The sequence below is a fragment of the Acomys minous genome (genome assembly GCF_964271855.1).
Source record: "Acomys minous genome assembly, chromosome: 17".
Classification (NCBI taxonomy): domain Eukaryota; kingdom Metazoa; phylum Chordata; class Mammalia; order Rodentia; family Muridae; genus Acomys; species Acomys minous.
Genome location: NC_140500.1, coordinates 52,514,889 through 52,656,830, shown reverse-complemented (window position 1 = coordinate 52,656,830; position 141,942 = coordinate 52,514,889). Strand labels below are relative to the sequence as shown.

Below are 141,942 nucleotides of genomic sequence, written 5' to 3'. Positions count from 1 at the left end.
AGGGAGAGGCCTACAATTGGGATATAAAGTGAATAAATTAAAAGTAAATACATTTTAAAAATAAATAACAGAGCCAGGGATGCTGCATGTTTTCCCACGTTGATGGGCATAAAGCTACCATGCTGGCTGAAATGAGAGTCTGTGAGAATGAAATATGTGTGGATTACTTGGATCAGGAAGAACTTAGAAACTTAAAGGGGTAGAAACAAAAGCAAAATGTCTGTTTTTGTCTTAGGAGGGAAGGCCAGGGGCAGCTTGCTGGGTAGAGGCAGAATATTGTCCATGAGGAAGAAGGGGTGCAGATGGTGGGCAAAAATGTAAATGTCTCAAAGCAATACACTTAAGACGTGAAACACTTGCTTTTTGTATGTTCTTTATTATAATAAAAATGTGCTCAGTTACCTTAACCCAAAAGTGAAGTATAGTCTCAAAATAAAAATCAAATAAAAAGTGAAAGAACTCTTGAAGTATCAAAGTGCAAGTTTTCAAAATTTAAAAGATAGCAGATTTTCCCCAAACTATGAGCATTCTCTCATAGTCCTTGTCTTAGCCTCAGCTCCTTAGAGCAAACAAAGAAGTTCTTCCTTGAGATCCAGGAGGCATCACTGCCTGTGCTCAGCCTTTGCAAGATCAAAAGGCCCGCCAGCCATGGCTACAGTGAGGTGAGGCCAGCATAAGCTACACGTTAACATGTCTCAAAAGCAACAATATTTAATTTAAAAAAGATATCAATCTCCCCTTAGCTCCTCTGCTGTGGCTTTCTTGATCATGTTTCTTATGAAGTTAAACTCTGAAACTCAGTTTAAATCAGACATGAAAGTCACCCAGCTGTTACACCAGTCAATGCCATGGCAGAAACACACTTGGCACATATGTTTAGTTACAAAACCAAAGACAAGGTTCCAAGATGGCAGTGCCTACCATGCACTGTATCTGATCTACCTGCCTGTGGACTGCAGCCAGCCTCTATAGCCCAAACTTGGTGTGTGGGATGGTGGAACACTGGAGCTCCTGGCCTGGGGAAGTCTCAGGGAAACAGGTGAATCTGTCCTCAGATGCCCGCACCTGCCACTGGCCTGTATATGGAGGGCCCTGGAGCTGCGAGGAAGCCCAGGTGGCTGTGAACACATTGCCCAGCCACAGCATGCACTCTCTGAATGGAACCAGACTGGAGCCAGGCTGCTGGCCATGGCAGACCAAGCCTGTAAAGTTGGGCAGATAGAAGCTGGCCTGACCAGTCTCCACAGCCCAATAGGGTCTCCAATACTCTTGGGAGAAGCTGGACACCCCTAAGGGGTCTGGACAAGGGTCTGAACAGCATCCACAACTTAGTGGGACTGGTCTTGGCAGGAACCTGACTGTGGGACTATAGGGAAGCCCAGGTGGCTGTGAACACCTTGCCTACCACAGCGTATGCTCATTCTGAATGCAATATATAAAGAATTCAAGAAAGTAAACACCATCAAATCAAATAACCCAATTAAGAAATGGGAATCAGAACTAAACAGAGAATTCTCAACAGAGGAATATTGAATGGCTAAGAAACAAAGAAATGCTCAATGTCTTCAGTCATCAGAGAAATGCAAATCAAAACAACTCTGAGATTCCATCTTACACCCATCAGAATGGCTAAGATAAAAACCTCAAGTGATACCACATGCTGGGTGAGGATGTGGAGAAAGAGGAACACTCCTTTATTGTCAATGGGAATGCAAACTTGTACAATCACTTTGGAAATCTATCTGGTGCTTTCTCAGAAAACTGGGAATAGGGCTTCCTCAAGACCCAGCTATTCCACACCTTGAAATATACCTAGAAGATGCTCCACCACACAACAAGGACATATGCTCAACCAATGTTCATAGCAGCCTTATTCATAATAGCTAGATCATGGAAGCAGCCTAAATGTCCCTCAGTAGAAGAATGGATAAAGAAACTGTGGTACCTTTACACTATGGAATACTACTCAGCTATTAAAAATAAGGAAACCCCTAAATCTGTGAACAAATGGATGGAACTAGAAATCATCATACTGAGTGAGTTAACCCAGAAGCAGAAAGACTCACAGGGTATATATCCACTCATAATAGGCCATAGCCCAAAAGACATGTCCCATGAAAGTCTTCACTTACCAGGAGATTGGGACAGATGTGAGGACATCCCATTGGGACCCAAGGTGAGAGCAATATAGAGAATGGGGAAATAAAAGGATCCAGAGAGTCCTAGAAACCTACAAGAAGAATATCATGATGGGTGGATCTGGACCCAGGGCAGTCTGCTCAAACTACTGCACCAACCAAGGACAACATAAGTAGTAAACATCAAATCCCTACTCAGATCTAGCCAATGGACAGGACATTCACCACAGTTGTATGGTGAGTGAGGACTGACTCTGACATGAACTCTGGTGCCCCATATTTGACCACTTTCCCTCGGTGGGGAGGCCTGGTGGCACTCAGAGAAAGAATAAGCAGGCTACCAGGATGAGACTTGATAGCCTATGACCATATTGTAGGGGAAGAGGTCCCCCTCCATCATAGAGCTAGGGGAGGGGAATAGGGTGAAAGTGGGAGGGAGTGAAGAACAGGAAGATACAAGTGATGAGATAACCATTGAGTTGTAATCTGAATAAATTAGTTAAATAATAAAAAAGAAAGAAAAAACAAAACAAGAAAAACAAAAACAAAGACAAATTCAAATTCTGTCAAGGGTATATCTTATGTATGTGATAGAATTTTTTAACATTCAATATTTCAGTAGATCAACTCAAGGATATGTTACAAACTAAACACCACTTAATTTTTATGACCCAGTGACAGCTATAATTATACGTTGATTTTATATTTTTATTTTCATATTTTATAAGGAAACATTAAAACTGGGTAATGAATTGGGTATAGTGGTACATGCTTTTATGTTTATTTTTACAAAGCCAAGTTTAATCAGTATCTAGCTACAAATCCAGGCCTACAGAAGATACTAGAATGAAAATTCCAACCCATGGAGGCTAACTAAACCTAGGAAAAAACAAAAAGTAAATGAACCCACATCCACAAAACCAACAGAAAGGAACACACATTTTACCAACACCAACATCAAAAAACAGAAATTAAAAACCGCTGGTCATTAATATCTCTCAACATCAATGGCTTCAATTCCCCAATAAAAAGACACATGAGAACAGAATGTATGTGAAAATAGGACCCATCAGGCTGCTGCATACAAGAAACACACTTCAGCAATAAAGATAGACATTACCTCAGTAAAAGGTATTCCAAGAAAACAGGCCTAAGAAGCAAGCTGGAGTAGCCATTCTAGTATCTAACGAAATAGACTTGCAACCAAAACTAATCAAAAGAGATGGGGAGGGGCACTTCATACATATCAAAGGAAAGCTACACCAAGAGGACATCTCAATCCTGAAAATATCTATGCCCCAAATGCAGGAACACCCACATTCATCAAAGAAATATTACTAAAGCTTAAATCACAATCAAGCCCCACACATTAACAGTGGGAGACTTCAACATCCCACTCTTACCAATAAATAGATCATCAATATAGAAACTAAATGGAGAAATAATGAAACTAATGGGCATCATGAATCAAATGGACATAACAGATATTTACAGAACATTTCACCCAAACACAAAGGAATATACCTTTTTCTCACCATGTCACAGAACCTTCTCAAAAATTGACCATGTACTTGGACACAAAGCAAACCTCAACAGATACAAGATTGAAATATCCCTTTGCATCTTATCAGACCACCATGGATTAAAACTGGAACTCAATGACAACAGAAATGACAGAAAGCCTACAAACTCATGGAAACTGAACAACCTTCTACCCAATGACCTAAGGGTAAGAGATGAAATTAAAAACAAAGTAATTAAAGACTTCATAGAATTCAGAAAAAATGAAGGCACAATTACCAAAACTTAGGATACATAATGAAAGCAATGAAAAAAGAAAGTTTATATCACTAAGTGCCTTCATAAGGCACAGCACACCTGAAAGCTCAAGAAGAAAAAGGGACAGACACACCCAAGCAGAGTAGATGGCTGGAAATCATCAAACTCATGGTTTAAATGAATAAATTAGAAACAAATAGAACAACTCAAAGAAACAATGAAACCAAGAGCTGGTTCTTTGAGAAAATCAACAAGATAGACAAATCCTTAGCCAAACAAACTAAAAGGCAGAGGGCAAGTACTCTAGTCAACAAAATCAGAAATGGAAAGGGAGACATAACTTCAGACACTGAAGAAATCCAAAGAATCATTAGGTCTTACTTCAAAAGCCCTTATGCCACAAAATTTGAACATCCAAATGAAGTGGACAATTTTCTTGAAAGCTACCAATTACAAAATTGAGTCAAGAACAGGTAAACAAATTAAATAGTCCTATTACTCCTAAGAAAATAGAAGCAGTCATCAAAAGTCTCCCAATAAAAAAATCCCAGGGCCTGATATATTCAGTACAGAATTCTACCAGACTTTCAAAGAGGAGCTGGTATCGATTCTCTCAAAAGTATTCTATGAACAAGAAACAGAAGGATTATTACTAACCTCATTCTATGAGGCCACATTCACCTTGATACCTAAACCTCACTAAGACCCAACAAAGAAAGAGAATTTCAGACAAATTTCCATTCTAAACATTGATGCAAAAAACACTCAATAAAATACTTGCCAACCAAATCTAAGAACACATCAAAAATATCATTCACCATGAACAAGTATAATTCATCTCAGGCAAGCAAAGGTGGTTTAATATACAGAAATCCATCCATATAATCCATCATATAAGCAAACTGAAAGAAAAAACCAACATGACCATCTCCTTAGATGCTGAAAAATCATTTGACAAAATCCAACCCCCATTCATGATAAAATTCTTGGAGAGATTAAGGAATACAAGTCACATAACTATACATAGTAAAGGTGATATATAGCCTATAGCTAATATCAAACTAAGGTGAGAAAAACTTAAATCAATTCCACTGAAATTAGGGACACAACAAGGCTGTTCCCTCTGACTATATCTCTCCAGTGTAATACTTGAAGTCATAGCTAGGGCAATAAGACAACTAAAGGAGATCAAAGGGATATATTTGGAAAGGAAGAAGTCAAAGTATCACTATCCACAGATGATATGATAGTATACATAAGTGAACCCAAAAATTCTGCCAAGGTAGTTCTATAGCTGATAAACACCTTCAGCAAAGTAGCAGGGCATAAAATTAACTCAAAAAATCAGTAGTCCTTGTTTATACCTGAAAGATGCTTCATCATACAACAAGGACATTTGCTCAACTATATTCATAGAAGCTTTATTCATAATAGCTAGGATCTGGAAACAACCTACATGTTCCTTAACCAAAGAGTGGCTAAAGAACTTGTGGTACATATACACAATGGAATAGTACTCAGCTATTAAAAATAAGGAAATCTTGAAATTTGCAGGCAAATGGATGGAACTAGAATGGTAGTCCTCATTGAGGTAACCCAGACCCAGAAAGACATGCATAGTATATATTGTATGTATTCACTTAATACAGGATAACCAAACCACAATACACAGAACTAAAGAACTAAATAACAACAAGGACCCTAGGAAAAATACCTAATTCTCATTCAGAAGGGCAAATTGAATAAACACTGGAAGAGGTTGAAGAGAAAGAAGAAGGTGGGAGCCTACTACAGAGGTCCTCTGAAAGAATTCCCCAGCAGGGGATTGAAGCAGATACTGAGATCCACTTCCAAACTTCGGGATGGAGTGCAGGAAGTCATAAGGAATAGTTGAGAGATAGAAGGATCTGTAGGGGACAGGAGCTCCACAAAGAGAGCAATAGAGCCAACGTATCTGGGGGAGGGCTGCTACACAGATTGATGCACCAACCAAGTGCCATGCATGGTGAGAACCTAGACCCTGTGTTCATATGTAGAGATAGGCAGCAGTGTTCTTGTGGGTCCCATAGTATGGGCTACTTCTGACATTGACTCTGGTGCCCACTCTGATCACTTCCTCCTGGCTGGATGAAATTGTCAGGCCACAGAGGAAAAGGACAGAGTCAGTTCAGATGGGACTTTATAAGCTGAGGTCAGATGATAGGAGAGGAAGGCTCCCCCTTTTAGAGGACTATGGGAGAAGGGAGGGGAATAAGGGAGGGAGGCTAGGACCTGGAGGAGACAAGGGACAGGATTACAATTGGGATGTAAATTGAACAAATTAAAAGAAACACAAAAAAGAAAAATGTTGATTCTTTATATTTTGACCTTAATAAAAGAAATGCAATGTACAGATTCAATGCAACTCTCATCAAAATACCCACACAATTCTTTACTGACCTTGAAAGATCAATTCTCAACTTTATATGGAAAAACAAAAAAACCAGAATAGAGAAAACGATCCTGTACCATAAAAGATCTTCTGGAGGAATCTCCATCCCAGATCTCAAGCTGTACTATAGAGCAACAGTCATAAAAACAGCATGGCACTGGCATAGAAATAGGCTGGTTGATCAATGGAATTAAATTAAAAACCCAGAAATAAACCCATACACCTATGGACGCTTGATTTTTTACAAAGAAGCCAGATCCATACTATGGAAAAAAAGATAGCATCTTCAACAAATGGTACTGGTCTAACTGGATGGCTACATGTAGAAAAAGTGAAAATAGATCCATATCTATCAAGCTGCACAAAACTGAAGTTCAAATGGGTTAAAGACCTCAATATAAAGACAGACACACTAAATCCGTTAGAAGAAAAAGTGGGGAAGAGCCTTGAGCTCATTGGCACAGGAGACAACTTCCTGAACAGAACATCTACAGCTCAGGCCATAAGATCAACCACTAATAAATGGGACCTTATGAAACTGCAAAGTTTCTTTAAGGTGAAGGACTCTGTTGACAGAACAAAACAACAGCCTACAGACTGGGGAAAGATCTTTACCAATCCACATCTGACAAAGGGCTAATATCTCAAATATATAAAGAACCCAAGAAATTAAACACCACCAAACTAAATAATCCAACTTTAAAAATGGAGAACAGATCTAAACAGAGAATTCTCAACAGAGGAATATTGAATGGCTGAAAAATACTTTTAAAATGCTCAACACGCCTAGCTATCAGGGAAATGCAACTCAAAATGGCTCTGAAATTCCATCTTACACTTATCTGAATAGCTAAGATAAAAAACTCAGGTGACAGCACATGCTGGCAAGGATATGGAGAAAAGGGAACACTCCTTCATTGCTGGTGGGAGTGCAAATTTGTATAATTGCCTTGGAAATCAATCTGGTACTTTCTCAGGAAATTGGGAATAATTCTACCTCAGGACCCAGCCATACCACTCCTGGAAATATACACAAAAGATGCTCCACCATACAACAAGGACATTTGTTCAACTATGTTCATAGCAGCTTTATTTATAAGAACCAGAATCTGGAAACAACCTTGATGTCCCTCATCTGAAGAATGGATAAAGAAACTTTGGTACATTTACACCATGGGATACTATTTAGCTATTAGAAACAAGGAAATCTTGACATTTTCAGGCAAATGGATGGAACTGGAAAAGATCATCTTGAGTGAGGTACCCAGACCCAGAAAGACACACATGGTATATATTCACTCATAAGTGGATATTAGCCACATAATACAGGATAACTACAGTAGAACACAGAGATTGAAACATCAACCAAGGACCATGTATGATGTGGACATAGATCCTCTGCTCAGATGTAGAAGCACAGTCTCCTTGTGGATCCCACATATGGAGAGTAGAGACTACTTCAGATATGCACTCTGGCCACTGAACTTAGATCACTTCCCCTGGCAAGACGGCCTTGCCAAGCTATGGGGGAAGAGGTTACAGGTAGTACAGATGAGACTTGATAGGCTGAGATCAGATGTTAGGGGAAGAGGGCTCCCCTTTCTAAGGACTAAGGGAGGGAATGAGAGGGGATGGGAGATGGAGGGGATAGGGATGGAATGATAGAGGAGGATACAACCAGGATGTGAAGAATTTAAACTGCAGAACAAACAGGTAACTTATACTGATAATCCCACTGCATGGGAATAGCTCTGAGACTGATTGAGACATGAATGTCTAGGAATAGACAATACTTCTCATTGGCTACTGAACCCAGTGAGTTTCTTTTAAATGTCATTCTTCATATGACATGAATGAAGATTTACAGATTTTTTTTTTCTGCTCAAAGAGCAGAAAACCAGCCTTAATTGTTCTGTGCATCACATACACCTTATATGCTTATAATTTTAGGACTGTATTATGCTTGTGAGAAATTATATGCTTTCAGAACAAAAGAACCAGACACTGACCTTAGGTCAGACCTGACAGGATACATTCCTCTCAGCATGCTAGACACTGACATCCTGTATCCTTCATGTTCCACCACCAAGTGCTTCAATTGTTGTTCCTCACCAGAACAACACAGCTCCCAGCACACTTTCAAAGAATGCTTCCAATCCCAATTGGTCCAGCATTTTAGACTGTCCCACACAGGACTCTAATTAAGCCTGGAATTTCTCAACATTTAGAAACTGAACCACAAATGTGATTGCTAGCTTGTTTAACCATTTCCCCAATTATATTTGGGCCCCTATTAGGTAGTATTCATCCCAAATCAATTGGAAGAAACCTTTAATTCCATTTCCTTTAAAGGGGATCAGGTAGGTTTCTTGGTTGCTTTCTTGGGCTATGGAGGGTTATTATCAATGTGAGTTAGTTACAAATTATTATTGGTCTTATTTAGAAAGAAAACAAGGTTAGACTCAGAGATGTCATTCTTTTCCCTTATCTTACATTCTTAGGATTGGAGATAGGGGTTGAAAAGAAAGAAAGGGGAATATAGAAATATATAGGGAATATAGAACAAAAAGTAGATTAGTGAATCTACTCCTCAACTTAATGCCTCAATTGTCACTCACAGGGTTATTTTTAATTCAATGGTATAAAACATTGTATATAGATGAAAAATAAGTTTAATTCTAGATACAGTGGTATAGAATTCAAATACAAATTTATTATTCTTCACACATTATATATACATATACATACATACATATATTTCTATTCTAATATAAGGTATTGTGCCCATATAACTCAATTATAAGATAAGATTTATTTCCAATACTTTGAAGTGCTATTACAGGCTGTTTAGGATAAATAAGTTATACAAGTTGGTTATTAGCTGATCAGATCATGGGCATATCAATTGCTGGTCTACTTTTATCACAAGAATATGCATCTTAGGTATGGCAGATAGATATGATTCTATAGAAAGTTAAGGTAGGATAGTTAGATAACATCTTTAAAAACCTCAGAGACATGAAGAATATGGAATTTAAAAGTGTTTTTATTATTTTAAAGATTCACTGACAATGAAACAGGTTAACTTCTGGCAATACCCAGCCTACCTCAAAGAGTATGATGAGCATCAAAGAACCTCCTTATAGAGATGGCTTCAACTGTGGCAAACAAGTAACTGGGAAAATGTCTTCACTTCTACCACAGACGGAGTTCTGCCTAAAAAATGGCAAACTTGGATGCAGGCAGAGTCGATGGCCAAACTCTGCCTAGACAGGGTAAGCAAGTCCTCAATAGTTCCTGCCTCACAAATATGTCTGTCAGATATATTGGGCCAGAAGGCTGAAGAAGATGCTTCAACATAATAGAGAGTTTTGGGTGACTAGTCAGGTAGAAAATTGTCTCTGTCATCTTCTCATTTGGAAAGCTACTAACCTGCACTCACAGAATACTCAGGTAATGAAGTTTATTCCTTCTCAAGTCCCTGATGAAGTTGAACACCAGGTAGCTTAGTTTTACAATGACTCTTAGTTGTTTAGGGATTAGATGTTTTTAGGTCTGGATATATGTTTGAAGTTGATAATAACAAGATGTGATGGAGATTGATTTACATTCAGAATTTTAGATGCACCAAGATAGGAAAGATGTTTTCTTCAAGGCTATTAAATACAAATAGCCAAAACACTAAGAACGTAACATCTATATAACTCCTAATTGTGTCATGGTTCTTCTTGCTATAGGTAGTTTAATGTGTATGTGTGTAATAATATAAATATATATGTAAAAATTAAAACATGTTCAAAAAGAAGAAATGGACATAAGAATCTTTGATACTTTATTTTTTCATTAAAATTATAAAGGTATAGTTAATATAAACTGGAATAGTTGATATTAACATGGGTTCTCAGCAGTAAATGAGTTTCTTACAGAGGTAGGAGTTAATGTTCTAAAGTTGCCACTGTGGGTTAATAATAGATGACGGTGCATGGCAAGAACATGAGAACTCATTGTTGGAGGGTGGGAAAAAAGTTTAAATCCCAATTGTATTAATAGCCAGCATTAGCTACTTCAGAGGTTCTTTTTTTTTCTTCCCCTCTTCTTCACCCCTTTTCTTCTTCCCTTTCAACCACCTAGATAAGAAAGAAAAAAGGACAAAGAGGAAAGGAAAAATATCCCTGAAGAATGTCAAGGGACAAAAAGGGGACAATGTTATCACTAGGCTGCTTTGTACTGGTCAGAGGCATAGAGTTCCTTGAGGCAAGTTGGACCTTTGCTGTCAAGATATCTAATTCCTTCTTATTGTTGTTTCTTCTTTGTGTTCCACTACTTAACAAACCACAGCCAACAACAGCAAATAACCAACAACCAACAAACAATCTCAGGGTCCTAGCATTTATATACCTTCTGAAAAGTCTCCAGAACTCCGAAGGTAATAGACTCAGAAACAATCAGCAGTTGACAAAAACACACTTCTGCTAGAGCATGAGGCAAATCATAGTCAACTGCTGTGGAGCAGCACCACATCCACACACCTGAAATAACAATGAAAACATGTTCTTTTTTATTTTATTAATTTATTCAGATTACAACTCAATTGTTATCCCCTCACTTTTATCCTCCCAAACTTCCCACCCTCCTGCTCTGCTTTCACCTTATTCACTTTCCCTAGGTCTATGACTGAGGAGGACCTCCTCCCCCATTATATGGTCATAGGCTTTCAAGTCTCATCTTGGTTGCCTGCTTATTCTTTCTTTGAATTCCATCAGGCCTCACCACCAAGAAGAGGTGATCAAATATGGGGCACCAGAGTTCATGTCAGAGTCAGTCCCCACTCTCCACATAACTGTGGAGAATATACTGTCCATTGGCTAGATCAGGGTAGGGGCTTGATGTTTACTACTTGTATTGTCCTTGGTTATAGTGCAATAGTTTGAGCAGACACCCCTGGACTCAGATCCACCCATCATGATGTTCTTCTTGTAGGTTTCTAGGACCTTCTGGGTCCTTCTATTTCCCCATCTCCTGTATTTGTCTTACCTAGAGTCCCAGTGGGATGTCCTCCCATATATCCCAATCTCCTGGTAGGTGATGACTTTCATGGGACATGCCTTTTGGGCTAGTGTCTGATTATAAGTGAGTATATACCATGTGAGTCTTTCTGCTTCTGGGTTAACTCACTCAGTATGATGATTTCTAGTTCCATCCATTTGTCCACAAATTTCAGGGTTTCCTTATTTTTAATAGTTGTGTAGTATTCCATAGTGTAAAGGTACCACAGTTTCTTTATCCATTCTTTGTCTGAGGGACATTTAGGCTGCTTCCATGATCTAGCTATTATGAATAAGGCTGCTATGAACATTGGTTGAGCATATGTCCTTGTTGTGTGGTGGAGCATCTACTGGGTACATTCCAAGGAGTGGAATAGTGGGTCTTGAGGAAGCCCTGTTCCCAGTTTTCTGAGAAAGTGCCAGATAGATTTCCAAAGTGATTGTACAAGTTTGCATTCCCACCAGCAATGAAGGAATGTTTCTCTTTCTCCAGATCCTTGCCAACATGTGATGTCATTTGAAATTTTTATCTTAGCCATTCTGATGAGTGTAAGATGGAATCTCAGAGTTGTTTTGATTTGCATTTCTCTGATGACTGAAGACATTGAGCATTTCTTTAAGTGTTTCTTAGCCATTTGTATTCCTCTGTTGAGAATTCTCTGCTTAGTTCTGAGCCCCACTTCTCAATTGGGTTATTTGGTTTAGTGGTGTTTAATTTCTTGAGTTCTTTATATAATTTGGATATTAGACCTTTGTCAAATGTAGAGTTGATGAAGATCTTTTCCCAGTCTATAGGCTGTTGTTTTGTTCTATTGACAGTGTCTCCTACCTTACAGAAGCTTCTCAGCCACATGAGGTCCCATTTATTGATTGTTGATCTTAAGGCCTGGGCTGTTGGTGTTCTGTTCAGGAAGTTGTCTCCTGTGCCAATGTGTTCCAGGCTCTTCTCCGCTTTTTCTTCTAACTGATTTAGTGTCTCTGGTTTTATGTTGAGTTCTTTAATCCACTTGGACTTGAGTTTTGTGCATGGTGACAAATGTGGGTCCAGTTGCATTTTTCTACATGTAGATATTCATTTAGACCAGCACCGTTTGTTGAAGATGCTATTTTTTTCCATTGAATAGATTTGGCTTCTTTGTCAAAAATCAAGTGACTATATGTATGTGGATTCATTTCTGGGTGTTTGATTCAATTCCATTGATCAACCAGCCTGTCGGTGTCCCAGTACCATGCTGTTTTAATTACTGTTGCTCTATAGTACAGCTTGAGATAAGGTATGGAGATTCCTCCTGAGGATCTTTTATTGTATAGGACTGTTTTAGCTATTCTGGTGAAATTGTTTAGTTTCCATGTATGTGTAGGCTTTTTTATATTTCTCTTGTTGTTGAGTCCAAATTTAGGCTGTGATGATCTGATAGGATACAAAGTATTTTTCAATCCCCTTGAATCTGTTGAAGCTTGCTTTGTGACCTACTATACAATCAATTTTGGAGAAAGTTGCAAGGGGTGCTGAGAAGAAGGTATAATCCTTTCTGTTTGGGTGAAAAGTTCTGTAGATATCAGTTAGATCCATTGGATTCACGACATTGGTCAGTGTCCTTATTTCTCAGTTTAGTTTCTGTTTTGCTGACCTATCCTTTGGGGAAAGTGGGATATTGAGGTCTCCCACTATTAATGTGTGGGGATCGATGTGTGGTTTAAGCTTTGTTAATAGTTCTTTTACAAATGTGGGGAGAATTGAGACCATTGATGTTGAGAGGTATTAATGACAAGTGACTGTTAAGTCTCTTAATTTTTGATGTTGGTTACAGTAGCAGTTTTTGTGGTTGTGTTTTTGTGATGGTGTAGTTATCTATTTCCTGTGTAGTTTTGCTTGTAGCTTGTCCCTTTGGGTGAAGTTTTCCTTCTAGTAACTTCTGTAAAGCCAGATTTGTGGAAAGGAACTGTTTGAATTTGTTTTTGTCATGGAATATTTTGTTTTCTCCATCAATAGTTATTGATAGTTTCGCTGGGTATAGTAGTCTATCCTGACATCTGTGGTCTCTTCGGGTTTTCAGGACTTCTGTCCTGGCCCTTCTGGCTTTTATAGTCTCTGCTGAGAAGTCAAGTGCAATTCTGATAGGTTTGCCATTGTACATTACTTTGCCTTTTTCTCTTGCTGCTTTTAATGTTTTTCTTTGTTCTGTATATTTTGTGTTTTTATTATTATGTGACAAGACGATTTTCTTTTCTGGTCTAATCTAATTGGTGTTCTCTAGACCTTATGTATGTTTATATGCATCTCCTTCATCAAATTGGGGAAATTTTCTTCTATGATTTTGTTGAAGATATTTTCTGGGCCTTGGAGTTGGGAATCTTCTCTTTCTTTGATGCCTATTCTTCTCAGGTTTCATCTTTTTAATGGTGTACTTGGTTTCTTGGACATTTTGTGTAAGGAAAATTTCAGATTCAGCATTTTCTTTGATGGTTGCTTTGAGTTGTATTTTCTAGTCCCAAGATTCGTACTTCCATTTCTTGAATTCTGCTAGAGAAGCTTACCTCTGTGTTGCTTACTTTCTTCTCTAAGGTCTCTCGTTCCCGTTTTTCTTCTGTCAGTGCTTTTATCACTGTTCCCACTTTCATCCTCAGATCTTGAACTGTTTTATTTATTTCCTTCATCTGTTTGTTTGTATTTTCCTGAATTTTTTCCAGCACCTCTCTATAGGCCTCTTTTATGTCTTCCATCTGTTTGCCTGTGTCTTCCTACATTTGATTATGGATTTTATTTGTTTCCTCCATTATCATCTTCATTATTAAGGATTTGAGGTCATTTTCTTGTATTTTGATTGTGTTTGAGTTCTCAGAGTTGCTTTCTTTGGGATAGCTGTGATCTGGAGTTGCCAAATTGTTTTGGGTTTTGTTGTAGGCATTCTTACACTATCCTTTAGTCATCTTGCTATCTCTGATGTTTGGTAGTAGCTTCTGGTGTCTTTCACTGGTCGGTGAGAGTGGATAATTGGTGAGTGATTATAGGTCACATGCGTTTGCCTATAGGGATCAGGAAGTTCTTCCCTGGAACTGGTAGGTGGCCTGGTTGGTGTTCCACGAGACTTTCGGCTACACCTTCGGCTCATGGCTGGCTCAGAAGAGATAGGCTTCTGCCTGATCCCATTCACACCACTGAGGGGATTCAGACCAGCTGTATTGGAGGCCAGTGTTTAATTTTCTGACCTGACCCCCTCAGGGCAGTCCAGCCTCTCCCAAGCATGTGGGAGACTCTGCCTGGTCATGGGGTTTTAACTGCCCAATTGTCCAGGCCTGGACTGCTGTGGCCCACAGTCAGGTTTCTGCCTAGACCAATCTAGATAGTGGAGCAGTCTACATTTCATACCTTTGGTGGTTCAGTCCCACTGGGTTGTAGCCACAATTCAGACCTGCTTCCAGACCCCTCAGGGAAGTCCAGCTTCTCCCAACAATTATTGGAGTCCCTGCTGAGCTGTGGGGACTGTGTCTTTATATGCCCAATTATCCAAACTCAGACCACTGTGGCCCACAGTCAGGTTCCTGCCCTGAACAGTCTAGATACCAGACCAGTTTAGATTGTGTACTTTTGGTGATTTAGCCCCACTTAGTTGTGGCCATAATTCAGACCCCCTTCCAGACCTCTCAGGGTAGTCCAGCTTCTCCCATTAGTGTGGGAGTCCCTACCGGGCCATGGGGACTGTCCTGGCCAGATTCTATCAGTCCAATTTTGCAGGATCCAGCTGCCTGGCCCTGGCTGGACCTGCCCAGACTGCACACACTGTTGCTGGGCACTGTGGGCTTTACTGCAGCCTCTGGGGCTCTCTGTGGATTTGCATGGGGTTGGTGGGGGTATCCAAGGACAGATTCACTTGTTTCCTTGAGACTTCCCCAGGCCAGGAGCTCTGGTGTTCCACTGTTGCACACACTGCACCTGGACTATAGAGTCTGGCTGCAGTCCGCAGCTGGGTTCCGTTCCTAAGTCTGGGGAGTGGGTTCAGGTCCTCCGTGGGCTGTTGCTTGACACGAGGCCAAGCCTGCCTGTGGTCTGCACTGTGCAGGACCCCACTCACCCAGTGTTCTCCAGTTCTTGCAGTCTGTGCCTCCCAGTCCAGACCCTGGTCTCTGTGTTGTAGATCAGATACAGTGCATGATAGGTGCCACCATCTTGAAACCTTCAAAAACTTATTCTTACAATATTTCTGTGATTTTGTATTTCTTTACTCACATTTCATCCTAGTCATAGCCCCATCCCTCCTCTCCTAGTCCCTCCCTTCCTCCCTTTTCCCTATTTCCCCTCTCTTATTCTTCAGATCATCAGTCCCATCAGGACTGAGCTTGTCCTCTTCCCTTGTGGTCTGACAAGGCAGTCATGCCAGGGGGAAGTGATCAAAAAGCTGGCAGCACAGTCTATGTCAAAGACAGACCCTGCTCCCATTATTAGAGGAGCCACATGGAATTTGAGCTGTTCATCGGCTACATCTGTATTAGGGCCCTAGGGCCATTCTATGCATGAATGGCCCTTGGTTGATGCTTCAGTCTCAGAAAGCCCTTCTGGGCCCTGGTTAGCTGGCTCAGTTGGTCTTCTTATAGAGCTCCTGTCACCTCCAGGCCCTTTCTCCTTCCCCAAGTTTTCCACAGGACTCCTTTTGCATCTACTAATGTTTGGCATTAAGTCTCAGCATTTGTTTTGAAGCACTGCTGGGTGGATCCTATCTTTAAGCATAGCTGAGTATCTTTAATAGTGTCATGGATTGGCTCCTTCCATGGGGTGGGTCTTAGGTTGGGCCAGGCATTGGTTGGATCTTCCCTCAATCTCTCTTCTGTCTGTTCTATCTTTGTTCCTAGATATTTTGCAGGAAGGGCAAACTTTGAATAGAAGTTTTTGTGGGTTGGTTGGTGTTTCCTTCCCCCTACTAGGAGCTTGTCAAGTTAGGGAAGGCCCTCTCTAGTCTCTGTGGCCCCTGATAGTAGGATCCTCTGCTATAGTCCTCCTCATTTCCTCCCAGGAACCTACCTTGACTTAGATCTCCAGCTTGTCATAGAGATGGTCCCTCCCACAGTTTCTCTTTTCTCTACAGGCCTTCTGTCCTCCTGCCCCTGCTCTTCCAAAGTTTGGTCTCCACTCTCATATCTCTCCACATTCCCTCCCCTGTTTTGTTCCCTCTCTTCAACCACTGCTTCTGTCTAATCTATTTCCCCTTCTGAGTGAGATTTAAGCATGTACCTTGGATCCTCCTTGTGACTTATCTTCTTTGTGTCTCTGCAATGTAGTATGTTACTCCTATACTATATGACTAAAATCCACTTATAAGTGAGTACATATCATGTGTCTTTCTAGAACTGGGTTACCTCACTCAAGTTGATCTTTCCTAGATCCATCCATTTTCCTGGAAATTTCATGATTTCTTTGTTTTTGATAGGTGATTAGTATTACAATGTGTAGATGTACTAGTTTCTTTATCAAATCTTTGGTTTAGGGACATCTAGGTCGTTTCCAGATTCTGGATATTTTGAGTGAGGTTGTTATAAACATAGTTGAGCAAGTGTCCTTGTTGTATGGTGGAGCATCTTTTGGGTATATTCCCAGGAGTGGTATAGCTGGGTCTTGAGTTATCACTATTCTCAATCTCCTGAGAAAGTGAGACTGATTTCCAAAGTGGCTGTACAAATTTGCACTCCCAGCAGCAATGAAAGAGTGTTCCCCTTTCTCCACATTCTCTCTACCATGTGCAGTCACTTAAGTTTTTTATCTTAGCCATTCTGACCAGTGCAAGATGGAATCTCAGAGTCATTTTGATTTGCATTTCCCTGATGACTAAAGATGTTGAGCATTTCTTTAAATGTTTCTCCACCATTTGAGAGTCCTCTGCTGAGAAACCTCTGCTTTCTTGGTTCAGTGCCCCATTTTTAGTTGTGTTATTTTGTTTGTTAGTGTATAATGTTTTGAGTTCTTTATACATATTGGATATTAGCCCTTTGTTGGATATAGGATTGGTGAAGATCTTTTCCCAATCTATAGGCTGTAGTTTTGTTCTATTAACAGTATCCTTTGCCTTAAGAAGCTTTTCAGCTTTAAGAGCTCCCATTTGTTAATTATTGATCATGGGGCCTGAGCATTTGTTGTTCTTTTCAGGAATTTGTCTCCTATACCATGAGTTCTAGGATCTTCCCCACTTTCTCTTCTAATACATTTAGTGTATCTGATTCTATGTTGAGGTCTTTGATCCACTTGGATTTAAGTTTTGTGCAGCATGAAAACTATGAATCTATTTGCATTTTTCTACAAGTAGTCATTCAATTATACCAGCACCATTTGTTGAAGATGCTATCTTTGTTCCATTGTACAGTTTTTACTCCTTTGTCAAAAATCAAGCGTCTATAGATGTGTGGGTTAATTTTTTGGGTCTTCAGTTTAATTCCATTGATCATTCAGTCTATTTCTATGCAGATACCATGAAATTTTTATTACTATTGCTCTGTAGTATAGCTTTAAGACAGGGATGAAGCTGTCTCCAGAAGTTTTTTATGGTGTAGGATTGTTTTAGTGATTCTGGGATTTTTGCTTTTCCATATGAAGTTAGAATCATTCTTTCAAGGTCTGTAAAAAATGTGTTGGTATTCTGATTGGAATTGCATTGAATCTGCAGATTGCATTTGGTAAGATGGCCATATTACTCCTACCAATCCATGATCATGGGAGAACTTTCTGATATCTTCTTCAATTTCTTTCTTCAATTTTCTTTCTTTCTTGTCAGACTGGTCTTTGACTTGCTTGGTTAGAGTTACACCAAGATACTTTATATTCTTTTTGGCTATTGTGAAGGGTGTAGTTGCACTAATTTCCTTCTCGGCCTGTTTGTCATTTGTGTACAAGTAGGGCTACTAAAAAATGTTTAATTAATCTTCTATCCAACCACTTTGCTGGAGGTGTTTATAAGCAGTAGTAGTTCTCTGGTGGAATTTTTGGGATTACTTATGTATACTATAATATCACCTATAAATAGTGATAGTTTGACTTCTTCCTTTCCGATTTGTATCCAGTTGTTCTCCTTTAGTTGTCTTATTGCTTTAGCTAAAACTTCTATTACTATGTTGAAGAGATATGAAGACAGTGGGCAGCCTTGTCTTGCTCCTGATTTTAGTAGGATTGCTTTTAGTTTCTCTCCATTTGATTTGATGTTGGCTATTGGCTTTCTGTATATAGCCTTTACTATGTTTAGCAATTGGCCTTGTACTTCTGATTTCTCCAGGACTTTTATCATGAAAAGGTATTTGATTTTTTCAAAGGCTTTTTATGTATCTAATGAGATTATCGTGTGATATTTTCCTTTCAGTTTATTTATATGATGGCTTACATTGCCAGATTTTCATGTGTTGAACCATCCCTGCATCCCTGGGATGAAGCTTACTTGATTGTGGTGAATGTCATGAATTTGATGTGTTCTTGGATTTGATTTGTGAGTATTTTATAGAATATTTATGCATAAATGATCATGAGTGAAATTGATCTGAAATTCTATTTCTCTGTTGATTATTTGTGTTGTTTGGGTATCAGGATAACAGTAGCTTCATAGAATGAGTTTGGCAATATTCCTTCTGTTTCTATTTTCTGGAATAGTTTGAAGACTATTGTTGATGTTAGCTATTCTTTGAATGTCTGGTAGAATTCTGCTCTAAAGCCATCTGCCTTGGGCTTTTTGGGGGATGGCAGACTTTTGATGACTGCTTCCATTTCCTTAGGAGATAAGACTATTTAAATTGTTTATCTGATCTTCATTTAACTATGGTATGTGAAATCTATCAAAAAATTCTTCCATTTCCTTTAGATTTTCCAAATTTTATGGAGTGCAGTCTTTTGAAGTAAGACCTAATGAGTCTTAGGATTACCCCAGTGTCTGTTCCTAGGTCCCCATTTCATTTTTTATTTAGTTTGTGTACTATATTTCTGCCTTTTAGTTAATTTGGCTAGGGGCTTGTCAATCTTGTTCATTTTCTCAAAGAATCAGATCTTGGTTTTGTTCATTCTTTGGATTGTTCTCTTTGTTCCCAATTCATTGATTTCAGCCCTGAGTTTGATTGTTTCCTACCATCTACTCCTCTTGGATGTGTTTGATTATTTTCTTCTAAAGCTTTCATGTGAGCTGTTAAGTGCTAGTATGGGATCTCTCCACTTTCATGAAGGCATTTTGTGCTATGAATTTTCCTCTTAGCACTGCTTTCATGGTGTCCATAAGTTTGGGTATGCTGTGACTTCATTTTCTTTGAATTTGGGGAAGTCTTTAATTTATTTATTTATTTCTTCCTTGACCCATTGGTCATTGAACAAGGAGGTGTTCAATCTCCTTGTGCATGTAGGCTTTTTGTTATTTGTGTTGCTGTTGAGGTATAGCTTTAATCCATGGTAATCTAATAAATAACAATGGGTTAATTCAATTTCCTTGTATCAGTTGAGGTTTGCTTTGTTATTGACTATATGGCCAATTTTGGAGAATGTTCTGTTCAGCGCTGAGAAGAACACTCTTTTATTTCAGTGAAAAGTTCTGTAGTCATTGATTAGGTCCATTTGATTAATGACCTCTGTTAATTTCATTATTTCTCTATTTATTTCTGCTTCAATGATCTGTCTACTGATGAGGGAGAGGTGTTGAAATCTCCCACTATTAGTCTGTGGAGATTGATGTGTGGTTTAAGCTTTAATGGTGTTTCTTTTACAAATGCAGGTGCACTTCTATTTGGGCATTTATGTTCGGAATTTAGATGTCCTCTTGTTGGAATTTTTGTTTGATTAGTATAATGTGTCCTTCATCTCTTTTGACCAATTTTGGTTGAAAGACTGTTTAATTAGATACTAGAATGGCTACTTTAGAAAGTTTCTTGGGTCTGTTTGCTTGGTTAACATTTTTCCAGCCCTTTATTCTGAGGTAATGTGTATCTTTGTCTCTGAGGTGTATTTCTCATGTGCAGCAGAATGTTGGATCCTATTTACACATCCATTCTGTTAGGCTGTGTCTTTTTATTGGACAGTTGAGTCCATTGATATTGGTCAATATTACTGACCAACGATTGTTAGTTCCTTTTATTGTGGTGTAGTTAGTGATAGTGTGTTTGTGGGCTTGTCTTCTTTTGATTTTGTTGTTGTGAAGTTATCTATACCTTGTGTTTTCTTGGGTATAGTTGACCTCCTCATTGGGTTGGAGTTTTCCTTCTAGTATCCTCTGAAGAGCTGGGTTGGTATATAGATATTGTTTAAATTTGATTTTGTCTTAGAATGTCTTGTTTTCTCCCTCTTTTGTGATTGAAAGTTTTGCTAGATATAGTAGTCTGCACTGGCAACTGTGGTCTCTTAGTGTCTGCATGACATCTGGCCAGGCCCTTCTGGCTTTAATAGTTGAGAAGTCACAGTCTTATATGTCTGCCTTTATAAGTTACTTGGCCTATTTGCCTTGTTGCTTTTAATATTTTTCTTTGCTCTGTAGGTTTTGTGTTTTAATTATTACTAGTAGTACAGCTGTCACCAATCCCTTTCAGTACTAGAGAATAATCCTATTTCTAGTATCCCAGTTATTTATAATTTGTTTCACAGAAGGCAAATGCATCTAATATGAAATCATGACCTCTTTAAAACTCCTTAGATCTATCATTTCTACAAGATGCCATGCTATCTTATCATAGCCTTCTTCCCAACATTAATAGGTATATGCTATGAGACTGCTAAGTAATCACGGTTGGTTTGAGAGTAACCCTTTCTCTCAAAACTGTCTGCTTCATCAGACTACCCTCCTGCCTTTTCAGCTTTTCTCTGACTTGATTACCCTCCAGTACAGTTTCTTTTCTTAGTTAATTAATACATTTATTCAGTTTACATCCTGATCATAGCTTTCTCCTCTTTTCTTGTTCCCACTGTCCCTCATTCTTTCCCCTACCCCTTACCCTATTCCTCAGAAAAGGGGATCCAACCCCACCAACTCACCACAGCACATCAAGTAGCATCAGGACTGAGCACATTCTCTTCCCCTGTGGCATGGCAAGCAGCCCCACCTGAGGGAAGTGAGCAAAAATCAGAAAACAGAGTCCACATCAGAGACCACTCCCACTCCCCTTACTAAGGGACTCACATGAATCCCAACTTGCTCATCAGCTATAGGTCCAGCCCACGCAGGGTTCTTAGTTGATTCTTCAGTCTCCACAAAGACCACCAGTCCAGTTTCTTTCCTTCTTCCTCCTTGCAAGACAATCCTTACTAAGCTAGATAATCTAGACTAATTGGTGAGTCTCAGGCCAATAAGAGACCATGACTCAAAGGAAGTAAACAGAATTCCTGAGCATGACATACCTGAGGTTGTGTTCTAACTTCTGTAATGTGTACATGCACATGAACACACACACACACACAGAGAGAGAGAGAGAGAGAGAGAGAGAGAGAGAGAGAGAGAGAGCGCACTAGTCTCCAAGAAATATGTTTAACCACCAAAAACATGGATGGGAAAGGCAGCCTAAATGGTTAAGAGCAGTCAGATCTTGCCCTTCCACAGTTCCAAGACCCCACAGGAAGTGTCTTACAGCTGCCATTAACTCCAGCTGTAGGAATTCTGTTAGATATTCAAGCTGACTGGAGCAACAGGGAAAGCCTTCTCTGCCAGACTCCCTTTGTTATCTTTGTAAGCATTATAAACTTTGTATATAGGAAAGTGTCTAGGACCCTGCCTGGGAACTCTAGCAGTGAGTCTAGGCTGCTTCAAGTTTTGCCTCTGAGACCCTGCCACATCTTCCCCTGGGTGCCCCCTCTTCAGCTATTCAGCTCTCCTAGGTGCTACCCTCTGTGGTCCCTGAAAGAGATGTTTGGATTTTCAGGCTGTGCTGCTGGCCTCTGTACACCTTCAGATGGCAACACCTGAGGACTTCAGAGCAGCTGAGGTCAAGTCTTGACAACCTTAGGACCTGAGATCAGATTCCTAGAATAAATGAGCAGTTGAAGTCCCAGAATAAGTAACAGTACATGAGGCCTCAGTTATGGCTGTTGCAGACAGAGTACTCAGTGGTAGGGAGGCCTGTTCTACTGGAGCTAGTCTATGAGCTCCATGCCATCTCTGTGGCAACAATGTATAAACTAGCCATTCTCCTGAAGCAGAGAGGTTTATGTCATGTGGAACTGCCAGCCAGGGACCAGGACCAGGAATCTGACCCCTTAGTATAAGTTTATTGTTTAGTTAAGGAAAGTTTTTGTTATTGTTGTTGTTTAGCTTAGAATTCAAGTCTATGTAAACCCCTTGAGGCATGAGTTAATAGATCCCCTCCCGCACATATCTTTAACTGTCATAGTTACATCTCCATCCTCTAACTGTCACAACGGCCATCCCTAGCTCCTCAGTGGGACCATACCAGATTTATGCTAATTATTTGGTGAAAAGGCTGAACAAAACCCCACAAATCCTTAATCTCCCACAAGCTCAGGACTTGAAATCCCTCTGTCCTAAAAAGCTTCACTGCCTAAAAGTCCTATGTAAAGGTTGTTTGCTCAGTCTGCTGCTGTCTTCTCCTGGAAGCAGAGGCAGCCACTGTAGATCTGTCCCTCTACTGCCTGATGTGACTCTTTTATCAGAAGAAGCCAAGCAGCCCAGAAGAGAAGAAGCAAAGAAGGAGTAGGCTTGGGCTTCTGAGATCCTCAGTCTAGCTGGAGTTGGGGAAAATCTCCCTTGGCAGCTGCAATGGCTGGAAAAGGAGTGGGGCTAAGGCCCCTGAGTACCTCAGCTCAGCTGGAGATATTCTCCCTTGGGAGATGCAATGTCTCTGCTGAGGAAGGCTCCTCTCAGAGCTGTGTGGTTCCCAGGCTTCACATATTGGGTTTCTTGGGTATCTTTCCACCCAAGCAGGAAGGCAAACATTCCAACCTTCTTTCTTGGCCTCCCATATGCACCTGTACTAATGTGGTATATTTTCACACAGACATACACATCAATAATATTAAATCTTGATTAAAAAGTCATACAGGGACTGAGAGTCAAATGATAGAAGTCAATCTATAAAGAAAATAGAAGATGAAAATCAACTGGTGTCCTTATTCTGCTATCTGATAAAGCAGACTTGAAAATTAGAAGAGATAGAGGCCACTACATACTGTCATGGTGACTAGAGTTGGGGTTTGGTCTGGTGCTCTGTGTATTCATATGATAAATTCTGACCCCCAAGATTTCTGCTGTGTAAACTTTGCTCATCATTTATCTCTGGTTAGCTAAAAAAAAAAGGGGGGCTGGACAGCCTGTAACTGGGCAGAAAAAATAGATGGGACTTTGATTCCTGGGCTTGTGGTCTCAGCTAGAAAGCATGAAGCAGGAAAATGGAGGAGAAGAAAGGAAGAAGATGGGTAGAGTAGACATGCTCTATGTGTTGTTGTTTGTATTGTTTTCTTGTGGTGTGGAGACACAGGGCTGTTAGAGGGCTACCCTGTAGGGTAAAGCTCACCATCTGATCCATGATGATCCCCAAAAAGAACATACAAAGACAACCCAAGAACCAACAGAACACAGACACACAGAGACACTACTAGGTTCCCCTGGGATTGAGAGAAGGGAAATCTAAACCAGTGGCAGCTTATCCTTAATCAGGCTCTGCCTAGTGGAAGCAACCTGTTCTCAGGCACAAAAACCAGAAACAGAGTGGAGCTTTCCTGCTCTACCAGGTAGTGGTCTGGAGCATTTTCAGAACCCCCTGATTTGGAGGGATTTTGTGAGTCTGCTCTACCTCCTTCAGCCTCCAGATTGTGCTCAAGCACCAGAATTCCAACCAGCCCAACACAAAGACAAGACAGAGGCATGCCCCAACTCATTGATTGGTGGAGAACAGCACACACTCTTCCTGGAAGAGTGTCTCCAGAAATCCCAGACAAGTCCCCAACTGTAAAGTTCTGAGAATTACCAAAGGAAGATCCCAGTCTCAAATAGTATATAAAAACAAAGGGTGTTTATTCTGTAGAAACAGCATGTAATACAGGGTCAACCATCCATACAAAATGTTGATGAACCAGAGGGAAATATCTCAGGTACCTTTAAAAGTCTCTAGGGGAATACTATCTGTGACTGGTGCCTGTGGAAGCTGCTTGGGTCCAGCCACAGGCCTTTTAGCAAGTCCAATCTCCTCATTCCTCCCTTGAGTACTATTCCATCTCAAATCCTTGAATGGGATTTAAAGCCTAGTACTAGAATTTCAATATCGTAAGTTAAACAGTAGGGATCCAATTGGGCTCTCTGACCCTATACAATTGTGGAGATCAAAGAGCTGTTATCTGCACTCACCCAGTAGCTGACACAGTTTTCCATTTTAGTACAGTCCCACAGTCATCACTCAGATGTCACACAGCACCTTTAGTTTCCTGCACAGAGAGAGAAAACATAAGAGCTGATGGATCTGTGGATAGCCTCAAAATTAATAGCAAGCAGCAAGAGCTAGACCTAGTAGGGTATATGTGAATCCCACCACATGCTGCTGAAAAGGAAACTTAAGAAGACCTGGAGCCAAGCCTGGGAAAAGATCTTCACCAACCCTTCATCTGACAAAGGTCTCATATCCAAAATATATAAAGAACTCAAGAAATTAAACACCACCAAACCAAATAACCCAATAGAGAAATGGGGCACAGAACTAAACAGAGAATTCTCATCAGAGGATTATCAAATGGCTGAGAAACACTTAAAGAAATGCTCGACCTTCTTAGTCATCAGAGAAATGCAAATCAAAACGACACTGAGATTCCATCTTACACCCATCAGAATGGCTAAGATCAATAACTCAACTGACACCACATGCTAGCGAGGGTGTGGAGAAAGAGGAACACTCCTTCATTGCTGGTGGGAATACAAACTAGTACAACCACTTTGGAAAGCTATCTGGCACTTTCTCAGAAAAATGGGAATAGGACTTCCTCAAGACCCAGCTATTCCACTCCTTGGAATATACCCAGAGGATGTACTACTATACAACAGGGACATATGCTCAACCATGTTCATAGCTGCCTTATTCATAATAGCCAGAACTTGGAAACAACCTACGTGTCCCTCAGTAGAAGAATGGAAGAAACTGTGGGACATCTACACTATGGAATACTACTCAGCTATTAAAAACAAGGAATTTCCAAAATTTGTGGACAAATGGATTGAACTAGAAATGGTCATAATGAGTGAGTTCACACAGAAGCAAAAAGAGCTAAATTGTATATACTCACTTATATCGAGACACTAGTCCAAGGTGTACGTCCCCGTGAAAAACTGTACCTACCAGGAAAGTGGGTAAGAGGGGAGGACATCCTATTGAGACTTTAGGTGTGAGAAGCCTGGGAGAATGAGGAAATAGAAGGATCCAGTGGGTCCTGGAAAATTACAGGCGAGTCTGGGCCCTGGGGTCCTCTGCAAACTATGGCAACAGCCAAGGAAAATATAGGCAGTAAACCTCGAACCCCTACCCAGACTAGCCAATGGACAGGACATTCTCCACTGTTGAGTGGAGAAGAAGATCTGACTTTCACACAAACTCTGGTGCCCCATATTTGAACATGTCCCTTGGATGGAGATGCCTGGTAGCACTCAGAGGAAGGATAATAGGTCACCAAGGAAAGACTTGATACCCTATGAACATATACAGGGGGAGGAGGTCCCCCTCAGACACAGACATAGGGGAGGGGAGGGGAGTAGGGGGGAAGTGGGAGGAAGGGAGGAATGGGAGGATACAAGGGATGGGCTAACAACTGAGATGTAATATGAATAAATTAATAAAAAATACATTTAAAAAAATAAAGATGTTTCATTATTAAAAGGATCTCTTGACAGTGAGACATGTCAGCTCCTGGCAGCACGTCCAACCTATTTCAAAGATGATGATAGGAATTGAAAACCCTTCATATGGAGTTTGCTTCAAAAGTGTCAAACTAACCACTGGATTAAAAAAGTGGACTTGATTCAGCTGCAGCCAGCAATATTGTCTAAACTGTGAACAAAGTGGAGATGCATGGAAGTTGACTGCTGAGTTTTGCCAACACAAAGTAGGTAGCCAGTCCTTCATAATTCCTGGTTCTCAAAAAAGTATGTCATATACTGGCAAGAAGGCCGAAGGTGATGCCCCAATGTAACTGAGGAATCTTGAAGCCATGAATAGCTGTCAATTCTGTAATTTTGGGAGCTGCTTCTTATGCACTTTCTGCATACTCAGGTAATATCTATTCCTTTTCAAGTCTCTAATGATGTTGAATACTAGATAGTTTTAGTCTCTCTATTAAATTTAAGTTGTTTGGGGATTTAAGAAAATTGGGTGTTTTCAAGACAGGATTTCTCTGTGGAGCTTTGGCTGTCATGGACTAACTTTGTAGTCCAGGCTGGCCTCGAACTCACAGAGACCCACTTGTCTCTGCCTCCCAAGTTCTGGGATTATAGGCATATTACATTGCCCCAAGCAGGAAAATGTCTTTAAAGATATTTTTAAGTTTAAATAGGTTTTTAAGGATAATACATGAAGGAGAGATAAACATGTTTTTTGTTTAGATCACAAGTGGGGGATGAGAAAAAGACTTGTGAGAGAGCTGGTGATGTTTATCTCCTTAGAAGTTGAACCACTACGTGAGGGAGATTGATTGTTACCCAGCTGAAAAACACCCTTAAACAAATTCTAAGAGGAGATATAAATGAGAGCCAAACACAGGACGCAGGGCCTTTGGAGACTTGACATAGTTTTGCTTGTTCATCACTCCACCTTGAGATGCTCCTAGAGAGAACCACTGGAGGGAAGGCTTAGGGGTTCCAGGCTCCAGCTGGGCCTCCTTGTCCCAGTTGCTCCAGGTTCCAGCAGAATAAGTCCTGCTGATTATGCCAAGAGAATCGTTCCTCAGAACTGATATCCTTGCGCTTTCATTATTGTATTCTTTAATCTCCTTTTCTATTGTTTAGGTTAGTCAGGTTATAAGTGAGGTACTCTGTTAATAAGTTCATAATAAAATATATTTGTTTTAAAAAATTGAGCCTACAAATACATGCAAGCTTCATAGAAAATAATTTAAAACAGAACTCTGAATGAACTCACCAAGATAGAAGAAAATGTTTTTTGAATATATTTTTAGGTTTAAGTAGGTTTTTAGGTTGATACATGCAAGCTTCTTAAAAAAATAATTTAAGACATAACTCTAAACTCACCAAGATAGAATAGATAGTAGAGTACTTTCTTTTAAGTTTCCAAATACAAATGTAACAGACACTGCAAATGCAATTCTTACATGATAGTTTTGATAATTGTTTCATAACTGTTCATATTGTATATATCTTATTGTTGAGGGGGAGATGTTGGGGGATGGTCTTGTGCAGTGTTTTCAGATGCTGATTTTTGTGCCCCAAGATCTGGTTGCAGTATGGACATGGGTATTGCCCTTTCTATGATGAATCTCTTGTATCAATGTTATTTAAAGGTTGCTTCCCAAACACTCCTTCATTGCTGGTAGGAATGCAAACTAGTACACCCACTTTGGAAATCTACTGGCGCTTTCTCAGAAAAATGGGAATAGGGCTTCCTCAAGACCCAGCTATTCCACTCCTTGGAATATACCCAGAAAATGCTCTACCACACAACAGGGACCATGTTCATAGCTGCCTTATTCACAATGACCAGAACATGGAAACAGCCTAAGTGTGCCTCAGTAGAGGAATGGATAAGGAAACTGGTGCATTTACAATATGGAATACTATTCAGCTATTAAAAACAAGGAATTCCCAAAATTTGTGGACAAATGGATTGAACTAGAAATTATCATAATGAGTGAGTTCACCCAGAAGCAAAAAGAGACAAATGGTATATACTCACTTATATCGAGACACTAGCCCAAGGGGTATGTCTCATGAAAGACTTTACTTACCAGGAAAGTGGGTCAGAGGGGAGGACATCCTATTGGGACTTTAGATGAGAGAAGCATGGGAAAATGGGGAAATAGAAGGATCCAGAAGGTCCTGGAAACCTACAAGAAGAACATTATGATGGGAAGATCTGGGTCCTGGGGCCCTGCTCAAACTATGGCACCAGCCAAGGAAAATATAAGCAGTAAACTTTGAACCCCTACCCAGACCTAGCCGATGCCCAGGACATCTCCACCCTTGAATGGAGAGTGGGGTCTGACTTTCATACAAACTCTGGTGTCCCATTTCTTACCACATCCCCTTGATGGGGAGGACTGGTGGCACTCAAAGGGAGGATAACCGGTCACCAAGGAGAGACTTGATACCCTATGAGCATATACAGGGGGAGGAGGTCCCCCTCAGTCACAGACATAGGGGAGGGGAGTAGGGGGAAGCAGGAGGGAGGGAGGAATGGGAGGATACAAGGGATGGGATAACAATTGAGATGTAATATGAGTGAAATAATAAAATATTTTTTAAAAGCAGGAGAAAAAAAGAATTTTTAAAAAAGGATGCTTCTCAATTATCGGATTGGTTAACAAAAAACTGAACATCCAGTGACTGGGCAGAGGAGACAGGAGGGGTGGTCTCAGTGAGAACAAGGAGGCGCCATGAGGAGTTCATCATGGGGACAAAGTTGCAGCAGAAGGTCAAGGCAATACTGAGATGGCAACTAAAAAATTATGTGGCTGGGAGGTAGCCAGACTAGTATAATTGGGTTAGAATAGATAAATACCTTCCTAGTTATAGTGCTTTAAAGCTTATTGAATAACTCTAATAGGTCTATGTATCAATTATTTGGGAGCTAGGGAGGGATTTTAAAAAATGCTCCGACTAATACTATAATTCAACAATTTCCATTTGGAGATTTTCACTCTCAAAAAAACTTCATCTGGCAGATTCCAGCACTGGAGGTGCCTATGCTGCTGAGTGTCTGATCTGATCAGTGCATGGAGCATTGCTTCCCAGGAGAGAGTAAGAGAGAACAAGATTCAGTTCAGCAGAGAACAATCTACAAATGCACATTTGAGACATGTTTGTCACAAGGTGTTATTATTGAAAAATAGCATTCTGCTACAGATTTTTGTTACTTTTTAACCTTAGGTGGAAATTTTAAATCTGTGTGGGAGAGAGTGGGAGAGGGAGAGGGAGAGAGAGTAAGAGAGAGGGGGTGGGAGATTGGAGGTACATGTATACTGAGGAAGAACAGAATAAAATTTTAGATGTCATCCTTCTTCTTCCACTTCGTTTTGGACAGGATCACTTGTTTTTCTTCACTTTGTGTACCAGGGAAGCTTTTCAGAAGTCTAGGGTTCTCTCATCACCACCTCCCATCTCCCTGTAAGATTGTTAGGGTTATAGATGTGTGCTTATGTTTACATGGGTCTTGAGGATCTGAACTCAGGGTCTCATGTAAGCACAGCAGGTGCTTTCCCACAGAGTCACACACCAGTCATAGGGTGAATATTTTTGACACTTAAGTCAAGGTAGCAATATGTTTTTATTATGGCAAAGCACACAGAACATACACAATTGTCATTCTGAACATTCTAACTGCAGTGGAGGGGCAAGACACAGTCCTGTTATTGTGCAACCATAACAACCATCCCTCTGAAGCACTTTGTTTTATTCCTGAGTCAAACCTTTGTCCATAGAGAAAAAGAGTCTCTTTTAGTCTTTCAGTCTTACAGATGATTTTTATCTCAGGGAATCTACCAACAGTATGTTTGGCTTTTTATAAATTTATTAACACAACACTTGTTCTGTCACTGACTTGTTTTACTTAAAGTCATAGCTTCAGGGTTTGTCTAAGTTGCACCATGTGCTGGAACTACCTTATGTTCTGTTCATGTCTTCTGAAAGTTCCAGGCTGTGGGTTGTTTCCACACTTAAATGCTTGTTTGTTTGTTTGTTATTTGTTTGGTGTTTTGAGGCAGGGTTCCTCTGTGTAGTTCCAGCTGTCCTGGAACTCACTCTGTGGATCAGGCTGTCCTCAAAGTCACAGAGCTCTGTCTGCCTCTGATTACAAAGTGCTTGCATTAAGTCATGCACTACCACCCAGTGAATAGTATGTAAAGCTATAAGAAAGTTAAAAGTAGTATTATAAGCACTGTTGTTCAAAAGACTATGCTGCTATGCTGTGAGGGGTCCCTACATATAGTTTTACCCCTCCCCCCTCTCTCTGTGTTCTGCATCATGTTATTATTTATGATAAGAAGTGTTTACTTATCTACTTTGCCAAAATGAAAATAACTAAGGCAACTGAAATGTAAAATGTGTTTAAGATGGTCAAAGTGCTAAGAATAAATAACACTGGGTGCCCAACATCTGGGTCACAGGGCACATCATGGAAGAGCAGGTGGAAAGAACATAAGGTCTGGAAAATTCTGACATCTGTACATGACATGGCTAGCTAGGGTTACCTTATAAGAGCAAGCTAGCTAAAATTCTAGCATGTATTAGGGAAGAACCCATAAAGCATCGTCCCTATAAAATGAGATATTATCAGGGATGTCTGCTGCAGGAGAGAGAATTACTCTTTTTTGGGGATCTGGCCACTGGCAGGTTGTTCATGACCCAGTAGATGGACACATATATGCCCAGATGGGTAGCACTAGCTGGATTTGGCTAGCTTGCTTTTCTGTTGTAATAAAAAACACTCTGACCAATAGCAATTTGGAGAAGGAAAGGAAGTATTTCACCTTACAGGTTGCAGTCAATTGTTGAGATAGGTCAGGGTGTGAAATCAGCAAGTTTGAAGCAGACACCATGGAGAAATGCTGTTTACTGGCTTGGTCTCAGGCTCTTTCTTACCTGGATTTGCTATACAACTCAGGCCCACATGCTGCCACCCAGGGTTGGCCTGGTCAGTCCACATCAATCATTAGTCAAGAGAACCTCTCACATACTTGACCAGTCAGATCAAGACAATACTTAAGCTGAGGTCCCCACTTCCCAGATGACGCTAGGTTATGTCAGGTTGACAATGAAACTAACCAGAAAACAGTGTTTTTTTAAGGGAGACATGAATTTGGGAGGAAGATATAGAACACTAGGGGGAGCTAGAGGGAGGTAGTGGTGAGTGGATATACACAACAGATTTTATAAGTGTATAAATTTATGAACTCAAATTATATATATATAAACATATATGTATATATATATAATTTGACATATATATGTATATGTGTCAGATATATGTCTGCTAACCAATTAATTTTCAGAAATCCTTCTCAGTGCTTTTCTCTCTGAGATTTCTTTTTTTTTTTAACTTTATTAATTTATTCTTGTTACATCTCAATGATTATCCCATCCCTTGTATCCTCCCATTCTTCCCTCCCTCCCATTTTCCCCTTATTCCCCTCCCCTATGACTGTTCCTGAGGGGGATTACCTCCCCCTGTATATGTTCATAGGGTATCAAGTCTCTTCTTGGTAACCTGCTGTCCTTCTTCTGAGTGCCACCAGGTCTCCCCCTCCAGGGGACATGATCATATATAATTTGATCCAAGGGAATGGATTAATTTTAAGGTCTATATTACAACCAATTATTGGATAACAACTTTTTCAGGAGTCAAAATCTTACTTAACTTTTTTCATTCTCAAAATTCTATTTCTAAGCCCTTAAAAAATCATAACCCTTTCTTTGTAGTTAATAGTAGTTGTTAACCAATTATGTTATTTCTGTTCACTGAAGTCTGTTCTGTCCATCTGTCTACCTGTTTATGAACGACAGTCAATTCTACTCCAGTTCTCTGTTTTCTTGTGTGTGGTCTTAGAAAGTAATTGCAGGACCAAAATGGGGAAACAAGTTACCATCTAACTCAGTTTCCGTGTATTTTACTAAGACAATTGTAAAACAAAAGTTAGTAAAGCTGTCTCAAGGGGTAGGAAGAGATAACTGCCTTGTTACCCTTGTCAAACCATTTCTACTGAGCGTTTTTATACTGGTTTAAAAATCACTGGCAGTGTTGAGCTCTGTTGTTTTGCATGGTGCCACAACACAGTTTCCCACTATCCCACTTTAAAATGGTCTCAATTTGACAGCTCGCTCTCGGCTGAAACCCTTATGCTGACTAGTATTTTATAAAGGTCTGTTCTTTGGCAAAAATAAAAAAATTTTAAAAAATTAAAAAATAAATAAATTTATGAACTCTCAAAACATTAAAAATGTTATTTTAAAAGAAATAAAAGTATATAAAGCTATAAAAAATTTCAAAGTAGTATAGATTAAACTTTGATGTAACAAATGAGTGTTATGTTCCATGGTTTCCTTGAAGACATGGAGAAAGATAAAATATTTGCAACATTTCAAAAGGCACGTAGTTTAATTTTCTCTTTCATATCTGTCATTCACACATATTAAGGTAGTTTTAATAGAAAAAACACAACCCCATATTTTCATTTAGACCAAAGAGCATATGCATTACTCCATCATTAGTAGTTGTGTCAGTACATGGGCACATCATAAGCAAACTTATGAACACTAAATTAGATATTTCCTGTCCTGCCACACATGGACCCAGAAAAGTTGATTGTACGTATTTCAATGCTGATGAACACGAAAGGACTGAATGCCGCGTAGCTGTGGGCCACAAGAATCTGGATACAGTAAAATATAGGATGATCATTCAATGTGGTTCTTGAGTAGGAGATAATGCCGTCCAAGATGGACATGACCACAAAGAAACTCACAAGCATCAGGATGGTCCGGGTGGCCTTTTGCTCTGGGGATGCTTTTGGAGAAAGGCTGGTGCTGTGAAGATGGCGGGCTTGCTTCCTGTGTCTGCACAAGAGAGCCACCATGTACCCACTGGCGAGGGCCATAAGACTGATGAGAAAGGCTTCCCTGAGGGTTAACAGTGCAGAAAATATATGTCTCATCAGATAACTCATGGGTAAAAGAGAGCAAGAATTTGTAACATACATGAAGTTATCTGAGGTTAAATTGGTAGTGGCAACAATCGTTATTAAGAGATGACTGCTAATGGATATGTAGAGAATACTCAAAAGAAGAAGAAAACACAAATTATAATATAGGGGTTTCTGTTTGAACTTTGCTACGCAGGATCTCCTGGGGCTGAGGGTGATGGCCTGAAGAACACTTAGCAGGCAGGTGGTACAAAGGGAGAGGCCCCTAAAACTCCTGTGTAAGTGGATAATGGATTTGCATGTGATGTCATCCCACCCACTTGAAGACTCAAAAATGTCCATATCTATGAATCCCTTGATCACTAGCATCAGCAGGTGGATTAGGGCCAAGAGACCAATGGACAAGTCAGTGGGTTTGGGCCTGTGCCCACGAATGAACTTCAGGATGTGGATGAGAAGAAGGAAGCTATTGGCTGAGATCCCAATGCCAATTTCAAAGAAAACAATGTTCTTTATGTTAGAATTAGTGTGGAGTCTGCTGTTCTTATTCATCTTATGTGGCAACAAACAGTGGCTGAGGAGAGAGCACAACCTTGGTCATCACTCCCTGACAGACCTGCTGCCCTTACCTTATTCCACTGAAGATCTCTGCTCCACCTCCCACGGACCATGTTCCCACTGTCACTTTTACTAAGCTGAGCCACAGCTGGATCCTGTGCCCCATGGCAGTTGCATCAGTGTGTGTGCTCATTCAGCATTAAAAACTGCACAGCAGAAATTGTCTTTTCTTATTTCACAAGTTTGGGTCTTTCTGGATCAGGTGAAGCATCTTACATGGTTTTCATCCACAACATCTTGATTGCCAGGTACAAAACAGACAGAATTTTCCTATTTTGTGTGAGTTTGAGTAAGGAGGGTTGTGTAAAAGAAAGAAACCAGCCCTTCCCAGTGAAAGAGGTCCATGGATTGGGTATACACTGATTCTAGTCAGGTCTGTCTTTACTCTGTTTGTTTATTATAAAACCAAACTTCTTAAAATATTTCTGTAGCAAATGTTGGGGATGATGACCTATGAACCAGCTGTTTCTCATTCCATTCACAGTCCCTGTTTCCTCCAGGTGTGACCTTGAACACTCTAAGGCTCCAGTCCTCTCCTCTTGAGCATATGGACAGAGTGTGCCTGTATCAGGGAGACACTAGGTGTGCAACAACATGATGTTTGCACACCATCATGGAGTGTTTGATCACATGATGGTCTCTGTGGATGTTTTGTCTGTGATCTTCTCACACAGTGCCCTAGGTTTGTGCTCTGGGAGAGGTAAGGCAGCTCATAGTGACTGGACAGCTCTGTCACTACCTGAAACAGAGAAGATAAAAGATAAATTACAGAACAGCAGAACACTGGAGTGGACTCCTTTCCAGAGAGCCCTAGTGGACAAGTCAATCTTTGAGCGCTGCTCTCTAACTGCACCTTCCAGGTTTCTGATCTCACTCTGGAGCCACTTCCAAGAGCAGGGCAAAGTGGGCAGATGTCAGCAGGAGCTGACACGTTCCACGACCTGCTCCTTCAGCATGAGAAGTCAGGGGGTAAATAGAACTACTGCTATAACAGACTTGGGTTATCCCATATTACAGAACTTGAGGAAAGTGGTCCAACTCGGTCTTGAAAGACAGGCTCCGCAGGAGTCTACGGTCCCTCTCCCCATAACTGAGCAGTGATATCTCTCCAGACTCTGATATACCAGCTTCAAATTTATTTTAGGAAATGTGATGGTTGAATGAGAATGGTCCCCATATATTTGAATTCTTTGTCCTCAGTTGGTAGATGTGTTTTGAAAATATTAGAATGTATGGCCTTGTTGAAGAAAGTGTCACTGGGGGTGGACTTTGAAATTTCAAGAGCCCACACCAGGAGCTTGGTCATATTCATATTCTCTCTCTTTTTCTCTCCCTCTCTCTGTCTCTGTCTGTCTGTCTGTCTGTCTGTCTGTCTGTCTCTCTCTCTCTCTCTCTCTCTCTCTCTCTCTCTCTCTCTCTCTCTCTCTCTCTCTGTCTCTGTGTGTGTGTGTGTGTGTGTGTGTGTGTGTCCCTTTCCTTCTCCCTCCCCTTCTCCCTCTCCCTCCCTCTCCCTTTCTTCCCTTCCTCTCCTCTTCTCACTCTCACTCTCCCTCTCTCTCCCTCCCTCCCTCCTTCTTTGCCTCCTCCTTGTAGATCACATATAAACACTGTTACTATTTTAGCACCATTCCTGCCTGACTCCACACTTCCTGCCATGGTGATTATGGGCTCACCTTCTGAAACTGCAAGCCTCCATTTAAGCCAATGGTTCTCAACCTATGGGTTGCAACCCCTTTGGGGAGTCAAACAACCCTTTTGCATATCAAATATTTTCATTATGATTCCTAACAGTAGCAAAATCATACTTATGAAGTAGCAATGAAATAATATTATGTTTGGGTAGGTCATCGCCACATGAAGAACTGTATTAAAGTGTTGCAGCATTAGGAAAGATACAAACCACTGAATTTAATGCTTTCTTTTGTAAGTTGCCTTGGCCATAGTGTCTCTTAGCATGAATGGAACAGTAACTAGGACAGGAAATGTAGTGTTACTGACATTTTACATTATTTTTTAGTTAGATGCCTTGTATAGAACATGTCATATTGTTTTTGAAATTTCAATTGCATAATAAAAATGTATCACTGAAAGTCAAGGGTATAGTGTGAAATTGATTTATACTTATTTAGACCATGTGACATTGAATTGGAAGATATTAAGGAGAGGCAAGGGGGATAAAATTCACAAGTACAGGGAACCACTTAAGGATTTAGGCCTGAGGCAGATGGTGAAAACACTTAACAAAGCAGATTTTCTGAAATAAAAAATTGTGTAGCATTGTTAGAAAAGGTTAACCCTTTATAAAACTATAGACCAAGTATTCCAGATAACAGTAGAGTATTGATTAAATGAGTGGTGTTTCCCCATAACATTGTGAAGTTATTTATAAAGCTTATAGGTTTGTTTTCCAAATCCAAGTCACAAGAGTCAGAACACAGTAGGTTGGGGGTAGTTCTGTTTTCCAATGATCAGGTAAAATGGCAGTTATCTCAATGTTGAAAAACTCAGACATTTGCGTTGTGCTGTGATAACCCAGGAAAACAAAGGAGAGACTGATAGGGCTCCATGGTTTCTAAGCTTTACTTACAAAGTTTTTATTACAAACTACATTTAGAAATGTCACCAGGAGCACATACTCTGAATGTCATTTTGTGATCTTTGTGCACTGAGTGGCAGGTTTATATTTATACACTTATTTCATGGAAGAAAATGCAGCTGTAGAGTCTAAACTAGTAGCTTGCACTACATATATGTCAGCACTGACTAACTAAGAAGTAAAGGAGGCACAACAAGGCCATTTGCTAAACTATGTTCATAGCAACCTTGTTCATAATAGCCAGAATCTGGAAACAACCTAAGTGTCCCTCAGTTGAAGAATGGATAAACTGTGGTACATTTGCACTATGGAATACTACTTGGCTATTAAAAACAAGGAAATTTTGAAATTTGCAGGCAAAATGAATGGAACTAGAAATGATCATCCTGAGTGAGTTAGCCCAGACCCAGAAAGACACATAAGGTTTATACTCACTTATAATTGGATACTAGCCCAACATGGATGTCCTCTGAGAGTCTTTGCTCAGTGGGGGTTGGGACAGATCCTGGGACTCACTATTGGGACTCCAGGTGAGAATGATATGGAAGAATAGGGAGATAAAAGGACCCATAGAGTCCAGGAACCCTACAAGAAGACCATCAGGGCTGGTGGATCTGAACCCAGGGGCCCTGCACAAACTGCTGTACCAACCAAGGACAATGCATACATTAGACCCCCTATCAAGATCTAGCAAATGGACAGCACATTCTCCATGGTTGTGGGGAGAGTGAGAACTACCTCTGACATGAACTCTGGTGCCCCCTATTTGACCATCTCTCCCTGGTGGGGAGGCCTTGCGGCACTCAGAGGTAGGAGAGGCAGGCTATCCAAATGAGACCTGATAGGCTGTGATCATATGGTGAGGGAGGAGGTCCCATTCTTTCACAGACCTAGGGGAGAGAAATAAGGTGAAAGAGGGAGGGAGGGGCAACAGGGAGGTACAAGTGAGGGGATAACAATTTGGATATAATCTGACAAAATTATTTTTAAAATGAAAAAAAAGAAGTAAAGGAGCTCCAAAATGCTTTCTCTCGTGTCGTTTCTGGAAATGTGTGTGTTTCTTTAATTCTGCAGAACTAACAAGAAAAGTAAAGAAAGGGAAAGAAATAAACAAAATTTTACCTTTATGAACACAACACATCAGACTGCCCAGGCAGTGAGCTCTCAGCTCTGTACAGTAGAACACAGGCTGCGCTATTTTCAGCATCACTTCAGAAACCACAGCAAACCTAAGTCTCTTAGGAAAGTCAGGAAAGTACCAAGCCGGTAATCCTCAGTGATACTCTCAACATCATGGCTTCAGAAATCCCTGCTTTGAAGCCATTGGGAATACCTTATTTTTGGAAGTGGAATTCCAAAGTACCAAAAGAGAAAATTTACAGTGACATGACTGCTTGTCAGCATGAACAGCAGCTTTCTCTAGTCATCTTGCTACCTCCAAATTATACGTACTATACAAATCTATCTAAATTTTATATAACAAAAATCAGTGCTGGGCAGTGGTGGTGCACACCTTTAATCTCAGAACTTGGAAGATAAACACAAGTGGATCTCTGAGTTCAAGACCAGTGTGGTCTACAGGGCAAGGTCCAGTATAGCCAGAGCTACACAGAGAAACCCTGTCTTGAAAAAATGAAAAACAAGACAAAACAATCAGTAAAGCATGCAGATTCTATGCAGATGTATAATTTCTACAGAAAATGTTCTGGTGAGTGTGAGCCCTCCTCAGGATCAAGCCACAAGGAATCCTCTAGCCTGCCTCCTCCCAGCTGCTCCTCATCAGCTTCCATCTGCCTAGCTGAGCATGGGTTAGGGCACCAGGAGATAGGACCCACACTACACTCTCAGATCTTCAGAATGACTTCAGGGTCACTCACCTAACAGATAGGGCAGGAGTAAGCTGTGACGGGCCTAGGGTAGCCTGTTGTGACATGCACTGTGATTGCACTTTACACAATGTAACAAAACAGGCTGCTTTCAAGAGACGTGAGATTCTGCACACAGCACCAGGGAAAACCGATTGGTGAAGTGGGTCCCTTTTTAAAAAAAAAAAAGGCTATACTAGAGACAAGGAAGGGAAGGCATTTGGGCAGATTAGGAAAAGGAAACTTGCACAGAGCAAGAAACGATAAAGAGGAACCTGCGCTTTCCTCAGTTAAAGCTGGTTGTGAAGGCTAAGGCTGCTCAGTGCAGAGGAATTAAACTCCCTGTGCTGCCTGAGTCTAAGAAGCCGAGACTTTAGCATTTGTGTCATCTCACAGTTAACCAAATCATGGACAAGCAACAATCCATAGGATCATCAAATAAAGGACGAATAGAGGTACCTCTACCAAATAGAGGTAGGTGACACTGGCCCTGCTTAATGAAAATAGCTTGAGGTCCATGTCCTTGTCCAAGATCCCTCATCTATGCAGCACTAAGGTCACGTTTCAGTCTTCGCAGCAGGCAGGCATGCTGCCATACAACATTGTCTGTGTCCCAGTTCAAGGGAGCTGTGAGGCCATGTGCATAGTGCTGACTGACAAGGGACAGAGCCCTGGAGGAAGAGGAAGTTACCAAAGATACCTGGATGTAAGGCTTGCTCAAGTCTATCTATCTGTGTGGACAGCTCCCCAAGTTTGAGGATGGAAACCTCACTTATACCAATCTAATGCCATCTTGAGGCATCTGAGTCACTCCTTTGGGCTTTATGGGAAAGATCAGAGGGAGGCCATTCTGGTGGATATAATGAATGATGGGGTGGAAGACCTTCACTGCAAATACACCACCCTCATCTACACCAAATAGGAGGATGGTAAGGATGACTATGTGAAGACCCTGCCTGGGCACTTCAAGCCTTTTGAGACTCTGCTGTTCCAGAATGAAGGAGGAAAAGCCTTCATCCTGGGTGACTAGATCTCCTTTGCCAATTACAAGGTTCCAGCCCCTGGCTGCCTGGACAACTTCCCCCAGCTCTCTGCCTATGTGGCCCGTCTCAGTGCTCATCCCAAGAACAGGACTTTCTGTCATCCCCCAACCATGTGAACCATCCCATCAATGGCAATAGCAAACGGCAGTGGATGGAAGAAAGGGGAGCAGTTTGTCCCCCTTTTTCCAAGTCTAATAAAGTTAAGACAGAAGAAGAAGAAAGGAAAATAAAATGGCTTGAGGGTGAGGTGACTCAGGCAGGATGTCTACCTTTGGCACAATCGCAACATTAAAACTACAAAGACACTGGGGAGAGATGGCTGGTACACCAGGGAAGGCAAGGCCATCGCCAAGCAGATGCCAGCACAGTTTCCAGAGATGCCAGAAATAAATGAACTGTGGGAATGCGATGCGCAGATCATGAAGAGCCTTGGGGCTAAGGAACTGCAGCTGCTTCAGAAAGACTGCATGAGAATTGCATTCTGAATCTTGCCACCTTTGTGGCTGGGTCTCTGAGATCACACTGTCGGTGAGAACGCCCCTCAGAACCAACCTCCAAAATCATCAAGAGCGGATGGCCTGGAGAAGCTGCAAGGCAGACTCCAGCCACAGCACTGGACCCCAGACCGGGCTGCAGCACACCGTGATTCCCTCATCACTCAGAGACACCTCGTGAGAGGCTTGGCTTTCCAGCTAAGTGACTGTGACCTCCCTCCCTGGGCACTCACTGCCTCAGTGACAAGAAAGGTTGGCCAGTTCCTTCTGGCCATCTCCTCACACAGGTTCATGAAGAGATGAGGTTTGGGAAAAACCAGAAAACCAGATAAAGACAGCAGGACAGATGGGGTAGTAGATATTTAATAATCCAGAAGCTGTTTCTATGTACCTGCTCTAGCTCCCAAATAAAAGATGCAGAGCCTTATTAGGTTTATTGACAAGCTTTAGGCTTAATACCTGAACAGATACTCTTTTATACTAACACTCTAAGCTAGTTTGCCTACTTTCATGCCACATGGCCCAAGTTACTTGCCATATTGGTCCTGCTTGGGATGTTTCTGGTCCATCAAGTTAATTCCTCATTGTGACATCCTCTCTCTAGCTCTTCTTCCTCTCCTCTCTCTCCCCCACCTCGTGGTCCCTACCTGAGTCCCAAAGCCCAGGAACAGAAGCTCTATCTACCTCTCTTCTGCCCAGGTACAATCTGTCTAGCTTTTTTTTTTTTATTAACCAATCAGAGATAACTGGGGAACAAATTTTATGCAACATTGCTCAGATTATTAGACAATGCACTCATCTGGACTGCAAGCGGATCTCTGGGCCCAGAATTCAGCATTTGTAGTCACAGAGCACCAGATCACCCCCCCCCCCAACAAGGTGCGGTTCAGTTCTCCAAAAGTTTCCTCAACGTGTGATTTATGTTTTTCCATTATAAAAAACTACATTAGTATATGAGGAAAACATAAAGAAAGGACAAAACACACAAGCGCTTCTTTCCAGGATGCCCTATTGCTGGTGTCAATGAGTCAGAGAATGGAGCCTGCCACTGTTCACTGTGATTTAATAGTTAGTGTCCTAGAAACCTCATTTTCATGGCTGCTCAGTGACAGTTCCCACCAGGCTGGCAGAGGCTAAAGGCTGACACCACTGATTTGTGATTTCTGATATTGAATTGAGAATAGTGACCATGAGCCAACTCTAGAAGGTACCTTGCAATCCTGTGAGGTCGCCCTCCATGGGATGAGGCTTCAAATCTGCAGCCTCCATTTCTTACAGAGACTTTTGGAGTTTTAATAGCTCACACTACAGAAGAACATATATCAGAATAGTTCTATTGCTTACCATGTGGCCCAAAGTTATTGATACACAACTGAGGGTGTTTAACGAAAACAAGATCTCCAGATCTTTCAATTCTTTGATAATTTGTCTTAGGAATAAATAAGTCAGTAAAATGTATGTAACTAGACAACTTATCCAGCTACTCTGTGTGAGTTATTTAATTCAGAGGAATGAATGTCAATTCCAAATTAATTTTGAGAGTCTTCAAAGAAATGGAGATCTTAAGAAGAAAATGTGTTTATTGGTAGTACAGAACACAGTCCCCTGTGCTGAGGGTCTGTCAGAGCTCAGCATCTCCCCTGCAGATGCTGAAAACCTCCCTGCATCCTAGTGTTCCTCCTCCCACAGCCTGCCTGGAACCCAACATCCTTCTGATGCTGCACTTGGGTGCAGGGCACTTACCCAGATGGACGTGACAGGAGGGGACTCTGCACCTGAGGAGATCCTGCACAGCTTAGTGAAGGGAGTCTAATGCATCTCTCAAGTTTGTTACTTTACTGTCAGTAGAAGGTGACAAGTTTCCGCTGGGGAGCACGGAGACCTGGCATCCCAGTGGAGCATCATCCCTGCCTGCTGATCTCACTCCCTGTGACCTGGATAACAGGCATCTGGGGAGGGCTGGGCACAAACTTTGTCTGAGCTCCCCTGACATGCCTGTAGAGGAATCGGTTGGCCCCATCATGTAAACAACCTGACTTTGTTCACTTTTGAACTCCAGATGTAATCAGTCCCATCCCACTTCATACTTTTTGATGTGTCTGCTCTGGGGTGAGAGATGACTTCCCATGGCTCTGAGGTTCTCTCCCTGGTTTTCATGCAGTGTTTGTTCTCTGTGTTTCAATTCCCATGGTCACCTTCAGGATTTGAGCTGTGAATGATGTTTACAAGTAAATTTAAGTTGAAGTGAAGTGAAAAAGTAGAGAAAAGAGGCAGAGCTGGAGGCTTGTGGCGATGCAGTCACAGGCAGATGAATGCTGCTGAGAAGCCTAGGTACCAGCCTCGTCCTCACTGATGCAGCAGAAAGTCTCACTCCTGAGATGAAGGAAACTCCCTGCAAGCGCTCTCCAACAGTCCATGTCATTTATATGAAGTTGCACTAAATATTAGGGACCTGGCAACAAAATAGAGCCCACCGGGCCACTGCTTACATTCAGGATGGCAAGAGCCTGTAATTCTAAAATTTGGGAGTAGAGACAGGAGAATTTGTGTTCAAGGCTGCATAGAAATCCCCTGTCAATAGAAACAGTCATTTTGGTGGGCTCATGAATAATTTAGGTATTAGAATTGGAAAACATGTTAAAACAGCCATTGCCAGTGTTAGAAATTAGCACAGATGTAAGGGTGAAAAGGTTAGTACTTCAGAGAGAACCAGAAATCTAGAAGGAACATAGTGCATACACAGAGACTGAAGACCAGACTTCCAGTCTCAAATGATTTTCAACAATGTGAATGAGCCAGTAAGTAAGTAGTGAAGACTGTGGAAGAGCTATAGGGACCTTCAAAACAAATTAACAGATGTCGATCATCATGCACAGTTCACTTCATCCCAAACTCCTCTGCCTTCTGCTTATGTCTGGCATGACATGGCCCATTGTTCACTGGTTTATAGCCAGGTACAGTGCCCCCTCTCCAGCAGCCCCAGAGAGGTGCTGGAGATGGTGTGGCAGAGGTGGGGCTGCTTTTTCAGGAAGCCAAGAAATGGCCCTTTGGAGAAGCCAGTGAGACCTGAACACACCCTGGTTCTGCTGTTGATGGGTGTGACTTTTGAAAAATGAGACACCTCACTGAATCTTGGTTTCATGACTTTAAATAGAAAGGAGCTGAAACCGCATTTAGTTCTGATGATTAAATAAGATAACACAAACACACTGATGGTCTGGATCACCCCTCCTCTGAGTGAAATTGGATGCTCAGATGAACAGTAACCATACCCACACAAACACCCAAAACCCACAAAAGAAAAATGAGCAAGAAACAAAGGAGCAAGAGCAGGAAGCCTGTGAGATGGTTCATCAGGCCTAAGGACTTGACTTCCATCCGTGTAACCCATGTAAAGGTGGAAGGAGAAAACTGAATCCATAGTGATGTCCTCTGATCTCTTTATGCATGGCATAGAATGTACATCCTGTTGTTGCACAACATTTTTACTAGGGAGATGTAACACATACTCACATAGGGAGCCTATACCAGACCAAAAGGCAGATATCATTGTTGGGAGTTAGTCTGGTGCTATGTGTATTCAGATGCTAAATTCTGTCCCACAAGATCTGGTTGTAGTCTAGATTAGTACATTCTCTTGTAAACCAAACAGTGTTGTGTAAACTTTGCTCCACAATTATCTCTGATTGGTTAGTAAAGAAAGCCTGGTCATCCTATAATTGGAAAGAAGTAGGCAGGGTTTCATTTCCCAGGCTTCGGGTCTCAGATAGGGCCCATGAGGCAGAAGAAAAAGGAAAAGGATGGAGAGGTGTGGCCTGATGGAGCAGAGCCAACCCACACAGGAACAACATTGGCAAATAATTTGGGGAGTACAGCTGGGACTAGCTTAGAAAAATAGTAGAAATTGTACCTGCCCAGTTATGGTGCTTAAATTGGTTAAATAAATCAATGGGTCTCTTTTTCAATTATTCAGGAGCTGGAGCTGGGTTAGAAAAGCCTTGTATAATTAATAGATTTTCTACAGTATATCACCATTGATGAGTCAATGAGTTTTATTGGGATTGCTTATGGGAAGATGGGTGAGGAGTTACTTGCAGGAACAGAAATGATTCCAAAATGCTGTATCACCAAAGCCCACCCCAGTGTGGGTGACAAGTCACAAAAGCTGGGAACCTGGAACACACAGTACAGCCTGCAGACAGCTTAACAAGTTAGACAGTGACCTCTCTAAGTGGCTCTGTTGGTCTGAACCTCTTCTAGGCAACTCAGCTTGTCTCAGTATTCTTTGAAGCTTACCACATCTGAGACTGACTCTCAGAAATCTTAACTGTTTACTCTTAGGGAAGGAGGAGCCTAGTTAAGCAGGTGTAACTGTGGGGTATTACCACCCCCAATGCTTCAGTTCCAGAAGCATTGGACTTTATTATGAACAAATGCCTAAGCCATAAGCTATGGGTCATTTCCTAACTAACTCATAACTTATTTACCCATTTATTTTGTGCTACTTGGCTGATTACCTCTCCTCAGTTTCATATGTTCATAGTCTTCAGAGTCCCACAGCTAATCCTCCCACTTCTGTTTTTCTCCCAGTATTTATATCTCTTAGCAAAAGCTCTCACCTCCTATTTCCTATCTCAGCTAATATGCCATTAGCTTTTTTATTGACATGTGATGCACAAGAGAGTCATTCTACAAATGGGTTATTTTGTTTGGTGGTGTTTATTTTCTTGAGTTCTTTATATATTTTGGATATTAGACATTTGTCAGATGTAGGGATGGTAAAGATCTTTTCTAGACTGTAGGCTGTCACTTTGTTCTGTTGAGTGTCTCCTGCCTTGCAGAAGCTTCTCAGCCACATGAGGTCCCATTTATTAACTGTTGACCTTAAGGCCTGGACTGTTGGTGTTCTGTTCAGGAAGTTGTCTCCTGTGCCAATGTGTTCTAGGCTCTTCCCCACTTTTTCTTCTAACCGATTTAATGTCTCTGGTTTTATGTTGAGGTCTTTAATCCACTTGGACTTGAGTTTTGTACATGGTAACAAATATGGGTCCAATTGCATTTTTCTACATGTAGACATCCAGTTAGACCAACACCATTTGTTGAAGATGCTATCGTTTTTCCATTGAATAGATTTGGCTTCTTTGTCAAAAATGAAGTGACCATATGTGTGTGGATTTATATGTGGGTCTTTGATTCAATTCCACTGCAGCACCACATGCTGGCGAGGATGTAGAGAGAGAGGAACACTCCTTCATTGCTGGTGGGAATGCAAACTAGTACAGCCAGTTTGGAAATCTATCTGGCGCTATCTCCAAAAACTGGGAATAAAGCTTCCTCAAGACCCAGCTATTCCACTCCTTGGAATATACCCAGAAGATGCTCCAGCACACAACAAGAACATTTGATCAACCATGTTCATAGCAGCCTTACTCATAATAGCCAGATCATGGAAACAGCCTAAGTGTGCCTCAGTAGAAAAATGGATTTTAAAAAAAACTGTGGTACATTTACACTATGGAATACTACTCAGCTATTAAAAACAAGGAATTCCCGAATTTTATGGACAAATGGGTTGAACTAGAAATTATCATAATGAGTGATTTAACTCAAAAGCAGAAAGAGTCAAATGGTATATACTCACTTATATCTGGACACTAGCCCAAGGGGCATGTCTCATGAAAATCTTCACTTACCAGGAAAATGGGACAGAGGGGAGGACATCCTATTGGGACTCTAGGTGAGAGAAGCATGGGAAAATGGAGAAATAAAAGGATCCAGAGGGTCCTAGAAACCTACAAGAAGAACATTATGATGGGTGGATCTGGGCCCTCGGGTCCTGCTCAAACTATGGCACCAGCCAAGGACAATATGTGCAGTAAACTTCAAACCCCTACCCAGATCTAGCCAATGAACAGTACATTCTCCATAGTTGAGTGGAGAGTGGGGTCTGACTTTCACATGAACTCGGGTGCCCCATATTTAACCACGTCCCCTCAATGGGGTGGCCTGGTGGCACCCAGAGGAAGGACAGCAGGCTGCCAAGAAAAGACTTGATACCCTATGAGCATATACAGTGGGAGGAGGTCCCCCTCAGTCACAGTCATAGGGGAGGGGAGTAAGGGGAAAATGGGAGGGAGGGAGGAATGGGAGGATACAAGGAATAGGATAACAATTGAGATGTAATATGAATAAATTAATAAAATATATTTTAAAAATCTAAACAACTTTAATTTAATTGTGAAACTATAACTATTTAGTCTTCAACCCCAGCAGAGACTTGAGAAGGAGTAAATATCACCTGACTATGCAGGAAATGCAGAGCAAGCAGCTTCCAGAACTGTCGCAGACAAGAGTATAAGTTACAGAAGCTTTGCTTGACAATGTTCCAGAGACTGCCTACTGCCAACTGTCCAACATGATCTCTAGACAGCTGTTGAGGCTTTTCTTGACAACATTCCAAAGATCTCTGGCTGATCACCACTGCCCCTAAATATTATGTATGGTCCAGATGTAATGTTTAGAAATCTGCTATTTCTCTTAAAACTGTTTTTTCTCTTTAATTCTCAGCCCTGAGGAAAATTATACAAAGAAAACTTTTTACCATAGAGAATGTTGAAAGAGAGCATCTGGCCAAAGGCTTGAGACAAGGATAGTTTTTTTACACTGACTGTGAGCACCCAAGCAGAAACTGCATGAAAGAAAGTTAAGACTTTGACATAACAGCACCTGGCTACACACTATTACCTGTAGAAACATTCCCTTAAAATTTGCTTTGTGAGCACTAGAAGGTGGGCTTGGAACATCTGCTTTATAGATATTTTACAATAAAAGATCCCTTGGCAGTTAGCCTAGACTTGGATAGCACACCTGTTGGTTTGGTAGTAGAAGTCAAGTTTTTTCTTTATTAGAGTACATTTAACTCAAGCTATGTTTCTATGACAATCTTGTGTGCACAGTGGTTTTAGCCTGAGGTAATTTATAATTAAACTTCTCTGAGTATTGTTTAAGAAGTAATAATCAGGTTATGCTGACCATTGTTTTGAAATTAATTGATTTTTGTTGTATGCTTTGTTGTAGGTTATAAAACTTTTTGTATTTCCTTGTTACTCTGTTGATTTTTTTATTAACTTGGTGATTGTAAAAGATGAAAAAATTCACGATATAATCTGTAATGGAAAAAGATGAACTTCATTTCAATAAAATACTGCGGCTGGCCCAAGAAGTATGGAAAAACAAGTAACAGACATGAGAGAGTAAACTAGAGTGAGATGGAGACCAGCAAGAGAGATAGATAGATGGGCAAGAGAAAGCAAGAAGAGAAATAGGAAGGTGATGGGTAACATCAAGCAAGAGAAAGATGGGAAACAACTAGCAGAAAGAGAGATACAAGATGGGTGACAAAAAGCAAGGAGATAGACAGTAAGCGAGACAGAGATAAAGACAGATAGAGAGCCTGAAGAAAAGTTCTCCTGGGCTTTAAGACCTTCAGCTTGTACCGCATATGCCTGAGTCTCTGGGTATTTCTTTTTCTTATGTTCATCTACTTCTCCTCAACAATTAGTTCCTCTAGCTAGTTGTTCAACCAAAGGTTGGTTTCCCTTAACCAGCCATTCACTGCCTGCTCAATTCTCCCTACCACAGATCCACCTCTCTTCTCTCCTCTTCACCATTCCCAGAGTTGGTCTGCGGGAGCAGCACAAAACTAATAGAAATGACAGACAGTTGGCTGCTGGGACAGTCATCCAGTATTTCTCTGCAATGCTGGAGCCTCATCTTCAGCCTTATGTCCCAGAATATCTGACAGACCTTTCATGAAGCAGGAATTATGAAGTTCTGCCTATCTTGTTTGACAAAACTCAGCAGTTGACATCCCTGCATCCAGTTTGTCCATTTTGGACAACTTACTGTAAACAGTTGAAGCAAGAGCAGTTTATTGTCCAGTGGTTAGCTTGCCGCTCCTGAAGCAAACTCCATAAGGAAAATTTTTGATGTCCATCATCTTTGAAGTAGAAAGGGGGTTTCTGCAGGAAGCAGACCTGTATTATTTTCTAAAATAAAAGCCTTAAATTAGTAAAATGTATTTAAATGTCATATTCTTTAGGTCTCTGAGGTTTTTGAAGACAATTTATCCTACTATAGTATATCTGAATAGGCAAACATTGCTTGTTTCTAACTACTATCTGTTCAACCTAGGATATTTCTGTAATAAACTAGAATCTGACATGACTATGAGTCTTACTAATGTTAACTTGTGTTTCTTAATTATCCTAAACAGTTTATAACAGTAGCTTTTAAAAGGACTAGAAACCAGTAATGGTGGTGGATGCCTATAATCCCAACACTCAGGGAGGTAAAGGCAGACAGATCTCTGTGAGTTTTAGGCCAGCCTGGTCTACAAAGTTAGTCTAAAACAGCCAAGGATACACAAAGAAACCATGTCTCGAAAAAATAAACAAATAGATAAATAAAATGACTAAAACTTAACAACGGATCCTTAAGAATCACATAGGTATAATCTTTCAATAAGAGTTAACACATAGTATGTTGTAACCAAAATATAACCTCAATTTTGTATCAGTATACATCTATACCAATATAATCAAATATAAGTTTTTGTATCAATATACAAAAATCTATACCAGAATAATATTTTTGCTTATTAATGCTCTATAGTTTAAGATCAACATTCAATAATCTACTCTTTTGTCCTATTATTCCCATATTCCTTCCCTTTTTTTCTTTCAACTCTCCTCACCCTATGTAAGAAAAGATAAAGAAAAAGAGAGAAATCCCTGAGTTTAGCCTCCTATATCTTGTTTCCTATCCAATCAAGACCAATTAAAAATTAGCAACAAATCCTCCCTAAACAACAGCAAACATCTGTAGCCCATTAAACAATGAAAAATACCCCAACTGCCTTTTGGGGCTGAGACATCACTCTAAAAATTGCTTTCTGCTGACATGGGATATAGCGCCCAGGCAGAAGCACCAACCCTTCCAGGAGGGAAGGCACATGCGCAATGGAGAAGACCACTCATCTGGCTGGGTGGAGCCTCGAGCTGTAGCAGCCACAGCGCAGATTCGTGGTGTCATCAGGAGGCGCAAGAAAGTGGCGTCATCAGGCTGCAGCCTTGACTGGCTGTGGTCCCTTAGTGCCCTCTTTGGACCTACTGCCCTTCGGTGTGGATAGTTCCCGCGGCTCTGAACACTGGGGTGCTTCATAGACTTCTACCTAAGATCTGGAGAAGAGAAACACCCTAAAAGAGAGTATGTGTAAAAAGTAACCTCCAAGCAACTCATATCATGGTAATAAGTATCAAACGGAAACAGGCTCCCGTGTTTATCTTCCTCTGGGTCTTCTTCAGTTTCCTTATCCAGGTGTAGTCCTAGCCGCTTGTTACTGATTTTGAGGCTAGCGGCAGATCCATCAGCTCTCACGTTTTCTCACTCTGCGCAGGACCGTTACTAAAGGTTTGCGATGTTTGGGAAATTACTCTGGGACTGTACTGAAATGGAAAACTGTGTCAGTCACTGGGTGCGTGCAGATAATAGCACAAATGAGCCTTGTAGCAGCTGTTTCTCCTGTCACGCCCATAGACTCCCTCTCCTCCATAGGAGGAAGCAGACCAACTTGAGTTCACCCTGGCTTGTCAGTATACACTCAGAGAGCAGCTGAGTCAGGAAGGTCCTGGAACACGAAACTTATGTTTGGATATCTGCATCTGTGTTACCTGCACGCATGGCCTGGAGAATGATGTTGTGTCCAGTTTGTCCCAAGTTGTGATCAACTATCAAGAGTCACTTGTCCCTGTGACTTGATGGGCTCCAGCTAAACCTTCATTTCCTGGCATAGAGATGTGGCTTTGGGCCCATGGCTGTTGAACAAGGACAGCTTACAATCTGTCAGATGCAGGAGCCCAGTCTCCCTCCTTGATTCCCCTCCATTGCAGAGGGGCATCTGTGTGCTAAACTGCCTCTGGATGTACATCTACAATCCCTTTTCCCAAAGTCCCCACAGCCATGCCTGGGCTCACGTTTCAGGTTTCTGTCCAAGGCCTCCAGCTCCCTAGTGGTTGAGCCTACGATGAAACAGAACATCTAGGTACAGTGAGCAGAGTGGCCAGAAAGCAGACAGCAGGAACAGGAAAGGGACCAGGATCAAACACGCCCACACAAGCCACACCCTATTGACTTACTTCCAGCAAGTTGACCTACCTTTAATAGTTCTGCCATTTGCCAATAACCATTTGAAATATGACCTGCAAGAGGTGTGCCTAGCCTGTGACTCAGGGCCTACAGGCATCCCAGGAGCTATGAATGCAAACCAATATATCTATACATGCTGTCCATCACAATGCCAAGATGTGGGTGGACACCCCTGGAAAAATACAGATTATACCAAATGTATGTGTGTGAGTTTCTAAAGTTCCTGGCATCTCCCAATCCTCACAGATTGGGGCAGCGAGGCAGACCATCAGGAGGCCATGGGACAGACAGAAAGGGCCATGCAGACAGAAAGGTCACAAATCCAAGTGCAATCCAGGCTACAGTGAGATGCTATCTAAAATAAATAAACTGACCCTCAGGAGCTGAGAATGCAGCCCAGCAGTAGATCTATGCTTCCCATATGCCAGGCCCCGGGGTAAATCCCCAGTCACACACCCACCTTACCTCTCTCACCCAACACAAGTGTAGAGAGGAGTGGGGTGTAATGATTGTAGGTACAGAGAGGAGAAGCAGAAGACAGATACACATAGCCATGAAGAGACAGTGCAGTCACCCACTAGGCCCACCCTACCATTCCCCTCAGTTTTTATTCCTCAGCCTGGGTGCACTCCCATCTGCATGTTCATTTGCCCAGTCAATATTCAGTATGTATTCAGTCCCTGCCCAGCACCAGGCCCCGGAAGGTAAAACATGGATCTTGTAGCTTCCTCTCAACCCCACTCTATCCCCCAGCTCCCTGCAGCTTCACCTGGCACTGTTATCACATCCATGGCCTCCACACTGTGTATGGGAAGACATTGGGCCAGGAGCAAGAAGAGACTCAGAAAATGTGACCCGGCGGAGGTGGGGGGAGAGACTGAAGAAAGGAATGTCACTCAGAGCAGGTCACTTGAGTGATTTAAGTCACCAAAGTCAGGTTTTATTCCCCAACCCCAACCCTCTCTCCAGAACCTACATTCCTCCAGATCGTTCCCAGGGGCCTGGGAGCAGATAACTGGGGCCATGCCCCATTTTCACTTCAACTTTACTTTTTCAGAACCTTAGTAGATGTTCTAGAACTGGAGCTGTCAGTGTGGCAATCACATCACGGACAGGAATCCACCTGTGACCTCTGAACGTTGAGAGGCAGAAGCGTAGGATGAGAAGAGAGGACACCACTTAGGTCTGGAGGAAGCAGACTGTGGGTTACACAGATGGAGGCAGAGCTGCCCAAGGAGGCTCGAAAAGAAACTGGAGGAAGCCCAGAGATTCCATGCAAGGATGGGCCCATCCATTTCTCCTGTGGTTGCCATATAGTGCTGCTCCGCCCCCAGGCACAGCTGGGCCCTCCACCAGGAACACTGTTCTCTACACTGGCTGGCCACACCCTAAACCCCTCCAGATCTTGTTCTTTCAGGGTCTTCACTCTGATCCTCATTATCCATTACCCCTGGCCCCACTCAGACACTCAGCTCTTTCTACTCCCTCAGCTGACCAGTGTCCTGAGGGCAGCCTGTCCACATGGAGGTGCCCTGAATTTGGGGAGGGTAGCTTCAGAGGCTAGGTCTAAGATTGCAGCAGGGCCTTGGAAAGGCTCTTGTCCCTCTTCTCCCTGTAAATCCATCTGACAACAGTCCCCTCACAGCCATGCTGAGCTAGAACAGCCGCCCTAAGTGAGGCATTGGCCTCAAACACCTGTCACTTGGTCACTGTGAGATGCTGCAGCTGTTGGTTCTAGCAGTGGAAGCTGGGTACCTGGTGGGACCAGGTTGGTGGAAGAACCCACATCGATCAAAAGCAGAGGTGCAGGGGGCTAGATGGTCAGGGGCAGCACTGGGAGAGGAAACACAGTACTCTCGTGTCCAGATGAGTCTTTCCCAATCTCTGTGCCACTTTGGTTCCCAGGATTTGTGCACATGCGCCTTATTTTTTCTTTGTGTACAGGATGGCAATTGGCTGCCCTACAAATGACTCAAACAGGGCTTTGCTGGGGAATTGCAATTATCATTCTCGTGAAATCAACATTGGCACACTTGGGATAGCCTGACCTGTAGTTACCGGGAGGAGACAGATAACTACATCTCACCCATTACTGAAGACCAATGCCCATCCAACCCCAGACACTTGAAGGTAAGGACAGACAAGCAGGTGGGGGCAGGGAAGGGCAATGTAACCTTTTCTCCAGGAGAGGCTCAGCCTTTTCAGCCCCAGGAAGCTCGGTGTCCCACACCGAGTGCTGTGAAATGCCATGGTCAGATCATATTGCCTCCTGACTAACTGGAACTTACCTGGGAAGGTCTGCTTCAGTGTCCACACCTTCCCAAAGACCTTAGGATTGTGTACTTGGGCACAAAACAGCCTGTAGTTCCAGCCTGGCTCACTGCTGTAGTGGCTTCAGTCCATGCCAGGCTGAACTCAACCTATGGCTCATCATCCTCAAGGCTGGAGGGCTGCCCCCTTGCCTCTTAAGAACAGAAAAATGAGAGGAATCCCTTAGTGACTGGGCCACACAGAACTTACTCCTCACCATGTGATAGATGCTCACCTGGTTCCTTGGGTCTTGGCCTTTGTCTCCCCTCCCCACCCTGCCCTGAGTCACCCTGCCCCTAGTGACTAGTCCCAGCCCTACTCACTACCCTTTGATGACCACATACACTTCAAATACCACATGAGTGAGTCCTTAGGACTCATCCTCTTGAGGAGACAGATGCATAAAGTCATACACACATACCATGCAGCTGCTCAGTATCTGATGTCGGTTGAAAAGCACAGAATAACAATGCAGATGAGGTCAAGGCACAGATACATCTCACTGCCTCACCTCCTGGCTTTGGGTGTCTTGCCACTCTCCTGCCCTTTGTCTGGAACCACTTTCTTCCTGGAGACCTGACTTTTCCTCTGGATTGGCACACAGCAGCAGCAGCAGCAGCAGCAGCAGCACAGTTTTATTGCACAGTTCACCATCCTCCTCATCACCCTCTTGCAGCCTGGGCAGTGTCTGTGGGAACAGGCTATCAGCACATCCTTGGGCTGATCACTGGGGGACACTGACACTGGTTCTGGTGACAGATCTCCAGAGGATAAGATTCTCTCCGTTGCATGAGCGCACTTTGTGCTCTGAGGCCGAAGACCCACCTCAGGATGTGAGTTATTTTCTGGCCATGTGTCCTGAAAGATGTCTAGGCCAGCTTTGCAGCTACTCTTGGAGTGGGTGCAGAGGGCAAGCTCATCACCGTGATGGCAGGCTACCCTGAAATAAGAGATGGTCCTCTTCATCAGGGAGCAGTGGGGAGCAGCAGGCGTGATGGCCTTCCTTCCCATCCTTAAATGTTTCTCATCCTCGGGAAGTTGACATTTACAGGGGAAGGCATGAAGGGCAGGCTCGCTGACTCTGTTCAGTGGCAGAGCGAAAGTAGAAAGATCAGCAGGAGTCCCAGAAGGTGTAACGCCTGGCTGCATGGGCTTCACGTGGCTCTCCTGGCTATCCTGCCAATGGTTCTTGTGTTTTAATATCAGATATGTAGCCATTGCTTCATCGAAGGTTTGCGCTTTTAAAGATTCCAGGACCTCATAGGGGTCATACCCTACGTCAGCCATGATGTTTATGATGATGGGGTCTGGGAAACTGGGGAACTCCTCCAAGGAAGACTCAAGGGAAGGCACCTCACCTTCCGTGAGCCACGGGTCGTGCATGATGTGGTCTATCGAGGGCCTCTTGCTGGGGTCCAGGGTGAGTAACTGGCTGATTACATTCAGCACGTTTGCAGAAAGGTGAGATGGGCTGGAGTATCTCACACGCAGGATCTTCTGCTTTATCCCAAGACTGGTAGGTGCTTGAAAAGGGAGGCAGCCAGTGGTCATAAAGTAGAGGAGGACTCCCAGGCTCCACACGTCAGCTGCGGGCCCGTCATACTCTTTTCCCCGCAAGAGCTCTGGGGCACAAAATGGAAGGCTGCAAAAGAAAGAAGGCAGCTTCTGCCCAGGGTTCACCTGAATGCCCAACCCAAAGTCACTGAGTTTGATGATACCCTCACCATCCATCAGGATATTTTCTGGCCTCAGATCTCTGTGCACCACACCTTTTGAATGGCAGTAGTGCACAGCACTCCCAATCTGTTGGAAAAGTCGGCGGGCTTCATCTTCCTGCAGATGGCCATCCTCCTGGATCCTGTCAAGCAGCCTTCCTCCACTCACATGCTCCATCACAAGGTAGGTGTTAACAGTGGTGTTGATTATCTGATAAAGTTGGATGATATTGGGATGGTTGAGAGATTTCATGATGTCAATTTCCGATGTGGCAATGGAGGAGTTCCTTGGCAGGATTTTCAGGGCCACCTGGGTCTCAGTGAGGAGGTGCCAGGCAAGCTTCACTTCCCCAAAGCTGCCTTGGCAGATGGTGTTCAAGATCTTGTAACTATTTCTGAGGAGTGCTTCTTCGGGAACTGCGACCTTGAGGTCCAGCACCACCATTATCACTCCAATCAACAGTGCTAGATTAAAAATTTTTTAAATAGAAGTCAGTTCTCAGAGGGGACTGTGGCTCTAATTCTCACATCAGGAAGACGGAATGGACACTGCTATTGGTGCCACCCAGCCTCCTGTTCCTGCTGTAAACACATTGTCCTAAAAGAAGCACACATCATACTCACTTATAATTGGGCACTAGCCCAAAATGCATGTCCCATGAAAGTCTTCCCTTAACAGGAGATTGGAATAGATGTGAGGACATCCCACTGGGACTCTAGGTAAGGGAAATAAAGGAGATGGGGAAATAGAAGGACCCAGAGGATCCTAGAAACCTACAAGAAGAACATTATGATGGGTGATTCAGTGCCCAGGGAGGGTCTGATCAGGCTATTGCACTATCCAAGGACAATACAAGTAGTAAACATCGAACCCCTACTCTGATCTAGCCAATGGACAAGACATTCTCCACAGTTATGTGGAGAGCACGGACTGATTTAGACATGAACTCTGGTGCCACATATTTAACCACCTTCTCTTGGTGGGGAGACCTAATGGTACTCAAAGAAAGAATAAGCAGGCTACTAAGATGAGACTTGATAACCTATGACCATATAGTGGAGGAGGAGGTCCCCTTCAGTCATAGACCTAGGGGAGGGGAATAGGGTGAAAGCAGAAAGGAGGGAGGAATAGGAGGATATAAGTGATGGGATAACAATTGAGTTGTAATCTGAATAAATTAATAAAAAAAAGAAACACATCTCAAAAAAAGAACTTACTGATGCCCCCAAGGCCACAGAAAACCAAAACAAACCAAGCACCAAAGCAATAAACTGAAAAGAGAAAAAGGAGCAGAGCAGAAATGAAACAGATATGAAAGAAATGAAGAATAGGTGAGACGGAGTTAACTGAGAGTGAAGCTGAGCTGAAAGCCTGACCCTAGCTCACAGAGAATGTGAATAAAATAAAAAACAAGAAAGGCTACAGGATTATAGCTGATACTGTTGACATTCAGAGCAAATTTTGAACTGGAAAGTCTGGAAGAAAAGACTAAGTTTCTAGACACACCTGGCCCATCAACATTAAACCAAGAGGAAAAACATCTTATCAAATACAAAGCAGAAAGTTCAGTTGTGATTAAATAATCTCCCCCCAAAGAAAAGCCTAGACTCAGGTGGATTTCCTGAGGAATCTGAAGAATTTTTCCAGAAGAACTACACCAGCACCCAACCATTTAGTAAAGCAAAAACGGAAAGAGCTCACCCTACATAGTCAGGAGGATGTTGACATCAAAGTCGGATAGAGACACAAGCAAAATTATAAGCCAATTTCCAGGACAAATATAGACATGAAATCCTTTATAAGAACACTTAACACACTAAATTCAGTAACACATTAAGAAGGCCATACTTTACAACCAAGATGAGTTCACCATGTAACCCAAAGATAACGATGCTGCAGCATACATGAGTTGATAATGGAGAGGTAGCGGAGACAGACAAGACAGACAGAGGCAGAGAAAGAAAAGAAAGGTGGAACCAAGTACAATGACGATCCACTTAGCCATAAAATGTGCAAACATACTATTGAGTTTGAAGTCTGGTGTTTCCAGATAGCCTCTGAGCTCAGGATAAAATGACAGAACTCCCTTTATCAATGGAGTTCCAGATTCCCTAAGGAGCTGCCACACAGCCCTTAGGGAAGAATACAGGCTGGACCCTTTCCTGATAAGAAACCTATTCAGAAAGTATCTGGGGATTCCTGGAGGTACCCATCCTATGTTGATAAGTTGTCTTGCTCTCTTGGCTTTCAACCAATGACTTTTAACTGTACCTGGAGATTCTGCCACCTATAGCATACTTAAGTACTGCTTTCCCGTCTTATGATAGGGCTTTTTTGTTCCATGTAGATGCAGTATCCCTGGCACCCCTAAGCCCCAGTGAATCGAACATATTCACCCTTGAAACCCCTCCCACTGCCCAAGGTTTATAATGTCACTGACTCACAAAAGTAAGAGTTTGCTCCCTCACTCCATTCCTCCACCATCATTTTTCTGGGAAAGAAGGGCTCCCCTCCTCCCTGACAACCAACTTGAGCTTCTGGGCTACCACCACACCCAGTTTGGTTGCCAATCAGGCAGACTCTTACCCTGCCCCCAGGCTGCCAGATCAGGCAGCCACTAAAGACTGCCCTGAAGCCCCACCCATCACCATGAGCTCTACACTTACTGAATCTGCATCCCACCAGAACTGCCTTCCAGTTGGTTTCCAGCTTTCACCCTCACCCCTGCCATTAATACAGCAGCTTAACTGAAGGGCTGTAAAACTTTGGTACCATCACAGGCTTTTGTTTCCACTGCTGTATGGTAGCATCAATCTCATTTTAAAAGAGCTAGTTGTAACACTTGCCTTGAATGCTCTAAGCCACTCCTGAGAAACGGAACCTTTGATCTTGAAATTTCTCTGTTCCCATCCAGAAGCAAACAGCACCTGGCTTAGTACACCAGAAGTGGAATCCAGGCTACCACCAGACACAGAACAATAATAAAGAACAACTGTCATTTTCTGGAAAATAGGTGGAACTGCAGAGCATGTGATATGTGTAATCTTGATCTAAGAACCTACATGGGGCTGGCCAGGTGTCTCAGACAGTAAAGGTTCCACCAAGTCTGACAACCTGAGTTCCATCCCTGGAATCCACAGGGATGGAAAGAAAGAACTGACTTTTAAAACTTGTCCTCCTCCCTCCACATGTATGTTGTTGTATATACACAAAGAGACACAAAAATAAACAAGCATCAAACAAACAAACAGAAAAGCTCCAATACAAAACTATATGCTGAGCCCTAAACCCCTAACACCAAACCAACAAGCCAGGAAATAAACTATGTCAAAGCCCAGCAGACCACCAGTGTCAATTGCAACAAATCACCAGTGTCCAAGTCCACAACCCACCAGCCAACAGCTGTCTGAACGCTAACACCTAGCTGCAGCTCACACTTCTTATGGATAGGGACCTTGCATTGGTCACAATGGCTCCTTGTGATGTCAGAGCAAGAAACAGACCAATCCAAATCAGGCACACCCCACTGAGGGCACACTCCACATAGGGTCCACCCACAGTGGGTTTTACACTTTTCCATCAGTAGGACTATATTAGGTTTCTCGTTATTGTGAACAAAGACCTAAAAGAAGCATCTCAGAAGAGGAAGGGATACTTTGAACTCATGCTTTGTGAGAGCAGTGGAGACATTGTTGGCAATTACTGCTAGCATAGCAAGGAAAGGCTTCCATGCCTTGGACTCCCTTTGTTAACTTTGTATACTTTGTAAACTTTGTACACTTTGCATGAAAATGTCCAAGCCTCTGCCTGATAAGTTCCAGCAGCCAGGTCAGGCTGCTTCACGTTTTGCCTCTGGGGTCCCCCTACATCTTTCCCTGGGTGCCCCCCTTCAGCACTTCAGCTCCCCTGGGTGCCACCCCTGATCCCTGAAAGGGGAACTCAGATCTTCGGGCTGTGCTACTGGCTTCTCTACACCTCCAAGCAGCAACACCTCAGGACTCCAGAGTAGCTGCAGCTAAATCTCCACAGCCCTGGGACCTGAGATGATTCAGACGCCTGGAGAAACTGAGAAGCTGAAGGCACAGAGATAGCAGCAGCATCTGAGGCCTCAGTTGTTGCTGCTGCTGACAGGGAACTCAGAGGGAGGGAGATGAGCCCAACTGGAGCTAGTCTGTGGGTTCCATAGCCATCTCTGTGGCAACAATGTATAAACTAGCCATTCCTCCAAGGCAAGGAGCTTTCCCCAGTCTAGCTATTGTTGCGTGGGTGGCCTGACATCTGATACTCTGGGTGGAAGGGTGTCCACAACTGAGAGCTGGGAAGGTATCCCATCCCTGAGGTGGGACAGTGTCCCAAGGGTACCCTGAGACACGGAGGCCCAGGAACCTCAAAACTCTGTGAGGAGGTCTCCTCCACAGAGAGGATGCAGCTCCCAGAGAAGGGTTGCCCCTATAGCCCGAGGAGCAGAAGAGCCTTGGAATCTGATCTCTGCTTCTTCATTTCTTTTCTTCCTCTTCTTCTTCCAACGAGAGAGTCAGAGCAGGCGGTAAATCTTTTAAAAGAATTTTTTGGAGGGATGAATCCAGAAGAGGAGAGATGAATCCAGGAGTGGCTACATCTGCTCCCATAGACACAGCCTTTATATAGGGTTTATTAGGGGGCGGAGCACTCTAAACCAGGGATTCCCAGGGATTTCAAGCCTGAGCTGGGGTTTTGTCCAGACTTCTCAAACCAAATTAGCATAATCTGGGTTGAGATGACATTTACAGAGGTCCAGGTCTGGGGCGGGGGTAGAAGGGACTGGGCTGAGCTGCTGGACCTTTCTCAGGCAGAGATCTAGCCACTTTTCTGCCTTGAGGGGTAATAAAGTTTATAATATATCCAAAATTTACCAAGAGTCCATTGTGAAGGCAATAGGATGAAGCGGGAAAGGTTGTCGCTACCATGGACAGTTCCCATGGAGGCAGTTCAAAAGACATAAATTGGGGTGGGAAAGTTACCATGGACAGCTCCTGCTGAGGCACCAACAGGAACAGCTGCCATTTTGTTTCTAGTCTCCACAGCCCCAGGGCGGAAAGGAGGGGTGAAATCCCTGAAATGGGAAGGAGGAGTGGGAGCTAACTACTTTAAATTTTCGTGGCCTGCTGCTCAAAGGCTAGACATAGCTCTTGGGGGTGGTGATACAGAGGGACAAAGGAAGGATATGTCACAAGGCTGGGGTTGGCAGTAGATAGCAGCAGGCCACCACAGCTTGGAAGTGTGCTGCTGTGGCTGGAGAATGAACTGCCATGGTTTTGGGGCAGACTACTATTGCTGCCCCCACCGAGACTTGAGGAGGCCACCATGGTTTTCACCTCAGCAGGAGGAGTATGGTGGTATTATGCTCAGTGCCTCTGAGTGCCAAGGCTCTGGGCTACCTCTGCTCTGGTGAGGGTGATCTTAATCAGCTGCAGCTGAGGCAGCGGAGTGCTGAGGCTCTGGTCTACCTTGATCTGGCAGCCTCGATCGGGCCATGGCCTTAGCAACTGCTTTCCCTACATTGGCACTGCCAGCCAGGGACCAGGACGCCTTAGTATAAGTTCATAGTTTAGTTGCAGAAAGTTGTTTTGTTTAGCTTAGGGTTCGAGTCTGTGAAAACCCCTTCAGGCATGAGTTATACACCCCTCCCCAACACATCTCTGTCACAAAGGCCCCTCAGTGAAAACCCTCCCCGAGTTGTGCTAATTTTAAGTGAAAAGTCTGAACAAAAACCCACCAGTCACTAAGCTCCCTAAGCTCAGAACTTGATATCCTACCAGTCCTCACTCTGGAAAGCTCTGCCCCCTAAATAAATAAATAAATAAATAAATAAATAAATAAATAATCTTATATAAATGCTATGTTTGGTCAGTTCTCTGCTCTGTGTGTGTGTGTGTGTGTGTGTGTGTGTGTGTGTGTGTGTGTGTGTTTCTGGAAGCAGAGGCAGCCATTTATGGATTCATCCCTTCTCTCCTAGATTTGTCCCTCCAATAAATCTCTTTTAAGAGACTGGCTGCCTGGTAGGACTCTTTCATCAAACGAAATCAAGAAGCCCAGGAGAGAAGAACAGAAGCAAATGAGTGGGGCCAAAGCTTCTGAGTTCCTCAGCTCAGCTGGGTTTGGGGACACCCTCCCGTGGGAGCACAATGGATGGAGAAGGAGCAGGGATTAGGCTCCCGAAAGCCTCAGCTCAGCTGGGAATAACCTCCCCCTGGGAGCTGCAGTGTGTGTGCTGAACAGGCCTCCTCTCAGAGCTGTGTGGTTCCTGGGCTCCCATGTCTCAAGATGCCCTTCCATTAGGTTACCTTTGCAGGCTTTAGAGTTGTGGGTTTCCTGGACACCTTCCTTCCTGAGCAGGGAGGCCAGCATCCATGGTGGTAGGAACCATTGTAGCTTAAGGCAGAGGCTATGGCTCCTTGGGGTGGCTATACACACTATGTTCCACACCCCACACCAGTGACCCACTTCGCTTAGCTAGGCCGCAACTCCCCGGGGTGCTATTACATCGCCAGGTACCATTTGCTGGGGATCAACTGTCCAAACAAAGAAGAATGTGGGGACATTTCAAATCCAACCCATCACAGAGACATCCCTACTTGCCTGTGTCTGCCAGAGCACCAAGTACACCCACCTCCCCTAGAGAGCAGTGTGGGTCTGACACATGCAGAGAGTGGGAGATGAGAAAACCCACAAGCACTTGTGTGGAGAGGGCTGCATTCACAGCTGGGTTGAAACATATTAACCTATTAACAAATTAACCAATTTGTTAGGAATTTGGGTCTTTATAATAGATTTAGACACCTTGTGTTAAAATGCATTCATTTTTCATCTGGTCTCACCAAATAGCAGAAAGAGATGTCTGGCACTGCTCCTGAACTTTGTGTGTCTTTCTTTTCCTTTCCTTCGACTGGCCAGCTTAGCTATACAAGTGTGCACATTCATTACTCAAGGAAAGTTGAAAGAAAGAGTAGAGTCCAAATGCTTACATGTCCTATTCCTTTTAATGTGTCCATTTCAAATTATAACTGTCTATTAATTTTTCTACCCAGTCTCCCTCTTTCTTTAGCATTTAAGCACAATTCCAAACATCTTTTACCTGATAAGAAGTTTGGCTGTGCTCAGATTTCTTCTTCCTTGTCTATGTCTTGCTTTGGTTGTTCAGCTCAGACCTTGCACTGTGGCTGGCCTGCCCCTGCTCACAGGGCAGAGGCATTTCTGCTGTCTCAACATGTCTGTAGCTGGTGTCTGCCAAGCCTCATGCTCACTGGCACCAGATGGGAGCTGTATTTCACCAGATACCCTCCTCCTCCCCCATAACAAGTGCCCCTAGGCTGCCACTGGTTGAGACTCAGGAAGTGTGCGCCCGCCAGCCTTATGCTCCTGCTGGCTCTGGATCTTCCTTCTGAGCTGCAGTTCTGGAAAGTTATGTGGGTTGGATTCAGCATTTCATTCCCAGATACAGGTGGAGGCATGGCCTCTCCCATGGCAAGGTTAGCTCTGGTGGCTCATGTATGTAGGTTCACCTTGTGAGGCCACCCCACTCCCACCCCTGCCCCCTCACCATGGAAGCACATGTGCCAAGTCTAGCATGTGCTCTGAACTTTCTCCAGAACCATGCAAAGCTTGGGAGAAACTACCACCATTAGCTGTGTGGTTCCTGGGCTCCCATGTCTCAAGATGCCCTTCCATTAGGTTACCTTTGCAGGCTTTAGAGTTGTGGGTTTGCTGTCTTGCTAATAACCCGCTCTCCCCATCCCAGCCCCACCCCCCAACATCACCACCAAAACTGTGGCTTCTGTTTTTCGGAACTTTTCCCAGCTTTTTTTTTTTTTAAGAGCCTATGCGTAGATTTCTAGTCCCACATTGGGTGCCAAATGTAAAAATAATGTTTTGGGGGTTTTTCTGTTATCCACTTTGGCTCCCACATAATGGCATACTATCTATTACATTTATTAATAAGCCTTAGAAAGTACTATAGTTGGGCAGATATTGACCTATTCTAACCATCTATACTAACCTGGCTACTTCCCAGGCACATGCCCTGTGCTACTTGCCATCTCAGTCTTGCCTTGGCATCTTCTGCTCCATCTTTGTATCCTCCTCATCACTACCTCTTCTCTCTCTCCTTTATCTTCTCTGGTCTCTGAGACCCCCTGACTGTGATCAGTAGTACACAGACCATCCCCAACAGTTAAGCATTAATTCAACTGGGACTGTAAATCATTCTGGCAGAGCCACCCCTCAGGAATTCTGATTCACTTGAGGACATGCTCAAGTGGGTGGAATAATTATACTCTTATGAGAAAATGTACTTATATATTCCCAAAGGCCCTCTCCGAGACAGTTGCTCACAGATCTTCCCTGATAGATGTAGGCATAAGGCTATTTTGTAGTTTAAATGCCTGTTTCTGCCTCAATGTTGTGTAAACATTGCTCCCTAATTGCTCCCTTGTATGCCAATAAAGCAGCTTACAGCCAATCATTGAGCAGGGGAGAAAACAGGGCTGGACTTCCTGCCAGCCAGGGGAGGAGGAGTTAGAAGAGGAAGCAGTGGATTGAGCCACTGGTAGAGGTCCAAGAAAGACCAGCAGAAGGAACTGGAACCAAGGAAAGATACAAAGTGCAAGTACTGCTGGGATGTTTGCTGGGAGTAAGACATAACAGAGAGTTAAGAGCAGACTAAAACTGCTCAAGACTGTGTTGTATAGCTTTATGAGCAAATAAAAAAGAGTCTCAATTGTGTGATAGGCAGGTTAAGAAATAAACCAAGAGACAAACACAGTTTTATAAAAAATAACTTCAACAGATAAGCCTACCCAGAAGCACATTCTTCCTTCTCATTCTATCTCTTTTTCAGAAACCAGCCATTGAGTGTCCTTGTTGCTTGCTCATCTCCACGTCTTTCTCTCTTCTCAATCTCCCTCCTGGAGTCTGTCAGAATTTTCAGCCTACCTGCCCTGTTATTTTTCTCTCAAAATCTAATAAAATGGTCCTGAAGCTTTCTTCTGAGTTCATTTTTCAAATTCTCTCATCAAAGAGACAAAGAATTCACAAAAGTAAACCTGATAAACTCATAATAGGGACATGAGGACAAATCTCTGGACTTGCTGGGTAGCCAAGCAACCCCCAGGCCAATGAGAGATCATGTTTGAAACACCAGAGTGTTGACAGAATGACATCTGAGGTTATCCTCTGGCCTCCATGTTCACATACAGAGAGGGAGGGAATGAGCCCAGAATATGGAATACTGTTGGAGGTTGGTCTGATGTATTTTGATGCTAATTAATAAAAAGCCATCCCACCTGAGTGGGGAAGATGAGATAGGTGTGGCTAAGGTTCCCAGGCTTAGGGAGACAGAGAGAGGATCCTGGAAAGGAGGAGAAGAGAAAGACCCAAGGAGAGGAAGAGAGAAGAAGGCCGCCATGGCTTAGATGGAAGAGAAGCACGTGGCTGGTGTGATTGGGGATTTGGCCCAGATGAAGAACATTAGCAAGTATTTGGGATTATGGATGGGAGGTAGCTTGATAGAAGTTATTAGAAGCAGATGGCATGGGATTGGGGCAGGCAATACCTGCCCCACTATAAGAAGTAGTTTAAAGGATTAATGTCTGCCCTGCCCCAGGTTAACTAAGGCTATTTTAAAATATAACAGGTATCTATGTCTTGATTGATTGCTAGCGGGCATACTGAAATAATAATTATAGGCCTGATAGTAAACAATTATTAGGCTGTATTGATTAAATTAAAAACAACAAGTGACACCCAACATACCTAATAATAATTTAAAAAACAACAGAATACTGGTGGGAATACTGAGCAAGCACATGGCTCAGAGTGTTGTTCCAGGTCAGGGTTGTCTTATAAAAGGGAAGGGAACTCCCTGGAGGGTACACATTTTTCTTGAGCTCTCAGATGTGGCTGGTTTCTTTGATGGGTGGAGGGTTGCACAGTCCTTGGGTTAGTCCTGGGCAGCTCTTAGGACAGGGCTGGTTTCTATTAATTTTTCCTTGCTGTGTCCCAGAGTTAACCTAGGGAGACTGGCTATTCCTTCCTGCCTCGCAATGGTTGTGTCTGTATACTGTGTGTTCCCAGTAGACTGGCAGAGTGGCAAGAAGGTACTCTCCCTGTGAATAGGGACTGGAGGCTGAAACATCAAGCTTAACCTACGGAAGAAGATGTCTGCAGAGGAGAATAGAGGCTCCTCTTTGCCTGAGCTTGATCTAATGAACAGAGAATGTTCAAGAAAAGCCCAGGAAAAACAGACAAGCAAGTAGTCTTGTAAATGTCCTACAGAGGCCCATGCCCGTGATGGCCCAACACTTTGCCCTCCTCCTTTAGTTTAGTAGCCTAATACTATTCTGAAAATTATAAACTTAGTATTTAATAAGCTGGCTCTATTTCTGTTTCTAACCCAGTGTCCCTGGTACTATCTTTCATTGTGCAGCATGACTCGTGAGCCTGGGATGGGCTGCCTCTGAACTCAGCTTGTGGGCCCACCCTGGACATGCTTTCCTCTTTCTTTTCTCTTTTTCAAATAACAGTCAAGAGCCCCTGTATAGTTCCTCTGGCATTCCAGGCCTCCTTACTGATTCTCTGACCCCATGCCTAACTTAAAAGTCATAGCTTTTTCTTTACCTCTATTCCTTCTGGTAGTTGCTGGGATTTCCACTGGTTTCTCTCAAAGTTTAATAAAGGTGTCCAGAGGATTCCTTCCAACTCCATTTTAAAATTCTTTTATTAATGAGCATTCCAAAGAGAGACCTCCACTTCCCTGGTAATACTGTCACTATATTTCCTGGGGAAAAAAATCCCTTTAAACCACACTTATTGGGGCATGCCTTCCAGGCTCCACTGTCTCCTACTTGATGACAGGTACTAGACACCAGCTATAAATAATACCACACCATGCCTTCATGTATGAGTCTCCCTGCTTTGATGGGTGGAGGGTTGCACAGTCCTTGGGTTAGTCCTGGGCAGCTCTTAGGACACTACATTCCTACAGTGTGAACCAGACCTGAGGCGTCCAGCAGCATGACCTCTGGGAGGTGGGTCTTTGCACTGGCACTATCTGGGGAATCCGATTCCAACTAACACTTATCCATGGGCCAGGGAGGTGGCTCAGCACGGAAAGCTGCCTGCTGCCAAGTCTAGTTGCAGTTCTATCCCTGGAATCAACTCCTGAAGGTTGTCGTCTGACCTCCTTGGCACACCTAACTCCCCCTGCCCCTGCTGCCTACGTTGTCTTTAGATTTATTTTAATTGTGTGTGAGTGTATGCCACCTATGTGCAGATGCCCATGAAGGCCAGAGGCATTAGGTCCCCTGGAGCTGGAGTTAGAGGCAGTTGTGAACACCTGGACTTAAACTTGGAAACCAAACTTAGGTCCTCCGCAAGAACAATACCAGCTCCTAACACCTAGGTCATCCCTCTTCCAGTCCCTATAAATAAGATTTTAGTCCACAAATTTATTATATTAAAACAACAACAAACAAAAACTCTCTGGTGAGTGGAAAGATGGCTCAGAGGTTAAGAACATTTGCTGTTCATCCAAAGGACCAGAGTTCAGTTCTCAGTCAGGCTCAAATGGAACTAACTACATCTTAAGCCTCCACCACGTCCTTCCTTGTTGGCCTGACTTTGCTGAGGGTCACATATAACCTTACCTGCCTTTTGGGGTCATGCCAACCTGCCTCCTCTAAGACTGATTGTTCTGGTCATGTCTGCTCTGTTTCACTTCCCACTTTCTATTTCCCACCCAGTTCTCTTCAATGTCATCAAGATGAAAGACCAGAGTTCTGGATCCCATCTGCAAGAACCTCAAGATCTCTGGCTCAGAAGGAAAGCATAGGCTAATGCCTAGAGTGGCCCGTAAGCTGTCCTGACAGTCCAGAGGACAGTTGGGCAGACTCCTCGATTTGGGAGTACGGTCTTTTCAGGTGAAGGCAGGCAGAAGCCATCTGGTAGATTTTCCCAGCTCCAAGCTTTCTCTGAAAATGCCATACCTAACAGTGTCAGCAGCTGAGGCTCCCAGGGAAAGGCAGCTCCCATCCAGGACTTCCAACCTAAAACTGGGAAAGATCTGGAAAGCATGGCTTATACGTTTATACTTGAATAACGTAGGACATCCTAGGAATCCAGAGTCGAGTCAAAATTGCAGGTAAATTGTAAAAATTGGAAGACAGTGAGCTAGAACATTCCTGTACTGCACTTTTCTTCTCTCTTCAGTTTCTCTTGTAAAATAAGTAAAAGCTGAGTAACGTGTAGTAAGAATGGTCACTGGCCACACAAGCTTTAAATTAATTTATTTTTTTAAAGCCTTGCTCCCACCATCAGCACCTTGGAGAGTAGGAGCACAAACATCTAATCCCAGCAATCAGGAGGCAGAGGCTTTTGAACCACTGAATATTTCTCCTGCCCCTACCTAGGCTTTAGGGGGAGAAAAATGCCTTGCTAGAAATTACAAGACACTCAAGGGAAGACTCCTATCAGAACTGACTTGGGTGAGTTTTCTGAGGCCCTCGGGACAGGAGATCCCTGAGGGCTATTGGGAAGTGGCATTCTTTACTTACGAGACCAAGAACCCTGATATAGGACCAAGGCCGGTTTTCCAGGGCCAACTACTGGCCTACTTTCCTTAAAGCTGTCTACTCACATTAGGTAAGACATTCCAGCTTGTGGTGTGAATGTGCCATGTCCTCATAGGCTTATGTGTTTGAACTTTGGTTGCCAGCCAATGGTGCTGTTTTGGAAAACTGTAGAACCCTAGGAAGTGGAGTCTTGCTGGATGAAGTGTGACCCGCTGTCTCACGTGCCTGTCATAATACCTTCCTTGCCATGATGGACTGATTCATCTCAAAATGTAAGCCAAAACAATCCCTCCGTGCCTCCAGCACTCTGCTAAGCCTTTCCAGGCACAGTGGTGCACATCTATAATCCCAGTACTTAAGGCATAGTCGCAGCAAGTTTGAGGACAACCTCTGGGCTACATAGTGAGTTCAGGCCAGCCACAGTTCCACAGAAAGATCCCATCTCAAAACAAAAAACCAAGCTGATATGGACACTGGGAGCTGGGCACATTCATTAAATAACACAACACTGCGAGCAGCTGTATCTCACACTAAGTTGCCCTTGACTCAACTCTCCTTATAGACGCTCCCCTCTCCACTTCTCTCTGTTGTTAGTTCTCATCTATTGTTTTTCCCTATGAGGACACATAGCAGTTTAAAAATGAATTATCAGGGCTGGAGAGCTGGCTCAGCAGTCAAGACCATGTACTCCATGAACTGCTTTTCCAGTGGACTAGAGTTCCATGATGCTAGCACCTATGTCTGATGGCATACAATCATCTGCTAACTCCAACTCCAGGGGATCCAACATCCTATTCTGGCCTCCACAGGCATATGCGCATACTCACACAGACACATCATTACAGATAAGAATTACTATTTGTAGAGAGTCTAGCAGCACTGTGTAATGCTCATCGTTCCTTTCTGATTTTAGGGGTGTGTGTACTACTCCTGACTAGATACCCTGGCAGATGCCATGTGCCACAATCTATACTAGTGTTCGGGCTTCTTGAGCCCATCAATGAATAATGCCAGGCAAGTCTGTACATCAGTATCTTAGGTCCAAAATTATACCTGAAATCATGTTTTGTGTTGTTCTATGTATGAGGTTGCATCCAGTGAAATCTACAACATTGTCAAAACTCTCAAATTTCACCAGCTCCATGGATTGAGCTCTTTTTAAACATTTAAATAACTAAGTTATTTTTATTTGGGAGGCTGGAGAGATACTTCAGTAGTTAAAAGCACCTCTTCCAAAGGACCCAGGTTTGATTTCTAGAACCCCCATGGCAGCTCACAACTGTCTAACTCCAGTTCCTGGGGATCTGACACCCTTTTCTGGCCTATGTGGGCACCAGGCATGCACATGTCATACAGTCATACACGTAGGCAAAACACTCATTTACATATTATGTATGGGTACCTGCATGTATGTGCACCACGTGCGTGCAGCACCTAGAGGCCAGAAGAGGGCATTAGACCTCTTAAGATTGGAGTTACAGGCATGGGTGCTAGGAAATGATCTGAGTGCTCTTAAGCACTGAGCCATCTCACCAGCCATTTTTGACTGTACTAAGTAAGATCCACAGCTTTCTATCTCTGTATCTCAGAGCTGCAACTTTGTGTACAGGTGTTGTACTGGCTAGTTTTATGTCAACTTGACACACAGTGGTCCTTGCCTCTATAATAAAGCAGCCTAAGTAAGCCATGAAGAGCAAGCTGGTAAGCAGCACTCCAACTCCTCCATCAACTCTGCATCAGCTCCTGCCTCCTGGTTCCTGCCCTGCTTGAGTTCCTGCCTTGATTTCCTTTGATGATGAACTGTAATGTGGAAGGTTAAGCTGAATGAACACTTTCCTCCCCAAGTTGCTTTAGTCATGGTGTTTCATCACAGCAATAGAAGCCCTAAGACAAGTGTTTTTCTTGCATGCATGTCTGCACACCACTGAATGCAGTGCTCGCACAGGTTGGAAGTGGGTGCTGGATCCTCTGGGCCTGGGGCTACAGAAGGTTGTGAGCTACCATGTGGGTGCTGGGAACTGAACCATGGTCCTCTGGAAAAGGAGCAAATGCTCTTAACCACTGAGCCATCTCTCTAGCCCCAACTCCACAATGTTCTGTGCTCTCAAGCTTTACAGTGGTGACATCTGCCCCAGTGTAGCACGTCAGTGTCCTGGTGCTCAGGATGGAGTATGGGCCGGGCCACTTCTCACAGAAGCTACGGTAGTAGGGAAAGCACTGACTGGCATCTCTGTGGGACAGAGCTTGGTGAGTGTCCCTTGGTTTTCAAGATTAAATTGCAAAGTGCTCTACCTTCCACCTTATTTTTTCTTGCTCTAAGATAAAGCCCACATGACAAGAAACTGACAACCAGGGAGGAACTGAAGCCTCAATCCAACAACCCATAAACTCAACTCACTTGAGTCCTGCCAAAAGTGGCTCTAGACTTTGTGAGACCATCTGAGGCTCCACCACAGTACAGCCTAAGAACTAAGCCAGTGACCCAAAGCCAAGGGATTGCCACAGACCCCGAGAGAACAACCCGCCCTGCCCATGTTCAACTGTCCTTGTCTGCAACAGTGTTCTGAAGAAAGGGGAGCCAGCTCTGCATCTAACACTGACCATTTTAAAGACTCAGCCTGGCTTGGCTTTCTATTTTGAGACATGTATCACTATATGGCCTTGGCTGTCCTGAAGCTCACCATGTAGATCAAGCTGACCTGTAGTCTCAAGGGATCCACCTACCTCTGACTCCCCTGCATTCAAGGCATATGCCACCATCCAACGGATTTCTTCAATAGAACTAATCTTTCCTAATTTATGTTTGTCATTTAAAAAAAAAAAAGCCAAATAGCTTGGCATGCTATTTGGGAAGCTAGTGCAGGAAGATCAAAGCCATCTTGACCAACTTAGTGAGACTTTGTCTCAAATACAAAGGGCTGGGATATGGCTTCATGGCAAACTTCCTGCCTGGCAGACAAGTCCTCACACATGTTCAGTCTCCACCATCACAAGAGAGCTAACAACTTCCTAACTAGTTAAAAAACAAGTTCAAAATCAGACAGAAATTATTTCTTTTTAATTGAGTACTTCATTCAGACACTCCTCTGTTGGCTTCTGCTCTGGAAACAGCTAGGACCCCACCTCACTATCAGAACTGAGTGAGCACAGGCCCCAAACCAGGGGCTTTCAGAACAGCAAAACAATAAATGGCAAACTCAGCCTCTCCTTTCTCTCAGGGGACTGAGAGTCACAGGGTCCAAGCCCACCCTGAAACTAGACAGCCTGGAGCTTGGACTGCAAACTGCAAACACATAAACTCAACTGTCGGGATGAGGCAGCAGGCCCACCCACACACTCCAGCTCAAGCACCTGACCACCAGCCTCTTCCCACAGGAATGGTCCCGCTCTTGAAGGAGTTTGGGCATCTACTTAATTTCCCAAAGATGTGTAAAATCTACCAAAAGGGATACAATGGATTAGAATAAATCAACTTTCTCACGATAAACTTTCCTGAGTAACAACTTTTGGTTGCTGAGAAGTCTCAGCACATTATTTCAAAGTGACAAAATCCAGGGCAATCACAGAGTACATCCAGCAGTGGCCTAACGTTCAAGGACAGGTTTATGCAGGACACAGGTGCACACAGCCCCTTTTCTTCAGTGTATATGGCAAGTAGCCAGGACCCCTGATCATTAAAATAAGTTATTTTGTACATTACAGTGCACAAAAGGAAAGAGCTTTGATAGAGGTGACCAAAAGGCATTGTGCAGAAAGTCCCATGGTGAGTGACAGCCAGAACCTATGGCCTTCAGGAGCTTGACCCCTGCTCTTTGGCTACAGAGGCCTTAGTATCAGCTGTTTCCTCCACCTGCTCCACTGGCTTTGCCTCCTCTTCCTCCTCCTCATCTTGGGGATAGAGGTCCGGGTATTTCTGCATGCACTCCTGCATGGCCCGGAACTGGTCTATACAGTCTGATCCCTTGATGTCCTCTGTGCTGTGGTGGAAGCAGGAAAAGGCAGACTTGAACTGCTCCCCACAGGGGCCGCTGGCCATTCCCCCAAGACACGGGCAATTCCAGTTAATATCTCCATTGGGCAGAATCAACCCTGGAACAGAAAGATAAACACAGGAAAAATGAGAGGTGTTCTCTGTGCTCTGAAACGTGCAAAGCCTGTTTGGTCTTACTGCTGGAAGGCATCCCCTGTGACCTCCCCACATGGGTTCTGGTCTATTTTCTAAACTACTACCCAGAATTAGAATCAGAACTCTGAGACTTAGAAACTCGCCGTGTGGTGGTGGCGCACGCCTTTAATCCCAGCACTCAGGAGGCAGAGGCAGGTGGATCGCTGTGAGTTCAAGGCCAGCCTGGTCTACAATGCAAGTCTGAAACCCTGTCTTGAAAAACAAAACAAAACAAAATCAAAAACCAAAAAAAAAAGAAAGAAAGAAAGAAATCGAAAACAGGAAACTCCTAAGCCAAATACTGATTTTCCAGGCCTCGTTCCCTCCCGCAGCCCCTCACCATACTTCTGCTAGGACAGCCTAGAGACTGGTGCAAACATATGAATGTGAAAAGGTCTTAAAGCCCACTGTACAAAGTACAGCAAGTGCTGTTAGACTAGTGGAGCTGTATTCTTCCTACAAAACTCAAAGATCAGGGCTTGGGGTACAGCACAGAAGTAGAGCAGAGCTTGGCGTTCATGAGACCCTGGGTTCAATCCCCAAGCTGTAAAAAATAAAGCTTTTAAGTTAAGAGATGAAAACCAGGCTATAGATGGGTCTTCAGTAAAAGCTGCACTGGCTTCTTTTTTAATTTGAATTATTTATTTATTTATTTATTTATTTATTTATTTATTTTTGTTTTTCAAGACAGGGTTTCTCTGTGTAGCCTTGGTTGTCCTGGGCTCACTTCGTAGACCAGGCTGGCCTCGAACTCACACTGATCCACCTGCCTCTGCCTCCCAAGTGCTGGGATTAAAGACATGTGCCACCACACCCAGCTTCTATGACCTTTGTTCACATCTAAATAGAATTTCCTAGTTTCCCAAAAGGGTTGACAACTTTAAGCTCTGTGACAGATACCGAAGGCAGTTACTAAAGCAGAGAATGCTTACAGTTGAGCACCTGTCTCCAGTGTCAAGGAGACTCAGTACTACTGAGGAAGGAAGGAAGGAAGGAAGGAAGGAAAGAAGGAAGGAAGGAAGGAAGGAAGGAAAGAAGGAAGGAAGGAAGGAAGGAAGGAAGGAAAGAAGGAAGGAAGGAAGGAAGGAAGGAAGGAAAGAAGGAAGGAAGGAAGGAAAGAAGGAAGTCTATACAAAGCTAAAAAGCCCACTGAAATGGCACATGATCCTTTACTCCAGTGGCATGTTGGGGTGTGGCTGCAGAGCTAGTGTCCAAAGTCCTAGGCTTAGTCCCACCTCTCAACCCCAGCTCCGAAAGCTTCACTGACAAACACTTCTGCCTCAAGTGTTCCTCATTTACAAATGGGGACAGCAGCCGGGCGTGGTGGCTCACGTCTTTAATCCCAGCACTTGGAAGGTAGAGGCAGGTGGATCGCTGTGAGTTCAAGGCCAGCCTGGTCTACAAAGAGTCTAGGACAGCCAAGGCTACAAAGAGAAACTCTGTCTTGGGGGGGGTGGGGGGACAGCAGGTAATGTGGTTGGTATCCCTGAGCAGGCTGCTCAACACCAACACCACAGCTGCAGAGTAAGTTCGCACACATGAAGCTGTGTGGCAACTGTGGTGGCGGCCCTTCTGACACTGTCTGCAGGTTTCTGGGCTTCAGAAGTCAAGTCAAGACAGTAGCAGGGCCCCTCAGATCCCCAGAGCCCTGACCCCCGACCCCACTACTTACACCCTCTCAGGGACTCTCAGTGCTGAATAAAATGCTAGCACTGTAGATTCCAACATGCTAACCCGTAGATCAGCTTTCAAAGGAAGTAAGAGCACACTAAAAAACTATAGTCCAGCCGCTGGCTGTGGTGCCACATACCTGTGACCCCAGCCTTAGCTACTATTTTGGGACAAGGTCCCGGATGTACTGGAACCTGCTCTGTAGACCAGGCTGGCTGATCTTGAACTCCTAAGTGCTCCTGCAGAGGAGCAGAGGACCCAGGTTCCATTTCCGGTACCCACATGGCAGCTCACAACCATTGGTAACTCCAGTTTCAGGGGATCTAACACTCTTCTGAACTTAGCAGGCACTTCATGCATGTGCAAGTTAAAAAAAAAAATCCATACTCATAAAATAATAAATACTTGTTTAAAAACTCAGGTCTACAGAAGCCTGCCAGAGGACAGGGTGAATTGAGACACACACGCACCCACTAGGCAGCAGCTTTAGCAGTTATAGGGCGGAAGTGCATTTAAGCACAAGCAGACATAGCCCGTCTGCTCACACCCCCATAGCTAATGTGAACTCAAGGTAGACAATGGGCCAGGCCAGACAGGAGTTCACTCTTCATTAAGAAAGGCTGACTGGAGGGTAGCTGCAGCTGTCACTCTCAGAACACTAATGCTCTGACATCTGCCTTGCCAATGTTCCCAGCACAATGCTAGGTATTCACCCTTAGCTTGGCAGTAGGCTAAGAGGTGAAGAGTGCCACCTAGGAGCAGGCACCTGCTTTAGATCAAGTCTGAAAAGTTCCACCCACAAGCCAATCCTCTAGGGCGGCCTGCTCTACACTCCTCAATGTCACTCAGCAGCAATTTTCACCTGACACACTTGTTCCAGTGCTACATTGAATCTTGTTGACCCAATGTGGACTGGGAATGCCGCATACACCTACCCCACACAGACTGGAGTAAGTCTCGGAGCCCAGCCCAAAGCCTAGAGTGGCATCCTGTGTCCAAGGGGCTACTGTTACATTCAGAGGAGAGCCTAGAAGTGTGTGACAGTTCTGAGTAGCTTTGCCTGGCAGCCGGGCATTGGTTAAGACACCTTGCCATACCATGTGCTCATAAAAGCAGGACCAGCAGCCTGGCTGCTGCTCTTTTACTGCAAACTAGCTGGTACACACAGCAGGGATCACTCCAATAGCCTGACAGAGCAGAGATCCCTGTCGGTCCTAACTTCAGGATTCCAGACAGCCTTCCAGCCACTTTTCATCACATCAGTATCAACACTTAGAAGAAAAGAGACAATGTTTTAGTGAGAAGAAACGTTTGCCTGCTGGCTCGGCACAGTCCCAAGCCTTAGGAGAGGGACACAACGACCACAGAGCTGGACAGCTGTCCACAGCCAAGGGGGACAAAATGGGAAAGCAGTGCTCAACGCCAAGCCTCCCCCAGGGTGTGTCTCTGGGCCCCTCATCGCTCACCGTGCTCTTCATAGGGATCGTTGGGGTCGTCAGCCACCAGCTCTGCACTGCTAGGAGTTTCATGGTCTTCTTTGGTCACAAATATGATCCGATCCTTCCCTAGGGTTTAGAGCAGAGGAAGACAGACTCACCAGGGTGGAGTGAAACAGGGGACGCCAAGCTGAAGGACCCACAGGAGACACAAGCCACAGCCAGCTACTTGTCTAAGTTTCTGCCACCCCCCGTCCTGCTACAGCCCTCTAGCCTGACAAGCCATTTTCTCTTCCCACAAAGAGAGGACTGGCACTCCCCTCCCCCAAAGGAGAATGAAGACACTTCTCACAAGGAAGGGTCAGGGATACTCAGGGTGCCTTAAGGCAAGCATCCACTTGAGATGTGGCAGGAGCTGTTCACAGGCTGGGAGGGAGGGAGGGAGGGAGGAGGAGAGAGAGAGAGACAGAGAGAGAGAGAGGCGCTGACCAAGAGCGAGCATGCACAATGCAGCTAGATCCTACCTCGGAAAAAAAGGCCCAGACACCAGCCTCTGAAAGACAGAGCATGCATGTCCAGGGCCAGACTTGGTGAGCCTGGGCCAGGCAAATTTGGAGCATTCCTCAGAGTGAGGTCTCCTTTCCTCTAATGTAACAGCCCCCCTGAGCGCTGAGTTCAATCTTCTTAGGACCCTCCATCCTTACTTAGGCCTGGCTAAGGTCCAGGGGAAAACACAACGAAGCAGTTGGGTTTGACATTAGAATTTCTCCCAATGGTGTGAGGACAAGAACTGCCTATTGAACAGAAATCTTTAGTGACCCTTTAAGGGATCCCGATGATGCCAGCTTCTTAGGAGGCTAAAGCAGGTCAGTGAGTCAAGACTATCCAGGGCAACATAGAGAGACTGTTTCAAAATTCAAAAACAAGTCAATTTTTAAAAGGGAAGAAAACCAAGCTCTAGAACAGCTCTCCTGGACACCCTGTGGTGTCGTCTCCCCCTCCCACTCTCAGCAGGCATGACAGTCGCTTCCACTGTGGTAGAGAGGACCATTCCTCAGCACCCACAATGCACAGGGGTCATCTGTTTCCATGGTGGTCATTTGGGGAGGACTTGGACTGTTCAATTCTGGATCCAGCCACTACTCCTGGGAGGAACAGCAGTGCCCTCTGTGCACAGTGGTGACTTACATGGGCTGTGGAACCTCCGGAGTCCCTCACACCCAAACCTTCCCAGTACCCCACACTGTTCTCCCCAGCACAGAACGTTAGTGACATCTGACCTGGGCACTGAGCATAACAGTAAGGAAAACAGAGACTCGGCAATACCAGCCCCAAGCTGAGGCAGAAGAAAGAAAAGTCAACGTCTTTCTAGCTCTCCAGGAAAAGTGCAAGGACAATCCTGAACTTTCCGACAGCTCACCCTGACTGCAGGGGACCTGGGGTCACTTGGCCCTCATGCAGAGGGCACGTTGGAAGGTGTGGGTAAACCTGACCTCATGAGTAGCCCGAGTGAGATAGCTCCTGTGAAAGCTGAGGCTGGGCTGCAGCCGGGGGTGCGGGGGCTCTCTGAAAGCTGCTGGCACTATCTACTTCTCCCCCTAAATTTTGGAAAGTTCAGGTCCAGGCATGTGAAGGAAATGTAAGGCAAAGGATTGGGCCCCATTCTTGGGCTGGAATACCCAAGGAAGAGGTCTGGAGAACGCAAGTGAGGGAGGGCAAATGTCAGAGAGGCTACCTCAGGGCAAAGGACAGTTTAGGGGACACAGGTTTCAAGCGCTGGCAGATTAATAGAAATGGGTATGTCTCAGCACACAGGGCTAGCTCTCTGCCCACCTGCTAGCTCTCTCTGCCCAGAGTCAATTTTGGCCTCAGCACCTAACATATGCTGGGTTACTCCGCCCACAGCTGGAGAAAGCATCTGGGCAAAGCCACTGGACCATGTTAGAGTCCCTAGTGACCCTAGAGACTCTGGCCAGTTTCCAGAACTCCCAAAAGCAATTTGCATGACTGCTGAGTGCTAAGCAAAAGCGGCTGACACAAAGCTCTCAGCTCAGTTCTGAGAGTTGTGACCTGCGCTGAGCATAGGCCCAAAGGGAAAAGGACAAACCTGGACAAGTCCCTGAAATATCTGGGGCAGTTATGTGATATGTGCAGATGCCAGACCTCATCCAGCAAAGCTCAAACTCTCTGGCACATCCACATGGCTCCTAAGCTCCCAATACTGACACCAGGTCAGGTTGGAATGATGCAGCTTAGGATTCCTTTAATCTGTGAGTTGTTAGCCCCCACGCCAATGCAGAGCAGGTCTCCTCTAATCTCCTTTCTCCAAAGGGGAAGCAGAAAGCTACATGTGCTAAGAATCAAACCTAAGAAACAGTAAGGCCAGAGCCAGAGTGGAGCCTGTGCTTTGATGGATTCCAAGTGTCTTCCTTTAAAATACCTGTGTGCTGCTAGCCTGGTCCCACTAGGCCTGAGCTTTCTGGAATATTTAAAAGCAGATGCCCGAGGGCTGGGGTGTAACTGGCTAGAACACCTACCTAGTATGTGCCCTAGGTTCCATCTCCAACATGGTAAAATGATAAATAAGAGAAGATGAAAAGCCGGGCGTGGTGGCGCACGCCTTTAATCCCAGCACTCGGGAGGCAGAGGTGGGCGGATCGCTGTGAGTTCGAGGCCAGCCTGGTCTACAAAGTGAGTCTAGGACAGGCAAGGCTACACAGAGAGACCCTATCTTGAAAAACCAAAAGAGAGAGAGAGAGAGAGAGAGAGAGAGAGAGAGAGAAGATGAGAGAACGGATACAAAAATCAAAACTGATTTACTTGCTTTACTCACTGCTCATGCCCAATTGCTGGCACATCACAGTACAATAAAAATGTTTCCTGAATGATCAGAGAAGAGCAGTCTATATTACTAGGAGAAAAGTAAGGCACCATCAGTGCGGCACTGACAGAAACACCAGCAGCACAAGGCCAGACTGAGGTGTCACCACACTGTGGGACTCCCTGAATGCCTACCTGAGGCCTTTAACCAAGAAAGACTGACCAGATGTATGGACTGTTGACATGCATGTGTCCAGGCAACCATTTACTTAGAACAGAGGACCAGCATGAGCCTGAGGCATTCTATTAAATCCTGACTGTGTGACTGTATAGCAGGCCTTCTGCCATCTCTCAGCTTGACTGGAGGCAATAATTTCAGTGTGTTTGTGAAGACACAAACTATCAGAGAAGACCTGGTGGCATTTGGGCGGTTCTTAAAGGATCCGTTAGCAGTGTTTAGAGTGGGAGGAAAAAAGCACCAGACCAAGGGCACAACCTGAGCCACCAAGGAGCAAGAGGGAAAACACGAGACTGGAAGAATACCGCAGTATGGTCACCTAAGTCCTTACATAGTATTTTTGGTTTGTTTTTGAGACAGGATCTCACTGTGTAGCCCTGGCTGGCCTCAAACTTGGTGTTTATACCAGACAGGCCTTGAACTCAAAGAGCTTGTAGGTAAGGCATGTGCCTTTAATCCCAGGATTTGGGAGGAAGAAGAGATCTCTGAGTTTGAAGCACATAGTAAACACACACACACACACACACACACACACACACACACACACACACGGGGGTGGGGGATGTCTATCTTTTGGGGCCAGGAAGACAGGCTCTATGCTGCATTAGCAGCAGAGGGACACAACCTCCTTCCAGGAGAAACTGAGGTCTATAAATCCATCAAGACGTAGTGATGTTTGCCTGCATACCCTCCTTACCCCACACCCTCAATTCACCATCCACCCACCAACTGACAAATCACAAGAATCTCCTGACTGACAGTGCTGGGTCAGGAGACTTTTGTATAAGGAACACCAAGTGCTAGTCATGTTGAAATAGTCCTCAGGAGAGACGTCAGTCAACTATGATGCTGCGAAGGAAGGGGTTCTAGAGCAGGGTAGGGTACGAGGTATAGAGTAATGTTAATTCAGTTCTGGCAGGAGATCACATCCAAAGATCTTCAAGGCCTGCGCGATCCAGCTGGAATACAAACACCTCTAATCCAGGAGACAGCGGCAAACAGATCTGAGTTCCAGGCCAGCCTGGTATAGAGCAAGTATCAGGTAAAGAAAAGTTTAGATCCAAGTATGGTGATTGATGCAAACCTTTAATCCCAAAGGAAAGGAAAGTTTGTAAAAGGAAGCACCCATGTTTGAAAATAATATCTAACTGAGTGGCAGAGAAGGTGACAAATCAGAGAAGGATTGGCAGAATAGGATACGCCCAACTCTCAGAGAAGAGAGAGGAAAGGGAGCTACTGAAGACGCAGCTTTCCAGAGAGGGCAGGCAGTTTTACAGGGACAGTAAGAGAGAGATGGGTTGAAGGGAGCGAGAACTCAGGTGAAAGCCAAACAAGCCAGAAAACGAGAAGAAGCCAGATGATTAAACAGCTCGAGCAGCGCACTTCTGGGCCAACAGAGAAGCCAGTTTAAATAATTCAGCTGGGAGAGGAGTTCGAGCCAGAAAGCTAAGTTGAACCAGCCAGCCCAGAGCGCAGAAGGAACAAGTAAGGGTGAGCTTATTAAGCAGTAAATCTCAGAGACTGAAAACATTCTAGGCCTAGGTTAGAGTGCACGGAGGCTAGAAGCTTCCTGGACTAGGCCTAGGATAGCAGAAGGAGGCAGGAAGCCTCCCAGACAACTGAGCCAGGAAAATAAAAGTTAACTTTTACAATGAGGGCGAGAGTATGCATCATAGGTAGACTAGGGCCTTCTAACTAGATGCATGGCCTTGGGTGGATTACTTCCTCCTTTCCCTTCAGGTTTCCTAGGCTTAGAGTGAAGGGGCTGGCCTACTCATCCTAGAATTCAGGGTGACCCAAGTCTCTCTGTAGCTTTGTAGTCTCAAGAATAATTCTCGGGGGGGGGGGGGTGGCTGGAGAGATGGCTCAGCAGTTAAGAGCACCGTCTGCTCTTCCAGAGGTCCTGAGTTCAATTCCCAGCAACCACATGGTGGCTCACAACCATCTATACCTTCTAAAACCTTCTTCCGGTGGATAGGTGTACATGCAGATAGAGCACTATTAAATAAATAAAATCTTCAAAAAAGAATAATTCTCCAACTCTTTTTCTTCCTTGCGTGAATATCACAGTAAATGATGCCCGACATCTTAGTTTATAAAACTGGAAACTAGGGCCTGGAGGGGCTGGCTGGCAGCTTAGAGATAACAGAGCCAGGAGGCCTTACCACAGACTGGCTGGGACTCTTCTGGGCTGCTGCCTACAGGTTAACAACAGGGAGAAGAAGTGAGTGGTCATCAACGTGGCTGGGGACAGAAGAAAGGAAGTCCTTTCGTAGAGGGCTCCCACCTGGCACTGCAGCTTCATTACCTGCTCGGTTCTCGGATAGAGTAACCTGTCTTCGTTTACTGTTTGGTAAAACGTGGACAGTAACAGAACCCACTTTATAAAGATCGCCACGTGAAGTTTAAAGAGTGCCTAGTATACAGGAGGAGCTCAATAAATGCTCCAGCAAGTGGCACTTTAGCTCACCAGCAGAGCCCATTCCAGCCCAGGTGGTCGGGATAGCTACAAAGCCTGGTAGAAACACGTGGGGAGGGCTAGGAGCCATAGTGACTACGTCCTAGTAACAGTCCCCGATTTCCAGCTAAATACAATGTTCTCCGCACTCGCAGGGCACACGTGTGGGCCTCCGAGGCCCGGGTGACGGCTTCACCGTGACCTTGGACCTCGATCCTCACGGAGCCTCTGCTTCCTCATTAGGAAACCGCCACGTGAGGCCCAAGGACCCTCGGCCGCCCTTAGGAAACTACCGGACCGCGTGTCTCTCCCAGGCCCGCGCCGCCCGGTCTCCATGGCAGCGCCCGACCCACCTTCCTGCCGGCAGTAGGACATGGTTGTTTCTGACGGTCGTAGCTCTCAGCAGCAGCGGGCTCTGCCGCAAAGGATACACCTTCACTCCGTGACCTCCCTCTCTTCTCCTCTAGCCTGGCGGGCCGTACTGAGGCCCGCGCGGACCCGCCCCCTCCAGGCCTACCCTGCGCGCCTGCCTCTGCGCGCCCGCTTCCTAAGCACCGAGCGCCTCTCCTTAGCCGAAAACTACATTGACCAGCAGCCCATGCGCCCTTTCAAAAGAAGGCAAATACTACATTTCCCAGAAATCTTACATTGCGCACGCGCACCAGTGATGCTGCGATTTTGTGGCTAGTGTCCAACAGATTACTACACTTCCCAGCAGGCCTTGAGATGCGCACGCGCAGACAACTTGAGGAGTCAGTGGGGCGTTAACTCTGGTTCTGAGTCCCGCCAGATCCTGGATTCTACGCGGAGTCTTCAAGGTCTGTGGCAGACAGGAGGCCACCGAATTCTGCGTTCCGGCCTTCAGCTCAATTCTTAGCTGAGCAGAGCGAGACGGCGGCGGCGTATACGGCCCACCATGGCCGCGAACGTGAGTGCTTTTTGGTCCCCGGGCCACACCATCATCCCGGCCGCTTTTTCCCCTGGGTCTGTGCTGGGTCCTTCGGTGGTGCGACTCCAGTGGGTGCAGCGGCCCTAATCTCCCTGTGCTTGTCCATCGGTTCGCCCACCCTCAGCCGCGCGTTTGTGGGATGCTCCCTTTAGTCGAGTCCGCTCGTGCACGGCTGCACCTTCCACTCCTAGTTTCTCTCTGGGCCCCTGGGGATATGAAGCTTGTGGAACGAAAGAACCACGGGGAAAGTGTCTGTCGGTGGTCAGGTTAGTGAGGCAGTCTCGCCCAGGTGCAACTGTCCAGCAAAGGTTGCTTTGGTGTCCGCACTCTAGCGGGTGTGTACACCTAGTGTGTATCCAAACTGCATGAGCCTGTCTGGATGACAAAGAGAGGTAAGCTTTTCTCTGCCGCCTGGTTCCTAGTACACTGATTGGCTGGAGATCCAGGATAGTTCCCCTCAGGCCTCTGGCTTCTTCCTCCTGTAACTAGTCCTTAAGAACTTTCCTAGTGAAACCTAACATCCATTCAACAAACGGAGGAGCTCTACCTACTGTGGGCCTGGGTGTGAGAGAAGCTAGTGACTCACCACTGCCTATGGTGAAAGTGCCTCTGAAGCCAGCTCAGGAGCAATGCCAACCCCAGGCACACCCTCTCTCCCTCCTTGGTAGAATGTCATTGCTGCACTCCTTGGGCCTGTTACACCCTTTTCCCAGGCTCCTCCTCTGTTCAGCAAATCTCTTCTTGGCCTCCCTACACCTTCTGGGAAGCCAGAGTTTGTTTCACCCACTGTCCAAGCAATGTCTGCTTGGCACATTGTCCAGCCCTGGAAGGGGAGGAGAACCAGAGGTTAGGGATGCTGCGCTGGAGCCAGAGGAGAAGGCAGCTAATGGACCAGCCTGACAAGAGCAGGTGGGCTCCTGCTGACTCTTATCACTAACATCAAGACACCTGCTTGGGGGCGGGGCGGGGGTGCTTCTGTCCAGGTTGGCATGCTCCGTCATCAGTCTGGGAAGGTGCTGATGGGGGCAGGCTTCAAGCCTAGAGGCAAATCCAGATCCTTCCATAGTAACTTCTCTGAGTTCACTCTCTCGTGGGATCAGTTCTTTGAAGTTTGAGGAAGGTTGCAGGGCACAGAGCCTTGTCCGTGGGAGGATCTTAATCCGTGAAAAAGTCACTCTTACAGGCTAGTGCGCACATAGCCCTGGTAGGCAGGGGGTCTGACTCTCACACCAACAAGTGTAGCCACACTCGGATATCTTCAGTAGCCATGCCTTTAGCCATCCATTGTTTCACTGCTTTCCTGGGAAGACGTGAACAAACATCCATTCGTGTCAGACAGGATAGCCATAGACCAAAGGAACAAGTCCACCTACTCCATTTTGGTGAGCCAAGGTTTTCCTGGGCTTACTTGCAGGAGCATGGGCATTGCCAAAGCTGCACACCAGCATGAGTGGCCACCTCTGGAAAGCTGCAGAGATGGAGCTGTGTCTCCCTCCCCCTCCAGAGAGCGTTCTGCCTCCTCTACACCCCAGCAGTACTACATGGGAGAAGGGGAGTGGCTAGAACCTCAGGAGAGGGTACGAAGACCCTCTCCCATTCTTCCCGGGAACGTGCCTGACCAAGTGAGGGCTCATTTGGGTAATCACGGCTGTTCTGATTTCAAGATGGCAATGGTTACGTCATGCCTGGGACATATCATGCCATAGCTGAGCCACTAAGCAGAATAAGGAAAAAAAAAAAAAAAAAAAAAAAAAAAAAATATATATATATATATATATATATATATATATCTTAAGGCAGTGCCTGGAGCATAGGCATCTGAATTCAGTATTACAGCTGTCCTGTCAGGTAGGTATTATCACCAGCAAGCGAGGAGCCAGGACCACAGAGGTGGAGCAGATTGCCAGGACCGCACAGCAACAGTGCTGAGATTCCAACCCTGCTATTCCAACTTCTTGGCCCTGTGTGTTCCTACCCATGGCTCAGTTGCTTGTTGGTGCTGAGCCCTGCGTGCTGGGAGTGGAATATGTTACTGAGGATACATAAGTGTGTATATACACCTGCATATACACACACCCGTATAGGTGCCATTTCCCATTTCACCCTTCCCCCAGCTGAAGGAGCATCTTCCTGGCCTTAAGTGGAACCAGTAGGAACACAGGTCTCTTTTTCCTGCCTTCAATTATTCACCTCTAGTTACAGCTGAGTGATGAAGAAGACAGTCTAGGGTAGAGGGCTCAGAGTACATTGAATACCCACTCACTACTTATAAGCTGTTGATCTAGCCGGCTATCCTGAGCAATGCACCTCCATTTCCTCATCTGTAAAATGAGGTATAGCATCTTTCCCCTTGAGCCAGCCCATGACTGGCCTGCAACAGACAAGTATGCCATTATGGGCATCCTGCTGGTTGATGGTCACCTTCTTGTCTGCAGTGATTGCCTCCACTGGGTTTTAGGTGTGTTCTGGGTGCAGTGGGTGTCCTCAGCAAGCCTGAGCCAGCAGTGGAGAGCAGCCAGAAGAAGTGGCATCAGCTATGCTCAAAGACTTTGTCACAAATCCATCCTCTGATCCTAGGCAGGAAGGGGCCTGGTTCTCTAGGGTGCCTGCCAGGTGACCACTTAGTATCTCTGTGACTTTCGTCCACACCCACAGTCTGGGTGGCAGCTCCAGTTTTAGTTATGGAGAAATCTGATAATGTTCCTATTAGTTGTAACTCCCACAGATACCTAGGAGGCCCTGGCCCTGAGCCACCACCCCAAGCATTGGATTTGCACACCCACTTTACCCATGAGGAAATGGAGGGCCCACAGCTGATGCATGGCAAAGCCAGGATTCAGGCTCAGTCTCTGCTCTTGGTGATGAGCACCAGACATACTTCAGACAGTAGCAAGCCGGGTGAAGCCTGCTCCGCTGACCTGTGCCGTGTGGCCTATGGGAAGCTGCCTGGGCATGCCCATCAGCCTTGTCTGTCTACCAGTCCTCCACAGCCAGAGCAGATAAGCTGCTGTTTGACACCATTGCTCCACAGTCCCCTGCTGAGGGCACCCTTTCCCTGAGATCTGCCTCTATGCCTCTCCTCCAAGTAGCCTGTCTTGATGTCCTAGCTGGAAGGTGCATCCAGCACGAAGCCCACCTCTCACTAGACACTCAGCACAGTCTTTGGTAGTTCTTACATCCAAAAGGCTACCTACCACTCTCATAGCACAGCACTGTCCTCAGGAAACCAAGCTGTTACTTCTCCAATTTAAATAAAATTATATTTCTAGCAGCTTTGTAAAATAGATTATTGGTATCTTTACCATATGCTTAAACATTGGCTTAATTTATGCTTAACTTATGGTCCGGAAATTCTGTGCCAAAGTCTGGTTATCCCCCAGTGTCTGTGGGGAAGAGGGGTTCTTCCAGGAATCTCCTTGAACCCCAAAACCATTTCTCAAAACTCATCAAACTCAATTTTCCCCCTCAGTATTCCAGTACCAGCAGCAGAAAAGAGCATGTCAAAGTGACATCTAAGCCCCAGCCAGGCTTCCTGGAGCGGCTGAGTGAGACTTCCGGCGGGATGTTCGTGGGGCTCATGACCTTCTTACTCTCCTTCTACTTAATTTTCACCAATGAGGTAAGATTCAGAGTGAGGATCCAGTAGCTGGACTCAGAAACAAAAGGGCCTGGGTTTTACAGGAGGGAAAGGGGATGCTGGGTCAGACAGATTTCTCTCTGCTGTGACACACTTCAGTGAAGGCCACAGGGGCAGTGTGAGTCAGTTCCCACACCTGGAAACCTGCTTCAGGCATGGCTGCATTGAGGTACGTGGCTGGATTACTGGAGATCTCTGCCTCTTTATTATGACATTTTTCTTGGGCAGCCTCTTCCCTTGGGTGGGCAGATGCGGCCCCAGCATCCCTGGTCTCACATCCAAGCAGCTTAGACATCTGAGGGAAAGGGGGAACCATGTCTGTCTTAATCAGTTTTACAGACGTTATAGCCGTCTCTCAGATTCTTGCCTTAGATCTCAGCCTTTTGAACCAGGATGGGACTCAACCCCACCTGGACTACATGGCCTGTGAGGGGATGGGAATAATCAAAGGATGCTGGAGAAGGTCCCTGTCGCCCTAGGTTCTCCCCGAGGCTGCAGCTGGGTATCTCTTTGAGCCCAAGGCTCACCTTTGGGTGAGACAGCTGAAGTGTGTGAGCTAAGCTGAGAACACATCTGGTTGGTCAGGCCTGGATCACATGATTTGGACAGTGGTTCAGATTGGCCTTTGTAAGCCACATGGATTGGGATGGAGGGGAGTGGAAAGCAGAGGCAAGTGGCGGCACAGAGCTTTTCCCAACTTCAGGCTGAGACTGTAGGGTCTGCTGGGGAAAGCAGGAACCTCGAGTTCTAGTCTTGAGTCTGTGGTTGCTAGAAATCAACATCTGTGCTCACTGAGGCCACCTGCCCACAGCCAGGTGTCAAGCAGTACCTGAGCTGTTGAAATCCCCTCTTCTACACTCTGACAGGGCCGTGCACTGAAGACAGCCACCACGCTTGCAGAGGGGCTGTCACTCGTGGTGTCCCCCGACAGCATCCACAGTGTAGCTCCGGAGAATGAAGGGAAGCTGGTGCACATCATCGGGGCTCTAAGGACTTCCAAGGTAGGCTGGGTGACTGGGTGAATAGGCTGGGTGACTGGGTGGCAGTTGCTGACTGCGATGGCTCTGGGCTGGGCCTCAGAGACAGACCCACTTGGATGCGATTGTACCCTGTGACTGGGTAGACAAGTCCCTTCGCAGTCAGTGTCCCCTGTGCTAATGACAGCAGTCTCACAGCCATGTGCTGAGAGCAGCTCAAGTTACAGTTAGCACACAGATGGTCTGATGATGAGAGCTCAGCTGTCTAAGCTCAGGGTCACGGATGTCGTGTTAAGAGCTGAGGTTGGCAGCCGCATGCTGGTCTCTCTCATCATTACTTCCAGTCCTGCCTTTGTCTCTCTTGCAGTTAGGCTGCTCTGGGCTGGGGATTCTGGAGTGCCATGAGTCTGACCTTTATACTTTTGTTTCTCTTTGAAGCTCTTGTCTGACCCAAATTATGGGGTCCATCTCCCGGCTGTGAAGCTGCGGAGGCATGTGGAGATGTACCAGTGGGTGGAGACAGAAGAATCCAGGTGAGGAGCCAGGCATCAAGGGATTGGAGGATGTGAAAAGCTCAGGCTTAGTTAAGCTAAAGGGCAGTAGCTTTCATGCAGATGCCATTTAAACAAATTCAGTGTGTAGAGTCTGCCTGTCAGAAAAGTGTCAAACTCTAGCATTAGTGCATGGTGACCTTTTATTTGGAGGTGGCAGTAATCTAGTGCAGAGTGGGCCAAAGCAGAAAGGGAGCTGCACAGCTTCCTGACCTGGACATTCCAGGGTGTACAGCCCAAGGCATGACAATCCAGGGTCAAATGGTGTCACTAGGATCAGCATGACGCTCCCATCATCAGTCCCTGCTCAACTTTTCCTGCACTGGTCCATCCTCTCACAGAGGGCACAGGCCACTTCCCAATTACCTCACAGCCGGTAAGAAGGCCCAGGTCAGTCTCAGAGGCCAGAGAGGGCCACCTGGAGCCGGGACCAGACTCAACCTCACCTGAACTACGTGGCCTGTAATGGAAAGTCAAGAGATGCTGGAAAAGGTCCCTGCCACCCTAGGTTCTCCCAGAGGCTGCAGCTGAGTATCTCTGAGCCTACAGCCAGGCGCCTTGGGTGAGCCACTTTAAGTGTGCCGAGAAAGCCTCCAGAGGCAGTGCCTGCTCCATGGAGACCAGGGACTGTCTGTTCTTGAGCCCACCAGGCTTTCACTCCCTGTGGATGTCTGGGCCTTGAGACCACTTCTGCCCTGAGACACTAAGAGAGCAGATGGCCTTGGGTACCAGAACTGACTCTTGCGCCTGTGCTTTTTCTGCAGTGAGTACACGGAAGATGGACAGGTGAAGAAGGAGACCAAGTACTCCTACAGTGAGTCTGGACCTTTTAAGCCTCTGTACATCCCCAGGACATGTGACCTCCATCCTAGCCCAGGCTGGCAGTGGTGGGCAGTACAGTGGGACTGTGGGCAGGTGTGGAAGGCCACAGCCCAGCAGAGTTTCTGGGTGCCAGTCCTCAGAGTCCTGCATGCCCACCATCCAGGGAAGTCTGAGCACCCACTTTAGTCCCCATGGGCTATGAGTGCTAGTAAGAGGATGCTGCGGCCACTCTTAACTGGTCTGAATTATTCCTTCTTTTCATGCAGACACAGAGTGGAGGTCAGAAATTGTCTCCAGCAAAAACTTTGACCGAGAGATTGGTCACAAAAACCCCAGGTGAGAAATGGCCTGTGCCTGCATCCAGCCTTGCTTACCTTTGCAGGCTCCAGCCTCAGTTTCTTATCTGGGTGTTGGGTTAAATTAACTCTGCCCCACAGGTTGGCAAACGCATGAGATATAGTTTAACACCATACCCTGTGTTGGCACCAGGAACACAGATCAAGGCCTGGTGAAGGACTGAGGGGCCCCTTTGTGCAGCCAACTGCCTTGTGACTGTTAGCCCAGTTGGGGGCTCTAGGAGTAGTGGCATTTGTTACGGGCTTTGTTAAGATTCCTCACAGGGAAATTACTCTGTGGTAAGGGGTGAGGAGGGCGATGTGACACTTGGGCTTGACTAGATCATGTAGAGCCATGGTCCAGATTGAGCCAGGAAGATGGTCAGCACTTGGGGACTGGCCAGGCTGTGCAGAGAGACTCTATTTCATGGCTAATAGGGTGGGACAGGCTAGTGGGTCTGGATAAGACAGTATAAATCATTGGGTGATAAGACAGAGTTGGGGTGCTCAGCCCAGAGAGGGAAATAGGAGCCCTGGAGGTCATACTATGCCTACACTTGCTGGATCCCCTTCCTGGGTAGAGACTGTCACCAGCACATTACAAACCGAAGGTGACCAGACAGCTCCCGTCCCATTATTGACTCATCCCTATCTCTCCTACAGTGCCATGGCAGTGGAGTCTTTCACAGCAACTGCCCCCTTTGTCCAAATTGGCAGGTTTTTCCTCTCAGCAGGTAAGTCTCAGGTCTCCTGTAAAAGCCTTTCCATCCCTTTGGCCTCTTCCAAGGCTGGGACCCCAGCACCTAGTAGGCCCACAGTCTATAGTGGTTGGTATCAGGAGCCAGCTGGCCCGCAGCTCAGAATCATACTCTGGCTGGGGCCAGAGGGAGATGAGTCCTCAAGAGGTAGAAACCCTACTCCAGCCAGTTCTCCAGAAGCCTGGACTGTTCTAGAAATTACTCCAGGTCCTACATACTTGCCACATTTTTGTGCACGTCTATTCTGAGCAGATATTACACAAGAGACCTGCCTTGGGGAGTGCTCAAACTAGTTTAGACAAGGCCCTCCCTCCCTCTGACCACTGGTTCCACCTGTGAGCCCTATCTGGCATCTAGCTATACCTCAAGAAGGTGCATCACAGCCTCTGTTGTGACTCTAAGGAGAAACTCTCAAGGCTTAAGGTGGCACCATGAGTCATAGTAATGCTGGGGTTCCATCTTTGGGCCTAACCTGGGGGTGTGACAGAAGATCATTGAGACCCAGATTGTCAAGCTTAGCCTGGCTGCCCCAACATCTCTGCCACTCAGGTGGTGCCTGTGGTAGAGGGGACTCCGGCCTAGATGTGGGTAAGTTTGCTCTGATGGCAGAAGCCAAGACCTCTCTCAGAACTGTGGCTACGCCAGCAGAGCAGGAGAGGGCATGGAAAGCCTTCCTGGAGGACTTACTGAATTGGGCTGACTCTGGCACAGGGAAGTTCTGGAAGAGACAGAGTTGGGGGAAAGGGCACTGCAGCTGGTATGGTGGCACATGCCTATCATCCTCGCACTCAGGGAGCTGAGGCAGGAGAATCACAAGTTTGAGACCAACTTGGGCTACATGGTGAAACCCGGTCACAAAACAAAAAAGAAGCCATGCACAACAGCACAGGCTTGTCATCCTTGCACTTGAGGAGTAAAGGCGATAAGATCAAGAGTTCAGAGTCACCTTCAGCCCTGTAATGAATTGGAGGCCACCACAGGCTACATGAGGCCCACTGCCTTTAAAAACAGTTCACTCCATTTGGGAGAGCCATGTAAGCAAAATCCAGAGGGTGTAGGCTGGGTGGTAGCACGTGCCCTGCTGTCTGTTGGCACCAAGGATACAGTGTCAGGCTATAGCGTTAGCAGACCAGGGCTCTTCAGTGTAGTGCATGGTTTCTGAGCATTCTGCTTCCCTCAGGCCTCATTGACAAGATTGACAACTTCAAGCCCCTGAGCCTGTCCAAGCTGGAGGACCCCCACGTGGACATCATTCGCCGAGGAGACTTTTTCTACCACAGTGAAAACCCTAAGTACCCAGAGGTACATGGTAAACAAGTGGGCTTCCCAGATAGCAGAGGCCATGGCTTTTGAGTAGCACTGAGGGTAGCATGCGGCACTTGGCCAGTGAGACTGGAGATGGGCAAGCCTTTTAGGGAACGGGACAGTCTGGGCAAAAGAGTGCAAAACAGCCAAATGCTGAAGATCTGATAGATCACCATTCACTAATTCCCTCCACACTTCTCTTCCACTCTCAGGTTGGTGATGTTCGTGTCTCCTTTTCCTATGCGGGACTGAGCAGCGACGACCCTGACCTGGGCCCGGCTCATGTGGTAATCGGCTTCCCAAGGGCTGACCCGCCATGATTCCCCGGGCCCAAATGCCTTGGGATCTGTCCTGACTGAGTTGTCCTCGCCCATTTGCACAGACATTAAGCTTGTGCAGAGGTCATTTGTTCTCCACAGCCGCTCCTGGACCCCAGGCTGGGAGCCACAGTTCTTGGTGGAATCCGCCCAATCGTGGCAGCCCCTTCACCCAGCCACAGTACTTGGTCTTGGTTCCACACAGTACATATGGTCAGAACTCTACACCATGGCCTGACTTAGGAGGCAGACAGAGAAGACTTAGGGCTCAGGCAGCCATGGTGAAAGTAGTGTAGATGAGCCAGGCCTCGTCTGGTTGCTTGATACGTATATGTGTTGTCAGTCATCTGCTGCCTGCTGTGACCACTAGTCCTATCTGTAAGTAGCTCTCAGTCCAGGAGGACAGCAGGGCCTTTCCCTGTGTGGGCCATCCCCACAGTAAGTGCCACTCTACAGAGGCAAGGAGAGACAAGCCCAGGTCCTTCCACCTCCTGGCTAGTGTGCAGTCTGAGGGGTGGGCTGTAGGTCTCACCCTGTGCCTCTGTCACTCAGGTAACCCCACTCAGCTCTAATAACTGACTTCTCTGACCAGGTTACTGTGATTGCCCGGCAGCGAGGTGACCAGCTCATCCCATACTCCACCAAGTCTGGGGACACCTTGCTGCTCCTGCACCATGGAGACTTCTCAGCTGAGGTGAGGTGCCACTGCCTGTGTGGGGTGGGCACACCCTGCCCTTCTTCCCAGTGCTATTTAAGAAGCCCCACTACTAGAGGTCATGGCCAGTGCTGTACAACAAGAAAAGGAAATGGGACAGCGACCTGTATAAGCAGGGCACTAAGGACTGACACTGTCCTCTCAGTCATCAGCCTTGCAGCAGGAGAATAGTGAGAAAGGCCGGGAAGTGCAGAGAGGAGTGTGGCAGCCATGCCCCAACACGGTGGATTTCTAATAGACAGTTTCTGTGGCCAGGGCCTCTGTGGCAAGCCATTTTTATGGAGGCCCTCAAACTGGACAGGTCCACCCTAGAATGGTCGAGCCAGGTAAGAAAGGGTTCACTTTGTCAGTGGGCAGCAGAAGAGGCCACTCTGAAGTGGCTCTTCTTCCTTCAGGGACACCAGTGGAGTGTTTGAAGCTGCAGGATCAGGGCCCTGTGAGTAAGGTGATCTCCCACACACAAGTCCCACAGTCCCCAGATGTGCCTTTTCCAGCTGTATTTGGGACGGGTCATGCCTTAAACACAGTGCTGAATGGGAGATGCTGAATAGAGAGAGTATTGATTCTAGCTCTTGCTAGTATACCCAGGGGATCACTGTTAGGGCCTCCCTGTGTATCTTAAGCAGATGTGGAGGTTTCAATCCAGAACAGCCAGAAAAAGCCAAGGGCACGTGGCTTCAGAGCATAGCTGTGGCCCTTGTGCTGCTTAATGGGTACTCAGCTGCCCTCTGTCCTTCCGTCCAGCCACAGCCGGGGGGTTATAGTGGCTGGGCCCAACCTGCTCCTTTTACCTGGCCAAGATAGGGTGTGGTTGATTTGTTGTTGGAGAGCCTGGTTACCAGGCTCAGCCTAGGCTGAGTCACCCTAGGGACAGCTCTAAAATTAGGAAGCCCTTTTCTCTTTCCCAGGGCTTTGCCCAGCCTTCTCTCAGGCAGAGGCCCAGGTCTCTCCTCCAGAGAGTGGTGGGTGGAACGTGTGGCTGAGGAGGCCTGAGAGGGAAGGTTTGGCTAATACAGACAAGCAGGCAGGCACACAGAACTGAGAAGAAAGCTGGGCCTCAAAGTCAGGGGAGCCCCAGGTCTGGAGAGTTCAGGGGCTCAGACCACAGCACTACTCACAGGCCCCTGTCAAGTGCCCCCCTAGTCCTGGTTCTGCCTGACACTAGCCACAGACCTTAAGCCAGTGTCTTACCCTTTCTGAACCCATTTTCACATGTGTGAAACAAAACATTTTTTTAAAAAAACACTACTGTCTTCATCCTCATCTCATGTGGTAGCACAGGCGTGTGAGAATAGCTTTCAAGTTAACTGCCTATGGTCACGCCATGGGGTTTTATCACAACCTCAGAGCCTCAGCTTCCTGTCTCTGTAAAATAGAGAAGATTAATAGTTGGGTTATTTTAAGAGTCAGAGCAGTGTGCTTGTAAACCACAGGGCAATGGACAGCTAAATACTGAGACAGGCAGTGTCCATCTTTGTGTTGTGTTAGAGATTGGACAGTCAAGAGTTCAGTCAGAGGCTGGAAAAGATTCTCAGAAGAAATAGCATCTAAGCCAAGACTGGAAGAAAGTGCAGAACTGCTGGGCACCTGTGGGCAGGCCATCTGCACAAGACAGTACACTTTACCTGGTCTCACTATAGGTAGCCCAGGTCCAGGTGGAGGGTCAGACGTGGAGGAGCTATGGCAGTTGCAGTGTCAGAATGAGGTGGGGTGGGGAAAAAGGGAGGCCAGCAAGGCTAACCTAAGAGCCCAGTGAGGAGCGGAACAGTGATGTGCGGATCATGGTAAACAGTGGGGAAACAGCTGACAGAGCTTGCTTGTATGCTGGGGGGGGGGGGGGTAACAGACCACAGCTGGCCCCCAGGTTTTGGCTTGTGCAGGTGGGTGGGCAGTAGGGTTGTGTGGCCATGGAGACCACAGAATCAGGTTGAGGTGGGGCTCTGAGTCAGTGCTCAGCATGCCAGGAGGGTGGGAAAATGTGTAGGAAGCAACAGGAACCTGGCATTGTGGCCCCAAAGCAGTGCTGGGTGTTGGTGTTGTTTCAGTTACAGGTGCATGGGTGCATGGGAGGTCCTGGGCGGAGTGGATGAAGCAGCCAAAGGATAGCAGCATTTACAGGCCAGGGAGAGCACCAGGGACAGACGGGCAGAAGGCACAGCCTACAGCGTAGGAGGGAGACAGTTGGGGTCAGGAGGGTCCTGAAGCCCCAAGCAGAGGGCTAGCGCTTCACCCAGGACCAGCATGCACTCTCATACTGGCCACTCAGAAGGATGGAAGGTGTCTCCATATGGAACAGCTGCCGTGGGAAGGGTGGTGGCCTTTTTCCAGATGAGACCATGAGCCATAAAGATCTCTTATTCCATGCTCTTGAGCCAGAGCAGGCCGGCAGACACAGGTGAGAGGTCCGCCCATCTCTGTGCTCAGTAAGGAAATAGCCAACAATACCCCCACACCCCAGGACCCACTTTGCTGGTTGGTGACTCCCTGGGTCTTTACGCTGTGCTGCCTTGTCCTACAGGAGGTGTTTCGTAGAGAACAGAAGAGCAATTCCATGAAGACATGGGGCCTTCGGGCGGCTGGGTGGATGGCCATGTTTATGGGCCTCAACCTCATGACGCGGATCCTGTACACCCTGGGTAGGTGTGGTGTAGCCATCTCTCTTGTAGCTGAAATCCCTCAAATCAGAGTCATGGATAGCTCTGCCTAGGCTTCCTTTTCTCAGCCCTGCTTGGGAGTTTCATGTATGAAAACTCCCCCTAAAGCCAGGCAGCAACTAGCACATCTGGAGCCTGCAGAGGGGCTGCTCACTTTCCTCAGGGCATCAGTCTAGCATCAGAGAGCCCAAGTTTAAGTGTCCCAGTTTAGTTCAGGAGCTAGTGCCCAGCCTGGAATGGGCCGGGCTGACACTGTCCATGCAGGATAAAAACCTGCTCAGGAGGACTCAGTTCCAAGGCCTCTGCCCCAGTGTGTCCCCATCCATCCTTATGGTGCAAGCAGAAACCCTTCCCCCACTGAGGTCTTTGGGCTGGGGAGAGGTATGGCTGGAGCACATCCCAGATTGACAGTAAGTGTTGGGGTTGAGGGGGACTTCCTCGTTTACAGATGGGAAACTGAGGTCATCCCTCAGACTTTCCCTGGACAGCTGAGGTGTGCTCACAAGTACCAGCCATATCATGGCCACATCAGAGAAGGATCAGAATTAAAACCAAACTATCTTGGCCATTGACTAAAGACAAGCCAGTCCCTGAGTCTCGGTCTCCACCGTGTTTGAGATGCTCTTGTCTGTGATCATTTCTTCCCCTGGAGGCATGTTGACACTAAGGGCAGATGAGTGTGGAGGGTAGGAGCCCTCCTGTCCATCAGGCAAGCCCTGTCCTCTGCAGGTTTGGCACAGTGCCTCAGAGCTCGGACCCTGAGCAGTGCAGGGAATCATATTGGCTCTGTGGAAGAGGCTGTTATGGGTGTCTTTCCAGCGGCCTCAGTATGGACTTTGCAGGTCCAAAGCACTCACACTTGGGACTGGGCTATGCAGGAATCAAGTTGTGGCCACTAGCTTGTCAAGCCTCTCCTCCCCTGGGTATCCTAGGTGGGTGTGAGGCTGTTTGGCTCTACCTTGTTGACTCTTCTCCCTTGAATGGCGGAGAGGAGCAGTCTAGAGCAGGGAGCACAGTGTGCTCAGGGACTCACGGCCTTTTCTTTCCCCACAGTGGACTGGTTTCCTGTCTTCCGAGACCTAGTCAACATTGGCCTGAAAGCCTTTGCCTTCTGTGTGGCCACCTCGCTGACTCTGTTGACTGTGGCTGCTGGCTGGTTCTTCTACCGACCGCTGTGGGCTGCTCTAATTGGCTGCCTGGCGCTGGTGCCCATTATCATTGCACGGACCCGGGTGCCAGCCAAGAAGCTGGAGTGAGGCCTGAGAGGCCAGGCTTTGTCACCTCTGCCCAGCTCCAGCTGGAACAGGCATCTGCACACCCCACTCTTCAAGGAACCAGTGTCTACACCTGCACACAGGGTTCCATGCTCGTTAGCTCACATCTCCACTCCACTTCTTGGCAAGTGCAGCTTTGGTGGCCAGAAGCAGCCTGAGGATGGCTACCCAGCGAGTCCTGTCCTGCTTCATGCCTTCCCCTCTCAGGGCCTCATTCCACCCAGCTGTCAGCTGATGTGCTGGTGACGGGCTCAGCCTTCTCACTGCCCATCCCTCATTGCTAAAACCAAGTGCCAGGACTGCTATACAGCCACCAGGTTCAAGTCATACCCCGGCAAAGAGCCATCACCCCCTATACTGCTGGCCATGTCTCATCGGTAGGATACACATGCTCAGGCCTCAGGAGATGTGCTCCAAACCGAGTCTCTGGGTACCTGTGGCCTGAAGAAACACTGAAGAGCTTTTCCCAGAGGTCACTGTCACTGTGGCTGGACAGAGAGCTTCAGTATACGCCCGCAGGCCTGATTCTCTTACTCCACTTCCTCACGCGTCCTATCCCAAGAAGGGGCTGAGACTTAAAAGTTGGTAAATGGCTCACTTGACAGTTCCTGTCCCAGAGTGTAACTCAGTAGGAGTGGTTTTAGTGGGTGTGGCTTGACCGGTTTTAGTTCCTGAGGCCATGGGGAAGCTTTAGCTTTGTGGTGCTTTTGAACCAGTGCCGGGTTGGGAAGGGAGGAAGCACCCCCTTCGCTGCCGTCACAGACCACCTCTTCTTCACTTGAAGGTGACTTTGACTTTGTAGTTAGTGTGGCAGGAAAGGCTGGAAGCTTTTCTACTAAGTGACCCCTAGTCAACGGAAGCCACGAATCAGGGCTGAGGCTTGCTGTAGGAGGCAGCCCTTTCCTGTGGGAATGCTTTTGCCTTGACACTCCAGCCTCAAGTAGTTGTTGTAGAGTGGTTCTTTTGCTTTTAATATCTATCACTTTCCTCATCCCAAGTAAAATTCGCCCATGCTAATGGACATAATTTCTACGTTTCCTCGCTACTATGGCATCCTTTGAAGAGCTGCTTAGCTTTGATCTCACCACAGAGCTTTGGTTTATCCTGTATCTCATTTCTATTTGCAAACAGCCCAAGTAGTTGCTGTAGCAACAACAGTATGCTTGGTACCTGACTAAGATGTCAGAACCCCTGACCCTAGTGACATCTAACAGTCAGTCCTTTTCATGTCCTGTCGTATCTATGCTTTCAGCTGGGGCTGTTGGTAAAAACGCAGCCAAAAATGGCTTACTGGGTTTGGGATGGAAACAGTATTTACTACTGCTCAGTGCATGCTGGTAATTCTCATCTAAACTCCAAAAGATGGTTTGGGAAAACTATATAATTAGTGATGGCTAAATACACAGTCCTTGGGATTCAGTGTATGTAACCTTTTCTTACATGGGTTTTACTTACCACTCAACAGTATTAAGAGCAAATTATAGAAGAATAACTTGTGAGAAACCATGAGGTTTGTATTCTTTGTATTAAAATTCAAAATAAATTTCTACCTGTCTTTTGGTATAGGATCTTGCAGCAGTCTGTTTGGGAGGTGGTTGGGAGGTGGTGGCGTTCCAGTCTTTTAGGGTTCAGACTCTCCATTCACTCAGCTCCTGGTTGCTGTTAAGTGACTTCAGTTCTTTCAAAAGGGCAGCTCCAGTATTCGCCTGTAAGCCTACTTTGTCTTGGCTCTACTTAAACTAAATGACTCATGCTTCACAAACCTAGAGAATGTGCTAGAAGTATGATGCAGAGCTGAAAGCACTGGCTTTGAGTGGCCCACACATCAACTCTGTCCTACTGACTGGTGGTATGGGGCCAACCTATTACATCTGTAAAGGGGACCAGAGCCTGTCACCATACATGGCTGTCATGAGTGAGCAAGCTGAAGCCCAAGTGCCTGGTGCACGGCACTCTTCATGCTTCCTTCCTGTCTGAGGCGCTGCCACACTGCTATCTAGCAAACTTTCCAAACCTAACGTGTCATTCCCATCATGCCTCACAGCTGACACTTGCCAGAATAGGTTACATATCCAGAGACATGGTCGTGCCTAACCAAAACCCCAGAAACAAACTTGTGTTTAGGAAGCTTGTCAGGTTCTGGTGCAAAAGTGCCAGAATGCGGTTCCCATGGTGACCTAGGCTGTTTCTCTACTAGTGTTCAAAATGAGTCATAGCCCAAGTGTTCTGTTTGTTTGCCTTGGTAAGAGTGACTCAACATTTTAAAGACTCAAAGATGAAACAATATTGAATATAGTCACACACAAAAACCTTCTGTGTGTGAGGAGTTCCCAGCCTCCATGAAAACAAACCTGAGCTTTCTCTTAAGTCTTACTGCACATAGAAGAAGTCTGTTGCCTGGATCCTCTTAGCTGGTTTAAGACCTGAAGGAAAACTCACTGCAAAGTGTTTGTAGGTAAATGCTTTATTTTTTGTAGAGATTTTATAAAAGGGCTTTCTCCTGAGGAGCTGGTACACAGCAGCTTAGTAAGTGTATTAGTACAGAGTAAATGTATTCAGAACTGAATAGTCTAACACTAATCTTCGACTAACATCTTCATAATTCTCCATTTCTTTTCCCTTCCTTGAGTTTAGCTCTTTGTTCTAGTCTGCCACTGTAAAGTCAACTCCAAAAGTGCCTTGACAAGAGATACCTGCGTCTCTGACAGCACAGTCTTGGGCAGCACTGGGAACCTGACTCAAGAGAAGTCAGGCCTGAAAAGTAGATGCCCTGCGTCTGCAGCAGAGGAGAGCAAGCATTCCATGTGTGAACTGCACTGAACGGTGTGTCCCAGTGCTCCAATACCCAAATTTTTCCAGTGATTTCTATTTAAAAGACAGAAGTGAAAAATAGATAAGGCATTGTGGCATCTGCCTGTAATCTCAGCCCTCAGTGTAAGACACGGATTTTGAGTGGAAGCCAGCCAGGGCAACAAATAAGACTCTCTAAAACAAACTCACATTTCCAAAGATGGGAAACCCAAGGTCCAGGGGTCAGACGGTATCTCCATGGAACGTGTTCCAAATGCCAGAGCGGGCTCTGGGCAGCTTCCAGCACCACCCCGTGGGGCTCTGGCCCAGGCTGGTGTCAGACCAATCTGCAGCACAGCTTCGGTTTGGGACCCCTCAGCGGTCTGCCTTCTCTGGCCTGGTGGACACTCACACCTCACAGCTTCTCAAATGGAAAGAGATGGGACGCCTCTGCTGCCCGCCTCCTCCGGGTCATCTTCGGGTTCTCCGGCTTCTGCTCTTGTTTAACCTCTCGGTTTTGTGGCCAGGAAGCAGCCAGAACTCTGGCTGCTTCTGCCTGTGAGCTGGTCCCTTCCTCCTCATCAGAAGAGAGTCCGCCTCCGGCATTTGCATGGGGAGCTACTGCCTCGCTCTGGGGGGGGGGGAAGACAGTGGAGGGGGCACTGTGGTTAGCTGCACATAGCTGACTTTAAAAGGTAGCAAAGGTCCCCAGAAAAACCCAGGCTTGAGACTGCCTGGGCCACTTGGAAGACAAGTGTGCTGGGAGGTGCTGGGGGAGCCCAGGCTTCCTTACTGCCCTTCCCCAGCCTAGGAACTCATCCAAACAGGTACATAAGCAAAGGCTGCTGGTGGGAAGAGGGTGTCCAGGCAGGCAGCTCAGTCAAGTCCAGGGGCAAATAGGTGCTGCTGTACACATCACCTCATTCTGACATACATGCATGGTATTTTCAACTACTCAGTGCTTATGACCAACCTTCAGCATTAAGGAATCTGAAGTGGTACCCCCGGAAGCTGGCTGGGTTAGCTGGGGGAGCTATGAGCAAGTGAGAACAAGCCAGATGAAGGGGTCCTTAACCAGATTCACGTGAACACATGACTAAAATGTCTTTAGCAGGCAACCAGGCAACCAGAAAGATCATAAAGGGAAAAGAACATTTAGAGCACAGTCTCTGGGGTCTGACTTAGTACTTATCACTCAAGTGTTGAAAGCTCTACCTGCACAGAGATGAAAACCCTCCTCCACACCCAGCAATGGGGCAGGTACTGCAGCTGTGTGGAAGTGTGCAGGCCTGAAGCTGGTCACAGTACTGGGAATCCTGGAAGCTAACAGGTGCAGACACACTTGCACTGCCTACATGGAACTCTATAGCAAATTAGACCCAGGGAGGTGTCTAGGTTAGGATGCACCTGAGGTCAACAGGCAGGCATCCTAACATAAAGCCACCTACAACAGGCTGGAGAGATGGCTCAGAGGTTAAGAGCACTAGCTGCTCTTCCAGAGGACCTGAGTTCAATTCCCAGCAACCATATGATGGCTCACAACCATCTATAATGTAATCTGGTGCCCTCTTCTGTTGGGCAGGCACACATACAGACAGAACATTGTATATGTAATAAATCAAAAAATTAAAAAAAAAAAAGCCACCTACAATGTGACGTCACAGAATCGGGCCAGGGACTGAGTGGTAATGTTAAAGCAACTTCTGTTTGCCTGCTTCACTTGTCTCAGAGGCTCACTTCCTTCTGCTGCCCTAGGCCTAGTCCTGGAAGCTTCTAGCCTCTGTTCAATCTAACCTAGGCCTAGGATGTTTTCAGCCTCTGAGACTTACTATTAATAAGCTTACCCTTTCTTATTCTTACTGAGCTCTGGGCTGCTGGCTGGTTCAACTCAGCTGTTCTGGCTCAAACTCCTCTCCCAGCTAACTTAAAACAATCTGGTTTTTCTCTAAGCCTCTGAATTGTTCTGCTTGGCCCCAAACTAACTCCAACAATCTTTTCTAGTCTTCTGGCTCCTTCTCACTCTCCAGTTTGTTCTGCCTTCACCTGTGTCTAGCTTGTTCTCTCATTCAACGTCTCTCTGAAAACTCTCCTGGGAAAACTGCACCCTTGCCCCCACACTGCCCTTACATAGCTTCCCTTTCCTCTCTCTTCTCATGAGAGTTGGGCATATCCTATTCTGTGACATCTTTCTCTGATTCATCACTTTTTCTGATACTTTCAAACTTGAGTGCAACCCACGGTAGCACATACCTTTAATCCTAGCACTCGAGAGGCAGAGGCAGGTGGATCTCTTTTGAGTTCCAGGCCAGTCTGGTCTACAAAGTAAGTCTAGGACAGCCAAAGCTACACAGAGAAGCACTGTCTCAAAAACCAAAAACAAACCCAACAACAACAACAAAAACAAACAAATAAAAACAAACAAATAAACATGGGTGCTGCTTTCTACAAACTAACTTTCCTTCATTGTTTGGGACTTAAGGCACGTACCACCACACCTGTGCCTAAGCTTTTCTTTACCTGAAACTTGCTCTATACTAGCCTGGCCTTGAACTCAGATCTGATTGTGTCTGTCTCCTGGATTAAAGGCATATTTGCTTTCGAGCCAGATCACACAGACCTAGTCCTAGAAGGTCTTTGGATGTGATCTCTTGCCAGAGTAGCCATGTTCTGAATTAAAATTCCCCTCCATGGTAACCTTAGGAATCTAACTCCAGGCTTGTTTTGTATACAAAGGCCCACACTGACCTTGGCCCCATATCGGAGTTTCAGCCTCTCCCTGATGAGCAGACCTCTGACCAGCAGCTTCCAGTTCCCCAGAGCCCGCTTCTCCTTTTTCTGCAGGCAGAAGTAAGGGGAGGAAAAGGTGAATCAATAGCAACATCAAAAAAATATCAAGGCGGAGCCTGGCACTCTGGCACCTGTATCAAAGCAATTTAGGTTAGAAGAGTCTCCCTGCCTGGGCAGACGGCAAGTAGTTAAAGCTCTTGCTGCACAAGTGTGAGGACCAGGGTTTGGGTCCCTAGGATTCTCATAAATACTGGGTGTCCATGGCAGCCTGCCTGAAATTCTAGTCTCAGTGGATGGAGACAGGATCCCTAGAGCAAGCTGGCTAGCTATCACTGAGCTCACTCTGCTTTGACTGAGAGACCCTGCCCCAATGAATAAGGTGGTGGATTGATTCCAGGTGGTAAGAAGGATTCCATTCCAGACATTAACCTTGGCCCTCCACATGCATGAATGCATACCCCCAGGCACACATATACACACGTGCACACACCACATAAAAATCAATACAAAAAAAAAAAAAAACAAGGGCTGGGCATGGTGGTGCACACCTTTAATCCCAGCACTCAGGAGGCAGAGGCAGGTGGATCACTGAGTTTGAGGCCAGCCTGGTCTACAAAGCAAGTCCAGGAAAGCAAAGGCTACACAGAGAAACCCTGTCTTGAAAAACCAAAAAAGAAAGAAAAAAGATAGGGTCTCCCATCACACCAAGCCTTGCTTCCAAACCACAAATCAGATTTATGTAAATAAAAGCCACTAACAATCAAGTGTTTTGTAGGCATCACTGACTAGAAGGCAGCAATCAGGTCTAGAACCTAGGCCTTCCAAGTCAGGACCACAGTCCCTGGAATTTGCAAGCAGGCAGGCAGAGGATGTGGAGTACGGGTGGGAGCTGTTTTACCCAGAATTCATCCCTAGAATGCCCTCAAGTCAGAGCACCAGGAGAGCTAACAAATGGACTTTCCCACCTTCTTTCACAATGCGGAAGTGGGCTGGGCAGGGGAGCCCAGCTGGAACTTGCAGTTTTCCTCATGAACCCCGTTCACACTACTTACTTCCTTCTCCTTCTTCTCAATGAGGTCCTGTTCATTCTCCCAAGCAGCCAGCAGCACGTCTTTGAATTCCTCACAGACTACGTAGCCTTCAGTTCTGTGGGGATATTAACACGGATGAGCTCCCAGAGTTGGCCGCCTACCCTGCCCTTCCTCCCCTGTTCAGAAGCCAGTGGCCCTTTCTGAGTATTTGGGGCCCTGATGGACATTCTGGCCAGCCGGTGGCAGATGCCATCCATGCAGGATGCAGGCCTGTGGGAACCTGTACCTCTTCCTCCACAGACCCTGCCTGAGCGTTGAAGTGATAGTCCTCAACCCTAGGACTTCACACAGGAGCGCTCAGGAACCATGCCTTGGTCCCCAGCCCATGAGCAGCTCTAGGGAGCCGTGCTTCAGTCTAGAAGTCTCAGGACACTCACTGCACTGGGTATGCTGCTTCTTGGGACTGACGGGGCTACAGCTAACTTTAAACCCAGAGTCAAATCTGGAACCTACGTGCCACTAGCCTCAGCCTCCCCAATTGCCACCGAAGGCCCCTCACGCACACTGGATGGCAGTAGCCTCCATGGAAATCGAAGCCAGTGATGGCCTGCACACAGTCGATGCCCAGCTTGCGGGCCACACGGTGCAGATTGGGCAGGTTCATCTGGACACAGCCGATAGGCATCATGCTGGGCAGGAAGAGATACACATTCCCAAACTCATTCCGAGGTACCTGCAGAGATGGGCATGCCAGGGAGGAGCTGGATGGAAAACAAGGCAGCCTACTCTGACACCCCCTGATCCCACCCCCAACTCCAGAGTTGTCCTTACCTTCCCATCTACAGCCACAGGAGGCTGATACTCTTCTGTCTGCCAGTGACCATAGAGGGCCAAGTCATTGTAGTCCTGCAGCTGGGGCTCCGAAAGCCGTGCTTTCCGGGCGCGGTTGGAGAAGCCTTTCACCATCTACTCCAGAGGAAACGGCCAGGCTGTAACAAAGGCTTCCAGCTCTAGGCACTGACTTCACCCCAGGCACTGAGTGCCTTCACTGTGACACAGGTGGACCGTCACCAGCCACCCTGTACAGGGCACTACATGGTTCTCACTTTCCACTAGGGAGGGAAAGCTGAAACTGAACTTCAATCTGTAGCCCAGGCTGGCCTCTAATGCCTGATCCTCCTGCGTCAGCCCAAGTCTGTGATCACAGGTGTGCCAGCATGCCTGACCTCTGTGCTTTAGATTACTACTAATCTCCATGAGCCCAAGAGGTTCATCTCACTCACTACTCTGTGCCTAAAGCCACAGTTCACGAAGGACGGCTTTTAAGTTCTGTTCTAAGTTCTGAGTTCCATTACAGTGAGAAAGTGGCCTTAGAGAAGAAGTGACTTACTTAAGGTACCATGGTTTACAGGTGACAGGAGCCAGAATTTAACCCAGATAACTGCTTATCTCTCGGTAGAGTGGATCAACTAGTCTCCACCTTAGTGTCACCCGTGGAGAGCAGGGTCTGTTCAGCATGCCAGTGCACAGATGCCTAGCAGCCAAGACCTAGATCTTTTTCTGGGGAGCTGAGAGCTGAAAGGAGGAGTGGCAAACAGGTTGCACAACACAGACAAGGGCAGCACTGGCAGCGAGCTAAGGATTAGCTTCTGGGTGTGGGCACACAGGCTGCTCTGGTGCAGGGGTCAGGTCAGCAGAGGTCGCTGGTAAACGGCTACATGTGACTTCTCTCATCCTTGAATTCTTTTCCTTTTCTTCAAGCCATCCTTGAAGGCTTTTAAAAAGCCTTTGGAAAACCACTCTTTAGATGAAGAGCTCACCAAAGGGACTCAGGCTTGGTACTGTCCTAGCTACATGCTGCACCCTGCTCTCAAGCCTAATTCTCCTGGCATAACCCCTCAGCTAGCCCTGTGGCTCTCAGCTGACTTTTGGCTCTGACAGTCTCCTGAAGCAGCTGTTTGCTCTGGTTAGCTTTTTATTGTAACTTGACACAACCTAGTGTCACCTGGGAAGAGAGAACCTCAACTTGAGAACTGCATTCATCAGATCTGCCTGCAGCCATCTGAAAGAGAGTATCTTGGTTGATGACTGCTGTGAGAGGGTCCAGCTGTGAGAGGGTCACTATGTGTGACACCCTATCTGGGCAGGTGGATCTGGGCTGTGTAAGAAAGCTAGCTGAGAGCACAACTAAGGACAGTTTCTCCTTGGTCCCTGCCTTGAATTCCCTCAATGATGGACTGTGACATGGAAATGTAGGCCAAATAAGCCCTTTCCTCCTTCAACTTGCTTTTGGTCATGGTGTTTACCACAGCACTAGAAAACAAACTCGGCCATAGTTCATCCAGAAGTGTTCAGTGAGGACAGCAATCATGGCACATGAGGAAAAGGCAGTCCTTGCTGACGGCTCAGGCTGTAGGGGAGGTGTAAGGAATACAGGGTAGAATGGGGGCAGGCCACAGCGAAGCTGAGACATAAACGGAACAGGGAAATGCTGATCAGAACACAGCTGGAGAGAAGGACATTTAGGACCCAAGGATAGGGAGAGCAGCTGTATCTGGGGTGCTGACGTGGTCTAAAAAGGAGGAGACAGGTGCCACATGTAGTAGAAGTTTTGATTTCTTTAAAAACCCAGTTATGCTATGTAAATAGGTTTTTGTTTTAATCCCAAGTGTGGGATATGGAGCTGCTTTTAGTTTATCCACAGCTGATAACCGCCTCATGCAGCTTGGAGAGGGGCAGCTAGTACCAGCCTCATGAGGCTTGGAGGAGGGCATGGTCTTTGCCAGCTGCAGATAGGTTAATTCTGAGGACTCTTGAGAGGATTTAAGAATCAAGAACCAAGAGAGAGCCAGGGAACTCCAAAAAGGACGCTCTGGGGGGCGAGCACACACTTCAACAAGATGGTCAGAAAACACTCCAAGAGAGAGACGAGAGGGAGAGAAGGAGGGAGAGAAGGAGGCAGGCAGGGAGGGAGAGTTCAAGGAAACAGCTGGAGGAGGAAGAAGGCGGCTGGTCAGCTGGACTGCCAGACATCCCGAGGACTGAAATTGATATTGCCCCAAAGAACCCAACAACGCTAGCCAACTGGAAGCAGCTAAAGAGAACTCCAGGCCTTCTCCCCACAAACCTTCTTTCTCTCCTACCTAGTGTTGGCGGGGGCGGGGGGTGGAAGGGAGATAGAGGTCTAAGAAACCCCACTAAAATCGATATAAGACATACATGCAATGGCCACAGCATTAATTATGATCACGTGAAGCCATAGGCTCAAGTGACGGCCAGCTAGGGCAGGTCTGCCACACAGGGCAGTTGTCCTGAAAAAGCCACAGAGCTATAATACAGGGAATGCATTTGATGTAGGAAAGAGGCTGTCTGGTACTCAAGAAAGCAGTACTAAGGGCAGAGCCAGGAAGATGGACATCAGAACAAAGGGAGAAATCTGGGGTCACACTAGATGTGTGCTGTTACCTGACCAATGGTACAACTACTATGAACTGCGATACTGAAAACCAAACACAGAATTACAAATAAGGACTAAATAAAATTTAACTGGCTCAGAGATTTGTGTGTATTTGTGTGTGTGTGTGTGTGTAAACATGTTGAAATGCTATTTTCAATATATTCAAAGACTTCTTGTGGTTTTTATATGGCTATTAAATATTATAAAGGTGTGACTCTTACTGTAATTCCACTGGACAGCATTAGTCTGGGAGTGAAAAGGTCTAGGGCAGATCCCAGCAGGCCTCTGACAGAAGAATAAGTGTGCATAAAAGGGACACTGTGCTCTGCTAGTGTGGTTGAGCCAATGTCTGTAACACCTTGCTGAGTTCATGACCCTCACAGGCAACTAACCTAAAGATGTCACAGAGTCAGAGGCAAGTGCTGAGAGCAGGGCCTGTGAGTCCTGAGCCCAGGATGTTACTAACTGCAAGGCCTACTGGCAAGTCATATATGATACTGTCTGAACTCTTAACCTTCTCATCTGTAAAACTGACATCACATCATGGTATTGATCCCGAGGGTCACTGGAATGCAACAGATCATACATGATCCCTAAGGTCACTGGAATGCAATAAATCACATATAAGCAAAATGCCTGGTGAACTTTGGCATGCAGGGCACCCAGGCTAGGTTTCTCTATGAAGCAAGGCTTGTACCTCAGAATAATCCAACAACCCTGCTTTATCTGCTGGCTCTTGAGTTTATAACATGAGTCTCCAGGCTACTTTCTGGTTTTTCTGAGACAGAGTCTCCTTGTGTAGCCTTGACTGTCCCAGACTCACTTTGTTGACCAGGCTGGCTCAAACTCACAGAGATCCACCTGCCTCTGTCTCCCTGAGTGTTGGGATCACAGGCGTGTGTGTGCCACCACACCCAGCTATGGGACTACCTTCTGGCCTACAGTTCTTATTTGAAAAACTTATTTCTATTGAGAGAATATCTTGTGAACTGTATGAATCCAACACTTGACAGTAAAAAGCTAATGGCCTATAGCTGAGGCAGGAAATAAGAGGTGGACCATCCAGTAGACAGATAGGATTCTGGGATAGAGCCAGGTGCAGGACTCAACCGGTAAGATGTGAGGAGGACAAATGTATGGCACCTGAGCACAGGTAGCCAGCCACATGGCAAAATGTAAATGAATAAAATGAGTTATTTTAAGTTATGAGCTAGTCAGAAAAAAGCCTAGCTATATGGCCTAAGTACTTTTAAATATTTTGAATCTCATGCCTTATTTAAAAATAATTTAAATGATTATCTCCTCAAACCCTACTCAAGGCAAAGAACAGGCTATTTCTGGCTGCCTATCTGAGCATGCACCAGTATCACTTCCTTAATACCTCTCCTTCCCAGCTCTTGCTGCCAGGAACATCTCTCTGCAGGCATCTCACTGTTACCTTGTAGGGCACTTCTCCAAGCCGTACCACTCTTGCTTGCTTCAACCATGTGTCCCTGGAGTGCAGAGTATGCACACAGTCCCTAAGAGAAGACAGACAAAAGACAAACTCAGCGCACACTGTAAGGATGCGAGTCCTCTGGGTCTCACCTGAGCTTGTATGTAGCAGATGTGGGCATGGCCCTGTTAATTCTCCTCCCGGGCTTTACCTCACACCTGGAGTAGGCTCCTTGCCCTTCCTGCACCGCACAGTGGAAATGGCCTCTTCTTTGGACTCCCTGTGCCCAACTGTGACCCTTACCCGGCTGGAGCTTTCTATCTGGGGTGTTGTACCTACCTCTGGCTGCCCCTTTCCCAAGACTGCCACCCAGAGCCTATGGTTGGAGCTCTCTCTGTGGCCTGTGAGGGAAGATGCAGGGCAGCACAAGCAGGCACCAGCACTCACCAGGCAGCATCTTCTGAAGGTCTGACCACTGTTCAACACCAGGACATCTGAATGTCCACAAGGTGTGGTACACTCAAAAGAAAATTCTGAGAAACCAACTAAAGGAGTGAATAGACTGTGGTGGAGGAAGGTGCATACAGAAGCAAGCAATGATTCGGGCCTACGGTTAGGGGGTTGTTCTGGCTTCACTGTCCCTGAGCTCAGAGCAGTAGCATAGGCCTACAGTTCCTTCAGCGCAGCTCAACACTCCCTTGCTGAGCCTTCATAAACAGACATGCCCAGGACCTCTTCAGCTCCAAAGACTAACCCATTTGAAGACAGGGGCTCTTACAAGCATTAGATTTGTAAACACTAGAAACCTGCTCCACAGTCTGAGCTTTATTCATTTGCTTTCTACTGCTGTTTATCAAACCTACAGCACAGTGCAGCACAGCACAGCACAGCAGGCCCACATCAGTCCCTTTACACCTTCCTGAGCCCCAGGAGCTTGCTCATCAGCCAGGGTAACCAGCTCATCCTCTCTACCTACAGGTAGTGCTTCTCTGTTAGGACAGAGGCTCCACCCTGCACTCCCATTGGAACCAGAGCATCTTTGATTGACCACAGGACTTCAGACAGGAGCAGACAACGCAGCAGGCAGAGAGGCTAACGGGCAGGCATCCCTTCAAAACTCCAAAGAAACACAGCCAGAAAGTACACATAGCACTTTCAGAAAATGCCAGCTTCCAGCCTTCTCACACTCATCAGAATGGCTATTACCAGCACTTCTGAAGGGGACAGGGAGTGACTGGTAGCATTGTGTACTGCTAGGGGAAAATGAATGGTGTGGCCTCGGAGGAAACAGGTCAGCCATTCCCCCCGAAGTTTCTGTGATGTGCAAAGCACGGACTCAGCTAACACACATGCAGCACTGCTCCTAACAGCCAAAAGGAGGAGCTGGAGTCAACAGAACGTGGCTTCTTTAGAAGGGAAAACAGAGTTTTACGGAAGGAGAGGCCAGCAAGATGACTCAGTAAAGGTTGGTGTGACTCCCCAACAAGGAACAAAACAGGACACCCTTGTGCAGGGTCTACATTTCTGTGTTTTCCACTTATTTAAAGCAGCCCCTATATTTTGGTCCATACACATCAATGTTTTAAATCCCTTCTTTCATTTGTTTCCTACTGCTATTGCTCAAAATCTCTGCTTCTATTTTTTTTTCCCCTCAATTCTAAATTCTACTCATCTTTCTTCAGGTTTAACTTTGTAAATATGATACATCTGGTTTTTTATTTACAGTACTTTTCTGATGCCTTCATTTGCCTGAAGTACACAAGCTCACACAGAGCACAACTTCTCAACCATTCTTAAGGACACAGCTGGTCTTATATTTTAACTGTCTTGCATTGACATAATTTCCCCTACAGCTTTTTGCTCTTGGTCTTTTAATACATGCTTGTTTGTGAGCTCTAATTTCTTAGTCACAGAACACAAATACCATGGCTCACCCCTGAGACTACTGTTTTGTTTTGTTTTGTTTGTGTTTTGGTTTTTGGTTTTTTTTTTTTTTCAAGACAGGGTTTCTCTGTGTAGCCTTGGCTGTCCTGGACTCACACTGTAGATCAGGCTGGCCTCAAACTCACAGGGATCCACCTGCCTCTGCCGCTCAAGTGCTGGGATTAAAGGTGTGTGCCACCACACCCAGCTACAAATGAGTCTATGCAGCAGGTGCTAGTTCCGGGCCACCAGGAGGACAAAGACGATGCTTCACACACCTGGAGTAGACAGCTTCTCCACGACAATACCCGAGGACTGCAGCTGTCTCAGGGTAGATGGCCTGGAACTTCAACAGATGGCGCTTCAGAGCATACAGAGGGTGGTTCTTATATGTGCTGATGGAGGTGGGCAAAGACTGGTCCAGGTGCTTTGCCTGAAACTGCAAAGGCCAGACAGTAGTGAACACTCTCCTAGATGAGGAAAGGGGTGTGAGTGGATTACTAAACCTGTTCTGACAAGAGACTGTGCAGCCCAGACCTGTCAGTGACTTGGTGACACTGTCAGTCACTGTGGGCATGAGGTACACTAAGGATCAACCCAAAGTCAGACAGCACTAGTAACTGTGATGTGCACTAGCAGCAGAAAGGTACCGGTTTCCAATCCTTCAACATCCTAAGCTGAGCAGACCAGGCCGGCTCAACTAAAGATCTTCATGGAAGAGAACGCCAATTTTCCTACTGTAAGGCCTGACCTCAGTGACACTGCCATCCTACAGCAAAAGGACGATCAGTTGCAGCTTTTCTGAGATCCACACGGGTCCTGTACTTCGATAAGAATTTTGGGTTATCAGTAGAAAACCCACTGCTATGAAGCAAACCCTATTTCCTGAGCTGACTTGACTTTTGGTATCCCTTCAAAGTCCCAGGGAGCTCCTACAGCCTGGCACACTGTGCCCGGTTGATTGGTTTTGGGGTTTTGTTGTTTGTTTGTTGCCACGTTGACCAAACCTAGACACATCTGAGAAGAGGGAATTCCAACTGAGGAATCACTTCCATCAGGCTGGCCTGTGGGTATGTCTCCGGGGCATTTTCCTGACTGCTGATTGATGCAGGAGGCCTGCCCACAGTGAGCAGTGCCACCCGAGGAGGTGGTCTTGGAAGGTTCCTGTCTCTGCTCCTGCCTGGGTTCCTGCCCTCAAGGATAGACTGTGATGGAGATGTGTAAGTTGGTGATAATTAAATGCAAATAAATAAATATATAGAAAAGTAAGTATTTCTAAGGCTTACATAAATACGTTCAGAAATATAGAATTAAACTACACTAAAGTATCTACATACTGCTGGGCATAGTCATAAAATACCTACATACTGCTGGCAGAAGAGTTTGATTTCTGGCCAGCACTGAGCCTGGGCAGCCAGTGTCTTACCTCCAAGTCTTCTTTCTTGTCCCTCTCCGTAAATGGGCTCTGATAGGGTCTCAAGGACTCAGACCACCACTTAGCATCAACCCGGCACTTGCGGGTTGCTGTCATCCAGACTGGGTCATATCTCTGAGTGACGTCTCGGACCCAGCCATCACTGTCAATGCCTACAACATAGGTCATGGGTTTGGTGGCATATTTGTAACAGACCACAGGCTGGCCCACCACACCATGCACACAGTCCACACACACCCACTTGGCCTGCGGCTCACAGTACACCTCCAACCACTGATCTACACCAGCAGTTTTCCTATCTTCTTTCTCTTCACCACCACTGGAAACCTTCTTGCCTCTCTTACAGCCTGAAGAGCTTGAAGATGCTGCTGGAAAGCTTGGTGGCTCACGCTGGCTTCGACACTGGGTCCTGGAAGCACTCTTAGGGCCAGCCTTTGTCCTCTGAGGAGCTAAGGCCCTCTTCTGCCTTCGGGGGCCAGGTTTACAATCCTCCTCAGAAGACTGCTGGCCTTCTCCACCGGACAGTTCAAACTCAGAGCCACTGCCTGCCTCATCGCTCCCACTCTCTTCTTTGTAAGACACCCTGGCAGCCGCCCGACGCTTCCGGGCACGAGAGCGGCTCTGGACTTTCTGCTCGGCCTCCTCTTCCTCACCGCAGGAGGGCTTTCTCCGCTGCCTGCTGCCCACAGCAGCCTTGCTTCTCTTCCCTCTCACATCTGCCTTGCCACTGTCCTCAGAAAAGCTTTCTTCTTGTTTGATTCTTTTGCTGGTCATGGGTTTGTGGTGGCTTTCTGAAACTTTACTGGAAGGTTCTGAAGAGCCTCCAGGAACCTCTAAAGATGTCTCCTTGGAAGATCTCTTTCCCTGAAACAGTAAAAAAAAAAAAAAAAAAGGGCACACATGGGGTACATGCCTGTAATTCTAGTACTGGGGGCAGAGGCAGGGTGGTCAGGAGTTCAAGCTTATCCTTAGCTACAGTGAGTTTGAGCAAAAGTCTAGGATATATAAGACTTTCTCTCAAAGAGTAGAAAAGAGAGAAGGAAGAAGAGATGTATTAATTTTGCTATTCTCTGTCTTATTTGTTCCATGAGTACAGCTGTGGCTAAATTATGAAAATTAGCCTCCATTACTGCCAGGTGTCAGGTGGCATGATACCCTGGTGAGGCGGCCCTGACCTCCTTCCTCACATACGTAGAAGTACAGAGTCCTGTATCCACCATGCTAATGAGGATGGATAACTGTCTACCTGGCTCACAGGCTAGAAAGGATAGCTTGGAACCAGCCCTGGCTCAGATGACTCTATGCACACCAAGCTCAGGGTGTTAAACAACCACTTGTGTGTCCATCTCTAATACAGGGGATGTGCAGAGTAGGCTCAAAGGAGCCCAGGCAGCATGAATATCAACTCTTAAAAATATGACACTAGGCTGGCAAGATAGTTCAGTGGGTAATGACACCTGCTGCCAAGTCTGACAGCCTGTGTTCAATCCCTGAGACTCACAGGGTGGAAGAAAAAAGCCAACTTCCACAAGTGCCATGATATACACACACCAATGTAAGAGAAATTTAATAAAAAATGATAATGACCAATTTTCTTTAAATGTAAGATTTCCTCCCTCTTCTCTAGTGGCTCTAGACACCCCCCAAAGACCTCACCTTTGTCACAGATGACTTCAGTGGAATGGGCTGTAGAGACACCACCAGCCGGGCGAGCAGCTGCAGAGCCCGAAGGATCAGAAGAAATATCTACAGTGACAAGAGTAAATATATTTAACTCACTAGTGTGAGGAAGCTGACCCAATGTGTTTGGTGCTTAGATGGGAGAGGATGAAAAACACCCCAACACAGGACACAGGACACTTGCAAATAACACTGCAGACTCAGCTCACAAGAAAAGTCACTATATTTTCCCAAGAAGGATTAGTATAATTTATATGCATAATATAATTAATATAAAGACTACCTGCATACTTAATAGCACCTATTACTGGGCTGTCACAGAGACTCTTCCTGCTTACCTATCTTTTGAGTGCCCTGTAGTCAACAAGTGTTATACGTGTGATTAAAGGAAAATAAAATGAAATAGAGTCAAGGAAACAAATGTGGAAATAGAGTTGTCACCAGGTGACACATCTGCTTTCTGTTTTCCACTCCCCACCTTTTACCTGGAGGCTACAGCTCTGAATTACTGACTTGTGAAGGATAAGCTTAGTGGCAACGGTGATAATGTATTTCAGAAAGCTCCCCCCACCACCACACTAGCTCCCCCCACCACCACACTAGCTCCCCCCACCACCACACTAGCTCCCCCCACCACCACACTAGCTCCCCCCACCACCACACTAGCTCCCCCCACCACCACACTAGCTCCCCCCACCACCACACTAGCTCCCCCCACCACCACACTAGCTCCCTCCACCACCACACTAGCTCCCCCCACCACCACACTAGCTCCCCCCACCACCACACTAGCTCCCCCCACCACCACACTAGCTCCCCCCACCACCACACTAGCTCCCCCCACCACCACACTAGCTCCCCCCACCACCACACTAGCTCCCCCCACCACCACACTAGCTCCCCGCACCACCACACTAGCTCCCCCCACCACCACACTAGCTCCCCCCACCACCACACTAGCTCCCCCCACCACCACACTAGCTCCCCCCACCACCACACTAGCTCCCCCCACCACCACACTAGCTCCCCCCACCACCACACTAGCTCCCCCCACCACCACACTAGCTCCCCCCACCACCACACTAGCTCCCCCCACCACCACACTAGCTCCCCCCACCACCACACTAGCTCCCCCCACCACCACACTAGCTCCCCCCACCACCACACTAGCTCCCTCCACCACCACACTAGCTCCCCCCACCACCACACTAGCTCCCCCCACCACCACACTAGCTCCTGACCACACACTCTGGTGAGAAAGTCAGAGGTGAAGACCAGAAATAGGAAGGTAGGCCATCTCAAAGCCATGAGACCATGGAAAAAGCCATTACCTGCGACTTCCTTTATCTGGGTTTTTTGTTTTTTTTTTAAAGCAACCTGTAGAGCAGCAGCCATGTGATGGTGCCACACACCCCTAACCCCAGCAGCCAGCAGGCTGAGGCAGGAGTCTGGATTCTGGGCCAGCCTGAGCTACATAAGAGACCCTGTCTGAAAAAGACGAGCTGAAGGAGGCGCTCACTGGTAAGGCATGTTTGTCACCCTCAAATCCCTAGCTCTGAGCCCTGGCATCTTCCAACAAAACTGTGAGGTCACCAAAGATAAAGACCAAGAAACCATCCTGATCTGGAGGAAACTAAGGGAGCAACAATTCAGTGTATCAGGGGGTTCTAAACCAGTAGAGGCAAAGCCAGGCACTGTAGTCTGTAGTCTAGCTGGCAGCACTGCACCAAAGGGAGCTTCCTAGTTCCTTGGAGATGGGGCTGGAAGTCTCAACTAGCGCCTGCCACTAGCTGAGTGGTGTTTCTACCCTGTCTATCCTTCCTGACAGCACTAACAAGCTGGTGAGAGAAGGTCATGACAGCGACAGTATCTGACATATTATATTGTTTAAAGGCAAACCTCAGGTCTAAAGAAGGCAGGAATGTGGCCAGACATGCAAATGCAGAGTGTGGTCTCTGGGTAGCTAACAGGTGTGCTGGCTAGTCTTATGTCAACTGACACAAACTATAGCTATCTGAAAAGACAGAACCTCAATTGAGAAAATGCTTCCATAAAATTTGATTGTAAGGCATTCTCTTAGTGATTGATGGCGGAGGGGCCAGCCCATTGTGAGTGGCACCACCTCTGAGCTATGGTCCTAGGTTGTATAAGAAAGCAGGCTGAGCAAGCCAGAGGGGAGGAAGCCAGTAAACAGAACCCCTCCATGGCCTCTGCATGAGCTCCAGCCCTTTTTGTGATCCTGTCCTGACTTCCTTCAGCAATGGACTACAATGTGGAAGTATAAGCCCAAAAAACCCTTTCCTCCTCAACTTGCTTTTTGGTCATGGTGTTTTGTCACAGCAATAGAAACCGAGATAAATTGGGACCGGAGTCCGGTATTGCTGTTTTGGAGAGGATTGTAGAAGGATTTTGAAACTTTGTACAAGAAAAGTCATTTAATGTTCAACGTTTAAAGAGCTGTTCTGTAGGAACTTGGAAGGTAGCAATTTGAAGGTAATGTAGAAGATGGAGGCCTGGCTTGGGAAGTTTAAAGACTCTATCAGAGTCATTTGCTATTCTGAATTAGGATCCTGTGGTTTTGGCTTAGCTGGGGCTGACAAATCAGCTGTGACTGGCAAAATACCAGCACTACCAAAGTGAAACCTTTGCTTTGCTGGGTGAGCTGCAGCTAAGAAATTAGCAATGACTGAGAAGACAGCAGCATCACAGAGGTAAAATCTTCTGGGAAGTGTTTCCTCAGGGTCAGCATCCACAAGCTGTGTTTCAGAAGCGGCCACAGTTGTACTTTGTGTTTGCAGATGAACTTGGTAATGAAAGAGTCACCCAATTGGTACTGGTTTTGAAGGAATGCAAGGATCACAGGGAGCAGCTGAGGCCCGGCACCGTGAAAGGCCAGGAGAGGCCATTGGTGAAGGTGCAGCTCAGCAGGACTGAAGGGGTCATGCAAAGAAGTTGAGGCTGGGCACCATGAAGAGTCTAGCAGAGGCTACTGGTGAAAGTGCAGCCCAGTTGCAGCAGAAAAACCCTAGCATTGTGGAGCCAGTACCACGGGATGACCACCAAAAGCAGCAGCAGCAGTGAAGTGGAGCCAGCCGCAGCCTCTGCTGCACAGGGAAGAACTGGAGAACCCAAGAAGATCCAGAAGATCCAGAAGTAATCCAGAAGATCACGAGTGAATCCCAGATAATTGCACAATAAGTTATTTATAATATTGGAGTTTGGGTTTTGCTTGGTTCAGATTGTGACTGTGCCCCTCTTGAAGAAGGCATTTAACTTAATTTTGATTTTCATGGGAGCCCACAGATGAAAGACTTTGAACTTTTAAAAGAGGTTTGGAGTTTTAGAGAGATTGGATATTTTTTAAAGGCTGATATTTGAAATCATAAAGACTGTGGGACTTCAAAGCTATGGTATGTTCTTAATGTGAAATCTTGAGGATGAGTAAGAAAGGAAATGGCTTAGCAGTGATATGTTTGTGTATCAAGTTGACAAGGGGTCAGTTGTGCTGGCTAGTCTCATGGCAACTTGACACAAACTAGTTATCTGAAAGAAGGGAACCTCAAATGAAAAATGGCTCCATAAGATCTGGCTGTAAGCCAAACCTTAGGCTGAGTCAGGGAATCCTAATGAAGAAGGGAGGAAAGATTGCAGGAGCCCTGCTCCTTCAAGAGCACAAGAACACAAGCCACAGAATCAACTAACCAGGGCTCATATGGGCTCAGAGAGACTAGACCAACAATCGGGGAGCCTGCATGGGTCTGACTTAGGTCCTCTGCATGTATGTCACGGTTGTGTAGCTTGCTGTTCTTGTGGGACTCCTAACAGTATAAGTGGGGCTGTCTCTGACTCTTATGCCAGCTTTTGGGACCCTTTTCCTCCTACTGGATTGCCTCATCCGGCCTTGATATGAGAGTATGTGCCTAGTCTTACTGTAACTTGTTATGCCATGTTTGGCTGATATTCCTAGGAGGCTCTTTTCCTAAGGGAAACAGAGAAGGGAGTGAATCTGGATCTGGGGGAGAGGGGAGGTAAGGAGAAACTGTGGTCAGGATGTAATATGTGAGAAAAGAATTTTTTAAATGTTATCATAAAAAAATGATTTAGTTATAAGGTTTTTGTTTTTGTTTGGTTTTGGTTTTTGGTTTTTCCAGACAGGGTTTCTCTATGTAGCCTTGGCTGTCCTAGACTTGCTTTGTAGACCAGGCTGGAATCAAAATCACAGAGATCTGCCTGCCTCTCTCCCAGAGTCCTGGGATTACGGGATTACAGGTGTGTACCACTGTGCCTGGCTTATAAGGCATTTTCTTAATTAGTGATTGATTGGGAGCGGGAGGGAAAGACTACTGTAGGTGGTTATACAGGAATTTAACGTAGCAAAATGGCTCTCTGATCACATCCAAGGACCTTCTAGGTCTGCATGATCCACTGGAATGCAGACATGCCACACACCTTTAAGCTCAAACAATGAGGGTAAAGTAAGTTTGCGGAAGAAAGCACCTATGTCTGAAATGACATCTAATGAGGGGCAGACTAAGTGACAATTAGAGAAAGATTTGACAGACTAGGATATGCCTGACTCTCACAAGAACAGCTCAAGAAAAGAGATGCCATTTAAGAAAGCACAAGAGGATGCAGTTCTACAGGGACAGTTTCAAAGAGACAGACTGTAGGGAGAACAAGCTACACACAGTTGAAGACAGATGAGGCGGAGTATGAGGAGTCAGAATATTAGAACAAATTGCTAGAGTTAGTTTGAGGCCAAGCAGAGCAATTCAGTCAGAAGCTAAGAGAAGCCAGTTTCAATCAGTCAGCTTGGGGAGGAGTTTGAGCCAGAATAGCTAATTTGAATCAGCCAGCCAGAGTTCAGAAAGAACTAGAAAGGGTGCGTTTATTCAGCAGTAAGCCTGCAAGTTGACAACTACATTTGTTGAATGAAAGTTAACTGTTACAGGGGGTGCCATCCCTGGGCTGGTGGACCTCGGTTCTGTAAGAAAGCAGGCTGAGCAAGCCAATGAGAAGCACCCCTCCAGGCCTCTGCATCAGCCCCTGCCTACAGGTTCCTGCACTGATTTCCTCCAATGATGGACTATGAACTGGCAGTATAAGCCACATAAACCCCTTCCTCCTCAATTTGCTTTTTGGTCATGGTGCTTCATAGCAACAACAGAAGCCCTGACTAAGACAGCAAGCATCCTCCCAGGATGACATCATATTTCTTTCCCATTAATGAGCACTGCCACCAGAGGAACCACTTACATGGACCAACTCATCATTATCTCTCGCAGAGTAAATGGCGATTCTCCTTTCCAAGGTCGTCTGCAGGCTGTCCTGTTCACTGGCTGAAAGGTCTGCATTGACAGTGAAGGTTCCAATGAACCTGGGGAGAGACCAGGTACTCCTCTATACAGTAGTCAAGGGGAAACAGAAGTCCTAGTCTTTTACAGCCAAGAAAACCAAAAGCAAGTGACTCTTAGTCTCACCTGCCTGTACTGGCTCCTCAGCCCAGCTAGCTAATGCTGCTCATTAAACTCAACCCAGCTGGACCTCCTAGGGCACCCTTTCGAGACTGCCCACCTGAGGAACACACACAGCTTTCTGCACCCCTTTGCCTCAGAACTCCTCACACTGCCCTGGTATGCAGTGCATATGGGACTCCTGTCAGCCCAGGCTCTCTTCTAGTGCCAGGATCTTCCTGGTGCTTCCCTCTCCTCAACGTCATGCCCCTTCCTGAGCACGTCAGTGGGGAGGTCTATAGAACTGGCCTGAGCCAGCCCAAGAGAAACCCAACCCTATACCCCAGTGCTGGAGGACAGCTGATGGCCTTACCACTTCACCAGGTTTGAAAGGTAGTGGACGTCCCTGTCTTGAAGTGGCACCTTGGTAAAGTGAGTTGGGATGATGGAGAGGCCAATGGCCAGCAGATCCGGCTGCCGGCAGATGCTATTTCGATAGAAGCCACTGGCCAGCAGGCACAGCAGGTGAACCTGTGGAGCAGGGAGAAGCTAGCATGGAAGGAGAGCCGAAGACAGGGATGTCGCTGCCAAATTCGGTGATTTGTGGACAGGGAACACTGGCTGTGCTTCTACACACAGTAAGTACAAAGCACAGAGGGTGGCATCAGCCGTATCCCAAGGCCATGTGTCTCACTCTCTTCTCTCCAATTACTCCCTCCCTCAAAGAACTCACTAGCTCCTTTCCTCTCAGCAGGTCCTCCCTTTACAGATAGACTACAGGATTTTCAGATGAAATGTCACATCATCTGGTTCTGCTGCAATGAGGTCAGCAGGGAACGTGAGCAAGTGACACAGGCTGCTCAGAGCGCTTACTGAGAGCCAAGCATGGCTCTCCAGCTGTTTTCCACTCACCCTGCTCATCTGAACCCACCCTCTACTGCTAGGCATCCCCCCCTTAACTCCCATCCTCCAGTCTCACCCTTCACCAACCTACTGCAACAGCAGCAAGGCTGACTACTCTGTCACCTCCACACAAAGCTTTGCACCTCCTTCCCTCACCACATCTTTCTCCACACCAAGGTGGAAGGAGCTCCCTTAACCACCTCCTGTAAGGCCAGCCTCAAGGATGGCACCTAAGCGCATGCAGGCCTGCCTGTCACCTGGGGACCCGTCCCTCCTGGCCCTACTTGCCCTCACCTTGTGTATGTTTTCCTGCACTTCTTTATTACAGCGCTTCAGCATCCTCCGCAGGTACGTCTCAAGCTCCATCTTTATCTTCTCACTGAAACACACAGCAAGAGACCCAAGATTAGAACAGGAAACCACAACTCCATGCCGTGACAACGGGGTCACTCGCCCCAGCTCCTATACAAGGCTGAGCTACTCAGCCAAATCAACAAGTGACCACCATCTGCTCCCTCTCTATGGGGAGAAGAGGAAGCCCCGAGTGAGTGATGTCCTGAGTGTACGTGTGCTGTTGACATAAGCATGGCCATGCCATGGATCACCTAGCCTCAGGCGCATGGGAAAATGGCAAAGCCACCCCTCACCCATGAGACCCAAAGAAATGGCAAAGGCTTTTCCGCCCTCAGGGGGTTCAAGTATGGATATTAATGGTGATGCAGAAAACGTCCACCATAGGTCTCCACCGTGTTTATAGCCTGAAGTCTGTATCCCTACAGAGACTGCTGCTACTGAGATGACCTAAACCTGTTCCCTTGACCCAGCTGTGCACCATAAGCTATTTCTCCCAGCTTATCTCTATGTAATAACCCCGCCTCCCTGTCCAACTCTATACAATAAACACACAGCTTCTAGAGGGTTACGGTTTCTCTATCCAAGATCCTAGACCTTCTGACCAGCTTTCTGTCCTTGGTTTCTTCTCCTCTTTGCCTTCTTGCCCCAGTCTGGCCCAATCCTGGAGCCATGCTAGATGCAATACCTCCTCTATGCACCTGCTCACAGGTTACTGTGTAGCCCCTGGATGCAGCACCTCCCATCTGCAAACCTGCTCACAGGTTACTGTATAGCCCCTGGATGCATGCAGCACCTCCCATCTGCAAACCTGCTCACAGGTTACTGTGGAGCCCCTGGATGCAGCACCTCCCATCTGCAAACCTGCTCACAGGTTGCTGTGGAGCCCCTGGATGCAGCACCTCCCATCTGCAAACCTGCTCACAGGTTACTGTGGAGCCCCTGGATGCAGCACCTCCCATCTGCAAACCTGCTCACAGGTTCCTGTGGAGCCCCTGGATGCAGCACCTCCCATCTGCAAACCTGCTCACAGGTTACTGTATAGCCCCTGGATGCAGCACCTCCCATCTGCAAACCTGCTCACAGGTTCCTGTGTAGACCCTGGATGCAGCACCTTCCATCTGCAAACCTGCTCACAGGTTACTGTGGAGCCCCTGGATGCATGCAGCACCTCCCATCTGCAAACCTGCTCACAGGTTACTGTGGAGCCCCTGGATGCAGCACCTCCCATCTGCAAAGCTGCTCACAGGTTCCTGTGGAGCCCCTGGATGCAGCACCTCCCATCTGCAAACCTGCTCACAGGTTACTGTGGAGCCCCTGGATGCAGCACCTCCCATCTGCAAACCTGCTCACAGGTTACTGTGGAGCCCCTGGATGCATGCAGCACCTCCCATCTGCAAAGCTGCTCACAGGTTCCTGTGGAGCCCCTGGATGCAGCACCTCCCATCTGCAAACCTGCTCACAGGTTACTGTGGAGCCCCTGGATACATGCAGCACCTCCCATCTGCAAACCTGCTCACAGGTTGCTGTGGAGCCCCTGGATGCAGCACCTCCCATCTGCAAACCTGCTCACAGGTTACTGTGGAGCCCCTGGATGCAGCACCTCCCATCTGCAAACCTGCTCACAGGTTCCTGTGTAGACCCTGGATGCAGCACCTCCCATCTGCAAACCTGCTCACAGATTCCTGTGTAGACCCTGGATGCAGCACCTCCCATCTGCAAACCTGCTCACAGGTTACTGTGTAGCCCCTGGATGCAGCACCTCCCATCTGCAAAGCTGCTCACAGGTTCCTGTGTAGCCCCTGGATGCAGCACCTCCCATCTGCAAACCTGCTCACAGGTTGCTGTGGAGCCCCTGGATGCAGCACCTCCCATCTGCAAACCTGCTCACAGGTTCCTGTGGAGCCCCTGGATGCAGCACCTCCCATCTGCAAACCTGCTCACAGGTTCCTGTGGAGCCCCTGGATGCATGCAGCACCTCCCATCTGCAAACCTGTGAGCAGGTTACTGTGTAGACCCTGGATGCAGCACCTCCCATCTGCAAACCTGCTCACAGGTTCCTGTGTAGACCCTGGATGCAGCACCTCCCATCTGCAAACCTGCTCACAGGTTACTGTGTAGCCCCTGGATGCAGCACCTCCCATCTGCAAACCTGCTCACAGGTTACTGTATAGCCCCTGGATGCAGCACCTCCCATCTGCAAACCTGCTCACAGGTTCCTGTGTAGACCCTGGATGCAGCACCTTCCATCTGCAAACCTGCTCACAGGTTACTGTGGAGCCCCTGGATGCATGCAGCACCTCCCATCTGCAAACCTGCTCACAGGTTACTGTGGAGCCCATGGATGCAGCACCTCCCATCTGCAAACCTGCTCACAGGTTCCTGTGGAGCCCCTGGATGCAGCACCTCCCATCTGCAAACCTGCTCACAGGTTACTGTGGAGCCCCTGGATGCATGCAGCACCTCCCATCAGCAAACCTGCTCACAGGTTCCTGTGGAGCCCCTGGATGCAGCACCTCCCATCTGCAAACCTGCTCACAGGTTACTGTGGAGCCCCTGGATGCAGCACCTCCCATCTGCAAACCTGCTCACAGGTTACTGTGGAGCCCCTGGATGCAGCACCTCCCATCTGCAAACCTGCTCACAGGTTACTGTGGAGCCCCTGGATGCATGCAGCACCTCCCATCTGCAAAGCTGCTCACAGGTTCCTGTGGAGCCCCTGGATGCAGCACCTCCCATCTGCAAACCTGCTCACAGGTTACTGTGGAGCCCCTGGATACATGCAGCACCTCCCATCTGCAAACCTGCTCACAGGTTGCTGTGGAGCCCCTGGATGCAGCACCTCCCATCTGCAAACCTGCTCACAGGTTACTGTGGAGCCCCTGGATGCAGCACCTCCCATCTGCAAACCTGCTCACAGATTCCTGTGTAGACCCTGGATGCAGCACCTCCCATCTGCAAAGCTGCTCACAGGTTCCTGTGTAGCCCCTGGATGCAGCACCTCCCATCTGCAAACCTGCTCACAGGTTACTGTGTAGCCCCTGGATGCAGCACCTCCCATCTGCAAACCTGCTCACAGGTTCCTGTGTAGACCCTGGATGCAGCACCTCCCATCTGCAAACCTGCTCACAGGTTACTGTGGAGCCCCTGGATGCATGCAGCACCTCCCATCTGCAAAGCTGCTCACAGGTTACTGTGGAGCCCCTGGATGCATGCAGCACCTCCCATCTGCAAACCTGCTCACAGGTTACTGTGGAGCCCATTGATGCAGCACCTCCCATCTGCAAACCTGCTCACAGGTTACTGTGGAGCCCCTGGATGCATGCAGCACCTCCCATCTGCAAACCTGCTCACAGGTTACTGTGGAGCCCCTGGATGCAGCACCTCCCATCTGCAAACCTGCTCAAAGGTTGCTGTGGAGCCCCTGGATGCAGCACCTCCCATCTGCAAAGCTGCTCACAGGTTCCTGTGGAGCCCCTGGATGCATGCAGCACCTCCCATCTGCAAACCTGCTCACAGGTTACTGTGGAGCCCCTGGATGCAGCACCTCCCATCTGCAAACCTGCTCACAGGTTCCTGTGTAGACCCTGGATGCAGCACCTCCCATCTGCAAACCTGCTCACAGGTTACTGTGGAGCCCCTGGATGCATGCAGCACCTCCCATCTGCAAAGCTGCTCACAGGTTACTGTGGAGCCCCTGGATGCATGCAGCACCTCCCATCTGCAAAGCTGCTCACAGGTTACTGTGGAGCCCATTGATGCAGCACCTCCCATCTGCAAACCTGCTCACAGGTTACTGTGGAGCCCCTGGATGCATGCAGCACCTCCCATCTGCAAACCTGCTCACAGGTTACTGTGGAGCCCCTGGATGCATGCAGCACCTCCCATCTGCAAACCTGCTCACAGGTTACTGTGGAGCCCCTGGATGCAGCACCTCCCATCTGCAAACCTGCTCATAGGTTATTGTGTAGCCCCTGGATGCAGCACCTCCCATCTGCAAACCTGCTCATAGGTTCCTGTGTAGACCCTGGATGCATGCAGCACCTCCCATCTGCAAACCTGCTCACAGGTTACTGTGGGGCCCCTGGATGCAGCACCTCCCATCTGCAAACCTGCTCACAGGTTCCTGTGTAGACCCTGGATGCAGCACCTCCCATCTGCAAACCTGCTCACAGGTTACTGTGGAGCCCCTGGATGCAGCACCTCCCATCTGCAAACCTGCTCACAGGTTCCTGTGTAGACCCTGGATGCAGCACCTCCCATCTGCAAACCTGCTCACAGGTTCCTGTGGAGCCCCTGGATGCAGCACCTCCCATCTGCAAACCTGCTCACAGGTTACTGTGGAGCCCCTGGATGCATGCAGCACCTCCCATCTGCAAACCTGCTCACAGGTTACTGTGGAGCCCCTGGATGCATGCAGCACCTCCCATCTGCAAACCTGCTCACAGGTTACTGTGGAGCCCCTGGATGCATGCAGCACCTCCCATCTGCAAACCTGCTCACAGGTTACTGTGGAGCCCCTGGATGCATGCAGCACCTCCCATCTGCAAACCTGCTCACAGGTTACTGTGGAGCCCCTGGATGCAGCACCTCCCATCTGCAAACCTGCTCACAGGTTGCTGTGGAGCCCCTGGATGCAGCACCTCCCATCTGCAAACCTGCTCACAGGTTGCTGTGGAGCCCCTGGATGCAGCACCTCCCATCTGCAAACCTGCTCACAGGTTACTGTGGAGCCCCTGGATTCAGCACCTCCCATCTGCAAACCTGCTCACAGGTTACTGTATAGCCCCTGGATGCAGCACCTCCCATCTGCAAACCTGCTCATAGGTTCCTGTGTAGACCCTGGATGCATGCAGCACCTCCCATCTGCAAACCTGCTCACAGGTTACTGTGTAGACCCTGGATGCAGCACCTCCCATCTGCAACCCTGCTCACAGGTTCCTGTGTAGACCCTGGATGCAGCACCTCCCATCTGCAAACCTGCTCACAGGTTCCTGTGTAGACCCTGGATGCAGCACCTCCCATCTGCAAACCTGCTCACAGGTTACTGTGTAGCCCCTGGATGCAGCACCTCCCATCTGCAAACCTGCTCACAGGTTCCTGTGGAGCCCCTGGATGCAGCACCTCCCATCTGCAAACCTGCTCATAGGTTCCTGTGTAGACCCTGGATGCATGCAGCACCTCCCATCTGCAAACCTGCTCACAGGTTACTGTGGAGACCCTGGATGCAGCACCTCCCATCTGCAACCCTGCTCACAGGTTCCTGTGTAGACCCTGGATGCAGCACCTCCCATCTGCAAACCTGCTCACAGGTTCCTGTGGAGCCCCTGGATGCAGCACCTCCCATCTGCAAACCTGCTCACAGGTTCCTGTGTAGACCCTGGATGCAGCACCTCCCATCTGCAAACCTGCTCACAGGTTACTGTGGAGCCCCTGGATGCAGCACCTCCCATCTGCAAACCTGCTCACAGGTTACTGTGGAGCCCCTGGATGCAGCACCTCCCATCTGCAAACCTGCTCACAGGTTACTGTGGAGCCCCTGGATGCATGCAGCACCTCCCATCTGCAAACCTGCTCACAGGTTACTGTGGAGCCCCTGGATGCATGCAGCACCTCCCATCTGCAAACCTGCTCACAGGTTCCTGTGGAGCCCCTGGATGCAGCACCTCCCATCTGCAAACCTGCTCACAGGTTACTGTGGAGCCCCTGGATGCAGCACCTCCCATCTGCAAACCTGCTCACAGGTTACTGTGGAGCCCCTGGATGCAGCACCTCCCATCTGCAAAGCTGCTCACAGGTTACTGTGGAGCCCCTGGATGCATGCAGCACCTCCCATCTGCAAACCTGCTCACAGGTTACTGTGGAGCCCCTGGATGCAGCACCTCCCATCTGCAAAGCTGCTCACAGGTTACTGTGGAGCCCCTGGATGCATGCAGCACCTCCCATCTGCAAACCTGCTCACAGGTTACTGTGGAGCCCCTGGATGCAGCACCTCCCATCTGCAAAGCTGCTCACAGGTTACTGTGGAGCCCCTGGATGCATGCAGCACCTCCCATCTGCAAACCTGCTCCTGGACACTGTGCAACCCATTTCCCAACCTCTCGCAGCATGCCATGCCTCACCCATAGGCCTCAAGTTCCCTTCCGTCAGAATACTAACTTCTCACTTTCTCCTCAAACTGCCACACTGATGCTAAATTAAAAGACTACATTTACATGACTGTCCTGCAAAATCTTTCACGTGGCCCATCCACCTGCAGGAAAACCTAACACTCCCTGAAAAACACAATGTCTTTATCATGCCCATGGAAGTGGACCTCATTAGCTAGCTTATGCTCCGTTTTCCTAGGGGGAACTGGGCACCTGTGAAGGCTGAGTGCTCCTTCCACAGTGGGCACCTTCTCAAGTCATGTAGTAGGAGGGAAAGCATGAGTGCCATGTCAGCCAACGGGGATTCAGGTCTTGACTCCTCCACTCTCTGGCTAAGTAGGCCCTGGAGAGTCTCCTATGCTCTGAGCCTCTCATTTATAATCCTGCCCTAAGGTCATGTAAAGTAAGAGAAGAACAAGGTGCTCGGTGCTTCTTACACACCTCCACCTCCCACCCAGCCAGGACGTGCAGGTGTCTCTTTTCAGTCCTGCAGGCAAGCCCAGGCTCTCCCCTGTGCCTCCAGACCACTTGACACGCAAAGGCTTTCTTAGTGTATTACTGCCTATTTTCAGGACAGCAGCACGGAAGCCAGAGTGCAGCCTACCTTCTCTTCCGTTCCTTTGCCTGTTCCGGTGTTTCAATTTCTATCTCCACTGCCTTCACAGGCAAGGCAGACCATGAGGTGGCAGAATCTTCTCCCACGTCCAGCACAGGCTCAGTAAGTTCTATCAACAGCAATTTTTAAAGTTAATAATCATAATTGAGGCTGGAGAGATGGCTCAGTGATGTAGAGCACTGACTATAAAGGACCTGTGTTCAATTCCCACATGGTAGCTCACAGCCATCTGTAACTCCAGTTCCAGGGGTTTCAACACCCTTTCTAGCCCCATGGGTAGCAGGTACATGGTGCACAGACATATATATAGGCAAAACACACATATAAACTAAAGTTAATAATAATAATAGCTAGTATGTGGAACAAGATCAGGGTTCTGCTGGGAAATACAAAATCAGGAATAGACAAGGAAGTCCCTGAGATTCCTGACTGTTTATCTGGCAAATTAGAACAGACTAAAGAGCAAGAGGCCAGGACTTTTCAAAGCAGGCATTGCTCTACAAAGTCAGAGGAAAAAGGAAAAAGAAAGTGCCTAGTATGGTGCCATGCATCTGTAATCTCAGCATTCAGGAGGCTGAGATCAGACTTCCTACATCCCAGGTCAGCCTCAGCTGTACAGTAAGTTCAATAATAGAGGCCTCATCTAAAAAACAAAAACACAAGATCTGGAGGCTGGAAAGATAGTATACACACATCCTAATGACCTGACTTTGGTACTGGATCCCACAAGATGGCAGAAAAGAACTCTTCAGAACTGTCTCGGGTCTACACGGACATCGCACACTTACACACATTCACACACGTTCACACATACTTTAAAAACAAAACCAAAAAAACAAGGATAGGAGCGCTAGTTCTGTGGCAGAGTACCTTCCTAAAACAAACAAACATGCCTAAGGCCAGGGTTTAATCCCCAGCACAAGTAATCAATAAAAGTGGACATGGTGGGGCTTTAGTTAAAAAAAAACTTACAGATGTGTAACAACTACTGAAACTGGCTTCAAAAAAAGGAAAAAGAAAACAACAGAGCTATAAAACCATTTTTATAACAACTGAAGGTGGTTTTCCATGTTTTGGGGTGTGATGAGGTTGCTTTGCCAGGTAACACAGCACTACCTTCTTAGGAAAGGTATGTTCAAGTATTCAAAAGCTAAGCTTTGGGATTTCAAATAGCTAGAAAGTCACATTTGCTATAAGGAAGCAGGTATCCAGACTCCTCTCATTTCTTAGTAAAACGCTAGAGGGAAGCATGCCCCACAGAAGGAAATCAGGGATTAACACTAGTGACCACTCTCATGGTGTGCACTTGCAGCTCAGGCTACTGAGCAGCAGACTTCCTCCCCAAATCCTGCAGTCTGACTGGGCACAGCTCACAGTCACACGCAGTTTACAGAACGCTGCCAGTGAAGAACTCTGCCTCAGACAAGTAAAGAAGTTGCTCGCACAGCTATGTGGTGGCGCTGGGCTGCAGTGAGCACTACACAACTCTTCCATCAGCACTGCCTCTGTTTACAGCTTCCCCAGCAAAAGCCACTGGAGGAAGAAAACTTACAAGCTTCTCCGGTAACCCATGGGATTTTGTCTACAAGAAGTCCCTATTGCAAGTCTGTTTTAAAGATGGTCTTTGTTTCAAAGAAAAACAACAAGACTGCAATATGAGACTTAGCTTCAAACAGCAAATAAATAAAGAGGCTCAAAGTTAGGAAAACAGGACAGACCACCTCACCTTCCACCTCCTCCCAGTCATCTTCGCTGTCTTCATCTTCATCAGTGCCTTTGTCCACCACCTCTCTCTTCGCATGTTTCTTGGCCTTCTTGCAGTCAGCTGCAGGGTCCCTGTGTGTGGATCAAAGATGCGAAGGCTTACATGTACATCCTCGTGTCACACTCAGGCTAAGCAGAACCTACAGGATTCCCTCTCCTGTTGACTGCTGCAACCATATCCATGAAGATGATGGACAGCTGGCTCTCAAAGTCTCAAGAGATGAGGTGGGAAGAGCTAGAGTGTAAGGTTACCCTGGCTACTAAGCAAGACCTTTGTTTCTTAAAACAAATCCAGAACCTAGTAACTCACAATCCAGGTGTAAAAAACAAAAATGCTCTGCCTTGAAATGGTGAGGGCACGATTAAAGAAGCCACACAGTCACAGGAGTCTCAGAGCTGAGGTAACGGCACAGTTGCACATGGCTGGAGGCCAGAAAGAAGAGAGGCTCGAACCAGCTGAGCTGCAGCTGCCTATGAACCAGCTCAGGGAATGAAGCCCAAGGACAACAAAGCTGGCACAACTCAAACAGGTCAATTAAAGTGTGACCACACGTGGACTTGTAACCAAGACCAGGCTGGGCAGCTGCTAGTAGGGGAACCATGCAGATAAGCAGCTGGACAGACAACAACATGCAGGGAAACAGTTGCCAGGACGTTGACATACTTCTACAGATTTGTATATAAATCCCATCTACAGGTCTGGGTTACTTTTGGATTGTGTAAATATTTCGATACTTGGAATCAAGTGAAAACAGCCAAAGTTTTAGCACAGACATTTTAATTGATCTCAGTCTTGAGCTCCAATAGCATTTTTGGTTTTGTTTGCTACTTCCATGGCAACAAAATCTCCCCCATGTCAGATAGTAGAAATGCTGCTGAACCACAGGTTGGAGCAGTCCACCCTCAGGTGAGAAGAAAGCGGACCTGTAGCATCCCTTGGCAGCCCGTGGATATCCCCAGAGACAGAAGTCAAGGGGGATAGGGAGCGGGCAGGAAGCTTATGTGGCAGAGCACAGTGAGGAATTGGCCTGCTTCGCCTGGCCCACTACTGCCCTCTGCTGGACTGCTCATCATCATCATCAACAGCAGGTTGGATTTACTCAGAAGCAAAGAACTCTTCCGTTTTCCTCTATTCACCTCCAGCCTGCTTTGGCTGGATAGTGAACTAGGCTCATGTTCACTGTCCCTCATACTGAAATAAGAATACTCACCTACTATAAAGGCATTCAGTATTTAGCAAACTACAGGCCCAGCCCTAGGTGCCACAGGCCCTGTGAACATGAATGAAGCTCATAGTTCTGGCTGAGACCCAAGAGGTGTGATCACCCTAGAGGGTAGCAAACCCGGTACACTGCACTGTCACCCAGCAAACATATCACAGTCTGCAGCAGCAATAGCAAATGGGGGCAAAAAAGGCCAAGAATTTATAAAAACTAGAGCTGATGGCTTCAGACACAGATCAGAGGGGAAGAGAGTACTCCAGCGGATGGAAAATAAGAGCATGATGGGGGGCGGGGGCAGGTGGAGGTAGAGCAGCTCGGTGATCAGCATTTGCTCACAACCCAGCGGGCCATGGGTTAGATACCCCAAACCATGGGAAAACAAAAAACATAAAAGTAAGAAGTGCAACAGGGGACAAGAATGTGCCCAGTGAACGTCCAAAGTGCACGTGGGCAAGAGTTGCCAGTGCCAGCGTGATATGCCCAGTGAACACTCAAAGTCCACCTGGTGGGGGGGGGGGGGGAGTTGACACTGCCAAATACCAGGGTGGCAGGAGCCTCCTGCCTCTCTGCTGAGTATCTGTGAAGTTGAAAGAGCACTGGACCAAGAATCAGGATCCTGCATTCTGTTCCTGATGATGCATCTAGCTAGCTGTGTAAACATGAATAAATCACTATCTCTGAGCTGACACTGAACTCATCAGAAAACTTGAGGCCTCCAGCTCCTGCTATCTTGACGCTCTAGAAAAGCTTAAAGGCTTTCCTTCTTCCCACATCCCCTTAGAGAGCAGAGAGTGACTTCCACCATCCTCGCTCTTGTGGTGAGAACAAACATCACCAGTACCATGTTTGCTCATCTTACCTGAAATCATCTCCATCACTGAGGGCCTCCTCCTTCAGCGCCTTGACATTCTTGGATTTAGCAGTGGCTTTGGCCACTTTCTTTTTTGCTGGACCATCTGTAGGGTCCCCTGGATCACTGCAGCCTCTCTTCCTCTTTTCTTGGGAAACTTTCGAGAGAGCACACTTCTTTGAGGGTTTCTGTTTCTCATCTTCAAAGTCATCTAGGTTAACAACAGAGGGAGACAGGTGAAGGGCGGCAGGGAAGGTGGAGGCGGAGTAGCATGCCCATAATCTCCCCACAACCACATCACAGTCACCCATCACCCATTCAACATCCTGTGCTAGGCAGCAGCCAGTGCTCAGCCTGTCACCTGCAGCCTTCTCTATGGTCACAATAAAAACCCACAGGGTAAGGTAGGGAAGTGCTGCCACCACGCTACACTCTCCGTTCTTATTGTATTGTATTGCATTTCTCCTAACACTGAAACCACCCTATGACTAAAACTCTAAAATCGAACCTTAGAGGAAATGTAAGGGAAATACTACAATCTCCTCATCGACACCTCACTTGTCAACCACCTGCCAAGGCCTATTGGAACCTACTACTCTCAGGTAAGATATTTCCAGTTCACAAACCTTGGTACCTTACTTTTACTATTGTGTTTCTGCTGTATCCTAGACCAAACTCTGCTCAAAGCAGACTGCCAATCTAACCTAGACAGCACTTGTAAGACAACCATCTCTGCAGACTCAAGAATGAGGACTATGGATGTTTCTAAACTACTCGGCATCAGCACCAGTGTTCAGGTACCAAAAGATTTTCAATTTTTTGAAATATTTGCACCAATATTACAAGTCCAATGATCAACAAATCTAAAGGAAAAACCAAGCCTTCCCACATCTCAACTTCATTTGACATTGGGAAGTAAGATAGATTAGCTTTGGTTAAGACTACAAAATGGGCTGGGAAAGTGGTGATGCCTGCCTTTAGTCCCTGTACTCAGGAGGCAGAGGCAGGAGGATCTCTGCATCTGAGGCCAGCCTGGTCTACTGATCAGACTGAGTTCCAGGACAGCCAGAGCTACACGGAGGACCGCTGTCTTGAAAAGGGGGGGGAGGGGGTGAAGGGGGAGGATTCCAATGGGAGTGCAGAATTAAGCTAAATTATCAAGTTAACCCACTCCTGTCATTCATGGTTTGTCTTGCTGATTTTCTGGGCAAGTATCTATATTCTCAGAAAATGTATTTCTGCATATGGAGGAGGCAAAGACTCTTCTGTTAGATCTAAGTAAGACAGTAATTTAATTAAAGTAAAAATCATATTAGACGAACATTTGTTTTATGCTAGCTAAATCACTAATCTTGTATTATTAATTTTTTTTTTCATTTCAAAGATGGGGTCTAGAACTTGTAATTCTCCTGCCTCAGCAATTTCCATTTTTAACCACTCTGATACAATAACAAACAAAAGGCTGAAAAAATAGTTCCTGGGCACTAGCAAACTTATCATTTGAAAGACAGAGATGGGGTGCTGGAGAGATGGCTCAGAGGTTAAAAACACTGACTGCTCTTCCAAAGGTCCTGAGCTCAATTCCTAGCAACCACATGGTGGCTATAATGTGATCTGATGCTGTCTAAATCTTTGGTGGGGGGAGGGGGGATGGGGGGGGAAGGCAAAGATGAAATTTACCTGTGAGCCAAGCACTAGGAGAATGAGGAAAGAGGGTTGCCAAAAGTTATAGGCTAGCCTGGGCTCCAAACAAGAGCCTGTCTCAAAAATAAACCAAATAATCCTGGATAGCTTGCCATGAAATGATTAAGTCATCCAATGGAATATAATTTTTGTTGTTGTTGTTGTTAAGACAGAGTCTTGCTATGTAGGTCTAACTGACCTAGAACTCACTCTGTAGACCAGGCTGGCCTGGAATTCGCAGAGATCCACCTGCACCTGCCTCCCAAGTGCTAGGAATAAAGGTGCACCACCATGCCTGGTTTAATTAAATCAGTTTTAGGACAAAGGAAAATGGCGTAATATGATGTTCAACATGAAGTGTTGCTCAGCTAAGTATGAAGAGGCACAGACGGCAAGAAATGGACCGTTCCTCAGCAGTGCTCACATCTAGACGGCACAAACAGGTGGCTTTTGCAGGACACAGGGGAGTAAGGACGCCTCTCATAGCATCTCTAGATTATTTTCCAAAATTGAGAGCTACCTAACCTACCCAACCAGTCTCCCTGCGCGCAATGTCATTTCAACAGTTCAAGAATTACCTCCACGGCTTGCTCATTCAGCTACTGAGACATACAGATGTATATGCACTGTCCCATAACTTCCCAAGAACTTAGGATGAACTCAAATTCCTTAGCATGATATCCAGGCTGAGGTCCCTGTCCTTCAGTCACCTCAATTCCCGCCCCTTACTGCTTCATACTATGTCTAGCCAGGAGTCTTTAAGCAAGCTGTTTCTTTGCCTAATTTGCTTTTCTTTCTCTCTCTCTCTTCCCCTCCCCTCTCTGTTTTTTGTTGTTGTTGCTGTTATTTTTGGTTTTTTGTTTTTTAAGACAGTTTCTCTGTGTAGCAAGCTCTGACTGTCCTGGTCTTGCTCCATAGACCAGGCTGGCCTCAAACTCACAGAGCTCTGCCTGCCTCTGCCTCCCGAGTGCTGGGATTATAGGCGCTTGTCATCATTCCCAGCTTTCTCTCCTTTTAAATCTTATCATGTTGCCTTGATTTGCCTCCCCCAAAGAATCTCAGCATCCTAATAGCAGGACCCTTGCCCATTTCATTTACTAGTATACTCCCAATACTTAAGAGCAGTGGCTGGAAATCACTGAGTAAAATAATAGAGAAACTAATGAACTCCCCATTGAAGACATTAATACAGAGAAAGAAAGTATTACTATTTCCAAGTAGACAATGAATTTATAATCTGTACATAATCAGATTCCAGTGTAGTAGGAGCCACAGGGCGGGTGAGGGAAAAGGTCACTAAACTCTTCAAGCTTTCTACCTAGTTATTTTAGAAGGTCTAGCTGTCTCTTCTCTAGCAGCATGCATTTTGCATATCTAAAAATATTTTTGCAGGGCAGAAGAGATGGCTCAGCAGTAAAAGCACTTGCTGCCCCTCCAGGAGAACCGGGGTTCAGTTTCCAACACCCACACTGCAGCTCACAACCTTCCGCAACTCCAGTTCTGGGTATCCAACACCCTCAACTAGCCTCTGCTGGCACAACCCACACATGGTGCATAGACATGCATGCAAGCCAACACCAATACCCATAAAAGTAAAAATAATAATAATGATAATAATAATAATGATGATGATGATGATGATGATGATGATGATGTGGGATGGTTTTTCAGGGATGAAAACAAGAGGAAGAACAAAATAGGACATGGAGGAAAATGAGACTTGTTTTTATGAAGCTTACACTTTCCTCAGGCAATCGGAAATGAAGATCGCTGTAGACTGAGAGACTGACAGGGCAGTAACTGTGATTCTGTGGTAAAGGATACCTAGGAATGACTACCTTAAGATGATCGTGGAGTGCCTTAGACCTGAAGCAGAGAAGAAATTAGCCCCAATAAGAGCCATGGAGAACATTCTAAGCCAAAGAAACACCAAAGGCCAAGCCTCTGGAAAAATAAACAGCATATCTTAAGAATAGAAAGGTGGTCACTAAGAGCCATGAGGCATGGTGGCATCTGCTCCCTGTGATCAGGATGATATCAGAAGACCTAGGGTTCTGGAGCAGAACAGAGTTCTTCCTTTTAAAATAAACAAGAGGAAGTCAAGTAAGAGTATCTATCTGGAAAGGAGGTTCCAGCAGAGTTTTATCAGCATCCAAATCCTGTGGGAGACATGCCAAGTGAGGCAGATGCTATATTTGGTGAGCATAAGACTAGGGAAGTTTTAAGTTGGGAGACCTAGGCATATGAGGTTTTGTTACTGTTCTACATAATTTGGCTGGAGATCTGATGCAGAGGGATGAGGGGAAGACAGAAAAGAGACAACTTCACTCACTCAAATAAAAGGCAACATGGGCAGGATCTCCAGCTACGAAATCAAGAGAATTAGGTACATATTTCAGTGTTTCTGACGCTGGACTGGACTTGCAGCCGAACTGGCAGGTAAGAAAAGACATGTTTTAACAGGTGGGTGAAGGGGTGATTAACAGAGCTGCACAACAGGAGATGTTTACGGCGCAAATTGGAGCTTTTGCTTTGCTCAAGACCAAGGTAAGAAGTCCATGCCAGCCGGATGATGGTAGCACATGGCTTTAATCCCAGCACTCGGGAGGCAGAGGCAGTCGGATCTCTGTGTTCCGAGGCCAGACTGGTCTATAACGCGAGTTGTTCCTGGGCAGCTGGGGCTACACGGAAACTGTGTCGATAAACAAACAAAGGGTACTCCAAACCCGGAGGTACACCGGATGGCCGCCTGAAATTTGGGGGGGGGGGGGGGGGTGGAAGACAGAGAGAGAGAGATCTCGCACTACAGGGTCTCGGAGGCACCAGGCAACTGCGAAGCTTTCTCCTGCACGGCCCTCAACACTTGCCAAAAGGCTGAACCTGGTTCTAGGCGTCACGGAGTGGGTCAAGGATGATGGTTAAGGCCCTCCGGACGCCGCGCATCCGGCCGCGGAGACCTTGTCGCAGACGCAGAACCGCTCCGCCGCCCGCCCCAGCCTCCGCCGCCAACGCCTTGCAGGACGCAGACTCGGCCTCTCACCCGCCTCGCTCTCCTTACGCCCCGCTGCTTTGTTGCCCTCGGCTTCCCCGCCGCGCCTCCGCCGCCTTCCGCCTGCAGCGCGCTTTGGAGCCATGTTGCCCAGTGGCGTCCCTCCGCACTACACAGCCGGGACGCCCCAACTCTCCACGTGCCGGCTCCGCCCCGAGGCGGGCCATGCCTGGCCGCGCCCCCGGACCAGGGTAGGACCACGCCCTCCAAAGAAGCCCCGCCCCCATTGTAAACTACAGGGGCTCAAAGGGACAAAAGTAACATAGTTCTACTTCCAGTGAATGACGGCCTACCGTTCTTTTTTTTTTTTTTTTTTTTTTTTTTGAGTGCCTGTTCTCGCGAGAGCTGGAAAGGGCGCAGCGTTTGAAACATGGCGGACGACGTAGATCAGGTAAGTTTTCCTAAGGCGTTCGTAGAGGAAGTGCTTTCGCTTCTCAGACCGGCTCCCTTTTGACACGCTCACTGAGGAATGGCTTGTTTCTTTTTCCGAAGTTAACCACGGCCTTCCGTAGCCGCGCCTGCTCCTGAAACTTACCCAGGCCCAGAGTTTTCGCATTTCCGCCTATCTGCCCATCTCCTCGCTACCCTTTATCTATACAATACAAACCCTGTCGATGCCCGCCTCTGGGAGGTAGCCGTCGGCATTCTGACCGAAAGCGTGATGTAGTAGTGGACACCAGCTTAGAAATACGTGTAAGCAGGACGCATTGGAATGTATTTTGAGGGAGGTCAGATAAATGGTGCGCTTACAGGAGAGAGAGAAACTGCTAGGGTTGTAGTACGAATTGAAAGCAAGCGACGATCTGGTACACAGGATAACAAGGGCCCGCAGGCCTCCTCGCCTTCCTCTTCCTCTTCCTCAGGTTTCTATGGAGTTCCCTGGCCACCGAAGAGACTTACGTGCACACACACACCCCGACACACGGCTTACCCTACTGTTTTTATTTTCAGAACGTGTTGATTCAAATATGTATTTCTCTCATGTGTTTCCCCCACAACTAGGATGTAAATTCCTTCATCGGGATTTATTAGGGCTGGAGGTGTGGCTCAGTGCTTAAGAGCATATGTTGCCCGTGTAGACGACCCCAGTGTGTACCAGCACCTCCCAGTTGCTTTCACTGCTTAACAGTGATTGAAACATCGCGCCGCCTCTGGTTATTCCATTACTGAGCCTGCTTCTTTCATCAGCAACAGACTACCAACACTGTAGAGGAGCCCCTGGATCTCATCAGGCTCAGTTTGGACGAGCGAATTTATGTGAAGATGAGAAACGACCGAGAGCTTCGAGGCAGATTACATGTAAGTCTATTAAATAATCTCAAAACCAGCTCTTTCGCTGTCATCCCTCCCTTACCTCCTTACACGTTTAAGAACTGCGACATAAGCATACTGTTTTGAAGTATGAAGTTTCTTTTGGGAGTTGGAAAATCTTAGCTAATATGAATATCCTTTATTCATTTTCAGAATATTTTTCCTTAACCAGAATGTTTATTGGGGAGAAGAGGGGGGGCTGCTTATGGACACCAGAACAAGGCACCTGATCCCCTAGAGCTGGGGTTACAGACAGTGGGGAGCTGCCTGATGTGGGTGCTTGGGAGCCAAACTTAGGTCCTCTGCAATAGTAGCCAGTGCTCTTAACCTTAGCATCTCTCCAACCCTATAGAGCGTTTTTGTTCCCTTCAGTTTGATCTCCTGTTTATTTGTGAATACACTTAGTTATTCTCTTTGTTTTTGACAAGGTCCTGCCATGCAGCCCAGCCCAGCTTCACATTTAACATTGTCGTGTCTCCTTAGAGCTGGGTTACAGGCACGCACTACCATTCTTGGCCTTGACCTCTATGCTTAAAGGTTATTGTGCAGGCTGTTTTAGTGTTTGACATATAAACTATGTCATGTGACATATGAAAACAATTAAATAGACTAAAAGATAGCTTGCCTAGCATGTGGCAAAGCCCCTAGCACTACCAAAAAAAAGAAAGAAAGAAAGAAAAGAAGGTTAAACAGCATAGAATCGAAAGTGAAGCCCCATTTTTTCTCTGTGGATGACCACTGTTGAGATGTGGCTCCCTAGTCTTCCAGAGCTTGTGTGCGTGTGCATCTGCTGCCTGTGTGTAAAGGGAGTCTAGCAAGAGAGGTATGGCGGTGCGTGCCCGTAATTCCGGCACTTAGATAACTGAGGCAGGAAGACCATGTTTGCGGCCTGTCTGGACTACACAATGAGGCTGTGTCTTGAAAGGCAGGGCAAGTCTTTATATACATATTTTTAGCACTTTTTTCATGTGTTTTTTTGTGTTTGTTTGTTTGTTTGTTTTGGTCAGATGATTATGCAACTGATGACTGCACAGGATTCTATCTAAGGCATCAGTCACATTTCTCTTTCTTTGTTTTGTTTTGTTTTGAAGACAGGGTTTCTCTGAGGAGCCCTGGCTGTCCTGGACTCACTTTGTACACCAACCTGGCGTGAACTCAGAGATCCGCCTGCCTCTGCCTCCCAGAGCATTAAAATCACAGACGTGCGGCACTATGCCTGGCTCTACATTTTATTTTATTTTATTTTATTTTCAGCTATAAAACTACATTAGACATACACAAACACACACAGTGAAGTGACATTGTATACTTAAGGCTTTGTCTCTTAACTAATTTGTTATTTTCCTTAGAGCTGTTTGTTTACAGCATAAACTGTGTCTTCTTAGTTCAGATTAGGAACAGCCCTGTACCACCAGGGACAGAGCCTCTGTGGGGGACTAGGCAGCTGCAGTTCAGTTTCTTAGAAACTGATAGTCCCTCCATGAGACTTGAGGATAAAGAACCTTTTGCTCTGGGAAAGAGATCGGGTCGTTGATCTACATTGGTCATTGGCCTTATGGAAGCAGCAGTGTCCATTTGACGAGAAAAGTGGCATAGAGGTAAATTACATGGGTCTTTGGCACATGAAATGATACCCAGGCCAGACCGGTCACCCATAACTTGGAGGTGTCTTCAGCTCTTAGCGCTGTACTAAGTGGCCCACCTTCCTTTTGACTGCCTGCTCTCCAGCTGAACATTTTGCTAATTTGTGTATCTGCCAAGTAATGTAACAGCCAAATAGCTGTTAGGTTATTTTTATCTTGATATGAGAAGACAAAACCACTTAGCGCTTTGTTAGAAGAACATGTAAGTGGATTCTGAGCAGGCCCCAGGGGGTTTGCCGTTTAGTGAAAGGAATGAATGTTGGAGGTGGCACTGAACACTGCGGTCACAATCCTTCTGACTGCGTCCACAGAGGCCAAAGCACATTAGCTCTGGGCAGGTTATAAATAGGCAAAGTGGAGGTGGGAGAGACGGCCAGTGGTAAAGTGTGAGGGCCGGAATTCGATCCCCAACACCTGTGGAAACACCAGGTGGCTGTGATAGCTTTACCTGTAACCCCAGCCTCTGGAGGCAGAGAGGATCCCTGAGCAAGCTCACCAGCTAGGCAGTCAAGTAGCTCTGTGTTCAAATGAGAGACATTGCCGTAATACATAATGTGGGAGCAACTGAAGAAGGCAGTCAGTGTCAGCCTCTGGCGTCCATACACATGTAAAGGCATGTACACACACAGGCCCATGTCCACAAAAGTAGGCCAACTTTTGTGTTTCACGTTTGTGAGAGTCAAATGACAATGTCCTTGCTTGAGAACCGCCGTGCCATTACACAGCAAGTGGCAGGTCTTTATGTTGCTTACTATCCCTGAAAGAAGTCTGACAGAATTTGCTGGGGTTTTGGTTTTTTGTTCGTTTGTTTTTCATAATAAACTGTTGTGAATGGTAGGACGCTGGCACTGCCTTGGGTAGCAAGTAATGTAGGTACTGAGTGAACTCACTTTTTTTTTGTTTTAGTTTTGATTTTATTTTTCAAGACAAGGTTTCTCTGTGTAGCACTGGTTACCCTCAAACCAGGCTGGTCTCAAACTCACAGAAATCCTCCTGCCTCTGCTGGGATTAAAGGTGTGTGCCGCCACTCCCAGCTGAATGAACTCACTTTTGATCATAAACAGTATTGTCACTTGTTATGTGATGTAAAAGTTTTGGGTGTAAGACTCAAGCATGTTGCTTATAATCCACTTGCACCTTTCAAGCCCTGTTCCTTGTTTCTCAAATCTTACCCTTCCATTTAGGCTTATGATCAACATTTAAATATGATCCTGGGAGATGTAGAAGAAACTGTGACGACGATAGAGATTGATGAAGAGACATATGAAGAGATATATAAAGTAAGTCCTGCAAGTCTTCTCTTTGACAATGTCAGTTCTCACCGTGTAACAGCTTAACACATTTGTGGAAAGCCCACTGTGTTTTGGCACCTACTTAAGGACTATTGGTAGAGTGTAGTAACTAAATGCAAGGGTCGTAGAGTCACACAACCTGTTTTTCACACTGCTTTTAAAGACTGCTCTATCACCAAGCCCACCCCAGCATGGGTGAAAGCTCACAAAGCTGGAACCTGGAACAAATTACATAGCCTGCAAGCAGCTCAACAAGCTGGACAATGTCCTTTCCAGTCAGCTGAGTTGCTCTGAGCCTTTGCCTCAAGAGTACTGGGATTAAAAGCTTGTGCCACCACCCCAAGCCCACAAATACAATAGGTTCTTTTTCTTTTTTTTTTTTTTTTTTTTTTTTAATTTATTTTATGTATATGGTGTCTACATATATGTCTCGGTACTACATTCATGGCTGGTATCTGAGAAGGCCAGAAGAGGGCATCAGATCCTTGGAACCCGAGTTGCAAACAATTGTGAGCCACCCTATGAGTGCTGGGACTTGAACCTGGGTTTTCTGGAAGAGCAGCCACTGCTCTTATCTGCTGAGCCATCTCTTCAGCATCCCTACAATAGTTTGCAGTTATCATGTGTCATGTGTGTTTACTACAGACACAAGACAGACTACGGTGTTGTGGAAAGTACCTGCAGTCCGTTTCATGCAGCACTGTGGAAAACAGCCTTGTGGTCTTGTTTGTTCTCATTACCTTTGAGATGGAAAAGCAAACAGCAGCCTCCCCTTGACCCGTTGAATGTTTTGCCATCTTTTGGTTGACATAACTAATGAGCACCAGCATTCCCAAAACAGCAAAGTGACCATAGACCACTGGGGTTCCCAGAGCTTTTCCCAGAGCATGCATAATTAACTCCTGAGTGACTGGATATTTACCAACTGACCAATAAGAAGGCAGAAAGCAGTTGGCCCTCTTCTTCTCGTTCTTGCTCCACCACAGTCAGAGTATTGTTTTTGTTGATTGCTAAAGTTATGTTACTTGGCTGTAGCCCACTTTCCCTGTTGTCCGTCATGTTTACTACCTTCCTTCACCAACAGCCCACACTATGGCTTACCATCTGGCTTCTCTGGGTGCTCTTTGTAGCAGAACCATCTTGCCCCTCATCCTAAAAGCACCAGTCCTCAAATAATTACAGACCTGCTGGAAACTGAGGAGACAGCATCTCTGTAGTATCACCTGATTAATCTTACCCTGGGCTTCAGACTGCATGGTCTTGGCCTGAGGACAAAGTGGTTTTAAACTGAAAAGCTTGTTCATTACAGCTTTGTGCCCCTCCCAGCCCTCCCCCCCTCACAACCCCGTACTTATGTAGTTGGGCCTAAAAGCATCTGGCATTGTTTCTTTTTGTTTGCCTGTTCTTGCCTGATCTCGGTCTCATACTTCCCTGTTGAATGTATCTGTTACACCACAGCATTTGGCTTTTTCCAGCCCTAGTCCCCAGAGTCTGTAGGTTTGGGAAGTCTTTGGGCTTCTTCCAAGTTCTGCCTAACATTTTGCCAAGGCATAGTGATAACTCCAAATGTGCCATGTTTGCTTGACTGCCCAAAGCCTAACCACTAAGCTAAAGCCTTGAGAATTGTGTTCCCATATGTGCTCACAGGAGCTGTGATGGTAGGCATACTGGAGGCTGAGTCCTGCCTACAGGTCAACACAGTAGCTTTATTTTAGGTGCTGAGTTGGGGACATTAGACTTACACCCTTCTATTCCTTGAGATCTCAGTGTTCAGAGTTCATCCATTGGTGAAACGGTGACTACCATTGACACTCAGAGGAAGTCACTCTTGAAGTCCATGGCTAAAATTCAGTCTACGCTGAGGGTGTAACTCATTAGTAAAGCATTTGCTAAGAATGTGCAAGAGTTCAATCCCCAGCACCCCTTCCTCTCAAACTGATCCAAAACCAGACATATGGCATACTCCTGCAGTCCTAGCATAGAGAGACAGCTCAGGGGCCAAGAGCACTTGCTTCTTCCCCCTTCCCCCTTTTGGCACTTATGTTTGACACAGTCTTACTCTATAACACAGCTTGTTTTGGAATTGGCCATGTAGCTCAGTTGGACTTGAACCTATGGTGATGCCTGCCTCAGCCTTCTCCATGCTGGTATTATAGTCTTGAGCCACAGTGACTTGTGTTTATTTTACATTTATTTGTCTAACTTTTATGCGTATGTGTGCAGCTGTGTGAGTTGATGTGTATCATGTACATACAGGAGCCCAAAGATGCCAGATGAGGGCACTTACACACACACACACACACACACACACACACACACACACACACAGTGAAAATAAATTTTAAAAAAATAATAACCCTAGCACTTGTGACTGAGGTGTGGGGATTAGAAGTTTCAGACTAACATGGGCTATACAGCGAGACTACATCTCAGACAAATAAGAGAAAAACCATAGACCTGTGTTCAGACTTGGTCTCAAAGAAGTCTGGGAAATATACTCTAGCAGTCCACAGGAAGAGGAGAGTGGGTCTGGTGTGTAGCGATGGTCTTGGCTGTAGTGGTGGAGGAAGCGGAGTGCTCAGACTGTCTCACCTCACCATCCTTTTCCCTTTGTTGTTGTTCTCTTCCAGTCAACGAAGCGGAACATCCCCATGCTCTTCGTGCGGGGGGACGGCGTTGTTCTAGTTGCCCCTCCGCTGAGGGTGGGCTGAGGCCGGCGGTGCCTCCTGGGGGGTGGAGGCTGTACCTCGAGATGCACAGGACACTCAGAGAGAAGCTTGCATGCGTCCTGACGGGCAGAAATGACCCACCGATCCCTCCACCCTCAAAGAGTTCATTTGCAAGTAACCTCCAACCTCTCCAGCTAAATGACATGCTCCCTTTCTCCAGCCCTCTAGAAGTGGAACCATCTTGCTTTCTTCAGGAGTTCCTTGCCCATTGTTCTTGCAGTTACTTTCAGGTTGTTTTTCTTTAAATTAAATTTGATGTTTCCTTTTTTATTTTATTTTTTAATGTGTCTTGTGGATTCTCAAGCTTTTACTCAGTGTGTGCAGCATGTGTTCTGTATTTAGGGTACCGTGTTGAGTGTGAGGAAGCAGAGTGTGGCCAGTCTGCCCCTGCCCTCATCTGAAGTAAAGCTGTTCCAGCAGTTCAGAGGCAGGGAGACCATTGCCAATAGCTTCACCTGTCTCAGGGTCCCCAAGAACTCAGGTCAGCACCCAGTGAGAACTAGGCCAGAGAGGAGGCAAGTAACCTGAACTGTTAGCTGCCAGGAGGATACAGAACGTGACTTCTGTGACTGAGGAAACTGTCTTCTACTCATGGCTCATAGGCGGCCAGTGATAAGGACCTGAGAGAGTGAGCAGAGAGTAACTGCAAGCAAAGCTACTTCTATTCTGGCTTCAACCAACCTACGCTTCTTCACACAGAAACACAAGAACCTTCCACTAAGGAGTTATCCTATTGTGAAATGTGGAAAATTGGGCTAGGGCTGTGGCTTTCAGGAGTTGCTTACTTTTCCTGTATGCGTTAGGGCTTTAGTCCCAGCACCACAAAAAGAAGAAAAGTATAGACAGCCCAAGCTGTGGAGGACATGTCTGTAAATGAATGTGCTCCGTGAATTTTGCTAATCTGCTGTCATGTGCTCTGAGCCAGCGTCACGTTGAAGAGGCTTTGTTTTCATTATTCGTTGTACCTGTCCCTACAAGTTAGAGAAGAGAAAAACAAGTGTGGCTGGGCTGATGGAAGTTTGTTCTTCAGTGAGTGGGCAAGGCAGAACCCTCCCTTCGCCCTGAGCAACCCCACACTGCCCTTGCCTGTGTTAGATAATGTCATGTTCACTGTGGGAAACATGGGCTTGGGATGGTGACTGCGTCAAGTGGTCATTGCTTGGGATCCCCTGTCCTGTGTAGATGGTTTAACCAAATGCTGACAGCAGTGGCCGTAACTAACTCACTGAACAGGATGCCTTGGGCAAAGCCTCTCTGGCATATCTCTCACAAGCCCTGCAGTCTTCAAAGGAGCAAACTGGGGTTTGCAAGGTTGCCAGAGCCCTGGCACTTGCCCACACATGAGGGCTAACTCTATTGGTCTTTAGTGGTACTGCCCAGGCTGTATGGCAAAGGACTCCTAACAACTATGCCTTAGACTTATGACCAGAGAGCGCTTAGCTGGATATCCTGTGTTGGCTGGAACTAGTAGCTAGCCTCTGTAACACAGTGCCTATCATAGTGACAATATTGACAGCTCCACAGGCTCAGGTATTTGAGTATTTGGTCCCCAGCTGGTGCTACTGTTTGGGGCTGTGGAGCCTTTATGGAGTAGTTGATCAAGGGATGGCCTTATGGTTTTGTTTCTGTTCTGTCTGCTTTCTAAACCATCAGGATGGATGTACTCTCAAAGTATAAGCCAAAGTAAACCCTCCTGTAAGTTCCCTCTTGTCAAATATGTGTGCACAGCAGATGCCACGCCTCCATTCCTGGGTTGGTCATTTCATGAAGAGACAGGAGTGGTGGTTGCTTCTCACAAAGACAGGAAGTGCAGAGCTGTCTGAAATGTGCTTTATTTGAAACCCACTGAACTTGGTTAACTCTAATCTATGCAAATGTCCGTTTCAAGTAGTAAATTTTGAAGATCTGCCCAAACATGAGGTATTGTCCATCTGAACAAACAGTGTTTCCCATGGCCTTTAATTTACTCATCAGAGGTGATACTCAGTCATTGCTGCCCCATGCTGTGAGCAAAACTCACCTGTGCTGAACACGAACACACACACACACACACACACACACACACACACACACACACTCACCAACACCAACACCACCACCACCACCACCACCACCAGAAATGAGGAAGCCACTTTGGCTTATCGCAGAAGCACAGGATTTCTGTTGTTTAAGGAAAGAAAGCATAGTGGGTGCCCCTGTCACTTAGCTTTCTATGGAGCTCAGGTTGGGCAAGTACTTCCCTATGACACACTCAGACGTCTTGTGCTCGTCCTCGGGCTGCTCATTCAGCTTTGAGAGTAGAGGTTTCCATGCGCCAGGCCTGAGCAGGATGCGCCTCGCCTCTGTTATTGGAAGCCAAACAAAGAGACACTGCCAAACGCAAAGGCCTGTTTTATAGATAACACTTTCTCAGTTGTAAGTTGCTGAAAAGTAATTGGGTACTTTATTAGTAGTGACAGATTTCTTGGACACACCTCAGGCATCCTGGGGTTAAGCTATTGCTGTAGAATCTCATCAGCTCTGGAGCCTGTCAGAATCAAGGTGGGCAGAGCTTAGGCTTGTTCAGTAACAGCCTGGGCCGCAGGCAGCAATAGGACCCTGGAGGCGGGCGGTGTTCCTGTAGAGTCCTGTTGCAGCACCAGGTAAGGTTGTTAAGCTGGGGATAGG

The 141,942-nt window shown here is 46.3% G+C and overlaps 6 protein-coding genes and 1 pseudogene across 14 annotated transcripts; 3 read left to right on the top strand and 4 right to left on the bottom strand.

The window, feature by feature from the left end:
* Positions 1–32,805: 32,805 nt before the first annotated feature.
* Positions 32,806–33,738, bottom strand: LOC311588146 (vomeronasal type-1 receptor 94-like; the record flags this gene model as incomplete). The annotated part of the gene is made up of 1 exon (XM_084765630.1): positions 32,806–33,738. One exon carries the CDS (start codon positions 33,736–33,738, stop codon positions 32,806–32,808), a length of 933 nt encoding a protein of 310 aa, XP_084621756.1.
* A 549-nt stretch (positions 33,739–34,287) lies between these two features.
* Positions 34,288–59,112, bottom strand: LOC311588586 (sperm motility kinase 4A-like). 7 transcript variants are annotated; one of them, XM_084766366.1, is made up of 4 exons: positions 59,035–59,112; positions 52,830–54,498; positions 48,837–49,041; positions 34,288–34,539 (listed from the first exon to the last, which is right to left on the bottom strand). In XM_084766366.1, exons 1-3 carry the CDS (start codon positions 59,075–59,077, stop codon positions 49,035–49,037), a joined length of 1,719 nt encoding a protein of 572 aa, XP_084622492.1. In that variant the 5' UTR covers positions 59,078–59,112; the 3' UTR covers positions 34,288–34,539; positions 48,837–49,034. The 7 variants fall into 7 exon arrangements, with proteins under 7 accessions (XP_084622492.1, XP_084622491.1, XP_084622490.1 ...); XM_084766365.1 differs by lacking the exons at positions 34,288–34,539; positions 48,837–49,041; positions 59,035–59,112 and adding exons at positions 50,924–51,193; positions 56,881–56,992; positions 57,097–57,433; XM_084766364.1 differs by lacking the exons at positions 34,288–34,539; positions 48,837–49,041; positions 59,035–59,112 and adding exons at positions 50,924–51,193; positions 54,658–54,749; positions 56,701–56,868.
* LOC311588145 (glutathione S-transferase P-like) lies at positions 38,852–42,872 on the top strand (annotated as a pseudogene). Its single transcript has 2 exons — positions 38,852–39,477; positions 42,753–42,872. The product of its transcript is annotated as a glutathione S-transferase P-like (transcript).
* Positions 59,113–69,675: 10,563 nt separating the features above from the next.
* CHCHD4 (coiled-coil-helix-coiled-coil-helix domain containing 4) lies at positions 69,676–80,028 on the bottom strand. Its single transcript, XM_084766360.1, has 3 exons — positions 79,781–80,028; positions 73,942–74,040; positions 69,676–70,728 (listed from the first exon to the last, which is right to left on the bottom strand). The coding sequence occupies exons 1-3, from the start codon at positions 79,800–79,802 to the stop codon at positions 70,430–70,432; spliced, it is 420 nt and encodes a 139-aa protein (XP_084622486.1). The 5' UTR covers positions 79,803–80,028; the 3' UTR covers positions 69,676–70,429.
* Positions 80,029–80,163: 135 nt separating this feature from the next.
* TMEM43 (transmembrane protein 43) lies at positions 80,164–95,289 on the top strand. Its single transcript, XM_084766359.1, has 12 exons — positions 80,164–80,355; positions 83,846–83,995; positions 84,880–85,014; positions 85,429–85,523; positions 86,306–86,355; positions 86,630–86,699; positions 87,362–87,432; positions 88,637–88,758; positions 88,974–89,048; positions 89,671–89,772; positions 92,312–92,429; positions 93,501–95,289. Exons 1-12 carry the CDS (start codon positions 80,344–80,346, stop codon positions 93,701–93,703), a joined length of 1,203 nt encoding a protein of 400 aa, XP_084622485.1. The 5' UTR covers positions 80,164–80,343; the 3' UTR covers positions 93,704–95,289.
* An 878-nt stretch (positions 95,290–96,167) lies between these two features.
* Positions 96,168–132,473, bottom strand: XPC (XPC complex subunit, DNA damage recognition and repair factor). Of its 2 annotated transcripts, none has more exons than XM_084765523.1 (16): positions 132,292–132,473; positions 127,578–127,779; positions 125,458–125,567; positions 123,720–123,840; positions 116,910–116,994; positions 116,086–116,243; positions 115,516–115,636; positions 110,236–110,325; positions 108,571–109,443; positions 107,423–107,583; positions 105,168–105,306; positions 101,161–101,295; positions 100,893–101,062; positions 100,351–100,444; positions 99,257–99,346; positions 96,168–97,142 (listed from the first exon to the last, which is right to left on the bottom strand). In XM_084765523.1, exons 1-16 carry the CDS (start codon positions 132,383–132,385, stop codon positions 96,927–96,929), a joined length of 2,859 nt encoding a protein of 952 aa, XP_084621649.1. In that variant the 5' UTR covers positions 132,386–132,473; the 3' UTR covers positions 96,168–96,926. The 2 variants fall into 2 exon arrangements, with proteins under 2 accessions (XP_084621649.1, XP_084621650.1); XM_084765524.1 differs by having other exon boundaries at positions 105,225–105,306; positions 132,292–132,472.
* Positions 132,474–132,536: 63 nt separating this feature from the next.
* On the top strand, positions 132,537–139,550 carry LSM3 (LSM3 homolog, U6 small nuclear RNA and mRNA degradation associated). The gene is made up of 4 exons (XM_084765525.1): positions 132,537–132,691; positions 133,489–133,599; positions 136,439–136,534; positions 139,177–139,550. The coding sequence occupies exons 1-4, from the start codon at positions 132,671–132,673 to the stop codon at positions 139,255–139,257; spliced, it is 309 nt and encodes a 102-aa protein (XP_084621651.1). The 5' UTR covers positions 132,537–132,670; the 3' UTR covers positions 139,258–139,550.
* The last annotated feature ends 2,392 nt before the right edge of the window (positions 139,551–141,942 follow it).

Coding starts and splice junctions, on each gene's coding strand:
- LOC311588586 (XM_084766361.1), bottom strand. CDS start 59,077: ATGGCAGCTGTTCCTGTTGGTGCCTCAGCAGGAGCTGTCCATG. Junction 54,499..59,034: donor CTCAGCAGGAGCTGTCCATG/GTAACTTTCCCA, acceptor TTTTTAATCTAG/CACTGTTGATTGGAGTGATA. Junction 51,194..52,829: donor AAGACACCCAAAGCCAGGAG/GTGAGGCAGTGA, acceptor TGCTTCCTCCAG/ACCTAAGTGGTGTCCTCTCT.
- CHCHD4 (XM_084766360.1), bottom strand. CDS start 79,802: ATGTCCTACTGCCGGCAGGAAG. Junction 74,041..79,780: donor GTCCTACTGCCGGCAGGAAG/GTGGGTCGGGCG, acceptor TCTAAACCCTAG/GGAAGGATCGGATCATATTT. Junction 70,729..73,941: donor CGATCCCTATGAAGAGCACG/GTGAGCGATGAG, acceptor TTTCTGTTCCAG/GGTTGATTCTGCCCAATGGA.
- TMEM43 (XM_084766359.1), top strand. Junction 85,015..85,428: donor GGGCTCTAAGGACTTCCAAG/GTAGGCTGGGTG, acceptor TTCTCTTTGAAG/CTCTTGTCTGACCCAAATTA. Junction 89,049..89,670: donor ACCTGGGCCCGGCTCATGTG/GTAATCGGCTTC, acceptor TTCTCTGACCAG/GTTACTGTGATTGCCCGGCA.
- XPC (XM_084765523.1), bottom strand. CDS start 132,385: ATGGCTCCAAAGCGCGCTGCAGGCGGAAGGCGGCGGAGGCGCGGCGGG. Junction 127,780..132,291: donor GCGTAAGGAGAGCGAGGCGG/GTGAGAGGCCGA, acceptor TTGTTAACCTAG/ATGACTTTGAAGATGAGAAA. Junction 123,841..125,457: donor TGACTGGGAGGAGGTGGAAG/GTGAGGTGGTCT, acceptor TGCTGTTGATAG/AACTTACTGAGCCTGTGCTG.
- LSM3 (XM_084765525.1), top strand. CDS start 132,671: ATGGCGGACGACGTAGATCAG. Junction 133,600..136,438: donor AGCTTCGAGGCAGATTACAT/GTAAGTCTATTA, acceptor CCTTCCATTTAG/GCTTATGATCAACATTTAAA. Junction 136,535..139,176: donor CATATGAAGAGATATATAAA/GTAAGTCCTGCA, acceptor GTTCTCTTCCAG/TCAACGAAGCGGAACATCCC.